At 42.5% G+C, this 110,889-nt stretch overlaps 2 protein-coding genes and 1 long non-coding RNA gene across 13 annotated transcripts; 2 read left to right on the top strand and 1 right to left on the bottom strand.

Moving 5' to 3' along the window:
• The first annotated feature begins 3,318 nt into the window (after nt 1-3,318).
• CHRNA9 (cholinergic receptor nicotinic alpha 9 subunit) lies at nt 3,319-11,614 on the top strand. 2 transcript variants are annotated; one of them, XM_015623590.1, is made up of 5 exons: nt 3,319-3,584; nt 5,830-5,975; nt 6,826-6,980; nt 7,633-8,165; nt 9,465-11,614. In XM_015623590.1, the coding sequence occupies exons 1-5, from the start codon at nt 3,515-3,517 to the stop codon at nt 10,019-10,021; spliced, it is 1,461 nt and encodes a 486-aa protein (XP_015479076.1). In that variant the 5' UTR covers nt 3,319-3,514; the 3' UTR covers nt 10,022-11,614. The 2 variants fall into 2 exon arrangements, with proteins under 2 accessions (XP_015479076.1, XP_015479077.1); XM_015623591.2 differs by lacking the exon at nt 3,319-3,584 and adding an exon at nt 3,652-4,060.
• A 20,988-nt stretch (nt 11,615-32,602) lies between these two features.
• Nucleotides 32,603-106,995, bottom strand: RBM47 (RNA binding motif protein 47). 7 transcript variants are annotated; one of them, XM_015625387.3, is made up of 5 exons: nt 106,892-106,995; nt 41,186-42,345; nt 39,500-39,706; nt 35,773-35,975; nt 32,603-35,389 (listed from the first exon to the last, which is right to left on the bottom strand). In XM_015625387.3, exons 2-5 carry the CDS (start codon nt 42,312-42,314, stop codon nt 35,144-35,146), a joined length of 1,785 nt encoding a protein of 594 aa, XP_015480873.1. In that variant the 5' UTR covers nt 42,315-42,345; nt 106,892-106,995; the 3' UTR covers nt 32,603-35,143. The 7 variants fall into 7 exon arrangements, with proteins under 7 accessions (XP_015480873.1, XP_015480869.1, XP_015480872.1 ...); XM_015625383.3 differs by lacking the exon at nt 106,892-106,995 and adding an exon at nt 105,827-106,391; XM_015625386.1 differs by lacking the exon at nt 106,892-106,995 and adding an exon at nt 73,300-73,403.
• Nucleotides 73,421-96,180, top strand: LOC107203367. Of its 4 annotated transcripts, none has more exons than XR_004496934.1 (4): nt 73,421-74,207; nt 75,710-77,186; nt 84,493-84,637; nt 95,723-96,180. It is a non-coding gene; the product is annotated as an uncharacterized LOC107203367 (long non-coding RNA). The 4 variants fall into 4 exon arrangements; XR_004496936.1 differs by lacking the exon at nt 95,723-96,180 and having other exon boundaries at nt 75,710-75,849; nt 76,930-77,186; nt 84,493-85,727; XR_004496935.1 differs by lacking the exon at nt 95,723-96,180 and having other exon boundaries at nt 73,467-73,499; nt 73,997-74,207; nt 84,493-85,727.
• Nucleotides 106,996-110,889: the final 3,894 nt, after the last annotated feature.

Raw genomic sequence — 110,889 nt, 5'->3', positions numbered from 1 at the left:
AAAAAGGGGTAAGAATCCATAAAAAAGAATCTGAAAATGTACATGTAAAAACCTTAGGCTCAAGAGCAAATTATTATTTTTTGCAGAAGAAGAAGGATTGAAAGAACAAAATTCTGAATATGTTTTTACACTTCTTAACTACATTGCTTATAGTTTGGCTAAGATATATACCTAACTTTGGAAGTTTTAATATGAAGGAGATCTCTCCTATGTAATCTCCAGTCTGTACTTAGATCACATTCAAAGTCAAACTTCCCTTGTAGTATAGTGAATTTAGATTTTTAATGATGTCCACATAATAGTGTATGTGTGTCCAGAAGCATGAAAAGTTACATGTGTTCCATGAGTGGTGTACAAGCTCAGTGCACCAATGAATGGTCTGCTCTGGTCCCACTGTGTGCGTGAACACAGCGCTCTGCTCTGATAATATCCCATACTCACTGCCACGAAATCAAACGTTTGAACAAAGTATGTGCGAGCAAGGCTGGATATTGTGCCATGGGCCTTAAATCCCTCCCCGCATCAGCAGAAGCAGCCTGTGCTCCAAATGCGGTGTTGTACGGACTCGCAGCTGATGCCAATGGCTGGTGTTCGCTCCCTGGAAAACCTCCCGGGACCGGTCTCTGCTGACTCCTGCCGAGAAGGAGGTCTGGAAAAACCCCGGATTCAGCCCCCAAAAGGTTTTGTTCCTTCTGCTCATCTTTCGCTTTAAAAGAACATCTTGTGTCACCGTGTCTTACATCAAGCGTAAGGCGAACGACCTGCGGAGCGGATGGAGGCAGGCTGTAATGCCTTGTGATTCCTGTGTGATTTTCCGCCCCGGCCCTCGGGGTGGATCCGTGGGCTGGGTGACAGGGCCATCTGCTGGCAGAGAGACTCCGGCTGCATCCCTGTGAATTCTGCCGGCAACGACCCTACTTCTGGCAGTGCTAATTGTGATAAATTCACACTAATGGCTTCATTCTAACTCCCGAATACTCGTGACTCAAATTATCTTTGTCAGCGGCTTCTTATCTTGTATTGCTTTCTGACGTGGTAGCAGAACTCTTTACTGCAAAGAAAGACAACTCTTTACCTATAAATTTAAGAACTATTCAAAAGTTAAATGGGATGTTTGATCTGGGGATAGTATTGCCTTAGATCATGCCAAAAGTTAAAACTGTGTTCTGAGGAGGTGTGGGTTTATAGATGAATCTCTCAGATCAACGAGAAATCAATGTTAATGCTCGGCATCATTCATACAAAATGAATACATTAGGGATATTCTGACTAAAAATACAAATCAGATATCTTGTGAACAAACATAAAGAAGCCAAATGGTCTGTCATACTAATATTGTTAAATTTCTTGTGTCTTTAGTATTGAAAAGGCTTTTGGATGTACTTTAGTTTACTTTTGCAAGCACTGTGCAATCAATGCATCATCTCAAACATAACAAACACGTCTAATATATGTGTGCTCATGTTTACCTGTCTGTATGTCCAGTGTGATGACTGAAAATATTATAGATTATAAATCCCAGCTTATGCTGTATCCCTTTACAAAATTATAATTAATATTATGGAACCGTATATGCATAAATAAGAATAAATTGGGTAAATAACATGTAAATATGCTTTATGGTTTTTTGGGGAACCTGCTGCTTCCCTTCAAGAAGACTTTGTTACAGTAGATGTGTATGGTACTTTAATATGTGTTCTTATGCAAATTATGCAATATCTTATGCAAATTAAAGTACCTCAGTCCAGACTGCTTGGCATGTGTGTATTGCTGATGTAACAGGTCACACGGTTGTCTCAAGCCTGTGGTAGAGCAAGGCTAGTTCTGGTTCCAGTAGTATTTACAGCAACTCTCTTGAGGCAGCACCCCTGATCACTCCTGTGATTACAGCAAGAGATGTCATGCAGTAGCTCCTTGCTAATAGAATGGCAATTTATTGCAGACTAAAATTATCCCTTGAGAATGCACTTATCTGACTGTATCCAAAAATCTTTCGTCTTCTGTCCATGATTTTTGTTGTCTGTAGCATCATATACCTTCATCTCACAGAGAATGCAGGTCATTACATACTGCCTAGGGGCTGCTCTGACCTTTTTGACTTCTAAACAATTTTCCACTTTTTTACTCCTTTGACAATTTAGCAAATGAAATGACAGAGATGGATTTCATTACAGGAGCTTTTACTGAAATTATTTATTGCTGACCTAGTAAAGCTGGCCATAAATGTAATTGATTTATAAATCCCACAAAAGCGCAAACATTAGCCAGTGGCTATTTGTAATGCTGCTGTGTAGAAATTATGTTTATGGAGAGATAATTTTCTTGTAGCCAAAAGACTGTGCAAGAGTAAAGCAACAGTATTTTATGTTTTCAGTGGATCAGGACTATCCTGGACCAATTTTTTTTTCCGGTAGCTCATTCTATATATTCACTTTCTGTTCTAGTGACTCTTTTCTGTTCTAAAAGGATGGCAAAATGGACTGCAGTATATCATCAGGAAGGATGGATTGGACTGTGGAGAGGAGAAAATAATCTCTTGTCTGAGAAACTTGAAAGAAAATGTCTGTGGTACTAGGAAGCTTACTTGACAACATGAGAAATATACACAGAGCTATTGAACTTCTGGCCATCAGGGTGAGATGGAAGGCCAGGTGAGGTATTGTTTCATGTTTGTATTTTCTCCTGAAACTCTTTTGGCTAAATGTTAAGTGTGGTCTAGTAACAGTAAATTTTTGTCAAGTTCACCTTTGAAAAATTGTACTGTATAAGGGAAATATCATTTTACCTGCCAAGTCTGGTTTTCCTCCTGATTTACTGTGTTGAATACTGGTCTCCAAGTTGCCTACACCTGTTGAAGTTCTTGTTTGCACAGTGATATTGGGCTACTGCAAACATCAGATGTGTTTCCTGACTTTGGTGCAACTGCATCTCTTCCACGTGGCAATATTTTAGTAATGACAACCTTGTTTTATCAGCGTGGAAGTAAGTAGGCTGTGGCCGTGGGTGTTGGGATATTTTTTCTGTTTGATATTAGATGTGTGATGTACAGGGTTACTATTCCTGTTAAAGCACCAAGTCAGATCACTTTTTTGTGAAGGACCACAAATTCCACAGAACTGGTTCTGAGCGGGCTATCGCAGAACCTAAGTGCAGTTAAACAAAGCCCTCCAAAGAACTGTAAAAGGATTTGTCATAAATTAGACGAAATCTTACATTTGTGGTATAAATGCAATGGAATACAATTTTCACAGTGATACCCAATCTGTTGGTTTTCTGTCTCAGCATCAGGCTGAGAGCAGGCAGCGCTCAGGTTACCAGGAGAGGGAGGGAGCCCATGATCGCTGCAGGACTCTGCCAGCTGCTGAGCCAGCACACAATTGCTTCTAGAAGCTCGTCAGTGTATCAGCACCTTGATGCTACTGTACAACTTGATTTACTCTTTGGATAGTTTTGCATGGTGGTAAACACTTTTTGTGCTCTTGGGTGAGCAGTTTTATTTATTTAAAGTCCAGAAATGAAGATAAGGAGCCTCTCCTCCTTTTACGTCTCTCTGTGGTTGCTGTACACAGCAGTGATACTCAAAGGTGAGAATGCTGCTTGCTAGCAAAATGTTGCACTGAGGTTTATTTTATTCAGATAGGATCTTGTGACCCGATGTACCCTACGTGGCTGAGCCCCAGAAGTGTTTAATCTGTTTAGTTTTACTTTGTCTCACTGATGCATAAACAAAATTATCATGTACGGAACCGGAGCTGCAGCGCTGTTCGGGAAGCTGTGATCTGTTGGGATGTCTTTTTAGTCAGGAAGATTTGCTTTGAGCTCTTAAATTAGTCCAGGAAGTCGATGTGAATCACCAGAGAGAGATGTACTCCGAAGTACTTGTTCCCTACATGTTGCCACCTGGCATTTGCGCAAGTCTTGCGAGTGTGTGAGCGATTGAAATGCTGAAGTGATGACTCAAACAATTGGCCATTTGCAAAAGCAGCGGGTGCTCTGATGAGGCTGGATTTGCACCACACAACCGAAGACGGGGTTTTGAACCTGCATAAGAACACGCCAGGTACAAAGGGGTGAGCACCCATCGCCAGAGATCACCACGACTAATTAACCTTTTTTTAGCAACAAGATAAACAATGTTTTGAGCCAGATAAGGGAAAAGACCGATAAGAAGCAGAACCTGTGAGATGGGATAATACTTTATCTGTATGCTGATAATCGGTCCTCTCCGTTATCTGCTCTTGTCCCTTCCTTCTTTTTCTTTCTTTTCCTCCTGTATTTTCTTGAATGTAGTCTTTATGCTTTTATGTTGTTTCATTTCTATAGATAATAACGGGTACGACCAGGTACCTCTTTCCCATTGTTGGAACTGATGCTACTTTTAACATTGTTTTTTTGTAGCTTTAGTCAGGGGGTTGTTCGCCTTTGCCCAGGGGGAGGTGAATTGAAGTTTCTCTTCAAAAGACTGTTCACCGTGTGACATCTGATGGGTTTAACATCTACAGATGGGGAGTAGCCAGAAGGTACACAGGGAATAAACAAACATTAAAGGGCATTACTCCTCCGGAGACATCTGGTCTGGGCAAAGATTGATAAGAAAACCCAGGAATGAGGGCCCAATTAGTATCGAAGTCGAAGGGATCCATAATCAGTGGATGATTGAACACTAAGAATTGTGTAATTTGAACGCGAATTTATTTGGGATTTTTATGTGTAAATAGGTGAAAAGTTTGGTAAATAATTATGTATGGTGGAATGATTTTCACTGCACAACCTGGGCATGTGTAGATGAAATAATTTCTATTACATGTCCTGCTCAGAATACAATCCTGCCCAGAATAAAGTGATGCCTAATTCTCTAACATTGAAAAGACTTCCTTGGAGAGTTTCCATTTTCCCTGTAGTTTCAGTGACACACACCATTGCAACCAAATTGTTCTAAAATAAACCTGCCATACATAAATATATGTATTTATACATAGCCCACGTTGTTTCACTCTTATCCATCCCAAGGGATCTATTAAGAACCTCAGTTACCCCACCTTCAGGGGTGGGTTGTAACAGAGTGGTTTTCTTGTCCTTGCCCTTTGCTTCCAGAAATTTGTGAATCTATGTAAAGATGATACAGAGGCTGCCTAGAGAAACTGTGGTGTACGAAACAGTATGAAACAGCAAAAGAGTAATTTACACCCTCAAATTTCAGTCAATTATTTTTAATTAAAAAAAAAAAATTATTATTTAAAATTATTTCTTTTTAGATAAATCTTTAAATCCGGATAGCAAGAAGCTTCTTCAAATACATGGTTTGGAAAATATGTTGGTGCACAGATGTATTCACACATTATGCAATTGCCAGCTTGTGAAGAAAAGTAGCTCAGACATTTTACAGGTGGTAGTTTAAAAAGAAAAAAGACTAAATTCTGGAAGTAGCAGGAATCTTACAAGTGCTGCATTTGGGAACATACCAAAAACCTGTGAGGAAGTGTGATTTCAGACCTTGCACACTGGAAGTCAATAATATCTGCCTGTGAAAACCTTTGGTAAAATAAAAGTAATTATATTTACTTACAAAAAATGTAGGAATAGCTGCATAGAGAGAGTTTTTCAGTGGGTGTGAAAAGCTTAAGTTAGCTATTCATCTGCTCCAGGTGAACACTGTCTTTATTTGAATAACTTCTTCAGGTACACTTCTGTACCTGAACTAATGATATTCTACCATATATAGTGATAAATATGATTATAGCAAATACTGCCTGAAGCAGTAGAAAGAGGGTGTTTTCTGATGCTGCTCAGTGCTTAATCTGATGTACTGAACAAGTCTGTGTCACCTAGCTGCAGAATCAGCCAAAGGAAAATATGCTCACATGCTGTTCAATGAACTGTTTGAAGACTACTCCAATGCTCTAAGACCAGTGGAAGACACAGATAAAGTACTGAATGTAACCCTTCAGATCACATTGTCCCAAATTAAAGACATGGTGAGTAAAAGCACGGTTCTGTTTTCCTAAAATGATGCAGGAATATACTAGCTGTAAGCCTTTTGTTTGGAATAGGAAAAGCAACCTTCATTTTGTTGTGACAACTTCAGAAATGTTTCCTCACAGGAGGAGAGAGGGGGTGGCCTGAGGGGGTGGGGGTGTGTCTTGTTCTCCAGTTTTTTGTACATTCTTCTCTGGCTGCAACTCTTAAGACTTCCATTTTAAGTCTGGAAATTTGGAGCTGCTGAATTTTTAAGACTTCTTTTGTAGTTAAGTGTTGGTATCACCCCCTCCAGGCAAGTTTTGCTGAGTTTTAAATACAGCAAATGCTTTTTCTAAGATGCAATTAGTTTCTACATAAAATCCCTAAAATTAGCCTTCAGTAATTTTTATAAATATGTTTTTTTTAGATACACTTTTAAGGCAAAAGAAAATGTGTCTGGAAGGAGGAGGGAAGATTATTTTTGTGACTTCTGAATTATAATTTCAAGGCCTCGCCAAGCTCTCGAAGAATTTCTTAGCCTGAATCTGTTAGCTATTTTTTATTCTGAAGCTCACAAAAGGAAATTAGGAAGAACTGTGAGAATTAGACACTGTGATTAGAACTAGAGAAGGTGCTAAGAGAAGAAGGTTTGCACAAGCAAAAGTCCAAACCAATGATTTCCCTGCACAGTGTATGGGCTTAGATGACTAATTCTAGGCATCTCTAATAACTAGAGAATTATTCTGTGGCCTGTCAGTACTCTGGCCTGTTTTGAGCACTACAACAAAGCCATATCACAAATGCTGTCTGTGTCTGAGATGTGATTTTGTCATCTTCAGCTAGAAATATTTCTACTTTTTTATGCAGGATGAAAGGAACCAAATTTTGTCAACTTACTTATGGATTCGACAAAGCTGGTATGATGCATACCTCAGATGGGACAAAGATAAATATGATGGGTTGGATTCCATCAGGATTCCAAGCAATTTGGTTTGGAGACCAGATATTGTCCTATATAACAAGTGAGTGTGGCTGGAGAAAATCAGCTTGCATATTTGAGGGAGGGAGGGGGTTAAAGGAGTAACTGGCCTACAGAGACTGAACTTTCATCTCTACTTTACCTTAGCAAGGGATATGTTTGTTATCTTAACATTTGTTGTTGATAATCTAAATATTTTGCAATAAAGCCATAGACAAGATCTGAAAATTGTGCCACACAGCAAAGCTTTTCTGGATTTCTCTGCACTGGGAATAGAACACCCTGGCTTGTCTGAGGTGCTTTCTGCCGAGGCTCCTAGAGAACCCTGGCAGATTGTCCACAAACAGACGATACATAAAGGCTGCACTCTTTGTCTGCTCTCCTAGGCCAATAATGACCTGCAGATTGTTTTCAACTTTTAATGGACTCTTATCCTGCTGTGTCCTGCTTGAGGTCAAGTTTGAGGAAGCTATGGCAAACAAATACCATATCGTTTAGCAGCACTGATATTCGGCATTCATGGGCACTCATACCTGTAAATAATGGTTAAGAATAAGTTCCTACTAAAATTCAGTTTAAATATGATTTCAGAAGCATGCTTTTAATGGTGTGAAAGGAGGGTCTTCTCCATTGCACTCCTTCTCTGGCCAGCACCCTTGTCTGTCAGTCCTGATTGTCATTTTTCTGTCTTTTAGGGCTGATGATGACTTTTCAGAACCAGTAAATACTAATGTAGTGCTGAGATACGATGGAAAAATCACTTGGGATGCACCTGCCATCACAAAGAGCTCTTGTGTAGTGGATGTGTCTTACTTTCCTTTTGACAGCCAGCAGTGCAACCTTACCTTTGGGTCCTGGACCTATAATGGTAATCAGGTAGACATCATCAATTCTCTTGATAGTGGTGACCTCTCTGACTTCATAGAAGATGTGGAATGGGAGATTCATGGTATGCCAGCAGTTAAGAATGTTATCACTTACGGCTGCTGTTCTGAGCCTTATCCAGATGTGACCTTCACGCTGATTTTGAAAAGGAAGTCCTCTTTCTACATATTTAATTTGCTGCTTCCTTGCATTTTGATCTCCTTCCTGGCCCCACTGGGATTCTATCTCCCTGCAGACTCTGGTGAGAAAGTGTCTCTGGGTGTTACAGTTCTTCTTGCTCTAACTGTGTTCCAGCTGATGGTTGCAGAGATCATGCCCCCATCTGAAAATGTTCCTTTGATAGGTGAGCTTTACACACTTTGTCTTTAAGCATGACTTATTAATAGCAGGGCTGTATGTCAGGGAATCTAAGTAATTTGTGATTTCTCAGAAGATAAATTTGCTAAATTTTTGCAGTGGTGAAGTACTTAAAATACATGAGGAATTTGTATAGGTATGCTGCAGTTTTTAGAAGTTATTTTCTGTTTATTTTAAATTATACATTAGCTAGCTATTTTATATTTATTAAATATAGTTAGTTATTTAGAATTATGGTATCACATCTTGAAATAAAGTTACTAATGGAAAACAATTTTAGAACTAACACATGAAGTATAATCAAGAGCTATAAGCACAAGGTCAGACTGTTTCAAGATATGTTTCTGTCAGATCCAGACAGTTGGATGGCCTGGCTGGCATACTCAAAGTTGACTTAATATCTGACAATTGCTACACTGGATTATAGTTCCTGGGAATCCATTATGCTGAAATTTAATTTATATCCTGGAGTTCAGAAAAGTTCATGTACAATGAAAGGGACCTAGCTTAGTCTGTTTGCTCTATTCCCACCCTCTCCCTTGCCATCCTTTCCAGTCCCTTTGAAACTGGGCTCAGGTCACACCTGTCTGTGGCACATCCTGTGTCACTGCTGTCAGGCCTTGCTTTTCCTGCTGCAGAGCAGGGCTGGGAGCTGCCTCTCTGCATAGGTTGCTTGTGTGGTCAGCTGTGTTCTTCAGCTGCCAAAAACAAGGGCAGAGGAGCACAGCTTGAATTCTCTTCAGCTCTGTGCTCTGATCTCTGAGCTGGCAGCACACTGGTTGTGGATACCAGCAAAGTCTGCATCTTCACTGACATGTTTGAGTGTGAAAGCATAGATCTGCTGGAGTGGGGTGCACCAACAGCTCAAACTAGGGGTTATCATCACTGTTGTTAATACATGAGGAAGTGGGATTTCCAAGGGGCCCTGTGAAGCCATTGGCATGGGGACTTTGCAGACACTATGCTCTTGAGAAACATTTTTGAGCTGCTTTCTGAATGGATGTGTTTCAAGTAATCAGAGGTTTTAGCATGCAAATATTTACCATGCTAATACAGTAGTCACATACTCATCTAATAAAGACATGCCAGTGATGTGTAGGAGATTTTATTTTAACAGCTTCTATCTTTGTTTTTAAATGGTGAATTGTGATCTAAGAAAATTAAGGTAATTAAAACTTTGTTTCATTTGCATTTATGCTCAACACTATGTTGTCACATTGTTACTTCTCATTTAATTTTTTTTATTAGAGTAACATCTTTAATATGATTTAATTTTGTGTTCTAGGAAAGTACTATATAGCAACTATGACCATGATCACAGCTTCCACTGCATTGACAATCATTATAATGAATCTCCATCATTGTGGCTCAGAAGCAAAGCCTGTTCCACAGTGGGCCAAGGTGGTTATTTTGGACTATATGTCAAAAATCTTTTTTGTTTATGATGTGGGTGAAAATTGCACAAGTCCAAAAAGAGAGAAGGAAGAAGAATATAGGTTTGAGGGGGATGATGGATGCCAGAGGAGGCACAAAGAGGTAAGGAGTTCTCTTTCCACTGGGAATGATGACTGCAATCTCAAGGAAAAGCTCAATGGAAATTGGAATAAAAGCTATGGGGTAAATGGTGAAAATGTTAGGGAGACTGTTAATTGCTGTTCTTGTTACAAAATGCTGATTAAAAATATTGAGTATATTGCTAATTGTGTTAGAGATCATAAAGCAAACCGGGCCAAAGGAATTGAGTGGAAAAAAGTTGCAAAAGTGATGGACAGGTTTTTCATGTGGATTTTCTTTATCATGGTGTTTTTTATGAGTGTACTGATCATTGGAAAAGCTGCTTAACTGAAAATGAATATGTTCCTTTTGTAAATCTGAAAAGTCTGTGTTTGTTTGCTTAGGAGGAGTTCTGTGTTTAGGGGTGCTTTTGAGATCATTGCCTTGAATTCTGTAACAATAAACAACTTGATTCTGTAGGCTGTGACAGGGAGTTGAGACATTGCATAACTGAGGACTTTGCTGGTGACTGTCCTTGCCTTTTAGTTTGGGTGTGCTGATGAGGCTGCAGGATGAGCAGTCAGTGTTCTGCCATGGTGGGTGGTGGCCATGACTTCAGGCTGTCTGGGCCAGAGCATTGCAGCAGTGGAGCAGACAGCCTAGCAAGGAATTGTGTATTCACAGGGCTGCACCTCTGCACTTTGTAATTTGATCAGCCCTTTCACTCTTCCAGGGGAAAAAGAAAGTGTATTTGTGACATGATGACATTTTCTGGAGATCATCCCTTCATGGCATTGCCTTTTTCCCTTTTATTTTAGCTTGACTCGAAAACTTATGTTTTTTGTTACAGCTCACTGACCACTGTTCCTATCATTTCATAGGCTCTACATGTCTATATGCCTTTAGCTTTTAATATGGCTGAGCTTACTGAAAGTGGTCTTCCTCTTTATCATTTTCTGCTGCTGAATGTTACTCTATGGTCACCATGGCTCCAGTAAGGCAGATTCCCAGGGTTTCTTCCCCACTGAGTCAGAGGACCCCTTTTCAATTCTTTCTCTTGAGCCTAATAATAGGAAGAGCTTCTCCTGTCTTTCCTACATGTCTCATTGCCCTGGGCATTAGTGCAAGATGTGCCTTTAAATGTTACTTGAGTCTGCTAAAATAGGAGGCTGTGACTTCTGTCTTCTCTCACTGTATTTACCTACCACTGTTCACCCTTTGTGTCCCTTGTTCACTCTTACAAGCTCTTTAATACTTAAATTTTAAACAGTTTACAGGAACGCCAAGGTTGCACTGTGCATTACTTAGCACAAAATCATGATCTTACAGACTCATTAAAGTAGTGCCATAATCAACACTCCTTGCTCAACACCTTCATGCTTACATGTATGGGAAAATGTTTGTTGCTGACAACACCAAAACCCCCTCTTCTGTCTGTTAATTTCTGTTGACCCTTTCAGACTGATAGAGCTCTGGAGGATGTCTCTTGTAATAAAGTAAGAAACTGGTACCCTGGGCATGCCCATAGCAAATAAATTGCTTTGGCATAGCACCTTGAACTTTGAAACCATGATATTCTAGATGCTTGGGAGAGGCAGAATGGCATTGTAATGGATCCCAGTCAAAAGTTCATGTGATAAAACTAATTTTCATAATTATTGCACTGAATAGGAGCATACCTGTGAATCAGTAACTTAAGAGCAAGGAGCTAAACTGGTAAAGTGATGCAGTTGTTATGTCCAAATTTATTAGAAGAAAGGGAATTGTTCTTTTTATTTTGACGATGTAAATGATGCATTGAATTGCTAATGGCAGGTTTTCTTTTGTGTGGAATAATTAACACTGTAAACTTATCTGGATTCTCATACATAATGCAAGCCTTAAAGTCCAGGTTTTAATGTAAAGCTAAACTGGCTGTCTAGCCAAAAATAAACTCAGTATGTGGAAAAAGTCTCAAGTGTGTTCCCTGTGTATAACCAGTTCCCACTCAGCCGGGGTAACTTTGAGTAGCTCCTTTAGAAGACAAGCTGTTCATTTTCATTCACTGCAGAAAAACGATTGCATCCATTTGCCACGTAGTTCAGGGTTTGGCACTTACACTGCCTGCTCGAAGAAACAGGTTTGCTCTTTGTTGTGGAAAAAAATACTGTCTGTAAAGCTGAGGGAGTAAGGTATTTAAAGATAAGGGTAAAATATTCAGAACATGAGTCTTCAGCATGGAAAACTGATGATCAAGGGTTTATTTAAGGCTTATGGGTGGCATAAAGAGCTACTGTTCAGAGTTTTACAATGCAGGAAAGGGGTACATGAAATGTACACAGTGTGTGGCAGTGGAGGAGTCTGTACAACATGTGATAAGGCTGAGGAGCTCTTTGCAACAGGATTGGTGAATGCCAAAAGATTATAGGGATTTCGAGACTTAAGGGAAAAAATAAAAGAAAAATCTGTTGGCATACTTCTAAATACAAGTCACCAAGCATTTAAAGGAGGAGCAATATTTTAGAGATTCATGACTACATGTTCTTCAGTGCTCTTCATCCCATTGGTGGCACCCACTTGAGGCAGCTTCAGGATTTAGACAGCCCTTTAGTCTGACTCAGAATATCTTTCTTAGAAATGCAGATTTTGTCCACGTCACTCTGTTCAAAGCAGACGGCTGCAGCTGTGAGCTTTCCATGTGAAAGTTTGCAGTCATAGGTGGACTGTGGGCCTCTATCATGCTGGTGATTTTTCAGTACTCTGCATGCCTGAATGATGATGTTGAAATCATATTTTGCAATTCCCTAGTAGTTTTTATGTGAAAATGTGATGGTATATCACACCAAGAAGTACCTTTCTTGCAAGAATATGATTTGAAAAATAGTTCTAGTGATTTGAACCTATTAACTATTAAATTTTCTTTTAAACTGTTATCCTTTTCTTTGGATTGCCAGACATTTTCAAGGGTTTTTTTACCTTTTATTTACGTATGGTGATTTTTCTTGATCTTGTAAGAAAAACTTTTCCATTTTTAAGCTCATAAGAGTCCTGATTTTGGTAAAGATTTTGAGCAGCAGATGATGAGTGCCAGTAGAAGCTGATCCCTGAATTTTTGTGAGCTAGGACCCTTGTGTCATAACTTTGGACTTGATCATTGTTCAAGGTAAAAACATGACGTGACACTGTATGGCCTTGATTCTGGTGCTGACCCAAGGCTGACCCAAGGCCCATGCTACTGCCAGGCAAAGACTGCCTGGTTTAAAACTAGCTCAGGAGTTTCTGACTAAACTGTATGGACAGTAGCTCAGGTCTTAATGTTTGCAGAATCACAGAATCATTTAGGTTGGAAAAGGCCTCTAAGATCATGGATTCCAACCTTTGACTGATCACCTACCTTGTCAACTAGACCATAGCACCAAGTATAATGTCCTGTTGTTTCTTGAACACCTCCAGAGAGTGTGACTGCACCACCTCCCTGGGCAGTTCATGCCAATGCTTGACAACCCTTTCCATGAAGAAATTTCATCAAGAAGAAACTTGTTCTAAATCAGCCTTGCGTGTTAGCAGGCAGAACTGTACACGAGAGCTGTAGTGCTAAGTGAGACAGGACTGTTTAATTCTACCTGTCTTGGTCTCTTCCTCTTTCCTTTGTGTGCCTCATGCTTAGATCCAGTAATCTTTAAGGAAGATGAAATCCAGAAATTATTAATAATTATGATTATGGTATCAGAAAATTAGCTATTTATCCACTTAGTAACTGTTTACCATGATTTAAGGTGACTTCATATTTACTGAGGAAGGCAATGATACTGTAAAAATACTGTTTTAGAATTGTGTGCTGCAGAGCCATTTGAGGGATGAGCTGACAGACTCTTTTGTTGTACCATCTCTTGGCAGAGAGATCAACTCTCCTTTCTTGTACTGAGTCACTGCAGTGTTGAAATGAGGAAAAATATAAACTCTCTCCTGTCATGCCTTCACTGCTCTTTTCACAAGCAGAATTACAGAGCTGAAGTGTAATGAGGTGTTGGGGTGTTGAATTTTCAACAGTGCAGAAAAGTAGAAGATGACCTTTCCTAACCTAGGAAATCTGTTTGTGTTCATGGAATTTGAAGCAAGAGGGTTCAGACTGAACATAGAGGGATCATCCTGAACAATAAATGACATTCTGAAAGAGAAGAGGTTTTTTCTATGTTTCTGGAATTCAGATGCCACATTCTAAGCACCTTTCACCTATTGGTTAACAAAGCTTGGTTCTCTGACACTGCCAGGATTATGAAAAGTGTATCACAGTAGTTTCTCAAGACATGCAGGAGCGTGGCAAGAATTCCTGATTGTGCACCAGTCCCAGTTTGAGAAGCTGAAGGCCTGAGTATGATTGTTTTGGAGACAGGAAAAGGAGACTATGGAGTGAAAGACAACTCCTCTCATTCTGTTTATAAAAGTGTGAAGAATCCATCTTTTCTTACAAACTTCTGTTATTCATTGAAGAAAATAATATATTGACTCTTGTTTTATTTCTTAAAATTTTTCATCAGTGATAGCACATAGGAACAAAGGTGACCTCCATAGTTTGTGTGCAGGCACCTCCTTTGTACTTGCAGGCAGACTGAGTGACCTAGAGCTCAATTAAAGGAGGGGAGCAAGCTGAACATCTCTTTTCTCACTGTTCTCTGAAGTCTACTAAAAAGGAGAAATCTTTCTTCTTTGTTAGAGACAAGTCCGACTCTGTGGAAGGGACCAGAGGTAGTGGAGGTGTTTGTATCTAGTTTGTGCTGTGTAAGTTAGGGCTTCATTGTCTCCAGACACTTTTTAAGAACTCCATTTTACCTTTGCAATAAGGAACAACATAGATAGCAAGTACCTACCTCAGTTTTGTTCTTACGTCTGTCTTTCTAAATGCTTTTGTACATTTGATTCTTAGGCTGCAGGCCACAGACCACTGAATATCTGCAGGACCACCAGGAATACACTGCACCACAAAGGTGTCTCAGGTGGTGCCTTCTGGTTACCTGGGGTGCAGGGATGGACCTTGGTGGTGAACTAAGCCATGCCTGAGTCACATGAGTTGCTTTGTGTGGCCATGAAGTACTGTATGTTCTCTCAGGTGTAGTTCTAGCCATTGTGGTTAGAAGGCAATCCAGAGGTACCTTTGTGTCAGGACGAAATACAAATCTAACTGTACAGGGTGGGACGTAAGCTTATGGGGAGCATATCAGGTCTGTGAAAGAGCTGGCATCTGGAACTGCCACTGTCTTTTCTTGGGTATTCCTGCTTCAGAGTAAAAGTCCATCTAGTGAACATCCAGAAAATGCAAATCAAGACTAAAAAAGGGCATCTGCAATTTCAAGTGGGGTTTTTATTCTTCTTTCTGAAGACATTTATTTAAAAAGTGATACAGTACTACCTTTCAAGTAACCCATCTAGGATTATGGATTTTTCTGGGGAGTGGGTATTGTTGTTTTTTCCCTCTGCCATTATCATGTTCTGTGTCTTGGCATTCATACAGCTACTCACAATAAATCTTTATCTCTATTTTAAAAGAGCTTAAACCAGATTTTCATACATCATTATTTTTATTCATATCACTCTTCAATGAACAAGATTTTATCTAAGGTGTTGGCAGTGCTGGGGAGACTGCACACCACAGTCTTTCCTACATTTCACCTTGGTTTGAAGAATGCACTAATTTTGATTAATTTAAATGCAATGACAGAGATGGCAAAAGAAGAGTGGAGCAAAAAATCACATGCTTTTAAAAAAATTACTTAAACCTAACCCAGCTTAGTGTAAGCAGAGTGTTTAAGTGAATAAAATTATTAAACTGGATTCACTGGGTATTTTCTTGCTATGTGTCTGTCACCACTAACAGACAACTTGATTAATAACAATCTTAAATACTGTATAATCACATCGTATTCTAGTTTTTTTTTTTTTTTTGCTTTTGAATTCTTCATCATTCTTAACAACAAGTTAGCAGGAAACTTTTTGAGACAATATAATAGGAACAAATAAAAAATACTATCATTAATGCACACATCTGCATGCTTCTGTTATTAGTGTGCCATAGATAAGTAATAGATCTGTCTCTTTTACTCATTCTGTATTTTCAGTTCTAGCTGAGCACTACCAAGCTGCTCATGACATTTCAGTGACAAGAGTACCTTCTGTTAATGTTTCACTTCATCTAAAGTATACCCTAAATATAAAGTTAAACAGACAGTAAAGTCATCTGGAGTAGTCTCCAAAAGGCAGAAAAGATCTTTACAGAGAAAGCACTTGGCTAGGAGGTGGAGTCCGTGTTCAGTGGGGATGTGTTGGTTTGACTGCCATAGGACCACACTTGGTTAGAGGATGGTAGCAGACACAGCTGTGTTGCAAAATAATGCTACATAATATTAGCAAAATGAAGAAAAGGAAAGAGATGGGAAAAGCTAAGTAAAAATGAAAACAATTATAAAATTACTGAGACTATTGTTCAGCACCTGTGAGTTCACTAGAGCATGTTCAAGCCGTGGGACAGCTGCTTCCATTTTACATGTCCCATTCGGTGGCCAGCCTGTGTCCAGGGGTGGATTGTCAGCAACCAGGGGCTGCATCACAGCAGTGGGTCTGCTGTGGGGTAAGGGGTCAAGGACAAGGGTGCCAGCTTACCCTAAATCATGATGATGTGTCCAAGCCTTCACTAGCTTGATGAATTGGTGGGACCCTGGGGACACACTGTCATCACCTACTGGTAAAGCAGTTCCACTTTGTCTCTCCACTTAGTTCCCAAAAGTAAGTGTCTGGTGGTCTTCAGATTGTCACTTACATGGTCTGAAAGGCTGGCTTTCTCTGGGCTACTTCATTGCACTAAGTTCATTCTGGCACCATGATCTCTCAAATAATTTTCCATCCAGCTCACCCACTTTCTCACAGAAAGTTGGTAGCTTCCTCCACAGGGGGCCTGACATGGTTCATAGCTGTTATAGGCATGTTTTCCTGTCCTGCAGGTTGTGCCTACTTTTGATTAGCATTTTAATATTCTGGGTGAATGCCAGCAAGATATCTGTGTTGAATTAAACTTCTGTTGCTTTTATGTAGTGTTTTTAATATAGCTGAAAAGAGAACGGTGGTCACAAGATAATCTCTTTCCTCACAGTTAAAAGATGAGAGTTTATAAAAAACTTTATGAAGAAGGCTTAACACTAATATCCCAAACCCAACTGGCTTCTTACTCCCTCTGAAACAGTAGTGAAGTGCAAATGACCTCAGGAGTATGCTGCTCATGTATGGGAAAAACTTAGTCACCTTCAGGTAGTGTCTCAGCTCTGCTTTGGACTGCCATGTTCCCCACCCAAACAGCAGAGGCTGTTTGACCTCCTAAAAATAGCATTCTTCACACCATGGTTCAAAGTGGACTGGGCTGGATAAGTGTGTTATTTGGGACAGCACCCTTCAGCTGCTTGAATTCTCAATAGTGCTTCAAGGCAGCAAGTTTTGTGTCTCAAGGAGCATTATACTGGGACCCCAGATTCCTGAGGCACCAGCAGAAAACCAGGCTGGGGGTCCAGAATAAGTCCAGAGCCCAAGTGTCTCTGCTGTGAAAGTACCTCGCAAAAGTTCCTTCTGAGGCGTTAGCTCCTCACCTAAATCCTGACACCTCTAGGGGTCATACAAGTACTGTTCTAGTTGCTGGGGTGCTTCAAGGCCATGCTTGTAGGCAATTTTTTATAGAAAAAAAAAGCCACTCTTAACCCTAAATAAGCAGTTTTGTCCAAGACACAACTAGTGATGTAGCCTTGTTAGCACAGCTGCTCCTGTTAATCCTTTATTAAGGACTAAGTAAATGAAGAATTCTATCCCATGGGTAAGCACAAGGATTGCTATTCTGAAAGGCTGCTTCATTACTTCCTCAGAAGCTGTGCTTTAATTTATAGTATGATTCAGGGGCTAACAGACTTAGCAATAGATCTGAGTTGAGGTAGGCTGCTAGTCCTTGAGGTACTGCAGGTTGAAGGTTTCATGAGCAGTGGAGGTTGGTCCCTACATTTGGTCAGGACAGTCTGGTATACTGATGGGACCAAGAGAAAATGCCTGCTGGAGGCATTGGGAGCTGTGATAGGTGGAACCTGAGCCCTTGGCCAGGTTATGGAGGTAGTTTTCTCCATAAGAGCCCTCAGAAAGCTGCATTGCTTTGCCCTGGTAGCTAGAACAGTGTGGCTAACATCCCAGAGCTTTGGCTGCTGCTGAGAAGTGCTTCACTGCATCAAGTCTGTCTCTCCAACATTCCTCTTGCCAAGAAGGCTGGAGCTGGGCATGATTTTGGGAAAGGACACAGCCAGGACAGCTGACAATGACCTAACTAATCGAAGGGTATTCCATAGTGTAAGATGTCTGATCACCTATAAAAGCTAGGAGAGAGGAGGAAGGAAAGGTGGTGGTAGGGAGGGGGGAGGGGAATTTTTCCTCCATAGCAACTGCTATGAGTACTAAAGCCCTACTTCCCAGGAAGAAGCTGGACATCATCTCTTGATGGAAAGCAGAGAATAAATATTTTTGTTCCCATTGCTTCCATGCACAGGCTTTACTTTTGATTTATGAAACTGCCTTTATCCTATCCATGAGGGGGTTTTTCCCATCTAATTTTCTCCTTCCCTGTTCTGTTGAGGAGGGGAATAAAAGTGACTTAGTGGGCACCTGGTGCCCAGTGAGTGAGGGTAAACCCACAATACCAACTTAAACTTTCACTGTTGCATCAGATTACCATCCTCTTGAGGGTTCCTGGAGTGTAGAGACTGTGCAGTTACTCCTGTAATAGATGTAATAAGAGTGTATTTGAGGTAATTTGGTCCAGTTCAAGAGACCCAGAGCACTTTAACTGCTGCCTGGGCCTGGTTTATTCTCTAACCTTGCCCCATGACACTGTAATTCCATTGTACCTGCTTATGTGCTTTGTAGGTGGTCCTCTTGAGCTCAGCCAGCCAGGTGACTCCTTCCTCTTCCCTCTCCATCCCAGAGGGACACATACCTGAAGCTCTCCATGCACATGGCAGAGGGGAGGAGGCAGTGCTGCTGAGAAGAATGGCTGCAGACACTACCAGACTCTGTCATCAGTCCAGTCGTACTTGCTTGAAGGGTGATATGACCAGCCTGGGAGGAAGGACTTCATCTTGTGCAGCAACAAAACATCTGTCACTGTTCACTTCTACTGTGACTGTTAGAATACTCTTTTGTAACTTGTATTTTCTTTAAAAAACCCACAAATAGAAAAAATAGCTGGAACAAGGTAAATGTTAATCAGACCTGTGTCAAAGTTGTCTTAAATCCATGAAATACACAAAGCCCTGCCTACAGAGAAGGAACATGGTACAATTACTGATTTCAGAAACTCCTGTCTGTAGTGGACATTGTAAAAGTTACAAGCCATAGACTCAAAAAAGGGAAACCTTGTGGGGATGCAGTGGGACTTGAAATTGCAGCTTTTGCACATAGATGATGAGGCTTTATCACAGACTGGAGAGAACCAATGGGCACATCTGCAGTGCTGAGGCACCTAGCTTTAATGAGATGCTTATTTAGAGATGAGGCAGCAATGTATTATTATAGCTCTGGGCCATTGTCCTGCTGCTGCTTGTCTTGCTGTGACTGAGGCCTGCTCTTGTGGCTTGTATATCAGCAAGCAACCTATGTTTTTTTTTTCCTTAGCAGGATGTATGAATAAATTGCTCTAGATGTGGGTATATACAAGACAGAAGAGAATGATACTGTTTGTTTTTTCACTGCTTGTTTCGCTGTGTTTAGTGGGGGTGCTTAGCTAGGACACTGTGTATTGGTAGTGATTTCCCAATTCCTTTTACTTAATGATTGTAGATTTTTTTCTTTCAAAATTAAGAATCTCTTGACAAGTTTAGAGATGGCATTTGTAGAAGTAGAGCATTGTGCTAGAATAGCTTCTTTGGTTAAGCTCTAGGTCCTGCTGAGGTGCTTTGTGCCCTGGTAGCAGGACCACTACTTTGGAATTATCCCATGAGTGTGGCAGGCTTTCCTACAGCTCTGCAGTTCTCAGTGTCGACCCTTCAGGTACACCCAGGCATTATTGCTGAATAAACAAACTCAGACAATTTCTATTACAGAGATAATGATTTCTCCTAAAATGGATTAAATCTGTAGGGAAAGGGAATAGAGACTTCATTGAGTCCAGGAAGAGCTGTGGTGGGGAGCATGTGCTGAACAAAACACAGCTTTGTCTGTCAGAATTTCCTGACTTTTTTTCCTGGTACGTGAGCCTCCCCTCTTTTTATTGCTCCTATGGATCATGCTGTCTCACTGTAAGTGAGATCTCTCCAAAGAACAGCTTTATCTATACCACGTAATTCACCTAATTGCATGCTATTGAAAGAAAAAGGTTTTACTCTGGTAGGGAGCTAGAAGTTCCAAGGTTCATGGCAAAACTAAGAGAAAAAGTATCTTATCAAGGATCTATACAATCACTTATAGTTTGCTTTTGTTCTCTTAAATACTGTCCAACAACTGTGGATCCCATGTGAAATAAGTGGGATTACTTTTATGACTTCAGTATATAACAACTGATGTTTTGCATACCCCTTCTGAGGTCAATGCTAATTCCTTTTGCTGCTGTTGGTGGATGTTGCACAGCCTAGCTTCTGTCTTGGCTTTTTTGCTTTCAACCTTGCTGAGTTAAATACCAGAGGTTTATTATATGCTCTCTGTCTGGGTTAATTTTTTTGGCCTCTGAATCTACTAATTGCCATTTGTAAATATTCCTGGTGGTAAAGGTCACAAAGATAACTTGGCCTCCATAGCTTAACCTCTTGGCACATTTCAGGTTATGAAAGGCGGTGTTGAAGTCTACTGATTAAATTAATTACTCTTCTGAGGTTTCATCATAAAGAAAAATTCTTTTGCCTTTGTAGTTCACTTGCATCAAATTTTCGCATCATATCTCAGAGCTGGGTTAGGAACCTCTGATTTTACTGGAGCACAATCAGATGGTAGAAAAGTTTTTGTTTTCAAACATAAACCTGATCCTGAACTGTGTGTTGCATAAATGCCTTCCTCTGATTCATAAGACTGGAAGGCATGCTGCTGCTTCTGCTTTCCCTCTGAACTTTCTGCTTTTGCTAGGAGCACCTCTGGGTGAAACTGGAACAAAGCCTGAGAATAAAACAACAGTGTTGTCTAGTGTGTCTAGAGCCACACAAACCAGCACTCAATATTCACTCTAGCCCCTGCAGAAAACTCACTCATGAAAGTGTGTGCTTCTGAGCGTAAGAAACACTTTCCAAAGTTATGTCTGAGTGCACACAGGGGATCCAGTGCCCTAAACTCAACTATTCCTGTTTGAGGGAACCAGGAGCAAGCTAGTACCAGGATGCTGTCATAGAAAGCTGGTCTCTCTGTTCCTTGCATCCAGCCCTCCTGGTTAGCCTTTGCTCTCTTGCACTGAAATGCACAGGGCCATCTCCACTGCTGCTCCTGACAGCTGCATGCTGGAGTCCAGCAGGGTGGGGACAGCTGAGTTAACACCAGATCATGCAGAACAGCCCTTTATGTGAGCTGTTGGGGAGGATGTGTAAAGGTAAATGCCCCTGTCCCTTCTGCATGGTGTCTGCTCCTGCTTTTCTTTGCTGAGGTGGTCCTTACTGTGTTTTATCACTGGGTGCAGCCCTGCAGAGATGGCATTGCAGCTCTTCTGGAGTTGCTGGAGTGTAGCTGATTGTGGTGATGTCCTGACACTGAAGCTTAGAAAGCTCCCCAGAACCAGTGCAGCAGAGAAGACTGCTACCTGTAGAGGTAATCGACCCAGGGATGTCTCAAATATCTCCTTGTTGTGGTCTGGAGTCCCTATGAACTAGCACTGCAGCCTTGCCTTTCCTACCAAGATCAGGCAGTTGCAGCAAAGCCACTGTGGTACCTCTAAAATGTAAATTATAAATTAAAAAATAGACTATAAAGTATACATATGGCTATATAAATCACAAAGCATGATATAATTATTGCTATAATGATATAATTATAGAATTATAGAGTGGTTTGGGTTGGAAAGGACATTAAAGATCATCTACTTCCAAGCCCCTGCCGTGGGTAGAGGTATCTTCCACTAGACCAAGTTGCTCAAGTCCCTATCCAATCTGGCCTTGAACATTTCCAGGGATGGGTCATTCACAATTTCTCTGGGCAACCTGTTCCAGTGCCTCACCACCCTCATAGTGAAGAATTTCTTCCTAATTTAAGTGTACCCTTTCTCAGTTCAATGCCATTGCCCCTTTTCCTGTCACTACATGCCCTTGTGGAAAGTCCCTCTCCAGCTCTCTTGTTCATCTGATTCCTAGTGCTGAGCCCCAGCTCAGGCAGAGGGGCTGGGGCCAGGGTGCTGCAGCTGCCTGACCACCCCTAGCTGCTCCTCTCCATGCAAGTCCAAGTCTTTGGGGGTTTTGCAGAGCGTTTGGAGAAGAAATGTACACTATGACGTCTGTGTCCTGTTGTACTGGGGAAAAACTGATTTCAGCTGTTTCCAGTGCCTTTGCTGGATTGTGTTTTAGCACAGAATTTATGAACGCAAAAATTAAATGTACTTTTGAAGCAGCTTTTCTGGCACTTCACTGTAGTGAAAGTAAGGGCAGCTTTAGAAAAAGAGGCCCTCCAAGCAAAATCTAAAGGCAGCATTCAAAATTATTCTTAAGATGCATTTCCCTTCTCTTTCCAGAACATCTAATCCGTGTCTCCTCCTTTTTTACTTAGTCTCTGCACTTCATTTTTCCAAAGCCCAACTTCACAGCTCCTCTGCTCTATCACTTTCCAAATTGGAAGTCATTTGTAGCATGTCCTTGTACTTGATCTTGGATACTTGAGATTCCCAGCTGGAGTTTCCCCTTGCTCACAGGACATACTTGATACCTTAGCAGTACTGTGCCCAGTATGCCCATTACATCTGCTGCTGTTCTGCCAGATGTTAGGCTATATTCCCAAACAGTACAATTTGGGCATAATCTGAACAGCCTAAACACCTATTGCAAACCCTGGCACTGCAGTTGCCACATACCTGCCAACACAAATTGCTTTCTGCAATATTGGGGCTGTTGTAAGCTGTATTTGATCCTGTGGACAGAATGGGTCTGCTGTTTCTCAATCTGCTTATTTCAAATTGCCTTGTGGAAAGTAGCTCTTTCATCCATAGCTGCTTCCTTAAAATCAATGATAGCAAATACCAACATTTTCATAAATGCTCAAGATGAGATTTTCAAGGGTACATTGCTCTAAACTGAGTTTAGTGTCTCAAAAACCAAGACACAATGAGGGCTAAATCTTAGAACTGCAGAAGAAATGTTGCTAGATGGGTAAGCATGTCAGAGTAACTACCATAGTCTCCAAATGTGAATGTTCCTTCCCACCTTCCCCACAATGAAACATTATTCTCCTGCATTTCAAGCCCAAGAAAGTCATGTATAGTTTAAATGGAAGTAATGACAGGAAGGCAAAGGGACCATAAAAAGTACCTATGCAAAATAAAAAGGAACGATGTTTGGTTGAGCTTCCATCCATTTTACTTGAAAGGGAAAGTAGTTGTGTGTTGGCAGCTACTAAATAAACAGAAAACATGTTCATCTGCAGAAATCCCCTGAGCTGGAACTGCCTGGAGGCTGAAGTGATGCTGGGGAACAGTAGATAAACTTGTCCTGTTCTTTCTCTTCCCTGGTTATTGACTTCTGACAGTGGACACTAAATCTTGGGCTAAATGGATCCTGCATCAGACTCAGCACAGATACCCATAAATTCTAACTGTGCAGCTGCTAAAGAGATGGACAGATCTTCCTGGGGAGTTAATGTATTTCCTCCTAGGTTATAAAAGGTGTGGAAGCAAACCCATCACTCTGCTTCTTCACCACCATTCATCTTGGGCTACTCTGAATACCATCTTCTCTCTTAGCATTCCTTTTAATAGCAAGCAAGTTGAGTAAATTCAAACTGCTTTGCAGTTGGGGCTGGGCAAATGTAGAAATCAGAGTTTAAATATTCACAGTTGTCTCTGTTCTGGCAGAGAGCCCCTGTAGTACACTGGACCAGAACAGCCATGGCATGAGGCTCCTTATAGTGGGGATGTCCAATCAAAAATCAACATTTCACACGAGCAGTCACTTTGGCAACAGCCTGCTAGCAAGCTGTCATCTAGCAATCTGCCAGGGTAATTCTTTACCAAGTGGGGAGGTGTTGGCAGCTTAAACCCATGGGAGCAGAAGTGATGGGTCAGGGCTGCAGTACGGGGGCTGACGCTACGGCTGCCCAATGCAGCACTGCTCACTCAATGTGTCTGTCCTGTTTGGGATGCAGCTCAAGTGGATGCCTCTGAACAGCTTTTTGGCAGAAATTTTACAATTATTTGCCCAGCTTTATCATTTGTATCATAGTTCCTGTATCAGCTCATCCTTGTTATTGAGCCTTTTATGTCAGTTTAAATGTATCTATTTCTAGCTTTCATCAGTTTGAGCCTCTTATGCCATCTGCTAGATGTCCAAAAGTTGCTTTCTTACTAGAAAATTGTGATCTGCTATATTTACCCTTCAATCAGAGATATTAGCTCATTTGGACCTGTTTTTTATCTTTGATCCTGTAACAATCATCAAAAGCTTTTGTTCCTTCTGATCAAAGTGAAAAAGTAAAATGTAGAGAATCACCTCCATTTTCCTTAGCATTCCTCTGTTTTTTGTGAAGACCCTTATTCCTTGTCTATTTTCTCTCTTATCCACCCTCTTAAGCTTCATCTACCATTAAATCTTATCTTTTGGGTTGCCATTATCCTCTTGGAACAAGCAAAGCCCTAATTACACTGAATTTCTATATTAAAAACACCGGGTAGCAGATCCTTAGCCTGCCCTGCCATTTCTGGAGTGAAATAGCTGCTTGCATAAAGCTGCCCTTTGTTTTACTTGTTGACCTCTTGCAGGTTTTTCCACTGTGCCTTCACTTCTTTCCTTTCCCCTTCTGACTTCATTAAAAGAGTAGCTTTCATCTTTTGTTTTGGGAGGTGTATGTTTCCATGCACACTCATGTGCTGACTCTTTTGTGTTGCTTTCACATCAAACTCAATAAAAGAGGAAAACTTATGGGAACAAGACCTGAGGCCTCTAAGTCCCGTCCAACCCCCTGACATTGTCCTACTCATTACACCGAGGTTGTAATGTCAGACTGCAAGGAAAAGCATTCTGGAAGAGTATACAGATATGATTTTGTCAGATGATGGCTATACTTCCACCTCTTCTACTCATTTTGGGGTCTATTTATTGGCCAATTAATAAATAGCCAGGAAAAAACTAATTAAAAAAAAATAAATAAAAATGGTTGTACTGGTAAGAACTGGAATCAACAATGGGAAGACATGAAAAGACTCTTAGAAAACCTGTCAAACTTAATTTATAATAATGCTTTTAATTTTATAATTGAAGTACCAGAAAGCTGTTCTGAAACAATGTTTAAGCAGGCATGTTCTCTTTTGTCCCAGCATAACATGTGGTGCTAGGATATCTTGGTAATCTCTTCTTAGAGGCTTGTCATGAAACATACAAAGTCACTGAGTTATGTGTGTATAAGACTATTACATGTGATCCCTTATCTTGTACAGTCTGTTCCGAGGTATTCCGAAGTTCTGTCAAAGTCAAATCCTGAAATGCTTCTTGGTAGGAATTTTCCACAGTTGTGGTAAGATGAGAAGAATATACCTTTGTGCAGGTGCAGTCTGATCTACCAGGCAAATCAGACCTGCTGAGGGAAGCCTGTTCATCCTTTGTTTTTCATTAATATTTTTGTCTGTTCCCTATTGTGCAACGTAGCCTCTGTGGATCACAACAGCCAGGTCAGGTGTCCCTACAGCTTTCCCTGTTTGCAGACAAGAAAATCCATTTCTCAAGTGAGCTGGAGGTGAACCTCTTGCAGGTGAGCGGTGCTTGTGGTGTGTGTGGGATCGCTGCCACCGTCAGCATGCTGAGACCATGGCAGGAGTAAGCTGGGGGGAGCAGCCGCTGGGGCAGCACTCATGTGTGGAAGAGCTATTGCTTCTCGGTCCTTCTCTCACTGATGGCTCTTGCTGCTGGCCCCTCCTAAGCCCTGAGGAGTAATGCCATTGTGCAAGCAGTGAGAGAGTCAGGAGAAGGGATGAGAGTAGCCTGGTGGAGTGAATTGTCAGGGAATAGGGGGCTGTGTTAGACCCAAGAATTATCTTAGTAATAAACCTACTCACAAGAATAAATGGGAGCAGGAAAGCTGCCAGTTAATAAAAACAGCTCCTAGCAGAAAATATTTGAGCTGAGCATCAGAAGAAGCCTGAAAGGCAGAGTCACAGTGCGTTGTGGCATTGCCCAATTTCATGCACAAGATGTTTTCTGTTCCAAAGGTGGGGCTTTCACATTGCTCTGCTGTGCCATGCTTTCCTGCCAGGGCATTGCTAGGTGTGCTATTGCTGCTGTGCCCTCACCATTGCCCTGTGGATGCAGGCAGGCTGAGACGGAGCAGATGCTGGGCTGATCCTGCAGAACTGCCTTGGGCTGCACAGCTCACCCCTCTGCCTGTGCCAGTGCAATGGTTCCTGTGGGGATGTGGCAGACCACATCAGGGAGCTGAGCCTGCTTGGACACAAGCCCTCCTCGCTCCTCCCTTTGGTCCGTCCTGGCTGGCAGGGGCCGGTGGAGCCAGACTGGGGCTGGCAGCTGCAGTTCTCTGGAGATGGTTACAGGTACTTGAGGTGTGTGCCTCACCTGCCACTGCTCTGGGCTGGTCAAAGTGAGCCAGCTCCAGTCTGGAAAACTGGATGTCATTCTCTCATAACACCTGAGATGAAAAGCCCCGTACAGATGTCCAGCTGGCAGGTTTCAGGAGATTGCAGCAGTGCCTTTACAAAGACACTTTTCATCTTTACCTGTTATCATGCTTAGGCCAACATTTCCATGGATTGAGCAGACTGCTACAAAAAGCTGTTTAAGTAATCTGATGAGACTAATGTAGCCCTAAAGAAGATATTGGTATGTGTTAGCATATGGGAGTGAAGCCAAAATAAAAAATAACAAAAGCAAAAAACCACAATTCTCAGAAATCAGGCACACCACCCTTGGTGCTAAAGAAGACAATCTCCAGTGCCTGGCACTATTGCACCCCTCAGTCATTTGAGGTCAGTTCTCTGTGCTAACAGGAAAATCAGAGTGTACCCTCTGGACTGCACTGGAACAAGTCATGGGCACAGTCTGCAGAGTTTCTTGAATGTCTTCTGACCCCATAAAGATTTTCCCAGCCCGTGTCCTCATCTCAGCTGACAATGCTGACTAAACATTGCCTTGCCAAGGATGGTCCCCTACTCACAACCTCACCTACTGTGTCTCAGGGGCCAAGACTGCCCTTGTCACTTCAGGGCTGCATGTTGGTCCCTGGGGATGCTCCATCAGGAGGCAATTGCTGAGTGTACCCTGGCATCTCCACACATTCTTGGAGCATCCTCTTGATCCGGGGTGGTGGCAGACCTGTGCCTCTGGTTGGTCTGAACTGGCTTTCCCTGTCACAGTATAACAGTGTGCAGCTCACCAAACACCTAGCTGTCATTTCAACAGTGTATGATATTCTGGAGATGATGCAGAAATTATAGGAATTGCTGCTGCTTTATCTCAAAACACAGCTGGCTTTTGGGAAGTTGTTATTCATACTCTGGTTGCAAAAGCAAATGGTGGGCAGTCCTCACCTGCAATGAGCTGTCATGTCCCTAAATGCCACAGCCAGGGAGAAACAGTGAAACTCACTAAGAATTTTCAAGGTAGAAAGGAGTATTTGGTCATAAAATGCACAGTCCCAGACTTACCTATGTTAAACAGCTCTGTAATGTTTTTTTTCTCTCTTGTAGGCAAATAACTTACTACAATTTAATGATCACAACCACATGAAATTCACTTCCTTATGTTGAAAAAAAAAAAGACAAGAAAAATAGGATTAAATATCTCAGTTTATATTTCCACATAGGTCACATGGCCAAAGTTGATTGTAAAATGTTGAAATACTAGTTTGAGGTGTAGCCAGTGCCAAGTGTTGTACATTTCCGTGTTCTCTCTCTCCCCTCCTATCGCTCACAAAGATGTCACAGAAAGACAAGGAAGTTCATTATCTCAGGAGGCAGATTTTTTTTAGTGTAAATTTAAAGTTCCATTTATTATCCTTAAATCTAATCCTTTTAGACCTTGGTACTGTCCTAGTCCCAAATCTAAAAGGAACAACCTGAAAAAATCTTGTACAAAAGCCGAAGTGTGTAGCAAAGTCTGACTTAATCTGAGAGTGTCTCAAGACCCCACAGGAGCTGCAAGGAGTGGGTCCAGAAATGTGAGGTGAGACCTTCGTGCACCATGTAGCCTTCTGTGATCTGAGCCGTGTAGGTCCCTGGTTTTTGGGGGTGTCTACACACCCAGGCAGGGGGCTCAGGCAAAGGTGATGTGGCTGAAGCTGGTCAACACCTGCTTGGCAGGACAGTGAGGAAACTGGAGGTTTGAGTCAACATTTGGGAATTTGGCTCCTAAGGGTGATGAGTGTAAAGGGGTTTGGGACTCAGAGACAGTACAGTGCCATACAAGACTTGGTTTTTCTTCCCAGCCACAAATTCTAGCAGACTTCCATGATTCATTTTCCATGAGCAGCAGCTTATGTTTGTTGTTGTGGAAGCAGCTTCAGTGCTTCAGTGCTCTGCCAAGCTCTCATTAGGTGCCCTACTGCTGCTTGGATGCCAGCATTACAGCTGCTGACTAGGATTGTGTGTCTCTGTGTCCTGCACAAAGGCTGGTGAGTCAAGGGATCCATCTACTGGAGTGAAGCCAAGCTTTAAGGGAATACTTAGCTTATCCATGTGGCTGAAAAGCCTCCTGCAAGGGACAACATCTGAAAGTCAAAGCATTGAGAAACTAAGGATGCTCTATGGCCAGTGCATGCATAACAAGTTTAGTAAGTCCCTTGTCATTGCATGCCCTTTGGGGTGACTGTAAGACACCCTGGTCCATAACCATGGGATTTGTTACAGGAGTGAGAATTGCTTACTGTAGTTATTGCTTCAAAGTTTTGGAGCAAAGGACCTGCTCTAAGGGTAGGCTGTTTTGCTTCTGACTGACTTAAGTGCATTTTTCTCTCTGCTGGTTAGCTTGAGGTCACTTCTATGGGTTGTGTAGGCTGTTTGCAGGGGTTTATTTCATGCTTCATGAAGATCTTTGGGCTTACCTGTGGCTTCCTGCCAGAGCACAGGTTGCAGGCAGTGGCTGAGCTAACAATGAGTTCCTGTGACATTGCAAAAACATGTAAAACTTTCTCAAAGTGCAACCTGGCTGGCAAAAATGATGTGTGTGTGTTTGGAAAGAGGTGAAAAAAAAAGAAGAAAAGCATATTTTTCTTCACAGTAAAAGTACGATGGTATCAGCCAAAACATGAAAAGTGACCCAGCTTCCTCCAGGCAGCCGCCACCCCAGGAACCAGCTGCATGCAGAGGTGCAGGAACAGTCAGGGTGGGCACCAGCCCACAACCCAGGTTTGTGATCCTGTGTCTCCCAATGCTCTGGGGAAAGGTGGCTGTGGGGAGCCCTGGTCAGAGGAGGTGGAGCCCCAGGGCCCACTGTGGGGCAGAGTTTTCAAAGTCTGTTAGATGGAGGTGTCTGACAGCTGATACAGCCTGTTTACACAGAGACAAAGACATCTGACACTATGTTGGGAAGACACAGGCATTTGGTGCATGTGGGACAAAGCTGATCACACCTGAGCATTTTTCCCTGTGAAGTTTTCTACTACACACAGTCCTTGACTGGTCACCTCCCACATCCAGGATTTGCAGTTTTGCCTGAGTGAGGACTGTGAGACAGAACTTCTATCTTCTTTGATTAGGAACCAAATGAACTCCAGTTTTGTATTCTGGCTGGAGGGAAAAAAAAAATTGATCTAATTCATCGCCTTGACAGAAAATATTTCATGTGGAAGTACTTCTATAGTACCAAACTTCTAAAACTTTCCGTAGTCTCTTCCCTCTTTGGCAACCTGAACAATCATAATTGCATAGCACAGCTTGTCTTTGTGCCAAAAGGGAAGGACTTGGTGCCACAAAACTACCTTTGTTTATTCCCTAGCTTGCAGCTTCTCCCTGCAACACCGTTCCAACCATTTTGCTGCCAGGCAGGACTTGGATCTAAAACTCAGTCAAGTGTGATTCAGCATTTAATTGACACACTGGAGCATAAAACCTGACTTTTGCTGGCTTTTAGATGCACGGCAGAGGTAGTTTCTCTTGTTACAATATGGGTCTTGTGTTTATTTATTTTACAGATCAGCATGATGGGCCAGTTTTGCGGCTTATTGGCATCTGGGGAGCAGAGAGTTCTGTAAGTGCTCAGGACTCAGACCAGAAGTGTTAGGGGTGTAACGCCAGCCACAAAGTAGGAGATGAAGTATTGCATCTACCTTTTTGTATGTGTGCAAAATGCATTTTGCATATACTCTGAGTCTTTTTATAAATGAGATGTTGCCATATCAGAGTGGTGCACTTGAGTTTCTTCTAAATCTGGTAATGTAATTGTTGTATTGCACTTGTGCTACTGGATGGTGTTTCCTGAAGAAGGCTAAAGCAGGTTTTTAGCATGGTTTTTGGGATGATACCAGCCAAGAAAGAGTACATCTGCTCTTCAAGACTATGAAGAAAGACATTCAAAAAGGGAATGGGATCACCTTGGCAGCACTTTGAGTTGTCACAGTGCCCAAGGCCTCAGCAGAACTCCTGACATTCCCAAGGCAGCAAGGTCATCTTGAAAGCACAATTGCATTTCTCTGGTGTTGTTTATGTTAATATCCTGAGAATGACTTGCATATTTCAGCCTTACAATGAGTTAATCATTAATTAAGATCTTACAGAACTGAAGAGAGAAACCAGCAGTCTAGAAAAATACAGAAATTATCTTGTAAAGTGTATGTTTAGAAAAAGTTGTGCAGATTAATTTTAATCTTGAGTAGCTTGGGTAAAGGGAAAAAGGAAAGAGCAGAAACACATTTCAGTGTGGCACAGTTAAGCTCATTTGGAAAACACTGTTTTCTGTGAAGGTCATGCCTCATGTTTAAACATCTATAAAGGGCTGTGGTTTGTTGGTGGTTTCTTCCTCATCCAAGAGAATTACAGAATCATTAGGGTTGGAAAATATCTTTGAAATAATCAAATCCTGCTAACCTAGTACTGCCATGTTCACTAGTAAACTATGTCCTCAGGTGCCACACCCATATGCTCTTTAATGCTACCAGGGAATGGTGATTCCACCACTTCCTTGGGCAGCCTTTCCAATGCTTGACCACCCTTTCAGTGAGGAATTTTTTCCTGATATCCAATCTAAATCTCACCTGGCACATCTTCAGGACATTTTCTCTTGTCCTGTCACTTGTTACTTGGGAGAAGAGACCAACCTCCACCTGGTTACAATCTCCTTTCAGGCAGCTGTAGAGAGTGATCAGGTCTCCTGTGAGTCTCCTTTTCTCCAGGCTAAACCCTCCCAGCTCCCTCAGCTTCTCCTCACAAGCCTTGTGCTCCAGACTCTTTCCCAGTTCTGTTGCCCTTCTCTGGACATGCTCCAGCCCCTCAATGTCCTTCCTGTGGTGAGAGGCCCAGAACTGGACACACGATTTGAGGTGTGGCCTCACTGGTGCTGGGTACAGGGGGACAATCATTGTCCTGCTCCTGCTGGCCACACTATTGCTGACACAGGCCAGGATGCCATTGGCCTTCTAGGCCACCTGGGCACAGCTGGCTCATGATCAGTAGCTCTCAGCCAGCACCCCCAGGTCCTTTCTCACTGGGCAGCTTTCCAGTCTCTCTGCTGCAAGCCTCCAGCACTGCATGGGCTTGTTGTGGCCCAAGTGCAGGACCTGGCACTTGGCCTTGATGAACATCATAGTGTGGGCCTTGGCCCATTGATCCAGCCTGTCCAGATCCCTCTGCAGAGTCTTCCTGCCCACCAGCAGATCAACACTCCCACCCAGCTTGGTGTCATCTGTCACCTGGCTGAGGGGCACTCAATCCCCTTGTTCAGGTAATCAACTAAAACATTTAACAGGACTGCCCCAATACTGAACCCCAGAGAGCACTGCTCTTGACTGGTTGTCAGCTGGATGTAACTCCATCCATGGATGTAAGTCTGCTTGGCTATTCAGACAGTTCTTTACCCAGTGAATGGTATGCTCCTTCATGCCATGGGAAGCCAGTTTCTCCAGGAGAGTATTATGGGAGACAGTGTCAAAGGCTTTACTAAAACAAAGTTAGACAGCTTCCACAGCCTTTTCCTCACCAACTAAGTGGGTCGCTCCTGACAGTTTCCATAATTGTCAGATTTGATATCTTCCAGAAAGTTCTGGTTAAACCAGAACTACTCCTTAGACTGCTCTTTTCCACATGCAGCAGCAGAAAATTTTCTCCAGGTGTACTTACACTAAGGAAAGAGCCATGGAGTTTCTAGCACTTCAAATGAGGTGCAGCTTAGCTTTCTGTGTGATTGAAGAATGGAGCATGCTGAAATGAAGAGGATGAACCAGTTCCCAGTGCTTCTGCCTGGCAGTGAGGACATACCACAGAGATACAGGAATTTGTGCACAGGGTGAATGGAAAGCACAGAAGGATGTTAGCTCCAGCTCCATCCACATTGAAGCACTGATTCTAGACTGCATGCAAAGAGAGATTTAGGTTGTTCAGAGGATGCTGGAAGAATGGAGAGATGCCCAATACGCCTACTGGGAAGGTCACTGTCCTCTGTGGGTGGTGGGACAGAGGAGTCAGTGGGACAGTTCATCTTCGCTCCCTGCAGGAGCCTGCAGGGATGCTGGCTGCAGTGCACTGCTCCCCTCCTGCCCCAAACACTCTCTTCCCAGCTCGGAGGGGAGCACAGCCTTGGCAGAGTGGGATGTTGCAATGAAGTAACAGTCTCTGTTTTTAAAGAATGCTTTATTCACTACATCCTAGAAATGTACCGTAAATGGAGCAAGAACTAAATAAACTCAGAGACTTCTGACAATACAGAGAAGAGAGATACAATAAAATATCTAAAATATCAGCTCTTTTGAGAATAAGGCACACTAGTTTTGTTTTTTTAATATATACTTTTTTTTTCCTTAGAATAGTTTGTTCTTAACCTAAAGATGTTCACATTTCAAGTTATTAGACTTACCTCAGTAGTAGTGTACATGAAATGGTTTAGAAGCAGGACAGGGATGGGCAGGAGGCATGCATGGTCTGGCTGCCTGCATGCCTGGGTCCTGCCTCCATCCCTGGGGGACTACTACCCTGGGGGGCTGGGGGCACCTCATGGTTTTCCCTCATTGGCTCCTTTCTCTTCCTGCCCTTCTTTGTGAGTGGCAGGTCCCTTGTCCTGTTGGCAGGGAGAGGATTAGTGGGAAGGGAGCCATCACCTGAGGGTCAGCTATGACTGTGGGGCTGGAAGTGGGCCAGCAGAGGCCCTGACTGCCAGACTTCCTTTTCCTGGCCCCAGAGGTGTTTGTGCATGGCCCAAGGACCCACGGTGGCATTCAGTGTTGAGCTATGTAAGGCCTTAGACTGGAGGACTGGACGAGGCAGTGCTGGACTCTGGCTGGGGGCTTGCCCCTCAGGCTTTGCCCAGATCTCCTCCTGTCTCTCCCTACATGGGGGCAGGACCTTGGGGCTGAGGTCTGGGTGTGCTTTCAGATGTGCAGGTACAGACAATAAAATTTTCCTGGGAAGGGTGTGGAGGGGCAGAGTCCAACCTAATGGGTAACCTCGCAGTGCTTTTGCTAATGGGTCAACAGAGTCAAGGGGAGCTCAGCTTGTCTGAGCAAGAGCACCTGGAATACAACCGCTCAATTTTGAGGCAAGTAAAAGAAGTGTATTTTAAAGGTCACTTAACTGAGCTTGACGCGGTCTGGAAGTGGTTAAGTTGTCAAAACATGGCCAATGTGAAACCCCTTTGGTATGTACTTATACCACAAAAAGTAAAGGAACATTGTTTACTGACTCCCTGCTTCTCACCTTTTGTCACCAGTTTGCAGAGCTGATGCACTTCATACAAAGGGCAAGATTTTTTACCATTTTACTCTATTTTACATTCACTGCACTACTAAACAAAAGCCTTTAAACAGGCCACAAAACACTGCAATAATATATTTACTTCTTAATAAAACAAACTTTTTTATAACATTGCAATAAAAGGTTTTTGTTTTGTGGCAAACCACATACCATGCAAATTTGCAACATAAAATGACTTTAAAAATGTATATTAAAAGATATTTACAAGCTCTATGTCTTAAAATCATTGGGTCTAATCACTCCCGCCCCTGATGTGCATGTACAACTCCAGTTGTGGAGAAAGGGAATTAAGAGTGGAAGGGAGGCTGGGAGGGAGGCTAGCCCTGTTTCACTAATTCCAGTATCACTACCACCCCTAGTACCTTTGAAATTTCTCATGGAACATGATGGAGCAATGGGTAAGTAATGCTGCACATCCTCTCGGAGAGTGCGTGGCTACTCTTGCCACAGCAGCATATGTTCTCAGTCACTACAACAAATACTTCAAAAAATAAAATGAAGAGCATTGTAAAAAAGCCTTGGCTTTATACTGGATGAAGATCTAAGTCAAGACACCTCGCGCAAAACATCAGCTACTCGTTTCTGTACATGCTCCAACTACAAGTAGCTTCAATAAATAAAAAAATCCAGTTGCTAAGGAAAACTCGGAGCCTTTCTTTAGCTAAAAACAAGCCTGCAAATCACACTGTGAAGAGGTATGTGTGAGGAGGCTTTTTTTTTCTTTCCTCTTTCTTCCAAGCAGGCAATATTAGTTACTTGTGATTTCGAATGAGAAGATTGTATTAATGCCAGCACAAAAATGCAGAGGTCTTGCACATTTTTCAAATTGCACTTTCCAGTATAATTTTTAAATAAGATACGTGTTGTTTTCTTCTTAAAAAACAAAGCAAAACATAAAACTAAGGTATGTATTCTTTAAATATTGAATATACTCTTCAAAATATATTGTTAAAACTTTCCCTAGCTGCTCAGGTGTGCTTTTTAATATATAGCTGATATATTATTAAAGGCACTACAAAATAGACATCTCTGGAGTGCAGAAATTACTAAAAAATAACCTTCATACCACAAATATATTGAAAATATAACTGCTAAAAAAAAAAAAAGACCCTATGCAATCCCACTACAATGCTTATAAATGCATGTCAGTGGTGGGTTGGATGCACCAAGGTCCTTTGGAAATGTATGAATACAGGCATGTTAAATTTTTAAAAATAGCCTAAAAAAGTTAGTGAAAACTTCAAGCATAGAAAATATTTCAAACATGTTTTTCTATGACATTCTTCACTTCCTGCTTTGTTTTACCAAGCCCAAATGTTTACTCTTTCGCAGACAGTTCTTTCTTCATAAATAGTAAAGTGTTCCTTCAGTGTGTGTCTCTCCAGCACCCTCCTCTGCCGACAGTTTCAGTACGTCTGGTAGACGTCGTGGATGGGCACCTGGATGGTGGCGGCTGGGAATGCTGGGGGGAGGTAGCCAGCGTATCCTCCATAGGCGGCGGCGGCAGCGGCAGCGTTCTTCTGTAGCGTGGCTATTGTTGCTGTGGCCGCAGCAGGCGCTGCAAATGGCACATAACTTGTCCCGTAAATCCCGGCGGCAGGGATCCGCTGCACATTGGGAGCCATGGTGTACACCGGTGTGATGGGGCGACCCTGGAAGGAAAGGGTTCAGACCTCAAAAAAAGTACTTTGTTGTAACATCCCACTTCCATGGCCTGAATGGCAGAGCCCCTAGAAGGGAGGGAGGTAAAGGGGAGGGTAGGCAGTACATGCCTTGTTGATTGAGAGTTATGCTATCATGGGAGGCAGCTCTCCCTCTCACAGTTTGGGTCCCCCATATAGGGGAAAGTAATGCTCAATGTGCAGATGTCTAAGGCAGGTCAGATGAGCTGCAGGGCTCTTGGGCACTGTGACATCCTCAAGAGCATGTCCTGAATGGAAGTAGGGCAAGAGGCTTTCTTCCAACACTGGGTATGCATAGCAGGATGTATGGGAAGCTGGAAGCATGGGAAGCAGGACTTCCGTGCTGAACTCACCTGGAAGGGAGGAGGTGTTGAGACAGCTGGTATTACAGCCGCGGCTGCAGCTGCTGCGGCAGCTGCTGCACTAGCTGGGTCCTGCTGGACAGCTATAGGGTTGATGATGTGCTCAACAGCGTGGATTTTGCCATCTTCCATCATCTTGGCAGGCGGTGCGGCCTGAAACATGGAGTACTGGGCACCAATGGCAGGGATGGCCACTAGGAGAGACCAGACATATCAGATACATTGGGAGAGAGTTTCCAGGGCGTCTTGTCAAGTAGTTCTCCCTCCCAGCTGTCCCAGCTCTCCAGCAGTGATCCTGTGCTGCTCTTCTCAGGGGAGGCAGCCTTGTGTGCAGGCAGGGGTCCTGGGGCACCTCTGCCCTCCCCATGTGTGGGAGCACCATAGCTGATGCACAGTGACAGGCTCAGTGCTGTTTGGTCCAGCATGTCCCCCCATGCTCCTGCCATGAGTGTCTTAGGGCCGGAGTCCTCCTGGGGACTGGGAGCTGTGACCCAGATTTACACAACCCCTTCTGACCACTGTCCTTCCCACTGGCCAAGCGTGTGGCCTGAACACAAGGGGTAAGTGTGTAATGTTCCAGTGAGGTGCCTGCTCCAGCTGTTGACATCAAGGAATATGTAGCTACCATAGGAAAAGCTGCTCCATGACAGAAAGTTGTGGTTTGTACTGCAGAAGTTGCAGGCAGAAACCAGTCTGCTTTACATGCCATCCTTTGGCCAACCCTGTGAAACATCAGCTTTTACCAGCATTTCCCAAGGTTAGCTTGGCTAAATATGTTTTATCCCATCTGCCTGCTACAGCATCAATCTACTTAATGGCATTAAAAAAAACCCCAAACTTCTTTTTAGGGAATTCTTCCTCAGACCAAAATTGGGCAACATGATATAATTAGAGCCATGGTCTTTCAGACAAAGGGGGAGCACTGGTCAGAATAATAGCGTTCAGGATGGTGAGTTTGTACATGGTCCAAAATGGGGTTTCATGGCTTGCTTAGGGAAGAAACATTCTTTGTTGAACATTCCCAATAATCACAATCATTGCACATGGCCTGGGAATGTACACTTGTAGCTCAGAAAAACCAGCTGTAATCTGGGTTTATCAAAAGCAGTGAGGCCAGCAGGTTGAGGGCAGTGATTCTGCCCCTCTATTCTGCTCAGCTGAGACTCCACCTGGAGTGCTGTGTCCAGTTCTGGGGCCCCCAATATTAGAAGGATGTGAATCTGTTGAAGCAGGTTCAGAAGATGTAAAATGAGATGGAGCACCTCTGCTGTTAAGTCAGAGAGTTGGGGTTGTCCAGCCTGGAGAAAAGGTGCCTCTGGGATAAAGACCTCTACTGAAGCTTTTCAGTACTTAAAGGGGACCTATAAGAAAGACTTTATGGTAAGACCTGTAGGGATAGGACAAGGGGTAACAGTTTTAAACTGAAGGAGAGTTGGGCATAAGAAAGGAGTACTCTGTAACAAAGATGATGAGACACTGGACTGGCTGTCCAGAGAAGTTTTGTGTGCCTCATTATTGGAAGTGTTCAAGTTCAGGTTGGATGGGCCTTTGAGCAACCTGATCTTGTTTAAGACATTTTTGCCCATAACAGGGGCATTGGATTAGATGACCCTTAAGGTCCCTTCCAATGGAAACCATCCTGTGATGCTATGATTTCCATCATTGCCTCATATTGCACACTTCAGCATTCAGATTGCAAGCTTTTTAGCAGTAAGGTTATTCACAAGGAAAACAAAGTAATCAATAAATAATGGATGCTGGACTAAGAGGTGATGTTGGCACTTATGGGAGGTGCAGCCACTAATCCAGAAATTAAGCCTTATAGGTACACAGGCTTCTTTCTGTGCAATGAAACTCTGCAATGTTAAAGTGTGCAGCATAGTGGAAGGACAGAAAGCAGTAGTACTCTTGCTCTGATCCTGGAGACTGCAGCAAGGAAGCTGATCAGATGTCTTTCAGGCAGAAATGTGTCCTCCACCAGTGGACTACCACTGTTTCCTCAAGCAGAGACCCCCAACTCATGAGGTTTTCCAGTTCTCCTTTTACACCAAGTCTACCTGGTCAGGTCAAACCAGTTTTATCTGTGGTTTAAATATCCGGGATAGTTTCTCACCAAGGCAAAGGGCTCACATGCTCCATTCTGCAATAACTTCTGGCAGAAAAACAGTAGCGGGTGTCTGGGGTATTGGGGTGACCTCCCAGGAGTATTCCAACTATTTGCAAAGAAATTAACTTTCAGGTTGATCTAAGCAGTAGGCAGGAAACTTTGCAGTCAGTATATTTCTACTTCTCTGTTCTGGTAATGTGCTTTCAAAGTCTCTTTATAACAGAGGTAAGTCTTGCATGTGGTAGCTCTTATTAGATCAGCTGATCTGACTACAGAAAACAAACCAGGTACTTCTGTGCTCAGAGGCTGTGCTGGAACCATATGATAGGGGAAGGTCTGATAAAAAAAAACCTGAATCTCAACGTGCCTCAAGTGTAGAAACATTATGACTTGAGCTCCAAGCTTTTGTTTGGCAGTTGAATAAAATATAGGCACCACTAATAAGAATGCATTTCCAAGCTCACTTTTCAAGCATCCTTTAGTAATACCTGGAATTCCTAAAGTAACTTTGCAAACACACACAGCAGTAATATTTTCTGGTGGTGACTCTAATTTTAACAACCTTCCTCTGTCTCTAGACTTCTTCTGACATTGTCTCATCCAGCTATTATGAAGAACTCTTCACAGACTTCATTAGATGCAAGCTGTAATTTTCACTGACATAAATGACACATGTTTTGGGAAACCACAGTAGCTCTATTATTAGGCAATGCTTACATCCTGCCATTACAGTTTACTTGGAAAGAGAAATGGAGAGAAGGACTTCTGCAAGAGGGCTGGTCCCCATCACCTTCAAGGACCTTCTTCCTCAGGTTACTTTTTCAAATAAAAATCTTTTCAAGTGGGATCTTGAGGAATTGCAGAGCTTCAGCTTTCATCTTGTCCACCTGAGAATGGCAAGGGCTGGGTAGTCAGCTGACAAAGCAGCAGAAGGGGCCAATCCCTGCCCCAGCCCTTGGACTGGCTCCTCAGAGCCCAGCAGAGATGAGAGAACTCCTGTAGGCACTGTACTGCTGCAAAGATGGACCCCTTGCTGCCTTGCTCTTTTCCCATTCCTCATGGAGATGGAGGAGCTTGCCTCAGCCAGGGACTTTCCTGCAATGGGAAAGCCCCAGATCCTTTTCTCGGCCTCATACCACTGGAGAAATACAGACTAAACAGGGGAGGACTCCAGCCTGGCTGGAAATCTAGGATAGTAATCTCCCAGGGTGAAATTAGCATTGAAGAAGTTAAAAGAGAGGAAGATTGTTCTTAGTCACCATGTTCTGGTGTATATGACTAGAAGGAGAGGAAAGTCTGCTTCCTCCTAAGCAAATGCAAAAGGGGACAGGAGGAGTGGGCATTACTTTAGCCCTTTTTTCTCTGGCCTGAAGAGGTCCCAGATATTCATGTCCCCTATCCCACTATGCGCGTCTTGTGTGAATAAAGTCTGGCCAGGGCCAGGAGGCACCCAGCACAAGGGAGCTCTGAGTCCCAGCGCTGGGGCCATCCCCATTGCCACAGCTGCAGTCATGGACTGGCCCTGGAGGGGTCCTAACTTGCTTGAGACAGGGCTTGGAGTGGGAGCCTGTCCACCACCCCTCCTTTCCTCCCCTCCTTACACATACTAACCTGCACCAGGCTTAATGGCCACTGGATTGACTGCAGGTAACTCCAAGTTGGGAACCAGTTCATATCCTTTCTCTTGCTGTTTTCCTTTGCCTTCATGGTACCTGCTGTAGATTCCACGGCCGGCGGAGTATCCTCCCAGGTAGGAACCCCTGGGACCTGGAGCTCTGTTGCCAGCCGCACCTCGCCCTCTGCCTCGTATGCTGCCTGCTTATGATAACAACACAGAAGATGGTGAATAATGGAGAGTGACAGCCCCACAGGGAGCATGAGTGACCCCAGGCTGAAATCCGGAGGCTTGTGCTTAGAAATGTGGCTGCTGAAGTCAGCGTGACTGAGTCTTAGTGGCTCTAGTTAGGAAAACAGAAGTGCCTAAGAAGCATCCAGTAAACTTATGCTTGTTTAGCTTTTGATGTTTGTGAGAATATATTAACTGCTCATTTATATTGATGGAACTCTTGTGGCAAGTGTTACATGTTCAATGCAGTCAGCAGAGAGCAAGGGGATTCTCAGGGTGATTTCTGTGCATTAAGAACAATTTCTGTTTTCAGCTGTCCTCCAGAGGAGACCCAACTTGTCAACTGGCTGCGGTGGGACCCTGCCAAGATGGCACAACATCATGCCTGCCCTTTAACCAGCTTCGCCCCACCACCTCATATATTTTTAATTATGTTGTTTAATTGTTTTCTCTGCTATTTTATTAGCTGCATATAACCCATTTCCAAAAATACTGCCTTTATTCATCTTAGTGACTCTACAAGTATTATGACAGTACTTTGAACACTGCCATATTGATGTACTTTATGATGATCTTATTGACTATTTAGACTCTTACTCAACTCTGTCATAGTTCATTCCAATTACAAATCTGGAAATTGAGAAGAAGCTGAAATTCTTGAGCAACTAGGGTTAAAAATATGTCTTGGTTTATGTGGGTGCTTTAAGAATATACTAAATTGCTTCTTCTATGGAAATACACATCAAATTTCAGAAATTTGTTATCCTGTAAGTACAGGATAATTGTAATTATAATACCAATTTTAGATGTAAGGGTTTTTTATGAATATCTGATTTTTGGTTAATTTTTAATGACAGTAACCAATAATTAATTAAGGTATAAATTAATAAGGTATAATGATAAAAGAATTATTTTTCACTCATGTGCTTCCTTCAACTTGTAGTTGTCAAATGACTTTATGAAGGACAGCACTACTGTCATTTTAATGCGGAAGTGAAATGACACCAAGAGAATTCCTAACTAAGGCTTTCCCTACCTCCTTCCCTTCGGAGAGGTCGCCATACCCATGCCTCCAGAGCACTCTGTCATAGAATCCAGCTCTTTGAAAGGAACCATCAGAAGCTGGAATCCTTAGACTTGCTCAGACTTAGTACAATGCTCATAAACCCAGATCCCTCTGTTCCCCATCCCATGCTTGGTTTTTACCTGTTGTTAACCATATATTTTATACCTCTTTCATGCTATCTTGTACATTAGCAATTATTTATAGATAAATACACTTTGTGTAGTCATAGACTAAAGTAAGTCCAAACAAAAATATGACCAAAAGGCCTATAAAAGCGCATTGAGAAAAAATTGCATGGCACTAGCTGTCCTTTGGTTGAGGCAGACCCCTCACATCAGCCTAAGATCAAACCTGCCAATCACATCCTCTAATTGTGCTTACTAACCTTTCACAAAGTAATCTCTGTTGGGCCCAATCAAGGCATTGTATGGATATCCATAGTACGCTAGTGTGTACGGATCACAAGAGTAAACATAGTTAGGTTGCTGAGTTACTTCAGAGGTTGCTGCAGCCCCTCCTTTTGCTGCTTTCTGGTAGCGAGTGTATTGCTCCTTGTCTACCGGCTTGGCCAAAGTAACCTCCAGGCATGAGCCTTCTAGTTCAACACCATTAAGGTTGTTCATGGCATGAATGGCATCTTCCCTGGTTGTAAAGTGCACAAAGGCGTAATCACGTATTTTTTTCACTCTCTCTACACAGCCAGGGTTAAATTGACCAAACACCTTTTTAATGGTGTCCTCTGTGGTCTCAATCATTAAATTCCTCACGTATAGGATTTTAACAGTCTCCATGACATCTTCATCCACATCGATCTCTGGTTCTGCCCAGTCAACAGCAATTTGATGTCCCCATAGTTGGATCCTTCCTGGCATGAGTTTTCTCCTGGCCATGGCTGCTGCTCGATGGCTCTCATACTCCACAAAGGCAAAGCCTCTGTTCTTCATTTTGTCTGCAGCACTGGCATATACGATGACATCTAGCACGCCTTCTGTCACCTTGGCAATCTCTTCCAGGATCTCCTCTCTCTTCTTCATCTTGGGAATGCCTCCGATGAAGAGCCGGCAGTTATCCACACTGCAGCACACACCCAGCAGCCTGCCGGGGCGGATTTCATAGTTGTTCAGCTCCCTGACAGCACGCTTCGCCTCATGCTTCTGTGTGTACATCACGAAGGCGTAGCCACGGTTCTTCCCATCAAAGTCCATCATCAAGCGCATTTCGTAGATGCGGCCGACAGACTCGAAGACGGGGACGAGCTCATCTTCGTAGACATCGCGGGGGATTTTGCCCACAAAGACTTCGCAGCCGCGAGGAGGGTGCAGGCCCTCCCAGCCAGGAGGAGGGCCTCCATACTTGCGCTGCCCGTTCTCCTGGATCATACTGTATCCAGTGCGGGCCATGAGGGCCAGCAGGGCTGCCTCATTGGGTGCACCAGCAACACCTTCAGGGACTTTTGTGGTGGCCACATTAGTGGAGTCATTGCTCATCCTTGCAGTGGAATCCTCAGCCGTCATGGTGTCAAACTCATTCACAGCTTGATAAAACCTGGGCAAATGAAGAAGGAGAACACTCGTTAAAAGCTATTAGCTACCATCAGAATTCCACCTCTCTCTTTCATTTTCCTGTAGTTCTTCTGCAAGTTTGTTTTTCAAACTGGGACTAAGGCTGCAGAAGGACAGAGGAACAAGCCATGCCAACCTGAACAGTGATACTGCAGGCATAGCGTATCCTGAATACTGTATGGCTTGTTTGCTAACCATTCCATCATGAGATGGAGTATTTCTCATGAGAATTTGCCTGGCTTTTGCTTCCAGATAGGATTAGATAGACTAAAGAGCCTTTCAAGACCTCTGCTTATGTCTTGTAGTGATTTAAGTCATTTAAGCAGGACACAGCTCTATCTTTTGAATAAAACTTGCAGGCTGAGCTCACAATTAGTCATTTTTTCATCTAAAATTCTTGTTTGTTGGTCTTTGGACAGAGCTTCAGCCTTTTTCATCTTAGCTATAAACAGGGATGAAGATCAGCCCCCCTTCTTCTCCCAATGTCTCTGTCTTGCCAAAGCCTGCTTCTTCACACCTTCCCACTAGCAAGTCACATGGAGTTGTATGGTGTTTTTTTCCAATTCTAACCTCAAATCCTTTATAGAAGCACCACTTGCTCTGGTTATGTCCCATGTAGCAGGCATGACTTATGATTATTACTCCTGAATGCCATAACCTTGAATTCAGCCCTATCCCAACTGCCTTTTGCCATATCCCACCTATTGAATGTTACACAATTGGCTCCTCCCCATTGTGTTTTACAATTCCATCAGTCTTTCCTTCACTGATTTATTTCCCATGATTTGCATTCATCACTAGTCTGTTGATGGAACTGTCAAAATACACTGACCCTTGTAGGACACTTCAAACCACCATATGAAATGCTCCCAATATGTGGGTTTGATTATATATTTTTTTTTTAAAAAAAGGATGAAGTTTCAGAGAGATTTATTTGTTCTATATAGTTGTCTTATTCAGTGAGACACAGGTTTTTCTCTGTCCCATAAAGCCTTAAATATATACTCTTCATCTGAATGATAGGGCCACTGCATTGATTACGACCAGGAAGATCTTTCATCAGTACAGGAAGCCCAAGTCCACAAAAAAATTGGTACAAATTTTAGGCACTAAGATCTGATTTGTATGGTTCACAAAATCCATTTAAATCCTAGTAACCTCAGCAACTCAGACTTTTTTTCAGTAAAGCTCCTGAGCTTCCTGGAATTGTGCTGGTCTATAACCAGTGATATCTATGCATGAGCCAGGGCAAACACTACTGAGCCTGGTTCATCTCCTAAATGCATTTGGAATGGGGAAATGGACCTCTGAGCTTTGGTCTGCAGTAAGACCTGATCCTGCATGTGTTTTTGGGCCATAAGTGTTGCTTGCTGATGCTTCTGAGCCATTTTTATTTAAAAATATGGAGAGCAGAGGAGAAGATGAGGATGAAGAAAGTGGAGGGCAGTAATTGTGATGCTGATGCTCAGATAATACTTTAGTAAACACAATTCCTCTGAAGCCAGATCTGTCATTGATAGCTTCTTGAACTGCTACTGATAAATGTTTCTCCCAGATTCAAATATTACCCTTTAACAGTCAGAGATTTTAATTTTATTCCTGGGAATTATTTGAAATAATTAAGAAAATTAAGGCAGAGTAAAACAACTTCGTTTTTCACTTGAAAATTTGCTCCTGGAAGTGTAACTTCACCTTTCTTGGAATAAAAGCAAAGCTAGTTTGGTGGGAAATAATAATTCTTTACATGGACCATCTGTTGGCAAGTCAAGTACTTATCACCCCAAGTTTGGCAAAGTTTAAAAATTAGCAATTCCATTCAAACCACCTGTTTTAAGTCAACTTACAAAATAAGTCTCTATATCTCTGTTATCTGCAGGATTAAATTTTTAGACACAGATTAGCTCTGTGTCTGGGGCTGGAAAGCTACAGATGATCACTGGGTTTGTGGAGTGAGGGGAGATGAAACAGAATCTCCCCTGACCCCTGGAAATCAGCTGGTAATTCAATTGCCATGCAGGAGATTGCATGCTCTCCAGCACTTTGCATTTCACCAGCAGCATGATTTCTCATACTGCAAGCTGTACATGAAGCTGCTGCTGATCATCTTTGCTGCAGACACTGCTGTAGACCATTTGTGATAGTGCATAATTAAAAATTCCTTGTGAAGCTAAAATGTATTTATCCCTATGTAATTTATTTGGAATCAAGATTCATGATCAAATGTGGTTTGGGTTTTTTTTTCTTCTTGTGAAGATACACAGAGCTGGGTTTCATAAGTAGATACTACCTAAGAAAGTTACAGAGCCCATATAGCCCTAATTGTTGTAACTAAATACACAATTAACAACTTGTTCATTGCCACGTTATACAATCAACACCTTGACTAAGCACAGGTATCAGTTACCTGAACATTTATCATCAGTGATCATCTGTAGCTTGATGGGAAAATGCACAGGCTGTCTGGTCTGAGAGCTCTTCTATCCTGCTGTTACTGCCTTTCACAATCTAATCCTTTTCTGACTGAAATGCAATCCCTCTGAAGAAAACAGTTTCTGAAAATACCAGTTTCCAAAGTGTTCAAACCTGCTTGTGCATTTTTTAATTCAACAGTAACCCGGACATGAAAACTTGCTACCATGTGTTGCAGATGTACACGAGGCATGGCTGGTACTATGGGTCTAGGGGCCTTAATAAAGCCAAGCTGATCTCCAGCACCCGGTATGTGAGGTTCATGCTAGAAAAGGCAAAAGTTTAATCTCCATTAAAATGCAGTGTCTTGTGAAATAGAAGTGCTTGGTTTCTAGACTCTGAGGAGGCAGGTACCCCTGATCTTGATAACACAGATTCAAAAAAAAGAGACAGACAAAAATGTTTTTGACAAGAAAGCTTGTGTTTTGGAGACAGCTAAGTTTTCAATGACTCATTATCAGGACTGAAACAAGTCCTTGGCTTCTTTTTAGGAAAAGGTAAGTCCTGCTTGATTGTTCAACATCATGTTAGATGGATGCTAACATCTGCCAGCCTACCAGGAGCAAGGCTTATGAGCCCCTCAGTTCAGCATCTCTGTTCCAAGGACTTTTCCTTGCACAGGTGAACTCTCAGACATATGTTTCACTGGAACCATTCAAATTTCACTTCACCTTGCTCATGAAACTCCTCTGCTGCCAGTAGGAATAGTGTAAATAGTTCTTGCCCTAAACATTAATTACCTTATTTTTAAAGGTACTTTTTTCCCCACATCCCAGAATATTAAATGGCAAACTTACTGTGTTGGCAGTGACTGACCTAAAGCATACTGTGAGCAGGCTGATTAACTGAGGCAGGTATTTTATTAAGTAGAAATACCACACCTTGATCAACAACAGAGCCAAATGGTGATGCCCCTTGTCCCAGGGCAAAGGCAGCTTGGGGCCCCAGTGAGAAAGCAATGCCCAAAGTCCACAAACCAACTTACCCCTGGGTTAGTCCAGCACTAGGCAGTGCCCTGTGGTGTTAGGCAGACACACTCTCCTCTGTTGATCCTAGTGTGGTCAAATAGGCTTTTACAAACACAGGGACACAGCCAGTGCCCTTGTGGCATTAACTCTGTGTCCACTTCACTCACATGCTCCTATAAAATGAGGTTGTTTATGTTTGGACTTAATTCATCCCTCCAGTTTTGTGTTACCTAGATTTAGTGGAATCATGTGTGTTTCAGTGGGTGACACAACTGCCAGCAGTCACAAAGCCCGGAGACAGGTGCCAGCACCACCACAGGCACAGGAGAGACCAGGGAGATGTGCTGCCTCTGTGAAAACTGTCCAGGGGAGGGATGGGGACACCTGTGCCCCACCTGCAGACCCTGTACTGTACAAACTCCCACTGAGCTGACAGGGCATGTCTACTGCTTCCTTCAAGAAACTGCCACTGTTTTGCATTTTAAACCACAGAGGGAAGGACGGTTGCTGAAATTTCAAATACACCCTGTTCGCAGAGGGAAAAATGTTGATCCTGATGATAATAATAATAGGCAGCAGCTCTAAAAGCATGGCAAATCCTGACTATTCTCATGACAACTTTATATTCATAAAATGCATATGAAAACAACAGCTAAGAACAACTGTGTAATTTTATCACAAATGTCAGACACCCCAGAAATGCTCCTGCTGAAAACAAGGTTTGCCGGTTTAGAAGTTCTATTGGCTGAACAGAAAAATTCAATGGCCTCATAAATTCAAAGTAAGGTAGTGACTTCTGCATTGCTTCAAGTGTCATGTGCAAGTTACCTCCCTGTTTAAAGATAATTACAGTATCATTACACATCACTTTGCTCTTTCTTGAGCTGTCAGTCTTTTCCTCCTACTATTTTCATAAATGAACTGAACAAAGCAGGTGTCTTTGAGACTGTTGCTGAAGCTGAGCCATTGCACGCCCAGCTGCAGGATCCAGGGACAGTGTGGGATCAACAGGAACTGGATCACACTTGCTTTCCTTCATTCTGCCATTAATGAAATGCAGGTGTCCAAATCTGAAACTTGTGATGGGTCAGTGCAAGAGAGTGCAGCATTTCAGCACAGCTTTTTGGCCAAGGCCCTTTCCTGAAGGTCTTTCAGGCCAGAAAGGGAAGGTTACATGGGATGGATGGTGCCTTCACTCTTTTACAAGAAGCAATACCTGAGGCCAACAGGCCATGACAATGTCTGCAGTGTGTCAGACACATTTCTTTTCCTGCAGCTGAACTGAGGGAAAATCTTGCCCCAGGTTAGGTGAAACATTTTGAAAAGGTGGATTTTCTTAATGTGGACAATTTTGGCAAAACTCTGTGGAAAATGTGGTGAACTGCATCAGCAGACCTGAAAGGGTAGGAACAACGGCAGACAAGAGACTTGATGAGTAGCTTGTGATGAGCAGCTTGGAAGAAAGCAGCCTCCGAGGTCATTGACAATGACATGTCTGTCTGCTGTGCAATTTATCCTGCTGCCAGCACCACTAAAAAACTGCTTATTCTCATCATCATCTGCATGCCTTAGTTGGGTCATTGAACTTGTCCCTCTCCAGCCAGAGTTAGGAGCTTTTTGGCTCAGGTGCTGCACAGAACACAATGACGTGTGCATGGAGCAGCATTTGCTGCACCACGTATTTCCCACGTATGTTCAGACAATAACACCTACAAGCAGAAGCTCTCTGCCCACTGGAAGTTCTATATTTAAATACAGAGAGCAACAGTGCCTGAGAGGTAGGATAAAACCAGCCTACTAAATCCTGAGTCTGGCTGCTGAAATTAGGACAAAAGGAAGCAGCCTCAAGTTGCATCAGGGAAGGAGAGATTTCTTCATTGAAAGGCTGTTAAGCATTGGAACAGGCTGCTCAGGGGTGTGGTTGAGTCACCATCTCCAGGGTTATTTAAAGGACATGTAGATGTGGCACTTAGGGACATGGTTTAGTGGTGGACTTGGCAGCGTTCAGCTAATAGTTGGACTCAACGATCTTAGAGGTCTTTTCCAACCTAAAGATTCTATGATTTTATGAAAAGCCTACTTCTTCTATGGTGACAATTTGCATTCTAATCTATAGCCTATCATCAGAGTTCTGACCATTAATTTCATTGCAAGAGTTTGTATTTCATGCTTAAACTTCAGTTTTATTTTGGTTGGTCAGTTATGCTTGCTTTGTATAGGGCAAGTTCAGGGCCTGAAAAGCAGTGTTCAGGGTGGATTTACTGCAGAGGATCTGCGCGTGGTTTTCTGTTGCTTAAAGTTATCCTAAGTGGCTAAACATGTTAAAAATGGTTGGTTCCATTTAAAACTCACCAAAATATGTTGACCTTGACTTTTGATTGTGTCAGGTTCGAAGAAAGAAACAGAAAATAAAGTGTGATATTTCTAACAGTACTCACATCTAGCACGACTCCTCTGACATCAGTTATGAGACTCTAATGGCTGCAAGAGGGAGATATTTAAAATAGGGATAAGCACTACAGAAAATCTGGCTTTAAAAGTCTTGCAGGGACAGGTTATGTTCTCCAGGCACCAATCAAAAGCAATGTATTTGGCTTAAAAAATTGCAATAAAATTACTAGAAATCTGCTCTTCTTCTTCTTGCTCTATTTTAGGAGGAAAACACCTGAAATTATTCTGTAAATTAACATCCTGGAATTTCCCAGGTTAAAACTTGAATTCTAGTCAGATGATTCAACAAGGAATTTGTACAGTCAACAGTTGGCTACAGCTTCAAACTAGGATTTGAAGGTTAAACTTCTAATTTTCACCATTATCATTAGAAAAACAATAATCATGGCTCTAACTCCCTTAACCATATTATACCAGTTCCCTTGGCCTGGGAAAGTTAATCTTACCTCACAACAACTTTATGTACAACTTCAAAAATGGAGCTAAAATTACAGTTCCCATACAAAATAAAGCGGTCTTGTGTTGTGCAAACGTCCTGCCTGTTCTGTTATCAACCCTCTCTGCATCTTTCTATGTTGTGCTTAATCTTGTCTGTGATCCACTTGCATTATCTGTAAGCACTATCCATATCTAGCAGTGAACATTCCCAGTAAGAAGATCCCTCAATGACCTGAATTTGTGCTTGAAAACTGCAAAATTTATATTCAGGGAGATGTGAGTAATGATATTTCAAATAGTAAAGTAAGAAAACTTTCCTGAGCGTAGCTTTGCGTCCTGCCACGGCTTTTTGGTGATCACAAGTCAAAATGTGCTCATGAATATATGGTTTTGCCATGGAAAGAATGAACCGATGCTGATGAAAGTTATTGATGTATCACAGCACCACCACCACCACCACCTAGAGCATCCTACTAACATGACCTGGCTTCCGCAATGTGAATTCTGTTAATGCAATGTCTGTTTCTTGAGTGGTTTTGTGCTACTGCAGTGCCAAACCAGCCACCTCAAATTAAACCACTTCTGAAGGAAATTTGGGTAAGCAAAACCCAGTCTCCTCCCTTATTTTATAATGCACTTTTCTGCAAGTCATTCAGAACTTTGTCCAACAAGCTGTGTAACCTGTGTTACCCTGTTTGCCTCAGCTCCATCTTTTACCACTCCAGTTGGTTCATAACTCTCCCCTATTTTGATAGGACTTGTTATGGGCTGAGGCTGAAGCTATTACCCTGCAATATATTGAAGCCATATGTTGAGGAAAGCTGAGAAGATGAGATGTGGTTCATGTAATCACTATTATTGGCTGTCTAAATCAGGAAACAGCACAACCATTCCCCTCTCCCCAAATTCCTGTACTTCAAGCTATTCAATAAAGTCTATCATTACCATGATCAGACATGAAAATACATGATATGTAAATTTCAGTGTAGTCTTTCCTATTCTGGATGAGCTGTACTTGATGGGAAAGTTTTTGCAGTGTTTCTCTACCAAAAATGTGATTAAACACTGTTCTCTGCAGAGATGCTGATACATGTAAATGTGTCCTCCTCATGAACTGTCTGCTTTAGAAAACATTCTGCTTGGAAAGGGAGAAGAGTGTCATTCAGGATGGACTAGAAGCTCACAAGCTTTTGCCATAAGAAGAGCAGGAGAAGCAATGCTCTACAACTGAAAAACAAAACCACAACTAGACTCATCTGTTAATCATTACACAGGAAAGATAACACATTCACTTATTTCACTTCTTGTCCTTCTGAAGGCAAATCTTATATATGAACATGGTGATTTAATTCAATCATTGAAAATGTCTGTCAAAGGCTTTGCTGAATTCTGTGGTGCAGGGATATGTGTGCAGATGCTTCTTTGTTTTTATAATACAGGACACTTTATCTGTCTGTCTACATAAATATTACAGTAATAGGGTCCACTCTGCAGTGCAACCAATAGTATCTTAGAAAGTTTATAACCTACAGTTGTCTTTTCAGCTTTTCTGATCAAACTTTTTCCTCTAACTCTGCTGGAGAGCCCAGAGTGAATTCCTGCCTGTTCATATAAAGTCTACCCACGTAGTCAAATTTATTACAATAAAAATAGCTTCAGAATTTTCAGTTTACCCTAATCCCATGCACTATTTTTATTGCAACATTCTAAGCTTTGTGTATACCACGTGAGCACTGCAGCAACAGGGGGCCCAACCTGCAACCCTGCTTTCAGCAGGAGGTAGAGATTCCAGGGAAAGCTGAAAGTGGCTCAACGTGTTCCCTCCCCCTCAGGTCACTGAAATGAAAATCAACATAAAGCAAACCACAGTTGGGATGTGAATGTTCGCTGCTGAAAGTACATTAAACTCAAAGCATTTGGCTTAGTCAGTGGCTGGGGTTTTGTCCTTTTTTTTTTTTCCTTTGTGCACTGACATTTGACCCTTTTTATAATATGCACCTTGCACCACAGAAACCCAGTTAGTTATTAATTAAACTCAGGTACCAATAGCTGACTCGTACATATCACCATTTTAACTGCCTAGTGCTGCCTGTGCGTGGAGGAGTGGGGGCTGGAAGTCAATCGTCTTTCCTGTGAAATTCTGTCATATCGGCAGAAAGGAGCTGCAAAGTGCAGCAATTTGTTCCTGACCTCTGATCTAAGAAGTTTGTACAGACCTTTGAACGCTGGATTGAAGAATTGAGAAACAAGGTTTACAAGTACAAGGAAGAGATTTCCAGCACTCGTTACCTGCACGCAGTGTTAATATTATAAATTTAAAAAAAGTTTAACCAAGGCAGGAACTCTCTCAGGGGGCAACTCTCCTGCACTGGGTTAATTCAAGACAATTTAAGTCTACTGAAATTACAGCTCACTTGGAAATATGTATGATTTTTAAGTGAAATTTCTGTTCACTCCAGAAAAGGAGTGGGGTTTGAGACAGATATAATTTGAAATCCACCTTTTGTTGATCTTAAATGAGATTATATTTTTTAATTAGAAGCTGAAGAAAGAAGACAAGGGTCATTTGATTCAATGTAATTTCTTCAGCAAAGACTGGAGCTGAAATACAGAATTGAATGGAAATCATTAAAGAGTAGCAAAATGGTGACTCCTTTGTTAACTTTATTTTTATGCAATGTATTATCTAATCTTGGTTATACAGTGCAAAGCTATACAAAAAACCCATGGAAAAATAATCAAACCAATAACATTACAACAATGTTGTCTTGACAGACAGTCATGTGGCCTTGTCTTGACAAACATAAAGGACACGTTCTGAAGTTCTGTTGGATTAACCGTGTCAATTTAATTAAAAACCTCTCTCAACTCTTACACACACTGGCAAGATCTTTGCTGCAGCACCATCAGCTAACACCAGCTGCAGACTGCACTGGGTGTGAAGACCTTCAGAGATCAGCTGTGATAATGCAATTGAATAAGATGTCCTTTCTGCAACCCCGTCTGCCAGGCCATGGAGCACTGCAGGGGACGGCAGTAACATTTGCCATGACATCCCCCAAATGTTCTTAGCACAGACTGTCATCCATGGCAAGCCTGCATCTGCAGAGGGAGAGGGAGTGCTTTACAGATACATTTTGAATCACGGTTTCAATTCCACCTAGCTCAGGACAGGACACCATTCTATACAGCTGCTGCATCTAATCCACACGTAAACTGACATTTTTGTCATTTGTTTTAATTGAACCTTACTTTCAACAACTGCATTTTTTTCTGGTTTAAATTCAAACTTTGCTAGTGTTATCAGCACTGACCCCAATAAAACAATAAATTAATAATTAAATAAATAAGGGTGAACAGATTTACGTCACGTGTCCAATGTCACATACAAGTTCTACACATTTCACATGCTACTTAAGTAGAATATGAATAGAATAATATCAAAGCTGACTTTCTTTAAACGCCGTCAAGTTTTCAGTATGTGAATTGAGCTATATAGATACGTTTCTATTAATAATACTCGCATACATACCCTGTTTACTTAAACCTTCCTAGCCACCTTCAACCTACAAGCCCCAAATTCTGCACCAAAAACTGATAATCCACTTTTAAAGTTTGATTTTTTTATGTCAATCTCTTGAAAGAGCAGAACAAAATACCAGGCGGCACAGACAATGGCAGAGACAGACTGACTGAAAACTCAATGTCAAGCAGTTGCAACTGGCTACCTTTTACTTCATTAATTTAAGATAGCAGAAAAGATATCTATGAGACATGATTTTAGACTGTCTAAAATATCAGTGATTTAGTGTTCATTGTTCTGACATTCGATTTGGTATTTACTATGCAAATTCTTTTAGATATTCACACGTTGATCTCACAGTTCAATCACACAAGCAGTTGCTTAATTCTCAAACAACCCCTTAGGACCCTCTAAAGGAAGGCAAACCCCTGAGCCCATACCTGGATGATGACATACATTTGGTCTCAACTCCCTGATAAATGAAAACCAGATAAAAAGCCCTACAGAGCAAACAAGATTTCCCTTACCTCTCTGCTTCTGCGACCGAAGTGCAACAGGTTAAGGGCACTCGCGCCTTTGCCTGAGCAGTCTTTCTTCCTAATGGCAAGAGCTGTGCAACCTGGTTATAGAGTTTATGCATCTCTTTATTGGCCAGCGAGCGTTAGCCATTTAAATTCCTTGGGAGTCATTTGTTAAGGGCTCTTAGGCTGAGGCTAAGTGGGTGGGACGGGAGGGAAGGGGATGTTAGTGCTGCCAGACGCAGAGAGCTCTCCAGAGTGGTTTGAAGATTAATAGAAAATTATCTGCAAGGAAGGGATCTTTGGAGGGAGGACTGGGTACAACCCTCAGGGAAGCACAGGAAAGAGAAACTGTAACATTTTCACAGGTAAAAAGAATTTGAAGAGAAAGATTTCATTCAAAATTCAAAACTTGGAAAAAAAGGAGTGAAACATGTACAAACAACTCCTTCCTAGCACAAGGCGTTGTGCAAATAGCTTGGGTTACTCACAACAGATAAGATAAGAAAAGGGCATATTTTGCTTGACTGCATAAGGCTTTTTCAGTGAAATATTTTTTTTTTTTCTTTATGTGCATCTGGCAAAATTATTTCAGGTCGCGCTGAATCAATTTACCTTTGGCTGTAGGAAAAACAAAGGGTCCGCAGCTCCTGGAGTGAGAAGCAGATTTACTGATCATGTCGGCGGTGGGACGGTAGGAATAACTCAACCTGTGCTGTGTACCCGACATGCACTGTGTCAGCAGTAAACACGGAAACTCCAATGTGTTTGCTCAAAAGGAAAAAAAGCACCTGGTGCAGAAGTAAAAGCACAGGGGTGGTAAAACATGATTCATGACAGTAGAAATGGTCTGTACATAACAACGGAGCATTAGGCCCTGGGAGCACTTAGGCAAAGCAAACAACACACCTTCTCAAGCAGCCAAGAGGAGGAACTGCTCTGAAACACTCTTTGGATGATGGATTCGCCCGGCTGGCAAGCAGTGTGCACAACCAGCCAGTGGGAGAAGAGGGAGCAGGGCATACCTTTCTGATTTCTGATGGGAAAGATGGCTGATTTCTGGGAAAGGAGACAGCCTGAAGAAGGTGAAAAGCATATTGCAGTAGCAAAACAACTACAGTTTTCAGTCCTTTCCCAGGTGTTTTTTATCAGCATAACCATTCCTTTCTTCTTTCTCTCCTTTTTTGCTGTTTTTTCCCACCCCAAAAAGAAAGCTTGGCCCAAACCTCCATCCAAACAGCACACAAGCAACAACCTCAGGGCATCCACATGTGCCAGGAAAAGTGTCTTAACCTCTCAGTGACAAACCATAAATACAAGTATATTCTGCAGAGGAAGCACTGTCAGTTTGTTTGAGATGGTCCTACATAATAGTTTATTCTTGTCCTCTGAGTTCTTTAGTCTGGGCATGTAAAACTTGAAAAACAACTTTATATTGCCAAGTCAGAGGCTGGTCAAGAGGGAAGAGGGGTAGGGGAGTCAGTTGGTGCAGCGATAAACGCTCTGATATCAGAAGGCTCCAAGTTGGAGAGAAAAATGTGGAGGATGGCAAAGACTGGCAAAAGAAGCATCTTTGTGGCAGTTTCTGAAAGCAAACAGGAAGGAGAGCTGTTCTACTTACACTGCAAACCAATGGGTGACTACAATCACTCTATTCTGGATTTTTATGCTTGTTTATCCACTGTACTGGGGCTGTGGTGTGTTAGACACTGTACAAACACACCTGGAACCTGGATCCTGGTCCCAGAGTGCTGGCAGCCCAAGTCTACTGTGCAAGTCTTTCATCTTCAGAATTCATCCCTGCAAATGTTAACCCCTTAGCAACATGAGCTGCAGAGAAGCAGGTACTGCCCTGCAGGCAGGTAAGCTGCAGCAAGGAAATTTAAATGGTTTACCCAAGACTATGGAAAAAATCAGTATCAAAAGTGAGGATAAAATCTAGGAGATTCTGCCAATATAAGATCCATGCCTCAATCCCACTGATCTCTGTAAGATGGTGAACATAAAAAACCGGCAATTATGAATTCGCAAAATTCTGTCAAATAAATTGATTAAAAAATTCAGTATCTTTCTCTTACTTCATTTTTTTTTTGTTGGAAAACAAACCAAACTTATTGCTAAAAGTATTGTAAAGTGAATCCTATCAACTACAATTGTGTGTGTACTTGAATGCCCAGAGAAGACTATTCTGGTGTAAGTGAAAAAGCTAGTGAGTTGATGGGCTCATTTTCAGAAGGCTGTTCAAATGCTGTATCAATTAGAATCATGTAGGGAGGCTTCTTGAACCCTTAGCCTTTCATTTAATATGAAAATGAAATATTAATTTCACATTTCATATTAATTTCTATTTTGTTTAGCTGCATCCTGTTGTTAGTTTCCAAGTTATTTATTGTTTAAAGCAAGGATCATCAACAGATCATCTGTTGCAGGGTATTTTGAGGTGTTACCATTCCCAGTGGCAGAATTAAAAAATATATTAATTTTTCCTGCAGGCTGTGCTTTTATAAGGAACTTCAGAAGTTTGGACAGAATTCTGCAGCGTGTCTCCCAGCTTCCCCTGACATTAGACACCTAGCTTCCTTTGACTTCAAAACCACTGTGTTCATAATGATTGTACTCTTTATATACCTCTTTATAATGGCACATAAGGAAGAGTGGAGAAGTGTTAAGGGCAGAGCCAGGTAAGCAGCAAGGAGGATGGATTGTATATACACCACACGTTCCTCTCTTCATACAGCATCCATTGCTCTGGGGTGAAAATATAAGCACTTCTTTCCTAATGTACAGCTGCCTATAATGAGTAAAGCCCACCCACTGTTACAATAATAATATACATATTAAGTTGTTTTGATTTAATTTAATTTTAATTATTGACAGTGAACAGGAGATTTAACAGGCGTTAAATCCTAAGAGATGTGAAAGGGAACAGTCCAGACCAATCCATACCCATGTTTTCCTTAAACCTTCTATTGCCTTTTATTCTTTACTGTAGTGGGATTGCAGGGGAAAGATTTTTCCTAAATAGTTATTATCCTGAATATAGTGATAAAAAGGCTGGAAATTTGAAGGAAAAAAGGGATATTCATTGGAATAAGGTCATGCCTGTGAATGGGGATCTTCTCCCTGGTGCAGAAAAGACTTCCAGCAATTTGGTGAGCTTCCCCTCAGCTGTCTCTCTTCCACAAGTAGGCAATCAACTGGCCTTTACAGATTGAGTGCACCAGGCTCCTCAGTGTGATGACAAACACTAATGAAGCACTGTATCTGCCTTCTGAGATTTTTAGAAAGATCAAACCCAAATGCTTTGGAAGATTCAGAGGCTGACCACAGGCTCATCATTTTATTGGAGAGATGCCATTGTCCACATAGAGTGAGTATTTTTGATGATTATGGTAGTAAATAGGTTTTCAGGAGATATTTCATGATGGAAACTTAGCATTATGTGACAGTGCAAACACATGAGAAAGTGAAATGAGAAGGGAGAGTAAGGAGTGAGCAATGGGTTTGCCTTTATGGGTTTATTTGGTCTTCAAAAACTACTGAGAGACTGCAGTAGAATGAGAAGGGAATGTACCACGTAAAATATTTCACTGAAAAGACACATGAATCTGAGAGTGACTGACAAGGTCTCTATTCTTAATCTCAGAAAGCCTTCATCAGTATATTCACACATAAACCCAGTCACAATTCAGCCACAAAAATTGGGATCTCATAATGTAACAAATTTTTTCAGCATATTTTTTCCTTTTCTATCATTTCCTTCTCTTTTTAACAAAGCCACTTTGTATTTGGTAGAACAGGTTCCCCCATGTTTATAGAACAATTTTATTGCCTATTCGAATGTTTAAAGGGACAACACCACTTTATTTAAATTAATAACATGTTATTTTACACTTGTTCTTATACAATGTGAGTTAATACAGCAGATTTTGTCATTTCCTGACTTTCCTAAGCTATTGCAGACAAAAACCTGGGGAGATCCTTTAGAGAACATAAACTGTTACAGGTACAGCTTTCCAAGTTCTCTCACACCCAAACTTCTTCTACACAATAACCTGTGCCAATGTTTTAATCCTTACCTTGCCACATCACAAGAATTGCCCTTTTAAAGATGGACTCCCCATCTGCTCTGCCAGCCAGCCACATGCTTTATCCCACCATGGAGAGGACAAACTCACAGACCTGAAGGTGGTGTGCCTAGCAACAGGGGGAAATTTGGCCAAATTGGAAAGTCCACACCTTGGACTTTCCTGTTTTGTTTTCTAGTCTTAGGCTTCTTTGGTTCATGGGCAGTGGGATTTGCTCTAAAAACCTTTACGGTCACTACACAAAGGTTTTGTTCTATTTTTAGCAAAAATCTATTTTACTGTCATTCTGCAATGAAAGTCAGCACAAAGGATCACTGTAACAAGCAGGCTCAGTTTCCCCATGTAGAATTTTGTGCTTTCATTTAAACTTGAAAGCAGACTTTAGGTTCCAAAATGTAAGGAAACAGATAACGAACAAACCCATGGAGTGTAATAGATTTTAATTAGCACACAAACCAGAAGGAAACCAGCAAATCACAAAGTTGTGGGGTTTTTTTATGTAGCCATAGCCATTACACTTCTGTGGCATGTTTGCTTTCCATTAAAATAAATGCAGGGTGGGTTCTGGATAGACATATCTACAAGGGAGGTTAATATGATAATTGCCTTTCAGTCCTAGGGTAAATAAAACACTCCATAGGAAAAAGGTTTTGCCCTCACTGGCCTGATGTGGCTGCTCCAGACCACTCTTAGACACCACAGCTTCACCAGTGTGTTAAACTGGTGCTGTCTACGCAGGGTCCCACTCCATCCCTCCTGCAGCCTCTGCATGTGCTGCCACAAGCGTTTGTGCAGCTGCACCATGCACCCACCCACACCACCTGCGCACCTGTGCTGGCAGAGGGGTAAAAGAAGGTGGGACCTGTTCCTCTGCCAGCATTGCTGGCTTCAAGCATTTGTCGGGTCACCAGCATTGAGCAAATCCATGAGAAAACATGGAAAGGGTTTCATTTAAAACCTGCTGAATCTAGTTTCAGAGCACAGCTCCTCCTCTGAGGAGGCCAGTGAGATTCCACAGTGGGGTAAATGACAGCCTTTCTGTAACACCAAGGAGCTCGCTGAATCAGGGAGACCAGAGGGTAGAGTAGCAAATTGCAACTCTTTGTAAGTTTGTAAGCAGCTGGTGAATTTTAGCACTGCAGCTACTGAGAGGCTGAAGGTCCCAGAGGAATCCAGGAAGGAGGGGCAGCACAGTAGTGTGAGCTCAATAGGTCACTGAACAGCACCCAGTGGCCACCTCCTGTGGCTAGCAGGGATATCCAGCCAGCACAAGCCAACTATGTACCAAGCAGTTTTGATAATCAAAAGGTCACTGGCAAACAACGTTCTCGCTGGTTCCTTCCAGGGCCTTTTTGAAAAGAAAACCACAGGGTTTTGTGATACATGTTCACAAGAAGGAGAATAAAGGTCTCCAACCATATATTTACAGCTGACTTTCAGAATCAGGGTATGAAAATGAGTGTGGTTAGCACACACAGTCTCTTCCAGTAATTGCTCTGCTTTTTTACAGCTTGCAGAATATAAGTATATTAAGGGAAGAACTCTTCTGCCAACCAACTGACATCATCTTGGTTCAGGGCAAAATCCTTTCTATTTTCATTCTTTATTGAAAATGAAACAATAAGCATCACATGGAAATTGTGTATAAAAAGAGGTTATCCAATAAGGAAACTTACAGTTTCCTTTAGGAAGGCAAATTAATTTTTCTGCCTTCCAGTAACATGAAGGAAAATTTTAGACTACAGGAGACTGAATAATCTGCTGGGGAATTTACAATATCCATTAACTCCAGCATCTCTTATATTTTATTACATGTCCACAACTTCCATTTCTCAGAAAACTGATTTACTATCAGGATTATAAAAAGCAGCTTTGATGATGTTGGCAGAGTCTGAACTGGCATGTGCAGCAAAGGCATCACTACCAGAGAGGTCTGCATTATGCAGACTGAGATTTATACCGGCCCCATGCTTGTTAGAACACCTGTGATGGGACTTCACAAGGAAAGAATTTGCTACAAGCAAGTCACCCATCAGTGGAGGGTGCCGCCATGAGACAGGAGTGGGGTCACACCTCTTGGCCCATCGCACGGCAGACTTTGTCCATAAGGTCCAGCACAGATTTACCAATGCTGTCACGTGCCCTTGCCTTACCTAACCTCAGCCCAGCACTGTGGCTCCTCCTCTGCCAGTGTCTGTATCCTGTCTGCTCCTCTCCACTGCTGACCTTCCCTATGGGCAGGCAGGACTGGGGCTGCAAACCTGCCTCCAGCTGAGCTTTCTTCTCAGCAGCCAACACTGTTCCAGAAACAAGCTGCAGGCATGCTGTTCCTGAGCCACTGTTTTGGGGAGACTTGAACCATGTTGCCAGTCTAAGATGTGCTTCTGCAGTGTAGGAAACAGGATGGATTTGCCTGTTGTTCCACCAAACACGTTCTACAGCGCTGGCAAGTCCTAGAGCTATTTCCATATCAAGCCACTTGCATGGCACACAAACAGAAGTGTAACATAAGCGACTCTTGATAGGAACTTTGCAACCTTGTGGTGAAAACACTCACCTTAACCAAACATGCTTAAATAGTAAAAGGGCACTTTCACTTCTGCAGCTGCACCTGAGCTGGGGCCCACTGCTGGTGTGGGACTCTCAGACATCATCCCCTCTCTGCCACAGTTGCCCAGGTCACGTTGCTTTTTGGCTAAAGCAGGGGCTGGAGCCACAAAATGAGTTCTTCTGAGCAGTATCTGCACTCTCAGCTCTGCTCTGTTTCTCTCAGATTTCTTCTCTTCTGCAGGGTGGATGTAGACACTTGGACTGCCTAAGCTGTGTGTTCCCCTGTGGTTGAGGCCACCTTGTTTTGGGGGGGAAGGAGAAGACTTCATCTAAAAGGTTGTCTGCTGTGCTGTCTTTGGGTTCAGGGAAAACACCCCAGCATTTATTTGTTTATTTATTAGCAGAGATATAACCTATAACCTATGTGATCAACTGTTCTCAGCTGTGGGGCAGAAATAATGCTCACCATGCACCTGAGATATGATCTGTTTGCAAGGATGCATCTGCAATTAAACAGGAAATTGCAGCTTGTCAGTGTGTTAAAATGAGTGACAAATGGCAGTAAGTATGCAGAGATACTCCACTTCTTCGAAAAAAAATTAAAAGTCTTCTCAGGAACTTTAAAAGGTCAGTGATTTTGCCCTTCCTAAAAACAAGCAAGGTAAACTCACTCCTAAAGGAATCACATTTAACTGGAGGGAATATGTGCAGGTTACATCTTCAAAGTAAGCATTTTACCAAATATCTAGGGAAAGAGCTGCAACAGTCTCCATACAAACTAAAATGGTTGAAATGTGACCTTTGTAGGGCTGTGTGCTACCTTCAGAGAACCAAAGGAGGAAGACAGTGCCTTTCTGGCTACCTCACTGGTGAGTATTCCAAAAGATTAGTGCAATTTATTATAATATGTAATGTAAAATGTAATATATTGCTATCTAGCACATAGATTAATGTGGCAACCACCAGATTGTCATCTGTCCAAATACTTAGACTTTCACATGACCTCTGAGTTTTCTATCTGTAGAAGAAAGTATTGGTTCTCTTTATATTTAGGGGTGTATGTGAAGAGGTGGTTGAAATTTGTCAGTGTATAAGTTTATTTGAATGAAGCCAATACACTCTTGGTGCCACATCATCATGCTTGACATGAACTATGTTACATTAGGGTTTTAATTTGACTTCTTACATGTTTCATGGTATGAAACTGTTGATATGTACAAGAGAGGACATTCCAGAAAATGCAAATAAAGCTATCACATGGTGTGGTTTGCCTTGTTCTAATGTCTGGCCTTTGAAAAGTGAAGCAAAGTTATTTTCTGAAGATGTATCATGAGACCGAAGAAGAGTAGTAAGGTTATCCTGAGGCTTTAAACTTCTTTCCTTTGGAAACTCTCAATTCTTTTAGGAACAATTATTTCTAGAAATGAAATGTATGTAAGTGGATTAAAATTGCCTTGATGATACCAACAAAGGAAAAGTAATTTCTTTATGCAGTTACGGAGCTATATCATTTCAGAGAGGAAAAAATGTAGTATTTTGTCTTTGTGTCTTTACTCTAGAAAAGACCATTTTATACACTTGAAAAGGTTACTTTTGGTGTGCTATTGATCACCATAGAAGATGAAACATAGCATTAAAAGATCACTTGTGGAGCACAGCATGAGAGTTGCTGTACATGCTGTGGCACAGGACACTGGCGACCTGGAAGAGCAGGAGCCTCCGCAATGACTGCCTGTTTCTAACAGGGGTTCTCAGTCATGCTCAGAGCATAGTCAGCTTCATAAAAGATCAACTTTCCTACCTAAAACATAAGACAGTCTCTTGCATTTAGTGGCCAAGAAGACAGATTTCTGAAACAAGATTTTCCATAACCACCTCCCCAATGCAAATTGTGTTTTAGGGCATGTACTACTTCCCAAGAGACTGAAACAGGTCTCTCACTATCCAGGCTCCCTTTGACACAAACTGAACCCCTTCTAAATACCACAGGAAATATAACCATGACCACAACATTGCCATAGGGTATGGTTACTAACCTATTGGTCGTTCCTCAGCTGGCTGGCAGAAGGAGGATCGTGCCCTGCTAAGCCGTCACACACCCGGTGCCTCAGTCAGTGCTGTGTCCCCAGCACCCGGCTGTCCACTGCTTCGAGACCTCAGCCAGGGACTTAGGAGGTCACAGAGAAGCAGCAGGACAGATCTTGTGCTTTCAGATGCTCTTTTCCTGAGACTGTCAACGAAACCTAAATCATTACAACCCCTAACGATGACTGTAGCTGATTAAAGGGCACTTTACAAAAGGTTCCTCCCTGGGTACACTGTGACCGTGCTTCGCCAAGAGCAGCCAGCTTCTCTCCTACTTCAGCTGGCCAAAGGTTAGCATGTCAAAGTGAACAAAGTCCAGCAGTAGTTCATGGTTAAAAGGCTAAAGTCACTCTGACTAATGGCAGGTGCTCTAGCAGTAAAGCTGCTGTGACACTGAAAGCACACACATAGAAACTACTGTAAAATTTAGAAGAGGAGAGAGTGCATTTTGGCACAGAAGACAAACAATGTTTGCTGCTATAACTGAGCAAACAGGCAATAATAGACTCATTGTCTTTGCCTGAGTTAATTTCCCTGTTTGCACATCCTAGCACTTGCATGCTCTTCCTTTTTGCTGAATATGTGGTGTTCCCATCCTGGTTTCCTACAAATGGTCTCACACCCTACCCCTGCAGGGACTAGAAACATGTGACAAGTGTGCCAGTCCTTCATCTCCACATTCCCACTTGTGGATCTCTGCACCAGGTGCAGCCAAACCTCTCTTGGGTGGAGAGAGGTCTCAGAGAGCTCATGCAGCCTTGGGAAAGCCAGGACTAACTCTGAGATTACAAGCTGAGAGAGAAGCAGCAGAGCTGAGCTTTTCCCCAGTGCTGTTTGGGGAAGCAGTAGCCAGCAGGGCTGTACATGCAGCTGGTGGCATCTGTGGCTCTCAGCAGCCACACAGCCTGCAGGACAGGCTGCAGAGAGGTACACAGGAGAAGGGCAAAGGCTGGCAGGATAGGAATTGCTGGGAACCTGGACTAAAGCTGGAATTTCTCTGCATTCCTATAGTGGTATTGTAGGAAAGCAGACTTAGTAAGTTGTATTAATCATAGATCAGCCTGCTATAATGATTTTAAATCCTCCAGTCCTTGTCTGTCAAATTCACACTGAGATAAGTAGGAAATAAGCATGCTCAAGAGCCTTTGAAGACTGTATGGGTGCCTAGATACTGGGCTTGGGAAATCTGACTTTAATTACTCATGTCTTAAAGCAACAACACATAAAAAAATAGTTCTGTCTTTCAAACACAAATTTTAATCACTACATTGCCCAGGTCACACTAACTTTATTAAAAAAAGTACACAGTTACATTCTAACCCTGAGTAAAGTTTTCTGAGACTATGCTGTACTTTATTTCATTAAGCATAACATTTTTAAATTAAACTAGACTTAAAGAAACATACTCCGGAAGAGCTGACCTTATAATGAACAAGGAAGAAACACCGAGGACAGGTAGAAATCTGAAGAGTAGAGGATATCTTCTGATAAGGATGTATAAGGGAACAATCCCACTGCTTGTCTGCCTGTTGGTTTGGAAACCTGTGACAGCTAATGCACTGCACACTACTGTGCCTTTATTTCAGCAAAGGGAAAACACAGTTTATTTATTATCCCATTATAGGGCTTTGTTTCTGATGTCCTTACACTCAAAAGCAGCAAAAGCACCAAAACAACATACTGTTTAATATCAAACAATACTCTTGTTTCTCATCTGAACAGGGAAGTCAGTGCTTCCTCAGCTGCACAGCCAGAATGAATATTATTATACACTTAGACTGGGATTATCAAGGAAAATAAGGAACAGCGTGAAAGCAGGGCAAATTTATGATAGCATCAAAACCTGTTAGGAGTTTCTCTAAGTGCCTGTCAAGCTGGGATAATAATGTTTTATAAAACTTGGTGTCAGTTCCTAGCTCAGAAAAAGGAACCAACAACTGGAGATGTGGCATGGGGGAAAGGAATGTGTTGCATTTCAGTGCAGAGTGGCACACAAGAGCCCCAACTTTTGTAGCTGGGATAAAGGTTACTTCTGGGGTCTTACAACTCAGATAGATTCTCTGCCCTGCTTTTCAGCGCTTCTTTCTCTTGGTTTGGCCCATAAATTACACTCTGGACATGAAATTGCAACTGAGTTCTTAGAAGAACATTTTTGGTTCTTATCATGTATGCTCTGCACAAAAACTGCTTTGCTTAAAAAGAATCTCAACAGGCCATAGCACAAGCACATCACCTGGATTTAGCTCTCATCTCTTGAGGAGGAGCTGCAGAAATTCCACTCAGAACAAGGATCACTTACTTCTAGGAGGAGATTCCTGGTGGAGGAAGGACTGGCCCACTGCCTGTGCTGCACCTCCATTTGACCTGTGAGACAGCAGGGGATGTGTCCCGTCCATTCCCAGCCAGTGAAACCCTCTGCTCTCTTTTGGGTCCTCTTTTTGAGAGAATCAGCCAATTCTTCCTGACCAAAGTCCAAATGTGGCTCCAGGGACAGACAAAATGGATCAGCTAGTGCCAGGAATGGTTGCTTGGGCTGATGCAGCAGAATCTTCTAAGAGTATTGTTGCACTCCCAGGTGACCCTGTGTGACCCTATGCTCCGGTCAAATGCACACCTTCAGTTTCATGACACCACTCTATATACTATAGTTCAGGAGCTGACAGCAAACAAAAAGCATATGAGAAATTATTATTATGCCTCAGAACTAGGAGGGTCATCACAGAAGGGGACACCTGTTGTATGGATGAGCCAGCCTGCTCCAGAGAGGTTAGCAGGCCACCCCCAGCTTCTGATGCAAACAAAAAATTTATATTAATTTAAATTAATAAACTTTCTGCTACCTACTTTTATTTTCCTTAAGCAACACAACATACTTAGTAAATATAAATGAAAACTGCTGGTTGCAGAAGTTACTCTAAACAAAAACAGTGTCTAGTAGGCAAAATAAATTTGGAAGTCCGAGGTGCAAGCGGCACATGCTTGGTGTCATATCTCCAAATGACTTTCTGCGATTCTACTGAAATTTGCCAGGAGAAACCTACCCTGGGGTCAGGTGAGGCAGAATTTATTTTTCTTCTGGTTTCTCAGAAGTGGAGTAGTTTTATGAAATGTCTAAATGGCCTATAAAAAAAGGTTATTTCATTTACAAATGTGCAGAAATCTGCACCTAGCATTGGACCACTTTGAGGATGCTGCAGACATCCCTATGTCTGCCCCCTTCTCACAGGCATTTGCAGTACAAGTGGTTCAAAAAAACCATACACAAATGGAAATGGCATCTTCCCCTGGGAAGACACAGGCAAGCAGAGGATAGAGGGGCACATCATAGCAGAGCCTGCTGCTGAGAGCCTTAAATCACCAAACAGGAATGAAATACTGTGCCATTATGCCCAGCTTGCACAGAAAGCATCCCACTGCTAGCAGGTGAATGGGAAAGTCGTATTTCACAACCAGATTTCAGCAAGGGGGTCATGCTTTGAAGGTGAGAGGCTGTGCAAAAGAAACAGGCTATTTTTAAAAGTCAAGCCCAATGCTTGGAGAAAATCTTTTAAAAGGTAGCTGCCAGCACAGCTGTGTTTATGACTCTATTCTACCAGCAAGTGGCTGGCTCATAGAACTCGAGTGCAAGTAATGATTTAACATCATGACCCAAGCAAGAAACTGGAACACTCCAGAAGCAATTTTGGCAAGGGTCCATTTAATGAGTCAGAGTGTCCTGTTATCTGATGGCATGTTTTTACATGGGGGGATCTATTTTAATCGCTGTATAATAATCTGAGAAGCTGCAAAGGGTTGAACGTCTCCCCCCTCAGTACTTGCCCAGTCAGCATCCATCATGGCTGTGCATTGTGTCCTCCTCAGCAAGGCAAAACTGCTCTCTCTCCACTGGATCTATCTGCTCATGGGCCAGGGAATGGAGTCACCATGCACATGCTCCCCAGGCAGCTGGGACTGTGACCTGGGCTGCAGCTCTCCTGTCCTTTCCTGTGAATTTTCCTTGTTTTTATGGATGGGGAAGGGGGTCCCATCTTTCTGGCATTTGTGTCTGTTCTTTTTCACATGAGCAGCCAGAGGAATAAATGAGAAATAGACCATGTTCAGGAATCAGAAATAAATCCTATTTGAAAGCTGAAGAGATGATCCAGGTGGGTATATTTATTTTGGTGATGGCTCTTATAAAAAACCACCTCCCAGTCTCTTCACTCAATCCCACATTAATTTTCAGAAGAACCCCCAGCAAAACCCAAATATTTGACCCTAATTATCTCTTACTGATAGAACTGACAGGAGACTTATAGACACTATGAATTAACTGAATTTTGAATTATTTATGACTAAAAACTGCCAGTCCCAGATATTGTTATAAGCAAACAGGAAAATCTATTGCATGTAAGAAAACCACCAATGTGATAGTCTCAAAAAGCTGCCCTCATAGCTAAAAACATTTGCAAAGTTGGTTAATTTAAAAAAATATAATTTCTTTTCTTTTTTGATCAGGTGAAGTTTAGATCTGGAATGGTCAAATGCCAGCTGCTGATCTATGTGCAATCACTTTTCTGTTAGGAATTGCCATCGTCTCTAAATACCAAAACTCCACCTGCAGATATAGTATTGAATATTAACTGCCTTCCAAAGTCAAGGAGATCTGAGGGATTAAAAAGGAGGAGTAGAGGAACTTGCTTGCACATCTATTTGTCAGGTCTTTGAGTGTGTCCCCCTCAGAAAAACTTGCAGATCTTGCTTGCTAACAGCCTGAAGGACACAAACCAGAGATGTTCCCAGTTTCTGCTGTCTTGACACAGAAACTGATCTACAAGACACACTAAGCCTTTTTTAAACTGCTTGTAATTCACTCACAGAAACATAACATTAAGTAATTTACAGAATAACAACTCTGGAAATCTGAATTTAAACAAAACAATAAAATCCCTAGAAGTGGATTGGACAAGCAGGGGAAAAAAAAAAAAAAAAGAAAAAAGAGAAGGCACAGATCCTATCTCTCATAGCCTGGCATGTTAGCACAACTGTATTCCAAAAGTTTACTTACTAAAAAACTTGTAAAAATCTGAGTTCTTGAGAATAACCTTCCCCCTCCCCACCCCACTTTTTTTTTTTTAAACATAACTTTATGGTATACTCTAGAATGAAACAATCAGGCCTCAAAGTTCAGCAGTATTATAAAATTAAGTGCCTGTTAATAACTTGCCAAGGAGAGCAATCATGGACTCTGGACACAAAGTCTAGTGAGGTCACTGGAGTGTCCTGCATACCCAGGGCTAATGGAGATCTGCACCGTGAAGCTCTGTTACGTGGTGCTAGCACAGAGTCCCTTCACTTCATTAGGTAGGGGTTTAAGAAGGTTGCTCATCACCATAAAGAACCAGAGGGAAGAATTAACCAGTTTACTATTTTTGCCATTATCCATCAGAAATTCTAGAATTTGACTAAGAATGATTATTTTGCATGCTTTTGAGATAATTCCTTCTTGACCTGTTTTTAACCTAGTTCTCTAGTTTTCCACAAAACAAAACTCTGATTAGACCCCCGATGCAGCAAAATATCTAAGCAAGTTTAAAACTCATCACACCTTAAAATTAACACAATTACACTGTGTCTAAAACTACACATGTGCCATTGCGGGTGGACCCTCCCTGCTCTCCCAAAATGCACTCAGAAGTCCCAGTAAACTTCCTACCCCCGTGGTTAATGAACAGAATAGTTTTCACTGTCTTTTCACACTACCCTGAAGACACTCCCAAGTAATTCAACAATTCCTTTATTGAAACTTCCTTGTTTAAATGCAAATGAAGAGCAGAGCTGAGCCCACAGTGTTGAATGAACATAAATTGAAAGTCCTTAATCAGATTTAATTTCCATGCCTTCCCTCTTTTCTTCTGTTGGGAAGATGTGTCATCATGAAGTTTAAAATAAATCTATGTATCCCATTTCTATTTTCAGAGGGCTGCTCACCTTTCCATTTGCCATTTTTAAGAACAACTAAAAAGAAACACATTCTTCATTGAAACATATGCTTTACACCTGTGCAGAAAGCAGTCACTTTAAAAAATGTACAGTTGCAAACATGTACATTATTCTGGTTAGTGAAAGTCATAGCATTTGTATCCAACATTAACGCTAATTTCCCATTTACATCAAAATATTCTGCAGCACAAAATAGAGTACTACTAGAGTGAAAAACTTAGCATACAAACAGTACCATATTCAACAGCTGTACATGACTCTAGCTTTGTCAGCTACCTGTAATTATGGTGGTAGTACAGAATCACAGAATCACAGTGATTGTTTTCACTCTGGCTGATCAGAAAGAAATTTTCTTTAGCCTCATTGGAACAACCACACAACACGAAATGGATCAGGAGAGTCTTTCTTGGCTTTAGTTCAGGGTGAAACCCCATCAGGTTTGAGGAAGAAGACAGTAGCCTGTTGAGCCTGTCAAAATACAATTCCACTGGATGTACCGACCATTCCCCTTATCTCCAGATTGTGAAAAGGAGGAGCCTGTTGCCTGCTGTCTAGAAGAGAGGCTTGTTTAGGCCCTTTATATTGCCCCTCAGCATTCTAGTCCTGGATTTCCAGCCAAATGACACCTTTCTGCTGTGGGGTGTGATACACCACTGAAACAGGCAGCTCTTCTGCACTCCAGGCAGCCCATCTTACAGTTCCCTTCTCCTACCACTCTCTCTGTTTGTTTCTGTGACATTGCTCCCTTCCATGGAATTTTTCTCAATGTTGTCCTGATACACCAGATGTCCAGAGCCCCTTTCCTGCCTTTCAGCCTTCTCACAACCAAGGGCAGCAGGGTTCCCCCATGCCCACCACCATATCAAGTTCTTTCCACAGAGATTGCTGGGATCAGTGGTGCTCATTTGATAGATGTACTTGGTCATCTCCCACTCTCCCCTATGATACTGGTTTTGCAGGCACTGTGATATAATAACAAGAGCATTACTCAATTTCAAACAGCGTCCCCTCTGTCGAGAGATTCCCATATGACTGCTGCCACAGAGCTAAGCTTTGTGCTTCTATGCTGATTGACAAGAAGGTTTAATAAAAATGTTGTGGAGATAAAAATATAGGAATATATGGAATGGGATCCATAGCCACATACTACAGATTTTTTGGTAATATAGCTTGTTTTTCCCTGGAAATCCATTCAGAGCTATCCTTGATATTATGTCCATACAATGACCCAGGCAGGGTAAACCCTTTCAGATTTACTCCTAAGCACAGTCCCTTCATTGTGTAGGATGCAATTGCAATGTAGGCCCCCAGGATAAAGTTAACAGGTACAAACCTGCTACCAGATAGAGGAAGGTTTGCAGAATCAAGAATTTATCTATTATTCCCATTGATTAACACCAATGGACCAAGTAATCCTGTTAAATTCATCCTGAAGATGCCTATCCACCAAGTTTCTATTGTCAAATCCTTGGTTTCAGGTCTGTAAAATTGTCTGCCCACAAAGAGCTAACTACAGGTGTGGTTCGATCATCTCTGGGAGCCATTCAAGGAAGAGCTTCATGATTGAATGGCCATGACTTGGAGAAGCATTAGCAGGGTGGCAAAAGCTGTTTCTGTGCATTACAGAATGTTTACATAGCAATGCGCCTTTTCAAGCATCCCAAATTTTTCAGGTGAAAGTATTCTATTCAGCAAAGCTTAACATGATCCCAGCTAACAGTTTGTTCAAGGGCTGTTGTGGGGTTGCTTCCACTTGAGGTAGCAGAGACTTCCCAGAGGAAAGAAGATAGGAGCAAGATGTGCAATTTTTTTTTTGGAGACCATTGTTGCTATAGTACCGCAGCGTTTTATCTGGTAATATCTTTTCAGGAGGTAGGAAGGACTTGAATAATGACTGCTTCTGCAGTTCTTCAAAAGGGATGAGAAGTTGGTAGAGGCTGACTCTTCATTCAGAAAACCAAAAAGATCTGGTTTGAACAATGCATTTTCATTTTTAATCTAAATACTCATTAGATGCAAGAGATACAATCTGCTGACCTCTCAAGCTTGTTTCTTTCTAAATACAAAGGTTCAATGGCACTATGGCACTTTTGCTTAGTGTCTTTTTGCTTTTAATTCTTGTGGCCTGGGAGTTGCAGGGAAGAGGAGCAGTAAATCTGTAAGTCAGAATACTGTGGTATGAGAAAGTAAGTGTTTGTTTAGTCCAGCCATTAAAAACCATCTATGCACAATTTTTTGTTATTACTTCTGCTTCTGCCTTCTAACGTACAAGCAAATGGTGTTTGATATTGACAGTTGTTTAATGCTGCAATTAAAGGGAAACATTGTGACCCAGCATCGGGGAGGGGAAGGCAGAACTGCCATTCATCTGGATAGATATGCTTAATCATCAACTATATACTGCACTCTGATCTGTGCAACATCTGACTTCGGAGAAAATAAAAGTTCTGAAAGTTATTACAGGAAGCACAAAATACATGAAGAAATATTATCACTGAAAGTACACATTGCAAAGATGGAAAAACTAAATCAAGATCTAAGCACTCATTTCTCTTTGGCACCACTGGGAACCACATATACATTCATACAGCACAAAATAATTTTTGCAATTAAAATAATTAAAGTTACTTAATTTTATGGAAATTATATTACACATTCAGCTGCAATTTATAGGTTAACTTTGTGTTATTTTAGCAAAATTGAAAAGCTGGGGTTTCAATGCATCGCTAGTACTTCTGCTCAGGTAGAAATGTGTAAGTTTGCGTCTAATCACAATGTCTTTTAATGTTTAGATTTTGCTTGATAACTTCATTCACTACAACAGAAAGAGGAAAGTCATCTTATTGTCTCAGAAGTATGCTTCTTCAATTGGCTCAGAAAAAGTAAATAGCTTCCTTCAGAAAACTCTTACTCCTATAAAAGAAAGTGTCCCCCACTAAGATTTACACTTCTGCCTTCAGGAAATAAACTACTGAAGTGCCAGTGCTTTAAATTGTTCCCAAAGTGACACAAAGAGTTTTTCTGTTTGCGTGGGTGATGTACAAGTAGACTTCTATAGAAAAGATTGTCCAATACCTAGAAAGAAAAGCCAGTAGCAGCTTTTCTTCATAGAAGGAATGAGTCTTCTGCCAGAAACTGCAGAGCTCTCCTGCCTCAAGCCCAAAGCCCAATGGCCACAATCAGTGGCCATGTGGCTGTCAGGGGGAAAAACAGTAACTCTGAAGTTCTCATTTGGGGTAGGTTCTTAAATAAAGAGGTCCAGCATAGCAAGACACGAGTTACCCATCTGAACTGGGTGAGTTGTTGTCAACATCTTTGTAATGGGGAATCTCACCAGTGGTGTGAGAGCTGCTACACAAACAAATACAGTAAGCAGATGTAAGCCACTGGAACGAGTGCTCGGGTGCAGGAGGTCACTGAAAACTGGGCCCAGATGCTCCTCTTGGCACCCTCACAGTGACAGCCCTGTCACTCACCCACAGAGAGCAGGGACTGAGGCTATTCCAACCTCCAAAAGGGCACTGCTCACCCTGTGGGGCCCTGGCAAGCATGGGCAAGCTGGGAAATTCTGACACTTTCCGGGGAGGAGACAGCAGGAGTTTTGCAATGCCCATTCTGCAATCCTGGTTGCATGAGGGTTTCTGTTTGTCAGGGTTTCTTTTTTTGCCATTCGAATATCTGGCCCTTACATTGAGAGCATCACTCCCAAAGTATCTGAAGAGATCATTCCCATTTAAAATATCCCTTTAATATGGTAATTTCTGGTTCAAATATAAATTGAAAATTTAAAAGAGCATTACTATGTGAACTTCGTGGGATCCAGGACATTTTATTTCATAGAGGTTTAGCATTAGTGCCTGTGTCACAGGAACTGCCTTTCAGGGTGAAGAGAGACTTGTTTTTGACTTGCAACTCTATAACTAGCCCAGTCTAAATGCCAGTCTCAGTCTTTTTTGCCTTGTATATTCAAAAAAAGATTTTGCAGACCAGATTGTTCTCGTGATCCCTGCGCAGCCCTGCTCCTTGCAGTCTATGTACACAGGTTTAACCAACTGAAACTTGGTAAACAGCTGCACTGAAAACCAAGCACAGGGGATGAAACCGGTTTGCTTCATTTCAGCATGCAATGATACTGTTACTGAATGCTACTATTTACTGAAACAATTTAAAATGTTCATAATTTACAGATTGTTATGGCTCCCTTATCCTGAAAGCTGTCTCAAACAGGACTTAAAGACTGAACAGATTTTGTCAACAGCCTTATCCCTTCCATTTAAGCCAAGTAAACTCCCTCATAGTCATCAGCTAGAACCCTATCTTTGTGTGAAACCAGACAGGATAATTTTATCATCACTGTCTTTTGTTTTAGATATTTATTTTTTAAAATTAAATCTCTCTGAACTCTCAGATAAGATTTTACCACTTTTTTTTTCTTTTTTTTTTTCTTTTTTTTTTTTTTTTACTGTGCAAGAAATTTTTACATCAGTCCAATTTACTGTCAGATACTGGAATATACAATTCACTGTCAAATACTGCTCCTGGGAGGAGAGGACAAGAATCCCACGACACTGTGACACAGATGAAAATCACAGGTCTTAATCATAGTCATGCTTTATGTCTACAAATTCACCAACAGACTGAAATTATGATGCAGCCTTTACCAAAAATTTTATTGAATCATATTTCAATCCTTTAAAGCAGCCATTTGTGGGAATCCAGTTGCTTTGTTCTCCAGCAACCTTTCCTTACACTTTGCTCTAGAAGTTTTAGTACTGCTAGGAGCTGGAGCCACACTTAGACTACCTTTAATAAAGTAAATGTGTTACTACACTTCACTACAACTTAACGCCACGGAGCATTTACTGAGTATTAACATCATAGTGTGCAAGCACAGTTAGCAAACACATCAAGAAAATCTCTTGCACATCACAGAGGATTTAAACATGAAGGAACCACAGTTAGGGCCAGACACTGATAAACTTGAAGCAACAGATTCTTTTTTTAAAAAAAAAAAAATCTCTTGCATTTAGTTTAGCACACAAAACATTCTGACAATAAATCATGAATACAGACAACGTGTCATTCACTTCACACTGAGCCCTCTTCAGGATTATTTGACAGTTGCCTGGGGTGCACAAAGTACTTTTTGAGGAGTCACGATAGGTACTTTTATAAAGACACATCCAGACCAGTAAAACACACATGGAGGATTGTTCCTGCGTGAATGAGTCAGTTTCCACTGGCTGGCAGAAACTTTCAGTCACTGAACACAATTGAAACAATAATTTGAATCTATTCATCTTCACCTCTCTGAGTGGCATATGCATACTAGGAACTTCAGTCCTGGTATTTTTTCTGTGTCTACTGTCCATGTTCCATGTTCCAAGGAACATGGAAATAATCTTGAAAAAATTAGTCACTTTGCCTATTTTTGCTAAGCTTGGTCAAAAATAAGCAAGTATTTTTCAGCATGAGTCACTACCCACATCCCCGTCGCAATAATTGGATTACACATTTTCATTAAAATCTCCGACTCTTGTTCCTGCTCTTCATCTAGAAGATGAGCAGAAGCCAGGTTTGAGTTTTATTAGAAGACAAAGAAGTTTTCAAATGCAATTATGCACTAATTTTGTTTATTTGAAGACACAACAAAATCCAAACAACTAGCTAATCAAGCGTGAGTTAATCAACCCGTGCTCTAGATGACACCATTCAGCCAACTACAGTCGATAAAAGCAAACTGCAAAATATCAGGGCTAACTCCTGTTCCTGCTCCCAGAGAGACAAGCTTTGGCAAACCCTATAACCCAGCACCATAACCCTTCTGCCTCCCAAGGCTGGGAAAATGAAAGTGGAGAACGGTACCTGGGAGAAGCTGGTGTGCTCCCGTGGGTGCTGGCTAGCGTGGGGCTCTCGCTGCCTGCCTGCCCGGGCAGCCCTGTGCTTCCACCACCTCGTCTGCCTGCTCTGGTCAATGTTTTACCAGGCTCTGTCCCACCCTCCTGGCAAACATCTGTGGGAGAAGGCAGTGCCGGGGCCACGGAGGCAGAGCCAGCATTGGAAAGGTTGCTCCTCTTCTACCTGCCCTGTTCTCCACAGGGAAAAACAAAGCACTCAAGAAAAGGGAAACCTGCTAAGAGGGGGATCAAGGGAATGCATGTCATGAAGGGTAAAAAAAAAGGTAGACAAGTGGTGCTATTAATAGATAATTTGTGGCAGGTAAGTCATGATAACCTTTCTCTGTATTGTTCTAAGGTTGCAGGCAAGCCTAGGCGTGCCTTGCTGAGAGCTGAGAGGGAATGCTTAATTCGTGGGAGTACATAAATTTCCAAGTAAATCTTTGGCATAAGAGAGCACTCATTCAAATGACAGCTAAAACTCCAAAATCATGAAAAAATACCTGAACTGCAAAATAATGCAAAGGGAGCCTAAACACGGAGAGAGGGGAAAGAAATGGCCAAAGCAATCTGCAGCACCTTGCTCTACTCCTGTGTCTTGGTTTTTCAGGAGTGCCTCAGAGTTAAAGCCCTACCTGTTCTAAACAGAGGTTTCCTGTTCTCAGGAAGTTAACAATTACAAGCAGAGGGCAGACGAAATGGGCTGGCAACCGAGCACAGCACTGATAAGGTGACACTGCTGCTCCCTGAGGAGGAAAATGTAGCTGCTGAACTTGGGAAGCACCCAAAGGCTGGCACTCAACATGGAGTGGCTGCTCCCAACGTGGACCTGGTACACAGATGTTTGCTCATGGAGGAACACTGGGGAAATCTAGGGTACGTTGTGTGTTCTGGTTTTGTGATACTGCCTTGTCTGTCACGGGATTTCAATCCTGATTTGGGGAAGAGCAATTAATTTTGTCTAATTTGGACCCCAAACTTGAACAGTATGCATTTTAATGTACAGGTTAAGGAGAAAATCTACACCACAGCTGCTCCAGCTAGTCAGATTAGCTGCTAAGACCTGCTACATGGTGCAACAATGATCATTGTAATGGGGTCCTTGTGATGGGGTTGCTGTTGATCTGGATCCTGTATAGTCTTACACAGGGTGGGGGATGTCCATACCCAGTGATGCTGGGCTGAGGGACACCAGCTGAGTCCAGCCAGGTTGGAGAGGCACTCTCTGCCTGCTGGGTGCACTGCTGAGTGTGTATTCACAGGTGGCCAGCAGCACAGCTCCATCCAGCCCAACAGCTTGCGAGCACAGGTGACACCGTTGCTTCAGCAATGGGTTGTGGCTTGACGCGAGCGGATGTGTCGCTGGAGCACCTTCCCCGAGCCAGGAGTCCCCAGGGCCCAGGGCAAGCCTGCAGGGGCTGATACATGGGCACTTGCTGCAGCAACACAGGCCCTGTGGCTACAGCCTATACCACATGCCCAGTGTGCCAGCACACAAAAGTCTGCTCAGCTCTCCAAGGTCCATTTGTTCTGTGTGTTTTCAGGTGTGTTGCTCCCTCCTGCCGGTCTGCATTCACCTCCCCTCCCCTTTTGTCTGGGAAAGGAGAGGCAGAAGGGGAATGTCTCATGCACTTGGTACTGTGCCACTATGGCAGCAGCCTGCAGCTGCCTGCTAGGATGGCTCTTTACTGGGAATGGGCAGAATGCTGGCATGATTAGAAAAGGCATATGGACTTCCTTACAGCTGCTAGACACAATCCTGATGCTGTAGGACAACCTGCAAGACTGATAAATATCTTTTGCATAAACCTCCTGAATTCTCAACATTAATTGTTACACCCGCTGGATGAAAATCCCCCACAGCTGCTTTACAATGTCTGCTCCCAGCCTGTGAGAAAAAGTGTGATAATTGTGGAGGGGAGGGAGAGACACCACTTTTTCTGCAGTTTCTGAGGCTTGTAAGCCACACCATGTTAGCCTCTTTGTGCCTTGCTGATACCCCAGTAGAAGTAAGAACACCCTGCCATTCCACAGAGCTGCTTGGAGTATTAGCTGTGGCTATCACCTCTGAGACCCCTCAGGCAGAAGGAGGGGATTTATCTGAAAGATCTTATCTGGGCTTAAGACCCTGCCTAACCAGAATCAGGGAGCAGGAACTTCTCACGGCAGCCTTGCTCCACCTGGTAACCAATGCTGCTCTCAGAGAGGTGCACTAGATAGGCAAGGGGGGAGGTCCAGCCAAGATGTTTCTCTCTTCACTTTGGATAAGGAGCCCATTCAAGATGTCTCAGATTTTCCCAACAAAGCCTGATTGGAAAGGATCATGTTTATGTAAAAAGATTTGCCTTCTTTTTTTTTTTTTTTTTTCTCCCTGTCAGTTTGATGTTGCCTGGTTGCAGTAGCATTTCAGCAGAAGATCTGGAGAAGACCTGGCCATACATCTTCATCAGATATAGCTTTTGTCACTGATGTGTTCCACGGTCTGGGCTTTGGGAAGTAGAAAACTGAGGCTGCAGTGGTGAGATTTGGAAGTAGAAGAGCAGCACACTGATACTTGGGTTATGGAGCCAGCTCAAACTTAGTATGCCTGGCAGCATAGACAAGGTTACTGCCTATTACAGGAAGGTCATACAAATACTCAATTTTCCACAGTGCTAACACTTCTAAAAATCATGTTAGCCTGGTACAAGCCTAAGAGAGTCAAATAGTGTGTAGTATTGACACTCGGAGGCCAGAAGACTTTGAAGAAACTCAGTTATCAGTTTTAACTGCCGCAGAAAAATGATGTCTCTGCCACAGCACACCTAAAGTTGTATCATGTCCTCCTGGGCAAATAGAGCTGTGGGAAATTTGGTGGGTCCTTCCCCCAAATCTGCCCTAGCAGATTAGCTGATGTAAAGCAACAGAAACCAGACCTTTTTTTTTCATTGTTGCACAAGAAATAAAAAAAACGCCTTCCCTGTATAGCCATCACCTTGAGAAAGCTCATTCTTTTATTCACACATTTTCCTCTCACAGAGATGAAGTTTCTACAGGCTCAGAGAGAGGTGGATGCTTCTGAAGAGGCCAAACCTGCCCTGATATCACAAAAGTGTGACATAAAGTGTGCTGCACTGCAGATCACTGGGGCTGGGCTTCTGATTAACACACGGCTCACAGAAGGGACTGGGGCCCGTGGAGACTTGGCATTTCAGTCGCTTTTCAGCACTCAACCTTTGCCACAGAGCACAGGTTTCAAGGGCAATGTAACACTTGCATATTTACCTACTGTGAATGGAGGAGGTGCCGGGTTGGACGGCTTACAGACTGTAAAGTCAAACATTAATTTAATACAGACATCTTATAACTTCATACTGGCTTGGGAGCAACTAATACATAGGGATATTAAAAGTGAGAAAGCACCTAAAATTCACAAAACTCTTTCAATGAAGCACCAATTTACTTACAAATTGTTAACAACCTTGACAATACAGAGACTGAACAATAAAACCAAAATATGGGTATCAAATAACAGAGGGGAAATTTCTGTGAATCTTAAATAAGGTTTAATTTTGTTCCAGTTCTCTTTCAACAGATGCATTTTTATTTCATCCTGCAGGGCAACACTTATTTTGGAAAAGAGTACAGGCAGATCCATAGGGGCTACTGCAGAGGCTTTGAAAACTTTCCATTCCCAGTAAAGAGCCTGCATCTGAGCACATGGGGCTATTAGGAATATGTTTAGACTCATCCCTAAGCAACGTGTCGAAACCACCTCCCCAGGAAATACTGGTACAGCACTGCTCTCCTCCGACAGGAGCTACATCCCCTTCTCTGGAGCAGAAAGACTAGCAACTACCTGCTGCTAAAAAACAGGTGAACAGGTGGGAGGGGAAAAATAATTGCTGTGAGCTGTAGAAGATCTTTATCACAGTAAAACAGCAGGGACCTGAAGTATGAATTGAGAATGCTCTTTCAACAGTGGCCTGAATGCTGGACATGAGGACACCTCTCCAGCTGTGGGTTTGACTGGGTGTCTGGGCTTTTGGAAATCCTACCTGGACATGCCAGCAGTGCAAGATCTACAGTCTTGCCATACCTACTCATCCTTTTGGTCCATAATTTAGTATCTTGTGCTGAGCTTTCGGAGCAAAATGCCCTGAAGATATTAATCTGTTGGAGAATGAGTCCTCAGCACTTGACATCAGTCAAGTGACTTTTATCATCCAGACTTGACCTGTGGTTGATAAAAGAGATGGTAAGGAAACTGAAACATTGCTGTTAGCTGATCCTAGAGCTGTATGGCTTGTGGTTTCACTGGATAGGAGTTTCAGTCAACACTATTCCCTTAGAGGGAGCAGACCTTGCAATATAGTAAGATGTGTAAGAAAACTTGCTCGTGATTCACAGAGAAACCAAATGTTGATGGGAAGGAACATTTGCAAGCAGTTTCTGTAAAGCTCCTAAAAAAGAATGGGCAACACTGATACAAAATCATAAGTCAGGCTTGAAAACTCCCTACAAAAAGAGGCTTTTTTTCCAAAAAACAAGCCAAAATATCCCTCCTTTCTTGTTCACTTCCTTATTTGCAGCTTTTTTTTTTTCCAAAAATAGTATTACAAAACATTATCATCCAAAGCTTTCAGGGAGCATTGCCTATTTTTACTCCATCTTGTTTTGTAAGACCATACTGCATTAGTGATTTGGCAACTTCACACCGTGGACAAGTATTTCAAAATATTCCCTTCTCTGAACACACAGCTGTTAAACCACTTTTACATGTATTGCTGCATTTTGTGGTGCCACCCACAGTCACTCTTAGGAGAGGATCTGGGAAACCTGATGTTTTAAAATCAGAGATGCACATACCCCATGGGTTTGGTTTTAATGCAAAAGTCTCTCAGCTAAGCTGCTTCTGGGATTTGCTGATGGGGCAATTTTATGTAAACAGGGAGAATCTCAGGCTCAGGCTTTGGTGGTGTTGATTTAGACAGGATCCTCACTGGACAGCTGGGAGGGGAATTTGTGGTCTGGATACTTTAACGATGTTCTCATCTTATCCCTGGACCCTTGTATCCAGTTGTGGAGACCAGGTGCAGAGGAGCAAATGGGCAGGTCTGGAGGAGGTGCCTTCAGGAGCACCTGTGGCACCAGGACTGCCTGGCAGGCACACCTGCCCTGGCAGCCACTGGGATGGCACTGGCTGCAGGTATGTCTGCGGGGCATTGGTGTGTAGGGATCGTGACATTAATTTACTTATTATCTATTATCTGTCCTTATGTTAAGACACATTAGGTTTTAAAATGTTTTGTAAGAGCTGACTGGACATGTGAAGCTCTAGAAAGTTAGAATTTCTAATAAAAGAGAATACATGTGTTGCCAACAATACCTTAATTCTGCTTTCTTGGGCATTAATGTTGGAACTGGAACTAGTCTGTAGCATTCTTCTTACACTGTTCTTAGCACCTTACATTAAATTTGGGCAAATATTTGCTCTCAAATTCAGTTCCTAACATTTGATGACCTGAAGCACCCTCATTAGACTCCACAGGTGCAGTTAGTTGCCTTGAATTAACCCCAGGAGACAAATAATGTTTCTAATTTAAATTAACACTTAAGAAGATAGTACATACAGTGATTTTATAGCTGAATGGAAAAGAATGGGCCTGAATCAGCCTTTCCAGAGCATACTGCCAAGATGATGAATGAAATATTTTTATTCTTATTTGCTTTACTCAAAATCTCAGAGGAGTTATTGATACAGATCTCTGTGAGGCCAGCTCCTAAGGACTGTACTTACGTATTTGGAAGCTATTATTTACTTAATTATTTCCATGCAGCCCAAAACATCCCAAAGCTTCACTACACAGATGCCTTTTACAGCACATCCACCTCATCATCAAATTCAAGGCACAAGAAAAAACATTTGTAGATGGGATGAAGATCTGAAGGCTGGACCCACACACAGTGGGCCTCTTGCTTTGTGGTTTTCCTATCATCTCCCTGTAAGAGGTGTCTGGCTGCCTCTCACTTCTCTCTTTTGGTGGAACCCAATGAAGAGCTCCTGCCTAGAAATAGCAGAATGGCTAACACACAGCTGGAGGTAGATGGGGTACCACACAAACACGAGTTAGTTGAGGATGCCAAGCATAGAGTGAGTGGCTTGGTAATGGTCTGAAAGGAAGTTAAGAGAAAATCACAGAGATTAGCGGACAAGGTTCAAGAGGAACAGGATATTGGGAGCTGCTTACATGGTGAGTGATAGATGCAGAGGAAGGTGGGATAGAGCTGGAAGGCATCTTGAGGGTAGAAGAGATAAGAGGAAATCCACAGTTTCTGAAGGGAAAAAATAGGATGGGGCAACCCAGCTGCAAGAGTGAAATATGTTGTTTTGTGGGGACAGCTGATGAGACATAGCAATGCTTGTGAGAAGGGAGAAAATGAGAGCTGAATTGGAAAGAGGAAGCAGCAAATACAGGATGTGCAGATGATGGCTCTGAAGGAGTGCCTGTGAGTCAGGTAAAATAATAGTGTACTGGAAGAACGTAACCGAAAGGACATCTAGTCCCTGGGTGAAGGAAGAATTGGTGGGTAATGTGCTTTCGAGCCATGCATCTGGCACCACTGTACAGGGTGCTGGAAGCCACACTGCTCATAAGTTGAAGAAATGGAGTCCATCTATAGAGAGAAATGGAAAAGGGTCAGAGGAGGCAGTGCAACAGAGCCCAACCACATTAAAACAGGGATGTTAGGAATAAAATTCCCTGAGTGGTGAAGCTGGAAGGTTGCGAACTATTCAAGAGAGACTGGTTGGAAAACCAAAGTGATGAGCAGTCAGGGGTTTAAAGATCAGAAAATAAACTGCCTATGGGGATCTGATCAGTTAGGGAGCATTTTTGTGACCAGGATGAAGTCTTGCTTCACTTTCATGAAGTCAAGCAAAGCAGTGAGGCTGAGAAGGTAGAAGTCTAACAGGGACATGGGACATTGAATGACGGTCACTGTGCTGAGAAATCAAAGATCTTCAAGGAAGCTGGAGAGAGCCTGAGGTGCAAAATTTTGGGAGGAAAACAAGGGGGAGGAAAGAGAGGCAGTGCTGGGTGCAAGCTGCAGGGACCTGAGCTTGCTAACCCTTGCAGACAATCGGTGGTGCAGTGTCAGAAACGGGCAGGCACTGTGGCTGAGGCTGCTGCTGCTGCTGAGCCACTGCCAAGGCAGCAGGGAGGGCAGGTCTGCCTGCTGCCAGGGTGAAAGGAGGAGCAGGAACTGGAGGGGTAACAGTTGAGGAAGAAAAATGTAAAATGAATCATTTTCCTGTTTCTGATAAAAATACCCTCAAGCAGATTTTCATAGTAATTAAAAATACTCATATAAAACGTGCCTAGGAGAACCAGAAATGCCCTCTCTACAATAGCTACATCACATGTGCAAACAAAATATGTTGTTAAACTTGTTTTGGTTTTTTTTTCTATGTAAGGACTAAAACCAGATATCATTTACTCCTATGCACAAACAACCAGTAATGATTTATGCTTGTAGAGTTCCCATCTATTGTACGAAATTTGGAGAGCTGAGTAACACAATGTTCTGTACCAGAAAACTGCAGCATTTAGCCGGTCTGTCAGTTCCCCAGAGTAATTTTATGGTATTTCTATTTTTTAAATCTTCCAGTAACAGTGAAAGTGGATTTGTTTTTCCATGCAAAGAAATTATTTAAGAGCAAGTTTGTAATGCCTACTCTGGCAAGCACATTGTTGCATTTTCTAAGCTCAGATCTTCAGTCTGGCTGTCCTGAGGCAAGCAGCATGGCTAGTGAGAAAATCATGATTCAAACTCCCAAGTTAAAAAATTCATCTTGTTCCTGCTTAAGATTTTAGAATTAAAAAAACCTTTTCATCAGATTATGCAAAATTCACTTTATAAAATTTCATCTTAGGCAGATGATGTATTTTGAGAGCTGACATACAGAACCCTGCTCTACTTACTACTATGAAATCAGGAGCCATTCTACACATGTATTTCAGTGAAAAATGTGCTATCTACTTATAAGCACAGTCACAGATATTTGTGGTTGGCTGGGTCTCAGCCTAGCTTAGCTGCAGGCTACAATTCAGATTTGAGGCTGGGACTTAATTTATATTAGAACTGGAATTACACGTTGTGCTCTCACTAATCTTTACACAAGATGGAGGGACTCTCAGGACCAGCTTGTTCTTGCAAGTCTTCTGCTTAGGACAAACCTTCTCAGAGGATACCAGTTTGCATTTGAGTTTAGTTTCATCTGTATTATGGCAAGATCTTACGATACTAGAATTACAGAATTATATAATGATTAGTTTTGGAAGGGACATTTAAAGGACATTTAGTCCAGCCCCTTCAGTGAACAGATACATCAACTTGATCAGGTTAGTCAGATCCCTGTTCAACCTTAATTTGAACACTTGCAGGGGTGATGCATCTAACGTCTCTCTGTTAACATGTTCCAGCATTTTACCACCACCATCATAAAAATTTTCTTCTTTATATCTACTCTGCACATTGTATCTGTAGATACGGATATATATATATATATACCTCTTTATATATATTTATATATATATACCTCTTTAAAACCATTTCCCTTGTCCTATTGCAACAGCCCCTTCTAAAAATCTGCCCACATCTTTCTCCCTTTAGCTACTGGAAGGTGCTATAAGACCTCCCCAGAGCCTTTTCTTCTCCTGGCTCAAAAACCTGAACTCTCATTGGAGAGGTGATCCAGCCCTCTGATAATTTTCATGGCCTTCCTCTGGACTTGCTCCAACATGTCCTTCCTGTGCTGAGACCTCCAGAGCTGAATGCAGCACTCCAGGTGTGGTATCACAGGAGTGGAATAGAGGAGGAGAATCACCTCCCTTGGCCTGTTGACCACATTTCTTGATGCAGCCCAGCCTGTAGCTGGTCTTTGAGAGGACATTGCTGGTTCATGTCCAACCTCTCACCCACCAGCACCCCCAAGCCCTTCTCCACTGAGCCATTCTCAATTCCTTCATCCCCAGCCTGTCCTGATACCAGGGGCTTCTCTGGCATATCCAGGTGCAGCACTTGCACTTTCTGTGCCTCATGAGGTTCCCATGGGCCCACTTCTGGAGCTCATCCTGCTCCCTAGGGATGGCATCCCATCCCTCAGGCATATGAACTGTGTGACTCAGCTTGGTGCCATCTGCAAATGTGCTGAGAGTGCACTCTTTGCCTTTTGCTTTAAAAACAGACCCCTAAGCAGTGAGGATTTCAACACCTGAAATTATTTAATTTGACTCAACACAACTCCATTTGTTCCACCAGGATATTGAAGAGCACTGAAATTTCTTATTGAAGAGTCTGTGTTGTGGACTCCTAGCTGGGTTATTTTTATGGTGTTTCACATCAGTCACGGAAAGCTACATTTTTTTTTCTCTTTTTTAAACAACAGAATAGATGGATGAAAACAGTTGTTCAGAAATAACATACACAGAGTCCTAATCCTTTTCTAGTATCATAGACCATAGACCCGTAGAAGGAAGATGATTAATCATATTTTAATTATTACTAAGACTCCAAGCACAGCCAGATTGTGAGAAAGGTCTTAGAAGATGCCTTAGTAAAGACTGCTAGGCAGTCTAAGTCAATTTATCACTATCAAAATATCAAATTCTGAACCCAAACTGTTAGTGTCCTGTCCCCAAGTGTAAGATCAGTGCTACAAACCTGTTAGAAAGGGTTTTTTTATGATTTTTTTTTTTTGCGATTTATCACCTGAATTTATCACCTGACTGAAACTTGATTGGTAGTTTGGAATAATCCTGAAGTATTCTGCAGTGATAGTTGGTATTTCATGCTTCAGCTATGTACTTGTGGGCTTTCAAATCCTCTTAACAGTGTAAATTTTCTTAGCCTTTCCCTTGAAGGAATCCCGGCTCACTTGTTTTTCACATGGTGCTTTCAGCTCCTTTAATATACAGTCAGATCGGAAGGAGAACACTGACATTAAAATCAGAAATTAAAAATTTAAATTAACCATAATACTTGGCTTCACTAACCTTACTGTGACCATTTTGAGTGATAGGCTAGCCATTTATCTGATCTCACACATCAGTCAGATACTGGTTAAAAATGGAGGGTTGGGAAACTGAGTGTCTCGGCCACTTCTAAAGATTTTCTTCTTACTGAAGGACAATACTGTCTCCAGACAAAACGTACCAGCACCATTCATCATAGGAAAAGTCAGAATGCTCTCATCTATTTAGTTATTAAAACTGAAAGTGGCTCCAGGTCATGAAAAATGTTTCCATACCTTCAGCCATTGCTTGGGCTGGCAGTGGGAACACCAGAGTGCTCAAAAGCGAAGAATTGCAGAGCACAAGAAGTCCAACACAATAAGGAGCAATATCTCTGCTGTGTTTTCTCTGGGGCCAGCCAAGGCTGCTAAAAATTTCCTATTTGCCACTTATATTTGCTTCATTAGAAGAAATAGATTATCTCTTGCTAGACACTGAGTCTGGTTGACCCAAGGTAAGAGTTGCCATTAGAGCATCCTTTGCAGAGACACGGCACGTAGCCGGCGTGAGCCTGCCCTCCCAGCTGGCACCAGCTCTGACCAGCCTCACTCCTCTCTGCAAGCTCACTTCTAGGCTGGGGCACTGGTTCAGGAGCTGGACCTGAGAGCCTGCTGCCAGGCAGATCTCCTGTGATCCTCCCTCCACCCCGGCATTTGCTCCCAGCACGGCCACGAGGACGCTGGGAGAGCAGCCAGGGCTGGGGAGTGCCCGCCACCCCGCCTGGGCTGAGGTGTAACCCCAGCACATCCAGGGGAAAGGTAAGGTGTTTCTTCACAAGAGGCCTCTCAGGAACGAAGGCCACGGCGTGTTGGAACACCGTCACTCCTCGATACAAACAAGTGAGGGCAACTCAGCCAATCTAAATAAACAAATAGAAGCACAGAGGGAGGAAAAATTGCACCTTTTGGATTTGCTGCTATTCTTCATGTGCACATTTGACACTTGAATGTTATTACAATGCATGCCATGGTTCAGTTATTGATGGAATCCAAGTTACTGAGGCCATGTCTTGTTCTTCACTGATGTCAATTTATTGATAGGTTGAATATAATCTCATTTGCTTGTGGTTAAGTAAATCATCAGTAAAAATCTTTATTTTCTTGCAGTGCTAAACCCACTAAAAACATGAACAAGACATCGATGAATACAAGCTTGTGGGATCACGCTGTGTATGAGCCTGAAATTCCAGACTGTGAGTCAGTCTGTGGACTGTGTGGCAGAGCCTCTAGTGATCCTTTGCACAGACATGGAGTAAGTCTTGTCAAAACTTCATTCTCATCAGTGTGTTAGTCAATGTTTTGGGTGTTAGCATCTTGTTGATTGCTTTCTTTGTTAAGGAACAGTAAATAAAATGGTAGTGTGTAGCTCCTTTGGTGTGTAGATCTCTCACCTGTGATGCCGTATTTCTGAGGGGAGAAGCAAAGGAGAGATGGATTTGTAACCCCAGAGCTGTATCAAGGAATTGCCACTGTTAAAACAAAGCTCACTCCATCCCTGCACTACTCATGATGGTGCTGACTGTCAGGAGCCCTGAAAGCTTCTGGACTTCTGCAGCCATTAGAGATGCTAGTGGGTATTCTGTGGGAATTTATTTCTAGTGAGAAAACAGTCTAGCATGCCCCATGCCCTGGGTTAGCATCCCTTGAGTGTTGTATGGGATAAGCCAACACAGGGAATCCATGTCTGGAGTTCTGTTCCTTCTATACAGTAACTGGAAATGGGGGCAAGGGTATGTATTGTCTTAGTTCTGCTAAAATCCCTCCCTTGCCACCTGCAGGCCTAAGTGAAGTGGAATATGCAAGGAAGGAAAGAAAAAAAATTATAAGCAAGGAGGTGAGAGGAATTCTCATGGCTTCATTCCTGGGAGGAATATCCAAAAACACATCCCTGGGATACTGATTTCTAGCAACTAGGTTTTCTATTTATTTCATTCCAGTTGAGTGAAGAAGGAAAAGGTGGGACAATGGCAGTCACTCAAAAAGAGGTTTCAGCCCTATCATATTTTGGTGACATTCTTTTAGAAAACTGTGTCTCCAAGATCCTTTTTGCCTTGTGAATAAGATGTTGAAAGAATATTCAAGTTAAATGTCTGCATTTCTAACCTGAATAAAAGTATCATGCTCAGCCACGCAAATTCATGTGTCAGTCAGATCATGGGCTGACAGAACTTCTTTTAATCTAATGAGTCTGCATTCATTAAAACAAATTAGTACAGTTCCACTAGAGTCAAGGTAGTGGTACTGTTTCAGAGGGCTTCACAGCAAAGATTCAAGCAATGTGAATAATATCAGGAATAAGTTGTTTTATCCCCTCTGAAACATAACCTGGAAGTGTTATAGCAGTTAACATAGCAGTAAGTATTTGTAAATAAAAATATTTATTATAATTTAAACATTTTTAGAATGTTTTTTAAAATAATTTTTTAAAATTACTAAACCATAGGAATATCAGAGTGGGTTTTTTTCTGCATAATACATAATGGTTTTATTTTGCCACATTGGCAATCAGATGATAAACCCACAAAACACAGTGGGCCAGAAATAGCTTGTCAGAGCTTCCCCTCCTCACAGCTTCAGACTTAAAGGCAATGGAATTGCACTGATGTTTTTAACAAAGTACTTATCTTTGCTGCAGTATAAGAGAGGGGGATAAATAATACTTCTTTTTTCTGGTAGTCTGAAGATAAGCAAGTTAATTTAAACTACTGAGTATGATGTTTCCTGCTATATGTTCTCAAGAACAAGGGCAATCCAAGTTTCGCTGTATTGCTGTGATGTCTGTTTTACTTATTTAGAGGACAAAAGAAGAACTTGGGGTCATTTGTTAATCCACAAACTTTTCAAAAATTATTTTAGTTTCACAAAAGAAAACACATATCTCAGTTCTTCCTATGCACAAAAAAAGGGACAAAGTGGGACAGGAGAGACAGAGAAGAAGGTCTTCTTGTCTAGGGCAATCTTGTCAGGCTAGTTTAACAGGGTTAAAATACCACCCTAGTGTAAATAAATGGGAGCACTATAGCACATGGCTTGACAAAGCATAGCCTGCAACTTACTGGACCCCAGACAAAATACACTATCATGCAGTGCTGCCCGTGCCACTGAGCCCTACTCCTGTGTGTCCCCATGCAGCTGGTACCTATAGCCATGGTGTAGCTGACAGAATGACCTGCTTCCCAGAGGTGCTGGGGCACCACTGCTCCCTGCAGTGCTCTCCCCTCCAGCTCAGGCACAGATGGGAAGACAGAGCACCTTAAATTCATCTACACATCAGGCAATTGATATACAATTGGCTCACAGTCAATTTTGGGACTCGTAGCCCAGTAACCTGTCTGCAGCAGTGACGAAAAACTGACCCCTGAAGAAAAGCAACAATAGGATGAACATAACTGATCTTTTCTACAAGTTGTCTCCCAGCCTCCAACCATTTTCAGCTCAGGGGGCTCCTCCAGCCTGACTTAGATTGCCCAGTGGTGGACCTCTGTTCCAAGCACTTGCCCAGTCTTCCCTTTAGTATCTGAAAAAAATTGCTGCAACTGTCATATCCTTCGGTAAAGAGTTTTACAAATCCAGTATTTGCTGCATGAAGAAATATCTTCTATTATTCTGAAATTGGCTCCTAAATCTTTGTCTAACAGTCAGTACCCCTTGCATTGTGAGAGACTGAACAGCTCACCCCAAACCACCCACTTCACACCACCCTGTGTTTTATAGACCTGAATCAAAGAAAGCCCTGTGGTGGTCTCTGTCTGAGCCTGAGCCTACTCAGCCAGAGGCTGACTATCACATGTGTTTTGGCTGCTTTTTTCCAAGGGATTAGGGAATTTACTAAAATATTCTCATTGCCCAGGGTCTCTGCACATCCTTGTGGCAGCACTTCTTCCCTCACCCACTGGTTGGACATTGAACATGCCGAGCACAAGAGCCGTGTAAAGCTTGATGTGGGCCACTGGTCTCAAATATTTAATTGCCAGAGTGTGAGTGCTGAATTGTTCTCTTCATGGTATTCTGCGAAGTACCAAATATTTTGCTTTACCTGGTGTATTAAGTTCGGGATATTAAAGCTAAGATTCCCTCATTACTTAGGTGCACTCAGTAGCTCTTAATTATATTACCTGACATAATTTTTCCCTTCCATCACATCATTCTGCCACATTTTAATTTGCCTTATGGCTTGCTTTCAGTTAGCTGTAAGTAAGCCAGAAAACAGAACTTTTAATAGTCATCAACACTCCAAGAACTCATATATTTACCACTGCCTGCAAATATCTGCATGCGATGCTACTAAGTTTTTCAATTGCCCTCTGAAGTCAAAAATTCAAAAATGAGCTCAGTCAGCAGACTTTTTTAAAAGCTGGCTTTCTAAGGAAAAATTTCTACTGCTCCATGTTTTTGCTATTTGAACTTCTCTAAGTGGGCTGGAATGAAAATCCAGCCTGATCAAGCAGATCTTGTTCAGGCAACATACCTTCAATTGATTTTACATACATTCATCACAATAATTTGCTTTAAAAACTGATTTTATGTCTAACTAGAACACAAGCAAATATGTTTAAACTGGGTACCCCATGTTTACATGTACACCATATGGCTACCTAATTTACTTCCCATACTGGGGCAGGAGTGCATTTTAAATTATTTACAACAGGAGCAGCTCATCATAACCACATATGTAAAAAACAGCTTGGCCAGTCATATTCCTCACAGGTCTGTGAAACATCCCAAAAGCATATCCTGTCCTGCTCACTATGCAGACCTTCCAGGGATCACCCCTGCTGAGGCAGGGCCACCCAGCCCTGAGAGTAGGTACTGGCATCCTAGAGAAGAGCAGCTGGAGCCAGTAACAAATATGTGGAGAATGGTAGGACAAAGGCATCAAATGCCTCAGGTTAATTGACAATCAATTAAAGCTAATGCCTAGGATAGCTTTCATGATATTGCAAACTCAGGGCTGAAAGTGCTAGATATAGAGGGCTTACATCTCTGCAACTTTAAGTAGACAATGCTGATATTATTATTCACTTATTTGCTTACTTACGTTTACTATGTTTAGTGATTTTCCAAAGCAAATTTAAGGTGATGGTATAGACCAGAAATAACCCCATGTCAGCACACTCCACGGGGGCGACTTGATCAGCATCACTTCTACTGACACAGGTGTTTCAAAAACACCACAGTGGCAGCAGACACAGCAGAGGAAGATAATACTGCTGCAAAAGTGCAATGAAGTGATACCCCTGTGAGTCACCTCTCATGGTCTTTCCTTCCATTCTCAACCATCACAATGTTGCTTTAGTTTCCCCAGGGACCTGCTGAAGGAGCCCTGCTAAATACTTCTCATAGCTCCCCAGGATCCCTCTCAGAGAGACTGCTGGAGAAACAGCTTGGACCTGAGAATCACTTATGGATAGGTTCATGGGTGGGCTTTGCACTGCCAGGGCCCTGGTTCTGTGGCAGAACTAGTCTCAAGTTAGTAACTGCACGTTTAGCATGTTATGCAAGCATTTATTCCTGCTTTTTCACAAGTATCCATTCTTCTGCTTTGTGATAGCCACTCCTTTTCTCACTGATTTCATGCACCACAGGAGCACAGGTCCCATTGGCATCAGCATTCTCCCTCCAGCCTTGCCTGCCCTGCAGCAGTGACCCTGTGCTTCCTGGGTTAGGACCTGTATACTGCTCAAGCTATGTTTCTCCTGGATTCAAATTACTAAGATCAAAAGTTCAGCAGGTTCTATCCTCAGTCAGTCTGTTTATGTGTTTATTTGTTCCAGTAGCCTGCCAGGTCTTCACAGGTCTTAACAATCCCGTGGGAAGATCCTTGCCTTTTCTCATAGTTGGCTTGACTTGTGCAAGCGCAAGCTTGAGGGGCTGCTTTGAGGGGAGAGCAGAGATGAGGGGTTAGTGAAGGATCATGAAATGCTGTTTGGGGCCAGCAAATTGCCACTAAAGAATGTTGTCCACTTATGTAGAAAAACTGGGTGCCAGCCGCTCACCAGCCCTGTTATTCAAGTTCTGCAGCCTGCAGCAAAAGGCTCCTAGAATTAGCTCTCCCAATCTGGTGGTGAGACACCTCTGATGTCTCAAATGGGTTTGCCTTGGGGTTGTTAAATACCTGCTCCATGTGATTGGGCTAATTAAAAGTTTTTAGCCAAACAAATCCCTGTTTGTGAGGGTATAAGAGCTAAGAAGATTAGATGTTAGTTAAACTAGACATAACTGAGAAAACAAAGTTGCTGCTGTTAATTCTTAAAAATGCTACCCCACTGTGTGTGGGTGAAAGGGCTGGATAACAAAATTAATAGGTGAAACAAAAGTTTCAAATGACAGGTATATCCCATCAGAAAAAGTGCTTCCTTAAATTCCATATTGCGATGTAATGGGAATATATTTATTCTACATACAGGTGGCAAAACCAGCTTTAGTAAAATTGGTCTGTATTCTTCTTGCAAAGGACATGTAGGTATTCTCTATTATTCGATAGGTTTACTACTGTAGCCCATTGACTAAACAGGTCAAATAACCCCAGGAGCTGGTTAAGCACAACACAGCTCTGATCTTTGACCAGAAAGTCTGCTACTACACTGAAAAACTGGACGAGTCCTGTTGTTGTACTGACCAGCTGAGAAGTCAGTGCCTCTCAAAGACTTTCTACCCTGTCCTTCCAGGGGGGGGGTCTCAGTTTAAAAGAATCAGCTTCTTTTACATTTTCATAGGAATCAGAAGTCAACTGTTTTTTTTCTTCCAATAGGGAACTGCCTGCAATTGCATCCCCAGTATGAATAGATTAGGGAAAATTGAACTTGGATCTACAGCATATTTGTGCTGAACAAATGTTTCCCCCCCACCAAAAAACATAGGCCATTAGAGCCTCCAGACTCCTCCTTCTCCTCCTCTGCAAACAGACTCATGTCTCATGCTTGCTTAGAAATTCTTGACTTTATTCCCAGTGAAACTGTTCAGTTCAGCAGCAGCCACCAGCCCTCTCCATCAGCATCTGCTGTCATTTTGCCTTGTTTCACTCCTTCCTGGGGAGACATCTCATGGATCCCAGGTTTTTATCTTGATGGCTTCATTCTCCCCTACCAGCCTCATTCTAGCACACCTGCTAAAGCTGCTAGCACTAATTATACTTTTATTTGAATGTAAGTAGTTTGCTTGGGGACATAATAAGTATACACCTGATTTTGGAGCCTCTGAAAGAAGCCTGTTGATCTGATCAGTGCCAATGAGGAAGGGAGAGATGTAAGAACTACCTCCACAGAAGGAAGTGAAGTCAAACCACATCAAGTGAGCGTTCCTGGGTGCTGGAATGGAAACCAATTGCGCCTTTTAAGGTACAGAAAAGCTGACACAGTTTGGAACCATGTCATTTAAATGTTACTTGCCCAAACCAGAGGGCAGATCATCACTCTCCCAGGCACGGAACGAGGGTCAGGGTGAGCTCTGGATTGTACCTTACACACAGTGAGGGTGCAGTCATTTGGTTTTGGCAGGCGACACAGCATCCTCTGGAGGCAACCAGCCTGTGTGCCACAGAGCGATTCTGGGCATGTTTGATTTACTAGCAGAGATGCAGCTAATGGGGAACAGAGATAGAAAACCAACCTCCTTATTTAACAAGCAAAATAAAGAAATCTTTTACATCTGGAAATACTGAGACAGATGATCAAATAATTAGCACTGCAAGTTTGTACTGCCTGCAGCTAGAAGAACTGCTCTCTGTGGAAGCAGGAATGTGGTTGAGCCTGAAAAAACGTGATAAGGGATCTGTACCTAAGATTTTTGGGTGATCTGCATACGTCACAGGTAAGTTTCCAAAGAGCTGAAGGAGCATTCAGGACTGGACTCCCATGGAAAAAATCCCTACTCTATCCAGCTGAGGATGGCTTGGCATGCAAGTGCCAGTGCCACATTTTTACTCCTTCTGAGGAGGAGTATCAAAACTAAAGGTGAAGAAACAACAAAGTAGCCTTTTTTTTTTTTTTTTATTAATATCACAAGTTGACCCCAGGAACAGCAATAAGAAAAATTCTTTTTACTTGCTTTTCTCAACCAAATAAAAAATCAATTTCAGTTCCATTTTTTCCCCAGCACTTTAGGGGCTCCTTCAATTTCCACATAAAGTGGTCACAAATCAAAATTGGAAATATTTTCCTTGGAATTTTAATTTTTTTACAGATCAGTCTGTTTTGCAAACTCAACCCAAACTTACAAATAGTTTTATATTTACAAAATCTTCACTTTTGATAGGTATTTAAGCTGTTTACATGTATTTTTATCCTAGCTGGAATCCTGATGAGCTTGCATATTGTAAGGAAAAAAAGTATGGGTATGGATTTCTATGGTGATGTTTCATCACATGTGTGGGCTGAGGCTGGCCGTAGCTATGAAATAGAAATGTAATATGTACAGATCTTGCTGATCTAGCAGAAGTATTAAATAACAAATCTCCTGGCTCTCTTACAGAAGATGATTCAAGCAATCTGTAGGTTCCTAGGCTGCTGCACAGGATCACAGCCTGATCACATGTGTATGATGGCATAAACAGATGAATAATAGCAACTGCATTTTCAGTCCCACCCACATTTCATCTTATTTTTTTTAATCACATTACACCTACACACAATGCTTGGCTAAGATTGACAAACAACAACTACAAGAAAATCAATGTTGTTTTCTGTACGTGTGTATTTCAGGAGGAAATTGTATCTGGGGATTTTTCCCCTTTTGTCTTGTTTTTGTTTTCATGGAAATAAATCTGGGAAAACAAGCTAAGGAAGTGTTTGGCTGCCATGGGATTTCAAATACTAAGTCCTAACAGAAGTGCAGGTAAAATTGGACTACAGTAGGAGACAGCTGACCTATTACAAAATATTTCTGCATGGCTTCCCCATCGGGCTGCTGTCAGCTCCAGCACATGCCATGACCTTGCCTCTCTTGAGAATTGGAAGAGTATTGGCCTTGACTTGAATGGAGGCAGGACCAAACCCTCCTTAGACAGTTTCATACACTACGTGTCGGATGTGCGTGCCAGCATTATGCAACGGGGGCAAAAATGAAAACCTGTCAGGCACAGAACTGGTGCACTCAAGGACATACTGTTATTTGTTTTGCAGCTTTGCCACTCTAGCAGGGATTAACCACGTGCCATTGATAGCTGCCATGATAAAGTCAACCAAAACACATAATTTTTTAGCTTTCAGAACATGATCTAAACTTCTGAGGGAAATAGCTTGCTTGGCCCCAAGTTTTTATTTGGAAAAAAAAACAAACTGGGAAAACATTTACTTTTTCCAGTCTTCTCTCCCCATTTTCCCCCTCTTTTGTCCCCCAGCTAACAAAGCAGTAGATTGAATTCACCTCCCAATTCCTTTATTAATTATTTTTTCAACCAAGTGGGTAGGTATTGTAAGTTGCCAGCCTTCACTTTCTGGAAATTCTTTGGTGTATTACTGCATAGCAGAGTGGTGTGACAAGGATAAAGAGATTAGAAGTAATTTCATATAACTCCTTCTGTCAAAATCTGCAGAGGGCTTTTACTGGTAACTGGGAGTGTTGCTGAAATTCTTCATTAAAAACTTTCAATATACGGGTAGAAAAACTCTAAGCTCTAAGACACAAAGTAACCAAAACAGAGGGAGAGAAGGAATATTAAATCAAAGTCTGAATAGAGCAGGAATACAAAGGAAGGAAACCAACAAAACCAGCCACCCCACTCAAGTACAACAGTCATAATGCATGTTATCTCCAGGGAGGTTGACAAAAAAATTCAGCTTTGAAAGCCAGAAAACCACATGTTGATTTGCACTAGTTTCAAGTAAGTGTGCATAACCTGTGCAGACACAGGCTCTCCTTGCTAGCCTTAGACTGCCCAGGTGGCTGTGAGCTGCTGCTTGGTGGTCACTACCGCAAGCTGCCTGGGCTCACACAGAGTTCAGACTGTGTTTTCCTTCTGTGGTATCAGCACACTTCACATACAGCCTAGAGAGGCAAAATCTAGCCAGTAGATGAGGAACATTTCCTAGTATGGTGGTCAGGTATGGCCCCTAGTATTGTCAGTGTGAGAAAGCAAGGGTGAAGCACACAGGGAAGAAGGAACTACATATGATCTGTCCAACACAGCTGGGCCAGCCTACAGACCTGTAAAAAAAGCTTTGAAAAGAGGGTGGTTTGCATTCTCTATGATTGTTCTATTAAATGAACAGAGGAATGGACAGACATTAAATGATAATGTCAGTCCTGCACCTTTTGGAAAGTTACTATAGTGTTACAAAGCAATCACCAGGGATTGCAGGTCCTCATCAGAGCCGGTGGCCTTACAGAAGAACAAAGGCAGTGCAGATGAGCACAAGCACAGGTGCATGAAAGGGAGTGTATTGCTACCACCATGGTTAGGAGAAGAGCTTAATTGCTTTGTCCCCTATTAGAGGTGCATATTCTATTTCTTTGGGAGGTCCTTTTCTCTCTTTGTGATTCATTCACCCATTAGTTTCCACAAACATGTTCACACCTCAGGTTTGCTCAATGAAAGCTGTAGCATGATCTGCTGTGTTGCAGCCCGCCCAGGACAGATGTTTTTATCCTTATCTTCAGCCATTTGCTGAATGAGGAAGGTTGCCCTGTGTTCTTAATTTCTGACTGGATTTCAAGCTGGTTGACCAGGGGATGCCTTCCCTCTGGTATCTGTGGTACCTGTCACAACAAGTGTTTCTCAGTTGTCCATTTCTGCTTTAAAAAGAACCAAAGCTTTGCCAGTAGTCACTGGCTAGGAAATGTAATGTATTCATGCTCTGATCCTGCACGTTTCTTGAGTCACAGCTGCTTCTGGGATGGTTTGATGGGAGGGAAAGCAGCTCCATTGTACAGATGTGCCTCAGCCCTAGTCTGCCTAAAGGCGAGGTGCAAAGCAAAAACACAGCCCTGTGTGGTGGGCAACCCTGAGTCCACAGTCTCAGCACCTCAGTCTTTGACCAACCTCCTGCTCCTCACCTGAAAACAGCTTAACTTCAAGCAGCTATCACTTGTAACTCTTACCCACCAGGAAAAAGACAGTAAAACACCCCAACAGCACAGGGTGGATTGTTGCATTTGACTTCTGCCACTTTACAGGCCACTTTAACAAGCAGATCTCTAGAAGAGGAACACTGTGGTGGCCAGAGCCATGCTGAACATATTCCCTAAGCAAGGAAGTGTCTAACCCTAGTACACCTATTACGGTGTAATATCTCAGTATCCAGTACGTTCCTCACTATTTGTCTTCCATAATGTCTTCCTTCTTTATCCCCCTATCTTTTCTTATCATGCAGAGAACATCAGCCTCTTTTATGTTTCCAGCTGTTTTTACGGCTGCAATGCTGTAAGTGAAAGAGGCTCCCCCTCCAAGGTTTTGGTCCTTGTCCTGCTTGGCCAGTCTCAGGAGACCTCCAGCTGACCAGCAAGGATGCATGTGGGACCACTGTATCCTCAAACCAGCCCCTAAGCCAGCACACTTCAGACTGTGAGTGACTCCCATGAGAAGCCACGGTTCGTTCCTCCCTCTTTTACCCCACAAATATGCAGGGATGGGGATAAAACACAGCAAGGGGCCATGGCACAGAAACGTCTACCCAAGATCCTCCTTTCCCAGCTCAATACCTAATTAGCCCTTGGTGATGAGGATACCTCTACTTGTGACTTCTCCTGGCCCCACAGGAGAAGTGACTGACTGTGGACTATAGTCCCTGACGATGCAGTGGCAGGGGGCTGGCATCTCCCCAGCTCAGCCACTTATTTCTGGTGTACTCCAACACAGCTCTACAGCCCAGGAGGGACAAAAGCATCGCAGGGCTTTCCTTGGGTGCCCTCCAATCTGACAAGTGGTACCATTTCCCTCACTGCCATGTTTCACCAAGTGAAGGTGCCAGCCTGGGTCTGGGTGGATCTTGCAGATACATGCATGGGGGAGTGAGTGGTGCAACGTGCTGCTGCCCTGGAGAACCTCATATTTGGAATGTGGGTGCTGAAAATTTGATCTCACAGTGCTCTGGACCCTCATAGGAGACATTGGCCTTCACTGCTTGCCATGCAGTAGAGAGGGCAGCCTTGCTCCTGAAGAGAAGCTGGGCTCAGACACCAGCAGGGGCAGCTGTCCCTACCATTCTGCCAGTAACAATGGAGGTGACAGAACCTGTTGCCCTGTGGGAAAGGGGAATCCACAGCTAAGGCAAATAAAGAGGCTCCTGATTATAGTTTTCTGCCTTTGGTCTGCACATGGATCCTGTGTATCACTGGCCTGTGTATCATTTAAACCAAGCTTTGTACATATGGTGACCAGTGGCATGCTCCTTGTTTTCAGATGGGAACATCTTCTGGACTTCAGTTTGCCTGCAGAAGCAATGAGCATTTGGAGCTGCAAGGGAACTCTTTGGGAAATGCATTTTGAAAATGTGGATCTAAAGCAAAATTAAGTTTTCTGGAAAGTAGTCATGAGGCGAGCAGTGTGACTGGCACATTAGTAGCTAAAAGGCAAATAAAACAGGCAAACTTTGTTTTGCCTCAAGGCAAACATTTAATTTCTGAATTCTTTACCCCATTCCTATTGTTAAATTTGTGACATTTTCTAAATAAAATTTCACTCTAAAGCAAAAAAAGAATGAAGTGATTGCATAATTTTGAAAACATGGGAATAACACTTCAACTTATTTGTGTACATGTATTTCTGATCACCCACAATAACCTCTTGACATAAGCCTATATCTATAGCTTGTTTACTCTCAAGTACACTGTTCAGTGAAGATGACCTTAAACTAAGCAAATTCACCTGTGCCTGGCCCTGACATCTGAAGCTGTATAATCAAAACTATGGCAAACTTCTTAATTTATATCCTGTGTCCTTATTTTTTAGTAAATAAATATCAAATGGTTGTTATGCAGATCATCTCATTATTGTTTGTAAGTATTTAAATGTTATAGCAAGGAGCACCACTAAAAAGCCAAAGAGTAATAAATCTGTCTTCAGAGCAAAGGGATTCAAGAGCATGAACCATTTACATCCTGAACATCAGGAGAAAAAAACCCATTAAATATTTAAAGTTAGTTCATTGTCTACCCTTATTTTTATGGATGGCATATGGCAAGGCTCCTTCAAAAAACCTTATCAGCACTGAATGTGTCGAAAAACCAGGAGCATACTATAGTAATGTATATAACAGAAGGCAAACTAGGATTGTGCAAACTATAAATCTAGCACTTCATATTTTTTATGAGTAGGATATATCTGTGCATGGTTTCCTAAGCTTCTCTGTATTTTTTTTTGATGCAACCTGAAACCCAACCCCAAATTCCATCATGAGGCATCCTACTGATGCGTGTGTCACCAGAGGGGTAGCACATGATATTTACTGCTTGGACTTCTTTTTCACAAAGGAACAGTAAATGACAAAGGCAGGGCAGCAGCAGAGAAAAAGGGAAGAGACAGGAGTGGGAGGCTCCTTACAGCTTCTTGAGGAAAAGTTGGGCTGGTGAAAACCCTTGGATTCACATCCCGAAGTGCTCTGGCTTGGGCTGTGTTGTCTCCTTGGATGACTTGCCCTTTCTTCTGCTCCTGCCCTTGTTCAATAGCAGTGCCTCAAACTCCCACATTTCCTTCCTCCTGCCATTGTCTCTAGCCCTGAGAACCCCTGCCTGGCTGGCTCTGAGTGCGGCTCCCCATGTCAGACCTTGTCCCCAAATGTGTTGTCTTCCTGCCCAGCCACCACTTCTCAGTTATTTCTGTTTGAGTTACCAAATCCCCTTCTCCATCAGCCTTCTGACTCTTCATCAGCTTTTCAAGTCAGACAGTGGTCTTCCTCTCCTTCCTCTTTATCTCTCTCTTTCTTCCCTTTCCACTAGGTTCAGCCTGTTCTTCAGGAGCCCCATGCCCCAGTACCTGTTTCTCGGCTTTTTTTTTTTATCTTTAGATGTCCTATAGACTGCTCTTGAACTCAGGGCAGAGAGCCCAGCAGGCTCATGCTAGGACTTTGACTCAAGTTTTTCACAGAGCATAGTCAGTGTCAACAGTGGGTTTGGGGATTTGGAAGTTAAAACTTGAAGTTTCCACTAAACATATGGAAACTGTTTTCAAAGGTTTATATCCTGCTTTGACCCTGCACAAGAGCCACTTCCTTGCTTGAGGTCAAGTACTTAGGAAACCTTGGGAAGAAGTTGCAAAAGTTTGAAAAAAACCAAATTCTCTAGCTTTGATTTTCAGAAATTGCTAAATACTTTTGGGCTAGTGACTCTTGGGTCTCTATACAGGTAAATGCAGAGCAATTCACAGGCCCCTGGCATCTTGCCACGCAATGCAAAGTTTTGCAAAATTATGAGCAAATAAAAATGTTCCTCTAATAGAAAATGTAGGACATCCTTATTAACCAGAGCTGTTCTGTCTTCTTCCTTTTACATCTGCTTGTACAATGGAAACTTTTGGTGCAAAATGTCATGCACTTGGAGCAGTTATTGTTCCAGATCTCTGTAGGTTATATCGTGTGAACACTTTTTCCAGAGTGGGCTACAACTGTTATATCTATTTGTCAACACTAAAACTACAGGCACTTTAGTAGTACGTTTCAAACTGCTTTTCCAAAACCAGTGATCTGAAGCAGAAACCTGGGACCTGTCCCACCAGCATCCTGGGGACTCCCAGCTCTCTCCTGTCTCCGGAGTTCCTCAGCAAGTGTTGCTCACTGCTCTGTCAACAGGACCTTGCTCTCACTTCACAGGGACACAGCTGGATCATGAAATGCAGCCTGCTGGCAGTGCCCCCTCCCCATCCCTTGACAACTTGTGCCATTGCAGTGCTTCACAGGGTCCACCTCATCCCAGGGCTGCGGGACTGAAGGAAGGGGAGCTGAGGGAAGGAGCCCAGGGGCTGCCAGAGGTTCGGGTTAGGTGTCCAGCTGTGATTGGCACCTTCCTTCATCCTTCCCCAGGACTTCCACAGCACAACGGCCCAACCCTATCAAAATGGAGGCATAAGCCAAACACAGAAAAATCCCTGAGATTTCCTGAATTCCCCACAGATTGGCCATAGTAGACCTCCCAAGCTGGTGGGATGTTCAGCTTTACCAGCAGAGACCAGTAAGCACAAAACAGCTATCTGCAAAAACCACTTGACTGTACCGTTGTTAACTCCTGCATACCATTTTCTATGGCAAGGCAGGGACATGAACCCAAGTTTCCTAAGCTTTATACTGGTGCTTTTCCTGCAAAACCAGTCATTTGTATAGTTTTTGCTCCTTGCCTGGCTTGTTCTACACCCTGTTGCACATATGCATACAATAGTACGTGCAAACTCAGAAGAAACCTTTATTTAATAGTGATTGACATTTGCAGGAGCTTTAAGAATGCAATGATTTTGGCACCAGTTACTTTCCAGGTAAGGATTAACAAACCAATGTGTTAACCACCACCTGGTGTTCTTTGTTTGAAAAAGGCCACGTTTCAAAATGGTGGCAGCTTTCAGACTTTTTTATCAGAAAGATTGTGCTTTGGTTTGGAAATAGGGAAGCACAGCAGGGATTGCAACACGAAAGGACATGAAGAGGAAATGTGATATAGTGGTTTGGATCTACAGAAGGACCAATAAAATTATGTTCATCTCACACTGTTCGTGTTATGGTGCTTGATTTAGAGGACACAAAAGCAGTGTCCCCTCATCAGAGCTCAGGCAGAAGCTAAGCCCTTTCAGTGTCTTGGTATTGTGGCTGAAACCCGCATTCAAACAATGTAGAAATACAGTGAAAAGGAAAGTCTGGTTCATCCACCTTGCCTGTTATTCAAAGCTCCTGATGTTGGCCAGAAGGGGGTTCACCCCATTTGCTTTTCCATGGTTCCAACATCTCTACACCCAGGTGTCTAGTGTTTGCAAGGATGCAGAGTGGGTGGTCTATGGAGCACCAGGGCACACACCAGCCAGTTCAGAGCACGTATGCTGTGCCAGGACCCCTGGCCACAGTGCCAGCCTCACTGACTGGCACAGACAGAGCATGTGGAGAGCATGGAGGCCCCAGGAATTGGCACCAGTGACAGAAGGCAAAAGTGAGCCTCTGAAGATGGGTAACCAGTGAGCCAGCTTTGAACAACAGAACTCTGAAAGAAACTTGCATAACAACAACAACAAGCTTATCTAATCCTCTTTGCACCAGCCTCAGCTCTGCAAAGGGTTTGTCCGACCTGCCTGTGGGTATTCCTAGGGCACAGGGGACAGATAACCTTGTATCCAACCTGTGGTAACACAACTAGTGCTCCCGAACTGCAGCAGGATGTTTTTCTTTTACTTTGGAGTACAGCAAAAAAGAGAACATACAGTTGCCTATGTGTTAAAAACATGAAGGTGCATCCAAAGATACTTTAAACTTAAACACAGCCCAGAGAACAGACCTTAAAATATCAGGGAGGGTTCCTGGCTGGAAGGCAGAGAGGAGCAGAGCAGCACAGACAGGTGTGGTCAGGAGCTGTTGCCTGTCTCAGACCCTGTTCCCACTGATCACACACTGCAGGAGGCAGGGCACTGTGCTGACACCCCAGACACCTCTTGCCACCCCTGTGGTGCTTAGGAAGATTTATTCTGCACGCACACAGTCTGACCTGTGACTCACATAGGTAAGTTGAGACTTGGGACTTCAATATGTGGAAGAAGCACGTAAAAGCCTTTTTGTTTATTGTTGCTCAATACAATTATCCTCTATATAAATCACATGTTTTTCCTTCCATGCAGGACAACTGTGGCCTGTTTGAGCCCTGCCCAGGTTGAAGCTTGCTTCTGGGCCCTGGGGTTGTGCAATGCCGCTGGGTACATCTGCAGCCACCCTTGGCCTGAGTGCCCAGGGTGAGCAGACAACTTTGTCAGTAGCATCTTCTCATCCCATTTACTTTGTAAACACTGGCTAAGACACCACAAATGGCAGCAACAGCAAGCACATTCAGATCTCCTGACCGAGCCAGAGGCACCTCCATATTCATTGAATGTGTGCACTCAATAAGTCAGATAAGTTGTGTCTTTTCTTGCCTGCTTCATGAGGCCTAGAAACCAAAGGCAGAATCCATCTTCAAAAGCCACAGAACATACTGCAGTCCCAGAAGTTTGAATACACTCACCAATTAAGTCTAGGTTTGCTTGGAGCTTTACCTGTGACTATGCTCTGGTGAGCTTCAGGTACCATATTAGTGCTGCTTTTAATGAAAATGCTAATGACAGTGAAATGCTTCCTGTGAGGACTAGCACTCACATTAGGATGTGAGTGGTGTATGAACTCTGGTGAAATTTCAGCATACACAGTCAACAGAAATTTTACTGCAAGAAACATGGCCTTAAGTCATGGTAACAATGTTAATATTTAATTGAGGTGAGTGGAACGTGCTCTTTTGTTCAAAAACATCTAGAGGACATGTTTCTGCATGCATGATCGTGTTTGACTCTATCTTCTCTCCTTGCCTTTCATGCTTTTTCCCCGCTCTGGCTCTTCCTCCCTCCCCAGACATAAGAGCTCCCACAGTTGTACCCTGCTTACTGCTCAGACCTCATACTCTCTGTTTGTCAACCCAGCACAACTTCCAGCTTTAAAGATCTGTTAGCCACAGTCTCTTCATAATTCCACCCTTACAGGTCCTGAAATCTTGAGCACAGCTTTCAAACCCTAATGAAGCACCTCTGTCTCAGCTTTTCCCTGACTGGGATCAGACTCAGTGAACTGACCTTTTCCTCCCCTGTCTCCTTCCTCCTCCTCCTCCTCCTCCTCCTCCTCCTCCTCTTTCCAAGGATTTCTCATTTCTCATTTTGTCCCTTTCCTTGTCCCAGCCCTGCAAATGCCTCCCCTTCACCCAAGTCCATCACCTTCCTCCTTGAGTTTTGATTCTCCTTTTTTCTCTTCTTATTGTTGCTTATTTATGCTGATGACCTATATCACCCTTTTGTCATGCTGTGTACATTTTACCAATTCTGTTCCTCTGCTGCCCTGATCCTTTTCTTTTCCTCATTAAAAAAGACTGTTTATTTGGCCTCTGTCCAGAGGCTATCTACTGCTGCGTTTTTGGTGCACTAAACTACAAGTGGTCCCATTCAGCACCATCCATGAACTTCCTCCATTATGTCCACTATTCAGCTTTTTTTGCAATTTGTGCTCCATCAACCCTCATGACTTCTCTTTTGCTTTTAGCCCTTATCTCCATATCAAGTTAAATTGAAAAATTCTTCCTGCATTTAAATTTCCTTCCATTTTCTTCCCCATAATATCCAGCCCAACCAACACCCCTCAGTTCTTTCTTCTGCTAGAAAGGTTGAAAGACTGCTGAAAGCCCAGCCATCACTTCCAGCTATATGTGGATAAAGCAGAGCCTCTAATACTGCCCCTCTCTCAAGGAATACCCAAAGTCTGCTTTATCTCCTTTCCACAGTGTCCATTACTGCTTTGTTTGCAGGCAGGGCAAAATTTTTATTTGGGCAGCCTTTCTTTCAAGTTGCAGCTAAGACCTGTTGATGATTTCTGCATGCATCAAAGACATTGGCTATTATATCTGTCCTTAAAATGTAAATACTTCCCTGGAGTCTTGTCCTCACATTAGCTCATTAATGGTGACATTCCTTTTTGCTCTTTCATAATTTGATCCACTACTGATCTACAATCTTGATCCACTGTTTCATCTTCCAAATATTACTTCAAGAGTCATTTTCATAGCTTTGAATGTGCAACTCATTTTCTGTGTTCCTGTTGATCCTCTTTCCATCTCCTAACAAATCAAATAAAAGTTGTCCTTATGCACAACACTTGCTCAGGCAGGCAGAGCTGAATAGCACAAACAGGTGTCTTTTTCAGCTTATGAACACTCACTTTATGCTTCCCATCATATGCCCATTCTGTTTTCCTTCATAATTCCTCACTGGGACTACCTCCCTGGTCACAACTGCGGACGAACTTTGCTCACCTCTCCGAAATTCCTTCTAAAATCTCTCCCTTGCTGCTGAGACAGTACAACAGCAGCCAGTCTGCTGGCATGCTGTTCTCACCATGTACCCAGCTGACCCCTCACCATTTCCTCATGCTCCACCTGCATCTATCCCATCTCTTGCCTCTCACCAGCTATTTCACGCATAAAGCCCACATGGCAGTGCCAGCCCTTCCGCTCCGCCTGCATGAGCAGCTCCACACAGCAGAAACACCCAGGTCAGGAATCCCAGGTCTGTGACACAGCAATCACAAATGACATCTTGAATGTTACCGAGAACTCATCTTGCTGAAACTCAGCCTACACCCTGACTTGTGGTGCAGCTTACTAAGTTTCTCTGATAAAAGACAAAAAGGCAGAAGCAGTATCTCAGTTTATTTCTAAGGCACAACTCCAGCCCATCCACTGGGTACTCAGAAGGCCAAAACATGAATGCAAACTGAGCTACATCACTTGGGGTGTAGCTTCTCCAGAGCAAACCTCCCAATGGCTCTCATGCTGGCAAATAGGATAGAAAGCCTCTCAGTTGCTAGTGGCTAGTTAAGCTGTTCCCCTTTGGAAATACATGAAAGTTGCTGTTGTCACGCTATTATTGGTTGAGGATTCTCATGCCTTTGTAGTTTCTTTCCATCTCACAGCAAATAAGCCCATCTGTGCTGACTCAGTCTCAGCTTTATGATCTATCTAAACAAAAGATAACATCCAGACTCTAAGCATATTTTGTAAAACACACTTAAAAATATCAGAAACCTCTTTCTTCTTTTCAAATAAAATCTTATTTGGGATCAGGGCAAATGAAAGCCTGGAAAGGACAAAAATGCCCTCAAGTATCAGGTAGTCAGCTTTGCAGTCACTAAAAAAGTTGCTTTCCTCTGTTGAGTTTGCTGTGTCACCAAAGCCCTACCAGCCATAGCTATACAAAGCCTGCATTGTCTCAGCAAGGCTACTGAGATGTTCCTGATCTTGGCAAGAGCTAGGTGTACCCAGAAGCATTTTATTGAAAAAAAATTACTACAGCAGAAAGAAATATTATTTTAGGCCTCGTACTGGAAAGATAAAGGTCAGAGTCCTTCCCTCTGCTAAGGGAGCAGAGAAAAATATCCTGTTCACAGGATCCATTTTACAAACTTCAAAATCTCATCTAAAAATCCCCTTATGAAACAAATTTCAAAGTGACTACAGTATAAGGAAGGACTTGTTGGTTTAACAACACAAGTAATTTGGAGATTTCAACTTCATGACAAAAGAGGCAACTACACACAGCCATATGCAGGCACACATATGAGAGATAGTCTCTTTATAGTTAGTTTGTTAGATCTGCTTCCTTGCTACAAAGCAAACCTGATCTTTATGTTCACCTTTATGTTCATCATTGATTTATTTTTTTAACAGGAGCAGGATCTGACAATATTTCTTCACAAAGAGCACATACTTGCCCCTACTAAATTTCTCAATAAATCAGAGCAATATTGATTCAGGAAACTACACACAAGTGATCGGGGCCATTTGAATGAAAAGGCCAAGATTACATTTTAGTTTCACCCATAAATGTGGTGTAACATCTGCTGGAGTTTGTAACCCTAGCAGTGCTGTGAGTTCCTGTGGTAACCCAACTGGAACTCTCACACCACTCCAGGGTAACCCCTGCTCTTCTCTAGCTGGGTGTTCTCACAGCTTTCACAGAAGAGGGTGTAGCATTTCACAGAGTGGTAGCAAAGTAAGGGGGCTCTGCCGTGTGGAGGAAGCCAAGACTCCAAAATGTGGGAAGCTGCAAAAGCAGACCCCGGCGCCAGGGATAGCTCTGCTGAAGCAAGATCCAGGGTTCAGACCAAACTGACATAGAAACAGTACTCCCCGAAGGCTCTAGCATCTCCCCTGCTTATATTAAATATTTTTATTACAATGTTTTCAACTTTTAAATAATCTGCTGTATCGAAGGCAGCGCATTCTTTTATTTTCTTAAACTTCAAACAAAGATTTTGCACCCTTAGCTGCAGCGGGGACACTTGGAAATTATTAGCAACCCTATTTACATGCCAGCCACCTCCAAATATTTCCCTAACAACACTTAGGGCCCGGAGCCCGTCTCAGAAGAGGTCAGAGCCCAAAAGCAGAAGAAGGAGCTGGGCTCTCCCCGGGCTACGAGGCGAGGTGGGAACAGCTGCCCTCAGCTCTGGGCAGGATGCACAGCTTTGAAACAAGCCAGCATTTCAGCCTCTCTCAGGACGGGAATATGCAGGGGAGTGGCGGGACAGAGAACGAATGTGCAGAAGGAGTGTTTGTCTCTCCGGTTATCTCGCAGACAGCCTCCAGCCTGCCGGACACCGAGCAGCGGCCCATTCCTGGCGTTATCTCCAGCTCGGGGAGCGCTGCCTCCCGGTTTCCAGCTGTATACCAGGCTCCGCTTAACACCGCGGGCGACCTCTGGCCCCCGGGCCCGGCACCTGCGCCAAACGCGCGGCTCCCCGCTCGCATCATGTGAGCTCGGCCCGGCTGATGGAGAATAATTGCAGGCTTGTCCAAATTATCGTGTGAGAAGTCTGGGAGGCACATAAGGGCACCGATACTCAGCTTGCGTTAGCCTCAGGCGGCTCATTTCAGCCCCGTCTAATGCTCCTGCCTTCTGCTGACCTAGCCCAGTTGAGCCGACAAAATTTAGTAGGGATTTTGCGACCTGTAAGATCCCAGCCCATCTTTAACCATTGTAGTAGATTGGCTTTAGCTCAAAGTTTTATTTTAAAATCCTAAGAAGAAATGAGCTGTGTAGCCTTACCTCTAAAAAAATTTTAAAATCTGCTCTTTCTTTTAACATGAATAAAGAGACCTTAGTATTTCTCATCTCATCGCGCTTATCTCAGCATGAAGAAGATGCTCGACCTCCTGATGGATACATGTATTTTACACGGTCTTCAGAAACTTTTCACAGATAAGAACCCATTCTTATGCTAATGTGTATAACAGATTGGCAGACAGCAGACTCAGAGCCCTCTTGTCACCTCCCTGTCACTTGTGCCACGGCTCTGTGGTCTGTACAAACTACAGTATTTTAATTGTTCAAAAAGAAGAAACAGCCATAAAACAAAACACTCCTTCCGAAATTGATTCCAAAGGCACTAGGCAAGTCACTCTGTGCTTTTTCTTTGACATGGAAAAACACGTATTTTAAATTAAAACTCTCAGATCTGCAAATCACTTCTGCATCTGTCCTTGTTTAGTACCTGCCTCTGCCTCTCATCTGTCATCTTTCTTCAGAATCCTCAGAAATCTGCCAGCTGGAAAGAGTCACCAAAACTCCACCGAAAACCTCCGAAGTCCTCTCAATTTGCCTTTCCCACGTAAAAAATATTTTAAAATGTGTTTTCTGAGTGAACTTCTGGCCGCTTACATTGTCAACCCAATCACAGAGGAGTAAGTACAACCCAATCCGCAGCGAAGGACGCAGGAAGCGCAGAGCAAACCGAAAAGCGACTTTACCTACCTGGAGCCCACCTCAGCGCCCAGCACCATTCGCAGACACGGCAGCGTTTTGGGGCAGCGACCTTAATGCATTGTCCTTCCTACCGCGCTGCTAAGTGAGAGTTGAGCAACTCCTTGCACTGCTGCTTGGAGCAACAGCTCTCCCGGTCTTAACCCCCTCCCTTGGCTCTTCGCTTCTTTGCCGCTTTTTTTTTTTCTTTTTTCTTTTTTTTTTTTTTTACAGAATTTTTCAGCACTAAAACTTGCAATTAGTACCAGCTAAGCCAAAGCCCCTGCTCGCCCCTGCCTAAGCCGCACATTCCAGGGCGCTGAGCGGGGCGCTGAGCTCTTTGCCGGCACCGCGCAGCTCTTCCACCCCCAGACCCGGCTCTCTGCCCCCAAACTCGATAAGGCTGCAGGAGCTCAGCAACACGCACTGAAACTCGGACAGGGGAAAAATTGGGCTCTAATCTCCAGCCTGGGTGGTTTTTATTATCCTCCTCCCCCCCTCCTCTCTTTCTCTCCACACTCACAGTAGCAAGGTTGTCTCTGGACTACTCCCTGCCTTAAACTCACCAAACCAGATTTTTACTCCCAACACCTTCCCGTAAATCTGAACTGAAATTTTACCCTGCTTGCTGAGTTCTGGCTGGCTGAGGGCCAGCCAACATTCCTGTTGTTTTAAGAAGGCAGATTAAAAAAAAACAAAAACAAAACAAACAAAACCCCCCCCAAAACGCCACCAGCAACACCCCACAAACAAACAAAAACCTAACCCCAAACATACAAAACCCCCAAAAATAAAAAAGAAAAACACGAAAAAAACAAACAAATAAAAAGGGGGGGGGGGGAAGAAAAAAACAAAGAAGAAAACCTGGAAAGATGCAAGAGCTGGAAGGAAGTAAACTTTTAGAGCAGCTTTACTAAAAATACTGTGGGAGGGCGTGATGTGCATTTATCTCTAAAGGGCTAAAACAGTAACTTTTTCTTTTTCGGCAGTGTCAGTCATGAGAAAAGATGCTTCCCAGCCATCTGCCTCCTTCAGGTGGATGGATATTTGAAAAGAAAATAAACCTCTGGTACTCACCTGAAGGACAGCAGCAGGCACCAGCACAGCAGGGAGAGGAGCCTGCACCTTTTCCTGATCCAGTTACCCCAAGGCAGCGGTAACGCTGGTTTGAGAAGTGCCACATTTTACACTTTTCTGACCTAAAGTTACATGTGGTTTCTAGAAAAGGAACAAAAGAGAAACCAGTTTTTATAGAAAAAACCAATAACCAAGCCTTCTTTTAAACTCCGTGTGATCCCTCTGACCGTTGTCTGGAACACTTAAAGAAACAATGAAGCAAGACTGTAAACTTTCTTATCCCCTTTTACCTTACCTGTCTGTGCCTGGATATGGGCTTTGATGTATTGAGACAAAGCACAAGACCTGTTTATAGTAAATGAAACCAACCAACAGAGAGATCTAACTCTGACTTGTGACTAAACAAACTGGAACAGGAAGCACACACCAGCAGATTATTTTTTTTTTTAAGTAGTAATTCCTGCTAGCATTGTCATGAAACAGAAAAAGGAAAAAGAAAAAAAAAGAAAAGGTTTTGCTTCTCTCTTCAATCACATTTGTTCAAATGCAGGAGGTTTTTTTTGGGGGGGAGTATTTTTTGTTTGTTTTGGTTTTTTTTTTTCCGGAAGGCAAAAACCCAACCCACCCACCCAACCAACGAAAATCCCCAAACAAATAAGCAATGTTCCATCATGTATATGCAAATACTTAACAGAGCAATGTTTACCACTAGTGGTGATCTGGAGATATTATTCATCTATCTGTTTCCCCATGTAGGTCATTTGTGCAACTGATTAGTATCATGACCCTCACCCCAATTAACATCTGTAATTGGTGAGTAGACAGAGGATCTTCATCTAGGATAACTGGACAGTTCTAGCCCCCAACAGCAGATTAGAAGTTCTGCAAGTTAAATCTTTAAAGAATAAATAATATTAGAGCCCAAAAATAGTGAAATGAATTGATTTTCATAATTCTTCCTTATTTTAAAAATATTTTTTATTCTTAATTAATTCTTAGCAATTCTTAATTAAGAATTCTTCTTAATTCTTCTGAATTTTTAAAATATTTGTTTAGAGGTGGGTACCCACTATGCTGCCTTTTTCTGTGATATTAACTATCCTTTTTGAAAGCAGTTTGTCCTTCTAAACAATAATTTTTCTAATTGTATTCTTTTTCAAGTATAGAAAAATCTCACAGGTTTTACCTAAGCAAATCCACATTCACTCCCTAATAGGGTTTTGGGCAGAAACCAATGAATCAAACTTGTAATATTATATATTATATTGGTATAATATGTAAAGCTGAGGTGAATGTTGCAAAGTTCAAGTTAACAGTATGTTCTCTCCAAACTATCACAATTCAAAAGTTGATAAAAGCATGTGATTCTAGTTTTAGCAAATGCATCAAGAATAAAAATAGTCTTTCAGCACTTAACTGCATTAATGAGCAAATAATCATGGGAAAAATTTGTAAAGTACTTGAATTAAAATGAGAATTTAGCATTAGCAGCAAACATTTTGCAGTTAAATTCTTTAAGAAAAAATAGTCCAGAATAGTAAATAAGGAGGGGTTTTGTGGTACAAAAACCTCTCTAGTGTTCTATAGTACTCTTCTTTAAACCCATGACCCATTTGCCCAAAGGGAGGCTTTCCCATAGGGTCCTCATCTGATAAGTTTGCCGATAAAGTTCTCAGACAGAGAACCTATGCTCCATTTGCTCCATTTAGAGGAGCAAACTTGCATTAGTGGCAGAAGTTGTTCCCTGCCAACATGTACAGATTACTTCTAAATGAGTGTCTCTGTAATATAACAAATAGTACAGAAGATGGAAAGGCATGTGAGTGCATTGTCCTGCATGTCCAGAACTCAGGTATACTGCCAAAAGCCACGGTTGCACCAGTGTGGTAAAGTCAACTATCTGAAGGTATGCTGCTAAAAGTGCAGCTCTGCCTGTTCTACTGACTCTTCACGTGTGCTTGTGGGTCTTGTCTTGCATCCTGCACCAGAAAGCCAGTTCATGCCTTTCTGGTGCAGGATGCAAACAGGTTTCCTTGGAAGATACCCAAGATAGGAAAGAGTTTGACTTTCTTCTTAGTTCAGTTCAGCTGCAGGTGAAATTTGTGGCAGCACTAGGGGTGTCTGGTTAGAGCTAATGCCTGGCAGTGGCTCATCCAGCAATTAAACTACTCCTTATTGCTCACCTCTGTGTGAGGAGACACTTTCCACGGACCCAGGTGAGACTGCAAGGTACCACCTCTGTCTGAATGCTCCTGCAGGTGTAGGGATGATCATGACACACCTGCTCACAACCATTTCATGGACTTCCAGACTTTGGTGAGGAAAGCAATTTTTGCATTTCTCATCTGCCAGCAAAACAATAGTGCAAAACCTCTACTATTTATCGCTTGTGCTTTATTCTGATTCACAGATTCCAGATCAAGTAACAGGTAATGTTGCCAGGTTGTTCCTTAAGTGCACTTTCTCAGCACAAATGACAGTAGCAATTCAGGAAAATCTTTTCTTGACCACCAAATGCTGAATCTATCAAGAGCTGAGATGGGATGAAAGCAGCCTCAACAATCAGTTGTAGAAATTGTTGCCATTGAGGTTTCAGGTGACCTAAAATTAAACATTAGATCTACCTGATATAATGGCAATCTGAGACATTTTTGACACAAGAATTACTTTTCTCCCTCTTGTCCCAGTTGTCTAGCTGACAAAGTGTTTTAAGGGGTTGTGAGCTCCTTACATAGGAAGGAATGAGTGACCCACATGTAATTTGCTGCAGCACCTTCCAGTCTGTGTGTTAAAATGAAAGAACAGTCACAGCTCTCCAACATGGAGAAGAGATTTCCTGTTTCTCTGCCAAGCCATGGCAGGGTTTCAGACCAAAGGAAAGAATTTAATGAGTCCATAGCAAAGCAAATTAAGCTAAATGCAGCATGATTAGGCTATGAACACTAATCTTTAGAGGCAATAGTATTTGATTAAGGAAGGTGTCCTCCTTAAAATTGCAATAAAAAGTGTCAGGGGGTTTGGGTTCTTTTTTGGAGGGCTGTGTCTCCTGGACTGTAATTTTTCCTTCTGAATATGGCTTACTGTATTATGAGTTATGTTAAACACCTATTGTAGAGTTGATCCCTCCTGTCCAATAGCTGACTTTACCACAGCAAGAAAACTGCATGTTGAGTTTGGTGACTGCAATTCATTAAGGAGATTATGAAAAAACTTTTTTTCCCCTCTCTCTCTAATTGGGAAACTATGAAAAAGTGAGAGTATGTTGCTCAAGAATGAATTTCTAATTATCAGAAAAGTAATTGGAGAAATAGAACGCTTGCTACCTTTGTCAAAAATTAAAAAGCCTCTACTTCAACTCTAAATTTTGTTTAAGTTTTCTAACACAGAATGTTTCCTACTACAGGTTAAACATTTGAATATAGTTTGGCAATCAAATAGTCTGTCAATAATACAGCAGATAATATGGAGTCTGTAATCATACAGCATTTGATTTTCTCCCAGTTAAAGTTTGGAGACTGAGCACTTCTGATAGTGTTCTGTGAAATCGTGTCCCTTCCTATGTAAAAGATCTCAATATGTTTAGTCTGTAACACAGCACCTTCTTCTTTAGAAAGGTCTTGTTTTCTTTGTGACACTTCCATGCAGTCTGTTTGCTCCTCTGCCACTGTGCCTCCCCCGTCATCTCCTCCCAGTCTGTACCTCTTGCTTTCCTACTTGGTGGTTTGACCATCCTACCCCTCTCAACAGCTGCTTTCTCTACACACATTTCAGATTCAGGCTTTCATTTAAATTCTTAATTTCTCAGCCCTTCTCATTCTTTTCTCCATCTCAGCACTTTGCCTCTGCCTTTCCACAACTCCAGCAGCACCTGTCCAGGTCATGGTAATATTTGCTTTTCTACAAGTAACTAACTTCATGTGTTCTGCCATGCTGTCCTCACACCAAATACAATCCCCAGACAAAAAGAAGGAGGTAAAGCCACTGGAGTCTTTTCCTCA

This window comes from Parus major, chromosome 4 (genome assembly GCF_001522545.3).
Source record: "Parus major isolate Abel chromosome 4, Parus_major1.1, whole genome shotgun sequence".
In the NCBI taxonomy this organism is placed as follows: domain Eukaryota; kingdom Metazoa; phylum Chordata; class Aves; order Passeriformes; family Paridae; genus Parus; species Parus major.
The sequence above is the reverse complement of the archived record's forward strand: the minus strand, read 5'-3'. Positions and strand labels throughout refer to the sequence as shown.

Excerpts from the sequence above, each read along its gene's own strand:
- CHRNA9 (XM_015623590.1), top strand. The coding sequence starts at position 3,515 with ATGAAGATAAGGAGCCTCTCCTCCTTTTACGTCTCTCTGTGGTTGCTG. Across the intron at positions 5,976-6,825 it reads TGTCCCAAATTAAAGACATG|GATGAAAGGAACCAAATTTT; the intron begins GTGAGTAAAAGC and ends TTTTTTATGCAG. Across the intron at positions 8,166-9,464 it reads TGAAAATGTTCCTTTGATAG|GAAAGTACTATATAGCAACT; the intron begins GTGAGCTTTACA and ends TTTGTGTTCTAG.
- RBM47 (XM_015625381.2), bottom strand. The coding sequence starts at position 52,851 with ATGCATAAACTCTATAACCAGGTTGCACAGCTCTTGCCATTAGGAAGA. Across the intron at positions 42,346-52,738 it reads TCGGTCGCAGAAGCAGAGAG|GTTTTATCAAGCTGTGAATG; the intron begins GTAAGGGAAATC and ends TCATTTGCCCAG. Across the intron at positions 35,976-39,499 it reads GGCCATTAAGCCTGGTGCAG|TGGCCATCCCTGCCATTGGT; the intron begins GTTAGTATGTGT and ends GGTCTCTCCTAG.